This window comes from Natrix helvetica (genome assembly GCF_964273705.1).
Source record: "Natrix helvetica genome assembly, chromosome: 2".
NCBI classification, from domain to species: domain Eukaryota; kingdom Metazoa; phylum Chordata; class Lepidosauria; order Squamata; family Natricidae; genus Natrix; species Natrix helvetica.
The window spans coordinates 106260369-106382264 of record NC_138552.1 but is presented as its reverse complement, the minus strand read 5'-3'; the positions used below and the strand labels follow the sequence as shown (position 1 = coordinate 106382264).

Here is a 121896-nt window from a genome sequence, read left to right as displayed (position 1 = left end):
CTTGTACTTAATAAATACAAGGAATGGTCTTGGAAAAGCTAAGCATTTTTAATACTTATATCAACCATGTAACTACGGTAAATCCAGTTACTAGTCTACAAGAGCATTTTACTATTGTTTAATCACACATGCCATAAGTGATAACTCAACAGTTTTAATCCATGTATGTCTCTCTTTTTCCCTTAAAGCTGAAATTCAATCAAATGGCTTTTTAGTAAGGCGGGAATTAGAACTTTCCCTTACAACAAAATTGCTGATCGGCAGGATTGCAAACACTATTTAAAGAAACTTTAGAAATACATCTGATACTTCATTTAAACAGATTCCATAATTCACCTTTTAATCAGAAGAACATTACCAACCAAGTCCTTCTACTGGATGTATTATTTCTCTCAAATATTGAAACGTGGACATTTAAGTTAGAATCCTTTACACATGGCAGCTAATTCCTCTGGGCACAATAACAGCTACTATTATCCTATAAGCATAGGATTATAATGTTAGTATGGCTTTGTAAAAAAAGCTTTTATGACCACTGCAAGCATAGTAATGGAGCTGGTCCTTATTGGGATATGCTGAAGGAAGGTGATAATTAAAGGAAAAGGTATTCTGCTATTTGAAATACTTATGCAAATTAGCTAAAAATACATCATTGGCTACAAAGAATAATATCTGAATAAGTAACACATCTAGATAAAAACCTCTGTGAACAGCTAAATCTTTCAAGCCTGATACTGGTCACTCACAACCCGGAAGCACATTAACTTCAAAAGTCAAAATTTTCTAAATTTACTTAGTACGTTGTGAATTGTACTAGTAATAAAGCAATCTGTGAAGCTGGGGAGAAAGATGAAGCAGGGCTTCCTGGGTTATTTACTTGCATAGCAAAATAAATTAACCTAAACAACCTTCATAGATCAAAGAATCTAGATTCTGTTTTATTTCACAAATGCAGAATATTCACAACCCTGTCTACTAAAGTTTAAGCAAAAAACAAAAGGCACATTTTCAAATCTCTCTGAATATAACAACTGCAAGATGATAGTTTATCAAATAACGTTTATTTAATTCAAGTTCTTAAAAATACTTTTTCTGTTGTTGCATAAAACATCCTAATGTAAAAAATATCCAACGGCTTAGAAAAGGAAAAAAGAAGGCAGGGAAAGCAAAGCATGAAGAGCAGTCCCCAAAACTTCAGGACTCTATTTACAAAGCCTTGTTGCACAGAGATTAAAAAGGGAAGTATAAGTCAGTGGGTGGTGTGGAGTCCCTATAGCCAGGACTGACCCATCACTCTTGTTCTTGCTATAGGGCAATGGGAAGAGATGAAGGCCTGGGAACTCTCAAGAGGGTGAAGGTGCTAGCCCAAGAAGGCTAGGTCTGTAACCACCTGGAGAAATCAGCTGCAGGGTACAATGGAATGTCACAGGAATAGCCGACTCTTTGGCTTTTTTGAGCGCTGCGCTTGGAGGGGGAGAACTACAGGTGCGTCACACGTGCTCCTCAAGTCACAGATCATCCAAGGGGTACCCCAAGAAATACTGAACAGTCCTTTGGAGACACAGAAGACTTTAATCATCATCATCTTCTCCTTCATCATCTGTTTCTCTTTTTCGCTTTTCACCTTTCTTCTCTTCTTCATCTGCAGAACAAGAGAGATATTATTCAATACAATACAATACGATAGCAGAGTTGGAAGGGACCTTGGAGGTCTTCTAGTCCAACCCCCTGCCTAGGCAGGAAACCCTATACCGTTTCAGACAAATTCCGTAAGGACTATTCCAAGAAAATACGGTACATTCAGTTGAAATATCCAACAAGCCTATTACAATCTTCATAAAGGAAGAAGTTTTAGAAACCTCCTAAAATTGTTTACTATTGACCATGCTGACTGGCTGTAGTAACCGTTTTAATTAAAAATACCTGAAAAGTTTTCTTATCATCTACGTATAGAAAAGCAGCTAATGATACACATTGTTTTATACAGTTGCGCTAGGAATGACTGCTTCTGGAATCCAGCAGGGATGGTTCACAATGACAATGGCAATCAGGTGACCTGGCTCACTACCACATTGCCATCGCAAGCTGGGCAGCCAGATCACAATCATGACCACAGAGATATTGCAACAGCCAGAATTTTTGGGACTGAGTGTAGGTCTATTTCCACCCCCCAAAGCCTCCATAATGGTCACCAAACAAATTGAAACAGGGTGTATTCCAGTACTGAATGGCCAACAAATCATCATCATCTTCCAAACTTGCACTGTTATTTCACTGGTACCTTTACTTTACGTACTTTTATTTTACGTTCCTGAGGTTCTAAAATAAAAAAGACTGGCATGAACATTTACACATACCTCCTTCCTTTTCATCGTCGTCGTCGTCATCGTCATCGTCATCATCATCATCGTCTTCATCTTCACTGTCATGGGCAACCTTTTCTTCCTAAAAACAATAATAGGTTTGAATAGGTTTGCCTTAGAAAGTAAATACCTTTGCTCCTGTTATTATATCAAGCTTCCCATTTTTCTGCTCAATGGGCCAAACTTCTTAGAAAAACACTGATGCTAATGTATTGTAATCCAAATTGTTTGTTATCATGTTAGGAGCAACCAATGAGAACATAAACAGAAGGAAAAAACCCCCAAGGTTCATTATTTCAGCTGCTCAGCTATCAGTTTGTTCCTTATCTACATGAAGGGCGGGGTAGGGTTGGTTTCAGTATCATTATGCAGATGATACCCTATTACAGGTAGCCCTTGACTTACAACAGTTCATTTAGTGATCATTCAAAGTTACAATGGTACTGAAAAAAGTGACTTAGGACCATTTTTCACACTTACGACCATTGCAGCATCTCCAAAATCACGTGATCAAAATTTGGATGCTTGGTAACTGGCTCATATTTATGACAGTTGCAATGTCCTCTGGTCATGTGATCACTTCTATAATCTTCTGACAAGCAAAGTCAATGTGGAAGCAACAACTGTGTTGCTAATTTAACAGCTGCAGTAATTCACTTAACAACTATGGCAAGAAGTCGTAAAAAGGGGAAAAAATTAACTGTCTCGCTTAGAAACGCTGGGCTCAATTGTGATCGTATGTCGAGGAGTACCTGTGTAACTTTTGACCCCAGAGCAGCCACGTAAGGCTGTCAAAGTTCTGTCCCAGTGCCTGGAAGCTGTTTTGTGTTTGGAAGGGGAGGAACCATGTCTGCCATGACTCAATCTTACCAAGGCCGAGTGGCTGTAGTAGGTGTTTGAGCCGACCAGATCTGGAAATATTACCTCTCTAATTTTGGATGGGGTAGTACTTCCCCTTGAAGTGGGCGCACAATCTGGGAGCCTTCCTGTACTTGCAGCACCTCCCTGAAGAGCAAGTGGCAGCTGTGATCATGAAGGTTTTACATAAATGCATCAGGGACACCAGTTGCTACTTTTGCTAAATCAGGGAGCCTTTCAGATAAGGCACCTTGGGCCACGTTGCCTTGCGTTTGACTCATGCAACAAATATTTTACTAATGTAACACATTATGCCCTTGAAGACTAATAAGCTTGAACTGGTCCAGAATCCAGTGGCTGTAGTAGGTGTTTGAGCCAGGGCAAGTACAGTTTGAGTACAGGGCAAGCATTGGGATGCCAATGTTAACACATCTGCTTTGTGAGCTGTACTGGTTGCCAGTTTGCTTCTGGTCACAATTCAAGGTACTGGCTCGCTCTCTCTATATAAAAAACCCTATAGAGCTCTACATGGCGTAGGCCTGATTACTTGAAGGACTATCTGTCTCCCATAGCATCTGCCTGGATAATTTGATCCTGGAAATCAGGATTCTCCAGGTTCCACTGATCCACCTACCAGGACCTCAGAAGGCTACCTTCTATAGCAGTGCTTGTCCTCTATAACAAGGTTCCACTGAAAATCCAGATGATCTCCACTCTACTGTTGTTTTAGAATAGGGGTGTCAAATTCAATTTCATTGAGGGCCACATCCGGGTTGTATTTGACCCTGGGGCGGGGCGGGGGGGGAGGGCTAGCCAGCTTGACTTCACTTGTCGGGGGCACTTGTGGTAGCCTAGTGCTAAGGCAGGACTTCCCTCAGACCCTCAGTCTCCTTCCTTCCTTCCTTCCCTCTTCATTCTTCTTCCTGTCCCTCTTTCCTTCTTTTTCCTTCCTTCCTTGCTCTCTTCCCATCTTTCCTTTTTGTCTTTCCTCTTTCCCTTTCTCCTTTCCTGTCCCTTCTTGCATGCTCAAATGAAAAAGGGGAAACATTTCTCCTTTTGTTTTGTTTTGCTTTCAGTTTGTTTTGCTATCCCTTTGCCAGCAAAAATGGAGCTTGGGTGGCCACACGTCGTCGTCCCCGCCGCTCCATTTTCACTGGCAGAGGCATAACGGGCCGGTCCTTTGCCTGTTTCCAGGGTGGCCCATGGGCCAGATCTAAGCACCCCATGGGCCGGATCTAGCCCACCAGCCTTGAGTTTGACACCCTTATTTTAGAAGAGCTGTGAAGATGTGACTCTTCATCCATGCATTTGGTAAGGGAGACACTTGCCATCTAACTTTTATGTTGATTTTATTGTCATTTCTGTTTGATTGTTGTAAGTGGCTCAGAATTATTTGGGGCGCAATGCTATAGTAGTACTAGTAGTAAGAATAGCTACTCTTCTTGTAATTTGATAAATAAGCGTAAAAAATTTACTACAGACTTAAGAGAAAACAATATTTTAAACCAACCTCTCCACTAATTTCATCGTCTTCATCTTGTCCTCCTTCATACCCAAACAAACCATAAAATGAATCCTCCTCGCCATCCTCGTCTTCCTCCTCATCCTCATATATGTCGTCATCATCATCATCATCATCATCATCATCATCATCTGAGAAAGAAGAAGAGTTTTATATATATCAAATAGGGAAACTGTCATAAAATCACAATATTATTAATTCAAAGGGGCTTCCTGTTTAATATTATTTGCTAAAAAGAGCATATACTGATATCGACCAATGTTTCATAAATTATATCCAGAGTTGCAATTTATAAATGAAGCAGTATGAGTTTAAATTGTCAGCCTAAAAGAGGATGAGTTAATAATTTGCAATCTATTACAACAGTATATTACTACAGATTCCTTAATATATTAGGATCTGGATCCCCAATGTTATCCCTTTGAGTGTCAATGTATCCCTAGAAATCTCACTAGGCATCTACCAGGCTCCATGTCTCCATGGTCTCCATTGTTTATTTAAACAATCCTTTGCCCACCTATTGAGAAAACAGTAAATTGAGGCTACAACCATACAATCAGGTAAAGACGATAAAGGGGAACGTCACATTGCAGTTTTTCTTCTTGGAAATTGGTGTGTTTTGTGATAGATCATACAAATCACAATAGTTATTCTATGCTTTAAAACTGCTCTTTCTCAGCTGACAAAATATTTTTGATTCAAATACAGTGGATACAAAAAACTCTATATACACCCTTGTTAAAATGCCAGGTTTTTAAAATGAAAAAAAATCAGACCAAAATAAATCATGGAACATCATGGAGACAGCCATCAACAAATTGAGAAAATATGGCACAGCAGTGACATTAGCCAGAACTGGATGTTCCTCTAAAATGATGAAAAAAACAAGAAAACTGGTCCCAGAGGCTGCCAAGAGGCCTGCACCAACATTAAAGGACCTGCAGGAATTTTTGGCAACTACTGGTTGTGTACCATATGTGACAACAATCTCACGTAGTTTTGAATGTTTGGTCTGTGGGGTACAGTGGCAAGACGGAAAAACATCCAATCCCAGCTACATTTTGCAAAAATCTTATCAAGTCTGACAAAAGCATATGGGAAAATGTGTTATAATCTGATGAGATCAAGGTTGAACTTTTTGGCCATAATTCCAAAAAGTATGTTTGGCAAAAAAAAAAAAAAAAACCCAATACTGTGCATCACCAAAAAAAAATACCTCATATTAACAGTGAAGCAAAGTGATGGTAGCATTATATTTTGGGCTGCTTTTCTTCAGTTAGAATTGGGGCTTTAGTCAAGATGGAGGGAAGTATGAACAGTTCCAAATATCAGACAATTTTGGCACAAAATGTTTAGGCTTCTGCTGAAGATGGATTTCACCTTTCAACACAATGACTCAAAGCATACATTCAAATCAACAAAAGAATGGCTTCACTAGATCAGAATTTTGGAATGGCCCATACCGGAGCCCGTACCTGAATCGAATTGAAAATCTGTGGGAAGAACTGAATAGGGCTGCACACAAGAGAATCCCTCATAATCCGACAAATTTGGAGCACTTTTGAAAGGAAGAGTAGGCAAAGATGCTGATAAGCTGCTACCCAAAAGACTGGATGCTGTCATAAAATAAAAAGGTGCTTTAACAAAGTATCATTTTAAGGATGTATAGTTATGCCACCACATTAATTGTATATTTCTATTGTTGTTTTCTTCCCTAAAAGATTTCAGTTTGTTTTTTAGTTGAATTGTACAGCTCATGTGTTATATTAAAGATGGAAAAATTCTAAAGTGATTTATCTTGGTCTGATTTTTTTTACATTTAAAAATATGGTCGTATAGCAGAGTTGTCTAGACTTTTTGTAGCCACTATATAATGCAGAGAATATTTCCAATTTGGTAAATTAGTTTAACGCAGTGCTCCAAATGACTCAAATGCCATATTTACCTTAGGCAGACCCTGATCACAAGAATTAACGCTTTCCAATCTACAATTAATATGATTGACCTCACCTTCCTCATCTTCCTCATCAAAACCATCTAGTTCAGCATCTGAATCAGAAGCCTCTTTATCTTCCTGATCATATCCATCCAGATATGTGAGTTGTGGAAGAAGTTTGAAGACACACTCTCGGTAGTCATTTAGATTTGTTACTTCACAGTTGAACAGGTCAAGGCTCTTCAGAGAGTCCAACTTTTTCTGAATCAAAAATATGCTTTTGTTAGTTTTAAGTATCATTAATATATTGACATCATACACAAACCTGGCGAGATATGCTGATAATTTCAGTTTGGATTGGGAGGGGGAGCGAGATAAACAAGTCATGAACTGAGCTGATACAGTGTATTCTTTCATGACATTCCCAAATTAAATATGATTTTATAATGTAATTAACCTAACAGCCCTCAAAAGAACAAGACTCGAATTTTGAACCATATATATTTCTCACTCAATATCATAACGCAAGAAATTATCACATTTAATAATAAACATTTTTAAAGAAACCTCCCTTAATCAATGTGAATTAATCTAAAACTATTTCAGTTCATTTAAAGATCCATTTCTAGTCTTTGTGTGAAAAGAAAAACAAGATCAAATAATGCCATCTCCCTGATCTGCTAAAATGGAGAGTCCCTTCTTCCCTGCCCATGAGGACACTTCTTTCTATCTCATACTGAATATTCTAGGTTGGATAAAAGTAAAAGCAGACTGTGCATAAATATAACTTTCCTCCTATTTTAACACATTACTCCATATAAGTTAATATTTTAGGATGATTTCTAACAATAAGGTATTGTTGTCTGCCTTCACAACTAACTTAAGGAGCTTTAATATTCTGATTTCTGGTGAGGTAGAAAAGCAATTTAAGAATTATAATCTACCTGACAAAAAGTGTCATCTAATCAGAAAGAAACCACATGTATTGACATGAAAAAATAATGATCTTGAACAAAAATATAGCATCCATGCTAACTTAGATTATGCCAACAGTTGACAAAGAAATGTTACTGTCATACACAAACATTTCAACGCTCTCTTGGATTTAAGGTGAACTGGCATCTTTCAAAGATATTAGCCCCTGAAATGGGGTTAGGCTCAAAATGCTTAGTTACGTACAAAATGTAACACATCTGATTTGGGCAATGATTTGGACGCATTTAGTGTGAGTACTACAACATGTACTACTGGATTTAGTATTGTTAACCCCATTGAGGCATATGATAACCCTTTAATGACATACCAATGGTTCCAAAGTATCAATATCCTTCAGTTTATTTCCACTGAGATTTAAATGTGTGAGGTTAGGAAGTTTTTCTGCTAATACATCAAGGCCTCCAGAAATTCTGTTCTCACTTAGTTCAAGCTGTAATGAGAAAAGAGATACACGGGGGAAACGGCACATTAGCAATAATGCAGTTAGAACTCAAGAAGTCTAAAGATGCAGTATAAATAACATTGGTAGCCCAAGCAGCCTTCATTATCAAGTACTAACAAAAAGCAGACTAACAAAGAGATGTTTAAATAGTCCAGCAACTTAGCTAGAATGCAGTGCTGCCGGGAATTACATCTTGTTAATTTACATTATAAGAAATACAACCATAGTGTTGGCAAAAAGATCCAGTCAAGATATACAGGCATGCATGGAAGGCTTTTTAGATGAATTTCTTCAGTGGAATTGCAAGAACTGCAACTTGGTGAAAATTGTCTTTTGGATATTCCTTGTTTCATTACAGGATTGCAGCTACCTAAATATTGCTTGGAAACAAGTCTATGTTTTAAAATACTATGTTTCCCCCAAAATAAGACCTGGTCTTATTTTCTTTTGGGCCCCAAAATAAGCACCAGATCTTATTTTCAGGGGATGATTTACCTGCTTATCTTAGGACCACCACAGCCAGGCCTCCCACACCCTGACACCTGTTGTGCCGTTGCCCAACTTCTTCTGCGGCCACTCATGGACAGACACCATGTGGCTCATAGTGCCAGTGCTGCAGCTCACGGCAGAAGGCTGCATGGTGTGTTGTGCTGTTGTGCGTTAGCGGTTGCCACCAGCACATGCCATGTGGCTACCTGTTGCGAGTGGCGGCATCGACATGATGTGCCATGCAGCATCCTGCCACAAGCAGCAGCATTAGTGTAATGAGCAGCAATCTTGACAGCTTCACTTGGCTGACCTGGCTGTTAAAGAGTGCATTTTTCCATCTTCTGGTTTCTTTTATGTAGAACATAGTTTTATTATTTGCCAATACATTTTTTTCACAGAATTATATTAACCAAGGAGGTTAATATAAGGAGAATAGAATAACAGAGTTGGAAGGGACTTTGGAGGTCTTCAAGTTTAACCCTCTGCTTAGGCAGGAAACCCTATACCAGTGATGGCTAACCTTTTTTGGATCGCGTGCCAAGAGCGGGGGGAGCGCAGGGGGGGTTGTGCACAGGCGTGCCACACACGTAATGCTATGCACGTGGCCCCAGGAGCCTGGGGAGGGCGAAAACAGCCTCCCTTGTCCCCCGGAGGGTTCAGAAGCTTCCCTGAAGCCTCCGGAGGGCGAAAAACGGCCCAACGTGCAAACCGGAAGTCCGTTTCTGAACTTCCGGTTTGCTTCAGGGAAGCCTCCGGAGGGTGAAAAGGGCAGAAAAAGGAGGCCAAAGTCAGCTGGCAGCGCACACATGTGCGCTGGAGCTGACAGGGGAACACCTGGCGTGCCCTAACAAATGGCTCCACGTGCCACCTGTGGCACACATGCCACAGGTTTGCCATCACAGCCCTAAACCATTCCAGACAAGTGATTGTCCAATCTCTTCTTTTAAACTTCCAGTGTTGGAGCATTCACAACTTCTGGAGGTAAGTTCTTCCACTGATTAATTGTTCTAACTGTCAGGAAATTTCCCCTTAATTCTAGGTTGCTTCTCTCTTTGATTAGTTCCCATCCATCGCTTCTTGTTCTACCCTCAGATGCTTTGGAGAACAGATTGACCCACTCTTCTATGTGGCAACCCCTGAAATATTGGAACACTGCAGTCATGTCACCCCAAGTCCTTTTCATTAGACTAAATATACCCAATTACAGCAACCGTTCTTTATGTTTTAGCCTCCAGTCCCATAATCATCTTTCTTGCTCTTCTCTGCACTCTTTTTAGAGTCTCAACATCTTTTTTTTTACATTGTGGTGCCCAAAATTCGATGCACTATTCCAAGTGTGGAATTACCAAGGTTTTATAAAAAGGTATAAACACTTCACGTGCTCTTGATTCTATCCTTCTGTTTATGCAGCCTAGAACTGTGTTGGGTTTTTTGGCAGCTGCAGCACACTGCTGGCTCATATTTAAATAGTTGTCCACTAGGACTCCAAGATCCCTCTTAATTACTACTATTGAGCGAGGTGCCACATATACTGTACTTGTGCATTTTTTTTTCTTGCCTAAATGTAAAAGCTTACTTTTTTCACCATTGAATTTCATTTTGTTAGATAGCATCCAATGTTCAAGTTTGTCAAGATCCTTCTGTATCTTTAGCCTATCTTCCGGAGTGTTGGCTATTCCTGCCAGCTTGGTATCATCTGAAAATTTGATGAGTTCCCCATCTATCCCCTTGTCCAAATCATTGAAGATGTTGGGTCTAAAACAGAGCCTTGGGGTACCCCACTGTGTATTTCTCTCCGTGTAGATGCATTTCCATTGAGGACTGCACGCTGAGTGTGGTTGGTCAGCCAATTACGAATCCATCTGATTGTGATGCTGTCTAACCCACATTTTTCTATCTTATCAAGTAGTAGATTATGGTCTACTTTCTCAAATGCCTTATTGAAGTCCAAGTAAATTATATCCACAGCATTCCTCTGGCCCACTAATTTTGTCACTTTGTCAAAGAATGCAATAAGATTTGTCTGGCATGGTTTTTTTTTTTTTTGACAAACCCATGTTGGCTTTTGGTTATTGTTTTGTTTGGCTCTAGGTGAATTTGTTGCTTGATTATCTTTTCCGGAATCTTCCCAGGTATTGAGGTCAGGCTGATTGGTCTGTAGTTTCCTGGATCTATTTTTCCCCCTTTTTTGAAGATAGGAACTACATCAGCTCTTTTCCAGTCCTTTGGCAGTTCCCTGGTGCTCCAGGATCTCTGAAAGATATAGTTCAGTGGTTCTGAGATCACATCTGCCAGTTCCTTCAGAACCTTGGGGTTAAATCCATCTGGTCCTGGTGATTTGAACTTGTCTAGAGTAAACAGGTGCTCACTTATCATTTTCTTCCCTATTTTAACATGTTCCTAATCTGTTATTTACTGTGCTGTTTTTGACAGGTTGGACTGTTTTTTCCCTTTGTGTAAAGACAGATGCAAAAAATGTGTTAAATAGTTCTGCTTCCTCCCTGTTGCTTGTCACCTTCTTGCCACTTTCTGCCACCAATGTACCAATCATTTCCTTGACTTTTTTCTTGTTTTTAACTTGTTGAAATTAGCTTTTTAGTTATTTTTGACTTTTGATGCAAGCCTTAATTCATTTTGAGCCTTAGCTTTCCTCACTTCATCTTTGTAGGCTTGGGCTATTTGCTGATATTCTGCCCTATTTATGTGCCCCTTTCCCCCTATCTTGGTTAGACTACATTGGATGTAATGGATCTGCCAGTTATTGCTGGAGAATATTTGAAGGAAATTTCATTTACAGGTAACCCTCATTTAGTGAATATTTCATTTAGTGACTGTTTGTAGTTACAATAGTCTTTGTGACCAATCCTTGCATTTATGACCTTTGTAGGTCTCTAAAGCAAAGGAAAGCTGAAATAGGTTCATAGATACGGTGAAGGATTCCTTTATACATTACTAAATGTTGGATCCTACCATGCTTACTAAATGAGAACCACAGGTAACCTCATTTACAACCACTCTTGGGACCAGCAACTTAGTCACTAAGCAAAGTGGTTACTAAGTGGGAAATTATGTGTGACTGCTTTCCAGCTTGAAATTGTTGAATTGATAAAAGCTGGCTGGGTGACTTTGAGCCTAACCCACCTCACAGGGTTATTGCTATAGGGCACAGGTGTCAAACTTGCGGCGTCACATTACCATCACATGATGTATTGTGCCGTTTTCCCCCCTCACGAAGCTGGGGTGGGTGTGGCCTGTGCATGATTCTCTCTCTCCCTCTCCCCCCCTCTCCCTCTCAACAAATCAATCAATACTTTTTACAAATAGTTTTCTACTTACTGTATTTTTCAGAGTATAAGACGCACCTTTTTCCTTCAAAAAAGAGGCTGAAAATCTGGGTGCGTCTTATACACTGAATACAGCATTTTTCGCCTCCAGAAACCCTGCCCCCTTCACCAAAATGGCTGTGCATAGCCTTTAGGAGGCTTCCAGAGTGCTCCTTGGAGCTGGGGAGGGTAGAAATGAGCGAAAAACAGACCATTTTTGCAAGGTCTGCAAAAACGCTTTTTTTAAAATTTACCTCTTCAAAATCTTGGTGCGTCTTATACTCCGGTGCATCTTATACTCTGAAAAATACGGTACTTTTCTTCACTATTACTATTATTAGGCAAATAAGTCACCTCCATTATGCATGTAATTCTACCTTTACTTCATGATGACCCATCAACATCCCATAAGTTAAAAGCATCTGAAGAGAGCTCAGAGAGTGGATAGTATGACAAGTAGTCCTCAACTTAAAATCATTCGTTTAGTGACCAAAGTTACAATGGCACTGAAAAAAGTGACAGGATCATTTTTCACTTATGACCGTTGCCGGATCCCCATGCCAACTAAAAACACAAGACTACAGTAGCTTTAGTTTGTCCACATATATTTAATGGAGGAAAGACTAGCATTCCTCAGACTATGATAGTCCAAACAGACGCGAGGAAGCACACAAAGCCTTAGTGCAATCAGTGTAAAAAGATAATGTACAATGCACTTTGACTCTCCACTCCAAATCTAAAGCGTGCAAAGTTTAGAATATGGAAAAGCCTAGTAGTTCCTAGAATTGCATTTAGCCTCTTCTTTTGAAGGAACTTTCACGATGGAAGATCCCCAAGGGAGCATATAATGGAAAATCCATTCAACAACTTCAATATTCTCCTCTAACATGGAATGTGTCAGAGGTGGGTAGTTACTTGAAGTGTTTCACAAATTGTTCCATTAAGGGATGCAGAAACATACACTGCAGAGAACTTACTGGGGAACAGACTTTGAACAATAACAACCAAAGACTTCATAGTACATTTTAAGAGGTAATAGGTACTGGGGGGGGGGGGGGAATGGGGGACAGGACCTTGAAATGACCAAATAAAAGAAGGGATATGGAGACAACATTCCCCAATTCCTATTGTACAAAATAAGATTGATAACTCTAAGTCTTATCCAAACTGCCAGGCAAGGAGCTATATTATAAAAGTCAGGGCAACATCTGAGTGATACACTTGAGCATCCTTCAAACAAAAAAAGTCCCTCCTGGCCGGCAATGAAAAGTACAGTATCTGAGAAAAGAGACAAAAACACTAGCAAACAGGGTTGACAGCCATTAAGATGCAATCAAAGGCACTGATATAATTACCATAGCAATGGGGTGCTGGGGTGAAGGAAACATATACAAAACTAATTCCTTTAAACTGAAAATATATTCTCTAATGATACCAGGTTGTATCCATTTTCTTGCAGAAAACACTATATTGGTCATTTTTTACAGCAACAAGCAAGTCCAATGAGGTTGTTTCCCATTCACAGTATAATGTTGGAAATTGGGGCATCCATCTGGGTGCTGAGTGACTCCATTAAATAGATAATACATTAACTTCCATGAGAAATGGAATCTATCCAAAGGTGCATGAAAAGAGTACATTTTGTTTGTTGATACACTGAACAAGCTGAACAAAACGTTACGTTGCACAATGCAGCCAATAGTTAACATGGGGTAAATGTGTATGCCAAACAGATGCAGACATACAACCATAATCATATACTGTAATATATTATATAGAAATATGTAGCTCCAAGATCCAGTCAGGAAAACCATTCTCTCCCCCTCCCCCGCCCCCCAACACAACAAAATAAGCTAATCTGAAATTGGACTATCCTGAATTTATTAAGCTAGATATTATTTGATGAGTTGCAAAGATCTTCGTTGTCAGTTTTGAGGATGACAAAATAATCAAATCCAATTCACATCTGAGAGTCTGGTACTGGTCATACTTTCTTTTTGAGCAAAACTTCATACATCAATGCGGAGCTGGGAAGGATAAACAATAAATACTGCAAGGCTTGAATTCTATGGCATACTCCATAGCTATCAAAGTTGAGACTAAGACTCTGTAGTGTAGGATTTCCATCCTTGGAGAGCAACTGCCAGTGGGAACTGAAGTAGCGATCCTGGAGATTATATGCTAAAAATCAAAGATGATATTTAGGAGTATTTCTGAAAAGTTTTTTTTTGTAAAAATAAAAGGATAGGCAGCAATTTTGAGAAATGTTGTTGCACATTAGCTTATAGCAACTGTAATGCTAGAGAAGGACAATTTAATTCCAAATATGGGTTTTAATTGCAGCAGAGACACTGCTACTGACTAGCATGATTGCCACTCTCATGCAGTGTTTTGAATTTTGACTTTCCCCATAGCATTAGCTGTACTCTAGGAAAAAAATACTTCTGTGATGAGCAGAAGATCTTCCATCATGTTCTGAACCCCAAGAGACACCAATGGTCCTGATCAGTTGTAGCAGTGGAGAGCAATAACTCCTTTTAATGTAGTCAGCCACATAGGCAGCTGTGTTATATTCAGCGATGTTCATCTGCTGCTTGGAGATTTGGGAGGCGTCTGCTAAGAAAACGGAAGCAAGGTCTCATTTATCATCTAGCATATACAGTAGAAAATAGGTCATCTTTTCACAAAGAAAAATCTGATATTAGCCGTTATAGGCTTGGAAATTCCATTCTAAACAATAACTTTGTTGTGAATTTTAAAAAATATGAAAAGTATGTTCTTTATCAATAAGGGCTGTAAGACACTTTTCACTAAATTTTTATGCACCACCTCAACTACCAGTGATTTCAAGGCCAAATGCCAGAAAAAACTGCTACCTCTTTTAATGCAACAGCTTTTTGGTCGGATGAATAGAGGCTGATGTTTGCCATATGTTTTTTATTCATTTCAACAAAGCCAGAATATTAGCAATATTTCTGGCTTATAAGCACCTGAAGACAATAGAATACAAGCTATCTACTCAAGACTGTAACATACTGTAACTAAAGATCAAGAGGCTCACACAATCTGATCCGCTGTTCAGGATGTGTTTGACGTTCTTCAGAGATCCCACTGACTGGTCTCCAACCATGGGATCCAGATAAGAGGGTGGATCTTAACAGATTAAACCTGTTGATCAGATGGCAAGTCATCAAAAGTCACTACTTTAGCACTGAAGAAATAAGTCTTGTACAATTATGGTTGCAGTCTCTTTCGGTAGAGATCTGTTCTCTTGCTTGGTAGGGTAAAGACCATGCCTTGGCAACGGGATGTTGCCCCAGATGTTGGCTCTGAAGACTTTCAAATTATGTATGATAATTTGTTGGATCAAATGGCCTAGAGGGATAAAAGGGTAATCTGATCTTGATAGCACAGATCTCAGTGTAGTATCCTTAATAAGGCTGCAAATGAGTACCAAGTCCAAGGGAGTGTTTCCTAACAGACTGAAGTATCTTGTTGAACATTTATTGCAATCTATTCTAAAAATCCCATTATGCACACTACACCAGATAAGTTGGATATCTTTGTTCCCTGCGAGCAGGCGTCAATACAGTACTGAACTTCCATTTTTAAAAGTAATATACTGGTATATCTTAGTTCATCTTAAATAAATAAAATCACAAATGTCCATACATGTAATTCCAAATAGCAAGAGCATTTAGACTTATATATCGCTTTAGTGATTTACAGCCCTCTCTAAGCGGTTTACAGAGTCAGCCTATTGCCCTTAACAATTTGGGTCCTCATTTTACCCACCTCGGAAGGCTGAGTCAGCCTTGAGCCTGGTGGGATTTGAACTTTCAAATTGCAGTCAGCAGAAATAGCCTGCAGTACTGCACTCTAACCATTGAGCGATAATGACGCCTAGAAAAGTGTGAACATTTTAAAGCCTACAACATTTACTGATTAACATGCTAAGTCAAACCCTGACTGATTCAAGGAACTGACCCCCACCGAACAAGTGATTACATGGTAATATTTACAAGCAATTCTCATTTAATTTGTCTCCTTCACTACTGGAGACAAGAATTATAACAGTTATGTTGGATAGATAATAGTTCTATTAACCCATGACTATAACATTATTATTTTTTCTTATTATTTTCTTTACTTTCCTTTTTATTGGTGGCGATATTATTATTGTTATTATTTTGCTTTGCATGTACACTGGATCCTTCTGTACCAGAGACAAATTCCTTGTGTATCTAATCCCATTTGGTCAAATAAAGCATTCAATTCAATTCAATTCTGACAAATAATATTATAGCAATAAAGAATGTCTTAATGATGAAGTGAAAAAAAAATGCTATGGAGCAGAGCTGCAAATCCAAAGATGATTTGGATTTCAAGAAGAAAGCTGTTTTAGAGTATGCACAGGTATAAATTGCCATTTGCAAATCTTTGATTCAAACATAGGTTTTCCAGGATTAAGGGATACCCATGAAGAATTCTTGGGGAAAATTGCAGCTTCTTTAAGCAGTAACAGACAGATGCTGAATATGCACTTAAGTACACTCTGAAGCACCTTTTAGTTTTTAATTCAGAATTTTAATTACTACATACTCTTATTTGGGAGATATAGGGCACAGAGTACTTTGCATTCTAAGGTGTATTGATTAAGCATATTAATGTACCGTACTTCTTCCATACTCCTAGCTCCTAACTATGATATTATATGCCTTTTGTTTTAATAACAACTATAATCACAGGCAATTTCATCTGTTCATCCATAAACACTTATATTTTGGGAAATGTCATCAAATTTTGCTTTCATATTTTTATTGCTAATTGAAAGCATTAAATGCTTGGCTTCTCCCCCATTACCATTTTCATTTCTAAATGGCAAGACACAGAGACTAAAAGGTACTAGTAATGTTTCATTCTCCAGATCTACGACAGGGTACAGATCTTGTTGCTAGCAACAGGTGTAAGAGTAACCATTACTGATATGGACTACTTCAGACTCAAAGATAAAATGGTGCTCTGGAGAATGAATATATCATGTTTCTTCTGTGAGTTGTAGTTCTGTTCTATGTTTGTTCAGTCATCTGTTCTAAAAGCACCTTCGTTGCCATTGAATATAAAGTGATTTTTAAAACCTTAATAATTTTTTTTAAAATTTTTATCTCCATCCCTAGCAACCCATCTCCCAAACACACAAATAAATGCATAGCTTAATAGCTACTTTCCTAGAAGGGCTCCTTTTACACATGTTCATTGTTCCAGCATTTTTCTTATCACTTTCTCCTCAAACTTAATTATATTGTGTTCAGAGAATTTCAAAGCTTTGAAAATCAAGATTTTACAATTGGAACCAGGATCCAAAGAAGATAAATAAGATAAAATATAGTGTCTGGAACTATTTCTTAAGCCTTTATGTTGCTTCAACCATAGCAAATTCTATGTACCATACACTCCAATTCAACAAACAGGATAAAAAAAACATAAACACAATATAACAGAAATCTATTTCAAGTCTTTCTGTGCTAAGAAATAATCGTATCAACTAGGTCCGTGATGGCGAACCTATGGCACGCGTGCCACAAGTGGCACGCGGAGCCATTTGTCAGGGCACGCGAGGCGCTGCCCTGTCAGCTGGCCAGCACGCATGCGCGCGCTGCCCAGCTGAGTTCACATTTTTAAAAGCTATTTTTTGCCTTCCCCAGGCTCCAGAGGCTTTATAGGAGCCTGGGGAGGGCGAAAAGAGCCTCCCCTGCCCCTCTGGAGGCTTCAGGGACCGTCCCTGAAGCCTTCAGAACGCTTAAAACCACCCTACGAGCAAACTTCCGGGTTGCTCGGAGGGTGGTTTTAAGCGCTCCGAAGGCATCAGGGACGCCTCGGACGGTCCCTGAAGCCTTCGGAACGCTTAAAACGACCCTCCGAGCAACCCGGAAGTCACTTCCAGTTTGCTCGGAGGGTGGTTTTAAGCATTCCGAAGGCTTCAGGGACGGTCCCTGAAGCCTCCGGGGGGCGGGGGAGGCTCTTTTCGCCCTCCCCAGGCTCCTATAAAGCCCCTGGAGCCTGGGGAGGGCAAAAAAAAAATATGTAAAAATGGGGGGGGGGATTGTCGCACGTTGTGCGTGCATGCGCACTGGGGGGGGTCACACGTTGCATTATGAGTGTGGCACGCCCACCCTCAACCCCCCTGCGCTCCCCCCATTTGTGGCACACGAGCCAAAAAATGTTCGCCATCACTGAACTAGGTGAATCATTCATAGTACAAGGAGGATCCAAAGTTTAAAATCAAGTACTAAAGTCTTCCTGGAAAGCCAAGTTTTAATAGGATTACCATTGATCTAATTCTGCAGGGCAGATCGTTCCACAGAAAGGCAGCAAGAGAAAACTGGCAACCTTCATGATGGTTGATAGTAACTCTCATTTAGACTGTGAACTCCCAAGGGAATCCTACCTTCCAGATCTTACTAGACAATCAGGTAGTCCTGGGAGCCGTTAGTCCCAAAAGGTTTAGTATAAGAATCATTATAAAATAGTAATTAGGAAGACAAGGGAGATTTTTCTCTCCAAACTGAGTTGCATGTTATTATGTTGGAGTCAACTCTTAATGACCATATAGACAGACCTTTTCCATGGTATTCTGCCCTTCAATAAAATAACAAGACAAGATCATTACCTTTTTCAATTTGGGGAGTTTCGGGAGATTTGAGACAGAGAGCAGTCCAACATTTATTAAGCTGAGAAGCTCCAAGTTCACAAACTCTTCTGTGAGTCCCACAATTTCACCACCATTTGATCTGCAGTTATCAAGAACAAGCTCTTTGACCTGAAACACATACACACAATGAAGTTATTATTTCTTTTGTTGTATTTTTATAACTCTCAATATCAGGAATTCTGTGGATGATTCATAATCAATTAAAGCATTATAAACAGTAAAATAATGGAATGCAAAGCAACATATAAAACAATGTCATTAAGATGTCAGCATACCACGAGCACCACCAATGGCAATAAATAATAAAGAGGATGTCTTAGCTATGGAAGTCAGCTGAGTGACTTTGGGCCAGTCGCTCTCTCTCAGCTCAACCTACCTCACAAGGTTATTCTTGTGGGGAAAGTATGAGAAGTGTGTTGAATATGTCTGTTACATGTAAAAATAATAAAAGCGGATACAAATAAAATTTTAAAATACCATAATGAAGCAACACACAAACTTCACTGTGTTCCACAGCCAGGACACCTTTTTTGGGGGGCAATCATTCAACTTCACTACATGGAGGCACCCTAAGGAGATCCTTGGGTGAAGGTGTTGGAATTCTGGTAAGTAAATACAGGACACGCTCTTTCGGATACGGTGCCCCAAACACCATCTAGATTTTTATGTATATTAATACCAGCACTTTCAATTAGACCTGAAAGGACAGTATAGATGGAAAAGTAACAGTAAAATGTAAATGCAAAGGTCAATTAGTAGTCTACTGTATCTTATTTTTATTAAATGGAGTTTTTACATTGTTTTCAAAGGTAGCTCCCAGTATAGCGTGTTATAATACAGTAATACAAACAGGTTACTAGAGCATGAATAACTACTGAAAAGCTATTTGTGTCCAATTATATCATAGTGGCTTTATCAGCCAAAGATGATCAAAAGTGCTGTGAGCATCCCTTGAGCCTCTAGTGAAAATGATGGGTCCAAACATTTCTCCTATTTCTTAGAGCAGAACTGACAATCTACCACCCTTGAGCTTCCCTTTTTAGCTCCTGGAGTTGCCTTGAGTATAACTGCTGAAATTTCATCTTTGACAAGAAAAACAGACAATAAGCCCTAAAATTACTTAAGTCAGGGCTCCCCAATCCCCAGTCTTCAGCCTGAACCCAGGCTACAGCCTTTTGGGAAGTGGGCTGTGCAAGCAGTGGGCATGCGAAGCTCCATTTGTGCTTGTGGAGGGTGCACATGCAAAACCACCCCCTTTCTTTTCCCCCTCCCCCACTGCTGCTACCAGTTCTCGGAGCTGGGGAGAGCTGATTTAAATCAAATACATTAATAAAAAATATGCTCAATCATATCATACTAGTAAGTATTACTGTACTTTGTCACCTCTACTACCAATCCATTTCCAAGCTAAATTCAAGGTGTTGATATTAACATATAAAGAACTGAATGCTTAAAACAGTTTATCTGAAAGGGTGTCTCCTATTTTGCCTGCCAGGAGAGAGAGCCTCAAAAATCTTCCACATGACCCAGAAAAATGTAAATCAGTCCCACCTATCAATATAGTCCCCAAGCTTCTCCAAAATATTAAATATGATCCTTAACCACCAAGTTTCCCCTCCTTGCTTAATAGGAAAACAAAATAAGATGAACACCATTTAATTGGACAATTATTCACAGTGAGAATTTTAAATATCCTAATGATACAGAGTTTTGGAGCTAGAGCAGCAGGTAAATGAAACTGATGATTACCTATTTAATTATCTAACGCAGTTTCTTTCTTTGAGATTACATCTCAATATAAGATGTGCAACAAAGATAAGCAATAGACATTATAGGAATAATTTGCAACAGGCTCTATCAGTCCATTTTGAGTCCTCTTTAAAAAGATGGCTAAGGGCATTCCTTCATCTGTTTGGTTAGCATGGTGATGGGGAACCTGTGGGCATTTTAGATTTAACATCAGTATTATAGTAAGACACTAATTTCTATAAAAGTCTGCATAAGCTACATTACAATGTTTGTGTTACATGAAACATATAACAGAGTTTGTGTTGATGACTGAAATATAACAATGAAAGCTTTGGCAATTATGCTTATAAATTCAAAGAATCAAAACATTACTTTTCATTCAATGGAAAAAATCCCTGAAAGCTAAGATTGAATAGGCCTTTGCTTGTTACTAAAGATCAGCAGGAAATGTAGAAGAAGGAAAAAGTATGAGACAAGAATAGCAAGTCCTGTGAGAAAAGAACCTAAAAGTACTGATATTAGAACACTTGTAGTTCTGGTTAATAGTTTTGGTTTGGGGATAAGCATTATCCTGCCAAAATAAGCTGAGACAAAATCTTCAGGAAAAGACAGAAGAACCCAGTGTGTTAGTAATAAGGAAATCTTTGTACCTGCATTACTGTTACTGTAAGAAAACAATCTGCTCTAACAAAAACCTTGTAAAAATAAGCCAGGATGTAGATTTGATTAGAATTATATAATTTGTTTGTGAAAGTTAGAAATTTGATGAAGATAATGAAGGATGGAAATCTGACTTTAGGCAGAATTTGAAGCTTTTCCAATCAGCCTAGCTATTCCACTCTTTGACCTACTCCAACAACTGTGCAATAGCATCAATGTCAGTGCAGATCAACACCTGTATATCTGTGTCTGATTACTAAAATTAGATTAATTTTTTTACAATTCTGTCTTTGTGCTTGTTCATATTTCCACTTTCAACAAACATAATTTAAGTTTTAAAAAATATAAATTTGGGAGTTCTCTTTATGGGAAAAACCTGTCTCTGCTGGCCCTTATTTACCTCAGTGTATCTCCCCAGTAAAAATATTATTATTCGTTTTTTATTACTTTGGGAATTTTGCATTAGCATACCTACCGGTAATTTGAATTAGATAATAATGTGCCCTTCTATAAGCAAGTGATTTCAATTAGGCTTGCAGAGCATGAAAATTAATTGGCTCTACCTGCCTCAAATGTATAAAGTTCTATTACATGAGCCTGTGACATCCTCCAGTATATTTTTGGGAACTGTATGCAAAATGATAGAACTTCATTTTGCAACTGATTTTATTGCTGACTCTCATGTATGTAAACACCCCCCCCCCCCAAACCCAAACTAATGATAATTAATGTAGATTCCACAAGTCTTAAGTTTTACTCAAATATTTTCTGTGTGCCACGGATCATTCATTCAAAAACATTTCCCCCAAAATAGAGTTAAGCCTGGTGTGGAATTAGGCTTTCAAATATAGTGTCGTTAGTTCAGAAATTTAAACACTCTATATGGATTATACTTTGGATTTCAAAACTAAAATGGATTTAAAAAGTTATAATTATTGGGTTACAATCTTGCACCAAGTTATAATTACACACTGTAAGGTTACAGTACAATTACATCTCTCTATTTAAGAACATCTCTCATTCATCCAATGTATCTTACGTTCTATTGAATAATTTTAGGGCTTCTGCTTATTTATTACAGAAAACTTAGAAAACTTCAAAGTAAGGAATGGGTAAAAGCTATTCTTTTTGGCATACATGTAAAATTTATTTCTAGCAACATAAAAATCTGTTCGGTCCAGCAGGCCACTTTCCTTTTATTACGAAGGAGACTGCACTTGAAGTTAAAAGAGAACATGCAGCGGCCCATATTTACTAATATGCATATTTATTCATTTATGCACTTTATCTCATGAGTGAGCCACTTATCTCATGAGCAAGGGACTCTGTGCAGCGTAAACCGCTAAACCATTACCAATAACAAAAAATTTAAAAAATCTATAAAACAGTTAAATATTCTGCTGGTATACAAATTAGACATCTAAAAAAAGTAATAATAAGGAAATTAAGAATATATTAGAGAGAATTGTTCCAGAAAGATCTTCATAAAGCAGCCTAGCCCACATTATTATCAAAGTAGAAGCTTCAATTTCATATCAATATTCTTTAATTCCAATCATCTTCCTCATTTTTGGCGAGCAATGACCATCTAGTTAGATAATTCTATGTAATCCTTAACCAATACAGTCAACTTCTGCAGACACAAGACTTAAGTGTGAAAATCACCAAACATCTTCCCATTAAAAGAAGACATACTAAGGATTGTATCTGCTCATGTCAAATTTGGTCCAATCCCCAGGCCTTCTAGTATTACAGCAGAATGCAGGCCTTTGCAGAGATAATTCTGCAGTAAATTTGTAACAAAAAAATGGAACAACAAAAGATTTCCAAAATTTGCTTGCTACCATTATTTTAAAACATATGTTGTTTATATATAATGCAGTACTGACTGTCTTTCAACTGTTAGCATTATATACGTCCAATTTATTTTAGCAGATAAGAACAGCCAATTCACATTTCTTTTTCTAGTCAAGTAATTTAATGAAATTAAAACAAGACTGCCTGCATGTTCTGAATAAACTTTCAAACCATCAGAGGCCAAATTCAGTGCTAAGGAAGCAATTAATACAACTATGTATTTTTCAAACTGTTAAATCAGATTATACAGTAGACTCTCATAATCAGTTTCCAAATGAGGTATTTTCAAAGTTTGCAGTATGATAATGCATTTTGAACTAAACTGTTATAAAATTATCAGTGTAAGAAAGGAATAGTTTGCCCTTTACTAGACACCATAATATCTACTGATCTTTACAATCAACTTCTACAAAACGTTTTTAAATACATGTGACAGTCATACTGAATTGTAGTTTTTTTCCATATTTACAAATGATTGAGCAATGTTTATATAAATATTAACAAAATATTATTTGTACCACTTTAAGAATATTGCACTACGCTTTAAAATAATTTGGCAAATTCTCTAAATATAAATACTCTCATATTTAAAAAGCCTTCTGCTTTCTAAGGGCCCTAAAAGGAATATGGTAATGACTGAATTATTAAGAGAACTCTACGGAACTTTGAAGAATCTTATTTCATTTCAAGTTTAAAAGAGAATAATCCCTCTCTACAGGCTCTTTTGAGCAGGCTTGAAACTACCTTGGGCTGACAGATGCATAAGAATGGAGTAACAGACAGCACGATTTTAAGATACTTGCCAGAAATGGCCTCCAACTTTACCTTGAGAAGCCAAAACTCAGCATATAAATTTAAGACTACTGTATAGAGTAGAAGTATGTACCTTGTTTATTTTCTGGGATACCATGCTGGTTTTTGTTAATATTTTTAGGCAGACAAATATTTTATTAGGATACAAGAGATGAGAAACATTGACAACTTATAGTTCCTGCCTTAAAATAAATAAACAAGTGAAATGTTGTACTGTAGATTTTTTTCCGGCTTCAGAGTACTGTGCATATGAAGATTATTGAAGAATATATAAAAAAAGAAGCAACAGCATGGTTTAAAGTTCAGATATGTCAGGAAACCACAGGCAGATTAAAAAACAGAAAAACCTTTGATTTATCTTCCAACAATGTATGGTAGGATATTTATATTCAATAGGAATCTTTATTTAAAAATAATCTAACTAGACTTCAGAGAACGAACAGACTTTTCTGTCCCAATCGTCCTGCTAAGATACCTATTAAAGACTTTAGCATCGCCTCCTTTATTGCTTTTTTCAAAATTAGGATGCAAAACATTTTGTTGTATTTTGCATTGCAAAAGCCCTTTTGAGGCCACCCATGAGTGTGTCCGCCACTGGAAACGCATCATCACAAAATCTTTCAAATTCTGCCACGGAGGCCATCAGAGCCTAGAAGTGGCCGAAAAGCACCTTCCCTTTACGATGGGTTAAAAAAAAAAGAGAGAGAAGTTTTTGGCGGGAACACGGTTTGGTGGGGAGAGCGGAATAAAGAGGGCGCGCGCGCGGCCGGCTCTCTGCAGCTGCGGCCCGTTTAAAGGGGAGGGCGCAAGGCAGGAGCGAAGGCCCGAGCGCGCGGGCAGGCGCAAGGCCACAGGCAAACGGACGCGGCCCCGAGAAAGAGCGCGCGCCCCTTCTTCCACGCGACGGTTGCCCGTTTAAGAGGGGGAGAAACGCGCGCGCCGCGGGCGCCAACACGAAGCGGTTGCTGCGTGCACGCGGGACACCCTTCGCTCCTCCGCAGCGGCAGCCCACGATCGCGGGACCGACGCAGCAACAGCGGCGGCAACGGAAACATGGCGGCCACGGAGTCCCTTCTCGAGTCCGTCAGACGTTCGTTTTGGCCCCGCCGCCGCAAGTGCGGCTCTCCGTGGCAGCGGCCGCCCTCAGGTTGCTCTTTCAAGCCCCCCCCCCTCCGCGCTTTAAATTTAAAAAACCAGCCCGCTCTCTCCGGGCCGGTGTGCGCGTGTACGGATGGCGAGAGAACAAGCTGTGTCGAAAAGGGAGGACGTCCCCGGCTGTTTCCCATTTTCCCGCCCAGGCTGGCTTACATCCGGCGGAGTCAGGTTTCGTAACTCCAAGTGGATCCGTTTCTTCATTTCCATGACGGCGATGGGACGAACGGGACGGGCCCGAGTTCAGGCCCTGAGCTCACTGTGCCGAGTCAACTCGCAGGGAAGCGGCGGAGGGGGAGTTGCAGGAGGAGGGCGGGAGCGCTCGGCGCCTCCTTCGCTGCGACTGCAGTTAAATTGGCAACGGGGCCCTTGGTTGGAGCGAGCCGCAGCAAAGCGACGGAATGGCCGCCAGGAGGCACAGCGGAGGCGTAGAAGAGGTTGCCCGGAACTTCCTCATCCAAACCACACCCTTCTCTCCTTGCTGACAGTAGCGTCGTCCCAGCCCCTGCGGTCTTTCTCCGGTGGCGCCGTATTTCTACAAGCAATGGTGGTTTAAACCCTTTTTCGATTAATATTCCCTCTCCGCGCAGGAGGTTTATAGAAGTTTTCCCATCCCGAGTTTCTTTTGATCAAGCATAACGGAAGAGTTAGGTTCTTCAAAAGGTCCGTAATACAAGCCTAAATGCAACAAATAACGCCAAATGTATCCAGGAGTGCTGTTTCTTTCCTACCTGGAAAATTAAGGATGGAGTTCACATCGGACGTTTCTCTGAATGTGCTGTGTTTATTTTCGACATACGAGCCCTATTCGTGGATGAAATGCAGAGCTGATTTTATACATTGCACAAAGTTCTACTAATATCCCCAATTATAATTGGTTGGTTTAAAAAATAAGAATCCTAAACACATCAGAATGTAGCCTAAAAATGGAAAACGGCTGTTCTGAGTAGTTGGCACCAACACATTTTTAAAACCTAGTGACTAATCCAAGAATGTTTCTCTCCTTTCATATTGGCCATCACTTTTCTCTTGCAATCCTCATTTGTTTTCCCATAGCTTTGATCTTTTTTTTCCTCACAAGAGATAAAGGGTAGTTACCAATAATATTGATTATGAGTACTAGATTCATTCTATTATTAAAGCAGGAGAAAGGGGGGGGGGATGTTCCTATAAGTTTACTGAGATTCGACAGCATAGCTTCCTACCATTTTAAGATAAGATCCAGCTGACAATTATACCAGGCATCATGAATTAAAAATAAATCCCCTCTATTATATTCATATTTCATGTACTACACAATTGGAAATTATTCCTGTTTTTTTTTCATTAAAAGACAGGCATTCGGCAGAACTTGTCATTTTAAATCTGACCAGGTAGCAATTTCATAATAGTAATTTATTATTTATTATTCAGCAGTTGATTGATGAGTACAAGTGGTTTTCTGTCATACTTGGTAGTCTTGCTATGCCTTCTGGGTTTCTGGAATTTAGAGATCACTGATGGGTAACTCAAGGATGTTTATTTTTAATTTATTTCTTACTAATTAAATTCCATGTTTATAACTAGACTTCTCATATCTTAAATATTTTGATTGCATAGACATGAATGGGCATTCTAACCACTCACTCATTCAGAGTTTGGATGGTGTACAAATTTAATAATTAAGTGAACATTGTGATCTTATTAATGCAATGATGCAAGGTTCATTGAAATACCATGTTTTCTTCTTTTACCGGATCATTTAAAATGTGCATGTTATTTGTTAATAACAGTGTATCATACACAAATCAGTTAATGATGTTTTCATCAACATGGAAACCACTGATGCTTTTGGGCAGCTGCAGCTAAATACACAGTTTGCATTTGCACAGCACAGTAAGCCATAAACTAATAATCCTGTTGTGTAAACCTGGCCAATGTAGTACTGTAGGTTTATTAATCAATGAATAATATGAATCCAGAAAATGGAATTGAATAAATCATAATTCAATTAACAATTATGACTCCAAGCATATGTCTTTCTAGTGAATGTCTGACAAGGAAGAGATCCAGACCCAAAAGATAATCCAACAACTGTACTAAAAGTTAAAAGCCAGTTTGAACAATATTTAAAATTACTTATGGAAGGACAATAACCAAGGGCATGTGTGGGGGCAAATTGTTTCAAAAGACAAGGCTACCACAATGATAGTCTACTTCGGAATGCTGACCATTCCCTTTCTCAATGATTATACAAGGCAGGCAGATTATATTTGGGGAACGTGATTCCTAAGAATGTACCTTGTATGAAATAATGAAATAGCAGAAAATATATCATTCACAGAATTGGAAACCAGCTAATTTATCCTTTGGGCTTTTCTCTAGCTTATCATTTTTGAAACAAACTACTAACTGTTAAATGTTTTACCTTACAAAATCTACTTTCAGGATGAATATCAATCAAATGTGTCTCTACAGATTTGCAAATTGTGTTCAGATTTACATCTTTAAAAAGCCTATATTATAAAGTGTAGTTATTAATCACACATCGTGGAGTATTTACAGTACTCCATTTATATGATGTCACAACACTTCTGTTTCAACAGCAGGTGATGCTCTTGTTGTATAATTATATGTTTTTGCTATAAAAGGAATGGCTGAATGTTATACTAATAACGAAATGGTTCATTTTGACTGGCTTGTGCCAGTTATATTTTATTAACAATAATTACATTGTTTGCATGACCACAAATAAACTAATATTTTTTTATTTTTATCTTTTTAAAAAAATATTTAAAATATTTGAATGGTCATTCATATATGATAAGTCTGGATGGCTAATAACAAATATACAGATAACAAAATTTTAAAAATTAAAAGCCTATCACAGGGATGGCAAACCTTTTTCACCTTAGGTGCCAAATGCACGCACATATGTGCTATTGCGCACACTTGCGTGCCCAGTCCCATAATTTAATGCCTCCCGCCCCGTGGTCCTTGCACATGCATGTGTGACCTCCCCCGCCCCCCCTTACCATGTGCATGGCTTTCTTGGATCCTGGGGAAGGAAAAAACCGCCTTCCCCGCCCCACTGGAGGCCTTCCGAAGGCCAGAAACGGCCTGTTATCTTACTTCTGGTAGGTCTGTTTTTTGCCCTCCCCAGGCTCCAGAGGCTTTCTAGGAGCTTTCCTGAATTTCTGGTTTGCGCATTGGGCAGTTTTTCTCTGCCCAAAGAAAAAAAACTGCCCAATGTGCAAACATTGGACAGTTTTTCTCTGTGAAAAACAGCCAAACGTGCAAACCGGAAGTCCATTCCTGAACTTATGGTTTGTGCGTTGGGCAGTTTTTTGGCAAAAAACAGCCAAAAATCAAGGCAGAAAATCAGCTGGCCAGCGTGCTGGAGCTGACAGGGCAACACTTTGCGTGTCCTCAGAAATGGCTCCACGTGCCACCTGTGGCATGCGTGTCATAGGTTTGCCTTCATGGGCCTATCATATCTTCAAGCATTATACAGATAGTCTTTGACTTGCAAACATTCATTTAGTGACCATTCAAAGTTGCAACAGCACTGAAAAAATAGATTTATGACTATTTTTACACTTGTAACCATTGCAGCATCCCCATGGTCACATGATCAAAAATTGGACTCTTGGCAACTGTTTCATATTTATAACAATTGCAATGTCCTGGGCTCATGTGATCACCTTTTGTGACCTCACAAGCAAAGTCAATGAGGAAGCTATATTCACTTAACAAATATGTTACTAAACTGTAGTGACTTGCTTAACAACTGTGGCAAGAAAGGTTATAAAATGGGGCAAAGCTCACTTAACAACTTTCTCACTTAGCCACATAAATTTTGGGTTCAATTGTGATTGTAAATCGAGGACTACTTGTAACCCAGTCACAAATCATAAATGATCTAACGCCTGAGGGAAAAGTCACCTTTCTAGCAGGGTAGGATTCCTTTGCACATGGGGGGGGGGGGGAGGTTGTGGGGGGTTGTTCCACAAGGTAAGCACAGCTATGGAAAAGCTTTCTAGGTCCCAGCAGAAGGCAACATTTAAGAGGGAACTGGAGTGAGTGCATCCAATGCAACACAGTGGGGAAAGAGATCCTGAAGATAACCTATAGTTATATAGTATATAGGACTTTAAAGGTGATAACAAGACCTTGAATTGTACCCAGAAATCAAAAGGAAGTCTGTGCTGCAGCAGTGCAGCATGGGCAAACTGAGAGCACCTAGAACTGTGTATACCACTGCATTCTGCACTAGTTGAATTCAGTTGCTGAATGATCTTCAAAGGCATCACTATGTAGAATGTATTGCAGCAGTCCAATGTGGAGTGACCAGGGTATGATTGACCATTCCTGGTGAAATTGAATGTAATTGGGACAGAAAGTAAACCTGCACAAAAGCCTTCGGGCCCATAGCTGTGAGTCCAAGAGGACCTCCAAATTATACAGCAATTCTGTATGAAGGAGTGTTATCTCATCCAGAGTTAGATAGAACTCCAGAAACCCAGAGTCACACTGTCTTGCTAGGGTTGTGTCCTATCTAATTCCTTCCCATTCAGAACCTACAACCTCCAGGTACCTGGTTTGCACGTAAACTGGCATCACCTTTCTGGCCTGGGGCAGAGAGACGCCATTATAGATTATCAGTCTTTTGGTGATACTCCATCACAAGCCATGGAATGAATAATAGGGACAAAGACTATTATGTCATCAGCCAATTGATGATTCAATAGGCTGATGACTTCAAACTAGGGAATGAATTCACCAATTCACATAGATGGCAAACATAAGGGATGAGAGAACTACTATAAAGTAGGTTGCTCCACTCTTGTCTCCCCAAACCAGTTCAAAATGATATGGCTCTTGATTATATTGAACATTAGCAAGAGGGCTAAGATGGAACATTAGCAAGAGGGCTAAGATGGAACAACCTGCAGAGGTTGTTCACAAGCATGTTCAATATTGAACTCAGAAAGGGATCACCTTCCAATCTGCTTGCAAGTTACTTAGCAATAGCAGTAGCGCTTAGACTTATGCTGCTTCAGTGCTTTACAGCCCTCTCTAAGCAGTTTAAAGAGTCAGCATATTGTCCCCAACATTCTGGGTCCTCATTTTACCCATCTCGGAAGGATGGAAGGCTAAGTCAACCTTGAGCCTGGTGAGATTCAAACTGCGCAGTACTGCATTTCACCTCCTGGAAAATCTTAACCAACTGAGAAGCGCACAGGTCCAGAATAGAGATGACAGAGCTCACAGTCACTCTCTCACCGTTGCAGGACAAATGCATAAAATAATCTTAGGTTTTCCTGCTTCTGTTATGAGAATCAGATGGTCTAAATAGAGCATGTATGTTTATCCATATGTGATTAGAAGAACTCAGAATGTTCAGGTCCCATTTCAGTTATTTATCTTTAATTATCACTGTCCTTAGTTGACCTGGAAAATCTTCATTAAACTTATAAATTGAGAAAATGAGGCATATGACTTGGTAGCTGCTGCGTCTAATTAGAAGTTTCTTACCACAGTCTACAAATATCCTTCAAGACTGGCTGGGTTTGCATAACATACTGAACCACAATATGTTATGTGTGGTTACATATGTTTTGATTTCAGTCAATGTATAATATAAACTTGGAGAGGATAAGTAAGCCAGGATTAAATTAGCCACAAGTATTGTATAAATTACTATTAGTGAAAAAATGAATAGAATAATCTTGTGTTTTTGCACAATTTGGCCTTGTTCATAAACTAGGAAACATTATCTAATTTAGCCTGTCATTTTCAATATTTTGCTGGGTCATACTTATAATGTACTTATCAGTTTTCAACAGGCTTTAAGAACTCACCAGTTGTTGCTTACATTTTCAAAAGAGTTTTGTGCAGATTACTTGGAAAGCTTTAGGTAGTATAGCGTATATCTTTCTGCTGTTTCAATGCTGAATTTTATATTTTTAATTTTAAGAAGTACCAACAGGGGATATATATAAATATATAAAACATTGTTTATTTTCTGGGTTCCTTTAACAACACTGGAGCAAAAACTAATCACAATTTAGTTTGTATGAATTTAGCTGCAAATAGTTTAACATTTTAAAACTTGATAAATTTAGCATAATATGAAGTTGTCCTAGCATTGACTAAGAAAGATTTAATGGATGGCTGGTTCACACAAAATGCATACCTCAATTATCCATATGTCTGTTCTGCAAACCTCACAATATTTAGGATTAGGAATTAGATCATTCTGGCACTCAAATAATCAGGTTATTCTTAGTCAAAGCACTTTCAATAGATGTGACATTATTGCAAATCCTAAATCCAGATAGGTTAGCAACCTTAGCCTGCCCAGTCTAGTTGCCAAGAAAATGAGATGAAGGTGCAGAATCTGAAAATTCAAACTATATCATTACCAAAGTTTTTACCAACACTAACCTGCCTAAGAAGACATTTCCCAACAAAAGGATTGCAGCACTCATACTACATTCACTGCAGCTTACCTAAATAATGAAAAAGAGCCATTCACATAATGAAGGCTTTCTAGCATTGTGTTTCAAGGGCTCTTGGAATACTTAGAAGGGTTGGAGGAAATAGGCAGGATTCTCCAATATGGCATCCTTTAACCTACTTAATGTGATGGTATATTGAGCCACAACCTAGCAAACAAATTTATCCTAATGCATTGTCTGGATCTTTCATGAGAAATGATGTGGAACTGGAATAAAGATTTTTCATGCAAATGACAATTTCAGGTAAAGAGACTATAATGTAGCTTAATAATTGCATTTTCCCAATTATTAAGCTACATTATAGTCTCTTTACCTGAAATTGTCATTTGCATGAGAAATCTTTATTCCAAAATTGCATTTTCCCTGGCATAGCTATCAGGCAAAAGGAATACAGAACTAGAGCATTCGCCGATGATCTGGTTGTTACCCTTTCACATCCTTTGAAATCAATAATCCAGATGAAAAATATCATAATAGAATTTGGCATGGTGTCTGGGTTTAGACTAAATCAAAACAAAATGAAAATGATGGTTAAAAACATGACAGAGACTCAAAGAAAGAGACTTGTAAGTTTAGCTGGTTTTGAAATAGTTTCTAAAGTTAAATATTTAGGAATACAAATTTCAGAATCAAATACAAAACTTTTCTCAAATAACTATGAAGTGTTGTGGCAAAAGATACAGAAAGATCTTGAAGCGTGGAAAAAGTTACAATTCTCTTTGCTTGGAAGGATCTCAGCAATTAAAATGAACATTCTACCTAGATTTATCTTTCTATTCCAGATGATTCCGGTGCTTAAGTCAGATAAAATCTTGTTAAATCGGCAAACAACATTAAATAAATTTGTTTGGAAGGAGAAAAAACCGAGAGTAAAGATGAAGATTATGCAAGATACACGTGAAAGAGGCGGCCTCAGACTCCCAAACCTTCGATTATATTATGAAGCTGCGGTATTAACGCATGTAGCAGATTGGTTTGGGAAAACAAAAATGGAATTGCTGAATATAGAAGGCCATGATCTTGTTCTGGGATGGCATGCATATCTTTTTTATGAAGACAGGGTAGATAAAGTGTTCAACAACCATGTTCTCCGAAGTGCCTTGATGAGAATATGGAAGAAGCACCGGCCCAATTGGGATTATAAAATACCGCTTTGGTTGGATCTTGCAGACACCATGGGGATTATGAATATTAAGTCACTCGGGGGTTGTTTATATAAAGATGTACTTATTGCTGATGGGGGCGAATGGAAGTTAAAAACTTTGGAACAGCTGTTGGAAGAAGGAATTACTTTAAATTGGTTACATTACATACAGTTACAGAAGAGATGGGAAGAAGATCGCAGGGTCGGTTTTATGGATAAAGAAGTGGAACTGATTAAGCAGATAAAAGAGACTGGTCCAAAACAAGTTAAAAGAATATATAATGTACTGTTAGAAAGAGACTCAGAAAGTGAATTGGTTAAGGATTGTATGATTAAATGGGCTCAGAATTTTGGTGAAGTGGTTATGTTGGAAACATGGGAAAAAATATGGGTTCAGAATGTTAAATTTACACAGTCACAGAATTTAAGGGAGAATTTTTATAAAATGTTTTACAGATGGTATTTAGATCCTAAAAAATTATCATGCATGTACCCAAATGTTCAACCAAAATGTTGGAGATGCGGGTGTCTAGATGCTACCTTTTTTCATGTATGGTGGACTTGTAACAAGGTGAAAGCTTTTTGGATAAAAATATGGTGGGTTATGCAGAATGTATTTAAGAAAAGAATACAATTCACTCCACAAATGTTTTTATTGGGTATAGCTAAGGATTTTACCAAAGGGGAAACAAAATTGGCCTTGTATATGGTCACAGCAGCTAGGTTGTTGATTGCGCAACATTGGAAAAAAGATTTTTTACCGACAATTGATCAATGGATTCAGAAGGTGGCGGGGTTCGCTGAAATGGCAAAAATTTCAGCTTTCTTAAAAGTGGGGGGTGGGTTTGTGTGGGAGGTGGGGGAGGGTTAGGGTGGAGGGTGGGGTAATATATATGTATGAATAAATTAGAAGATGGGATTAATGAAACATTGTTATGCTAGGAGAAATTTATATTAAGAGTTATAGATGTTAAATTAGCTTAGAAAATGGGATCAATGTGTTATTATCAATCTAAGAGAAATTTATATTGTGTTTGTTGGGAGGAGAGGGGTTACGAGTAATCTATTTTAAGATGGGGGGAGAGGAGGGGGCAAAGTATTTGGTATAATATTTGAAAGTGAATTTTTGTGGGGGGGTTGGGGGGGTATAGCATTTGTATGAGATTTATATTGTATGGCGGGGGGTGTGTGAAAAGGGGGGAAATTGTTTGTACAAAACTCTTTTAATAAAAAAAATAATAATTGCATTTTCCCCAAATGTTTTCTAAAGCTACTATTTTAATGGTTAATGTCTGGCTATTAGAGCAAACCATGCTTATTAAACATATCCCAGCTGGGTTCATATACCATACATAAACAGCAGTTCAATATGCTGTTTATAAACAGTTGCTATATTTATTTTATATCTATGTTATGATCACAATGATTTGGTTCTCATATTGTGTCAAACCATAATATGTTTTATGTGACTAGACTAAGAATAAATCTTACTGTGAGGCATTTTGGGAGAAAATGCATGTTACTGAGTGTGAAAGATTCTAAATGAAAATCAAATATCTGATTTGAAGCATATATCCCATATCTGCCATGTATAGGATTTTTTTTAATAGTTATTTGTCTTTTCTCTTAGCTAATTTGCTTTTCTGTGAAATCCATTTTGGATTACAGTTTTACAACAATGTCCATAGCACTTTTCTCAAAATAGGACTGCAAAATGTATTTGACTGCCCTCAAAGTTTGGAGATTCCTACGGGATGAGTTCCTTCACTCCCAAGGTAACCTTTTCCTTTTTTCAAAAACAATACTAAATTTATAGTTTCATAGAGAAATAATAAGAAAATACTGGGTAAATAATTTCTTTATAATGAGGAAATATTATTGCTGAGCTTCACAGAGATGTTTATTTTATCAGAAACAGTGATAGATTTCTTTTCTTACCTTAAATAACTTGAAAAGTTATGAAATCCTAGCCTCCCAGCTGATACTTCTATAAAAGTTTATAGCAACAAAAATAAACAATAGGTCAGTGTTGTACTCTAACATTCCAAAGGTAACATAGAGTATGGTCCTTAAGTCACTTAGGCAACGCAAAACAAAACACAACAGTTCAGCCTTTTGATGTACAATATGACCAAAATGAAGTACTTAAATTGAATGACTCAACTCCAGGAGCTACCTATTAAAGAACTACGGTACTGTAGTGTTAGCAGCAGATATTTCTTGAATTTCTGTAACATTGGCACATACCATTTTAACTATCAGTTAAAATGATAAACGTAGTTTATGGCTTGGAAGAAAATTTTGAGTTCTCCATCCCGTCCGTTAAAAACACTAATAACTCTAACTATTTTCTTGCCAGCCATAATAAGAATAAATTATAAAAGCAAGCAATATTGAAGCAGAAAGCATGATTGAACTGGTTATTGGTACTTCAAATAACTTCAGTACAATTCTTCATATTAATCTTGGGCTAATAAATTTTATTGAACAGAACAGGCATTTGCGAAATTAGACACAACCATATTCTGCTTTTTTCATTAATCATACAGATATACAGTTGCTGCTGTTGCAGCTATTTAGTCTCCCAGCAGCCTGACAAATCTGTTTTTACCATTTCAGTCTGCTGGAAAATGCTCATATGGCAGAAATTTTTCTATATTTTTTTTTAAAAATCCACATAAAAATGTGAAAGACAAAGATTCTACCCTGTCATTTGTCTGATATGGTTAACCAAAGTTTATTAAATAAGCAACCATTGGGCTTTTATGCAATGTATTAAACTATAAACTGTTTTCAAATTTCATGTTACTTGATAGCAAGGCTATAAGGCTATGTATAAAAATACATGTAATTTGAAAGAGAAAAACTAATTTCTTGTCATAGAATTAAATTCTTGTCTTGTTACAACCAAAATAATATAAAGGCCTTCACTATCTTTGTTTCACTACACCAATATAAATAAGTACTCCCAGTTTAGAAAAGCACCGAATGTTTCTGATGAAAACTTATGCCATAATAAACTTGCTGATCTTGAAAATGACTGAAGACTTTTTTGTTGTTCAAGAAAATGTAATGTAGGAAACTGCACCTAGTGCCATAATAGAGTTAAGGATTCCTTCTCAATTAATTGAAGCCTGCAGTTTTTTGCTGAGTGCCTTGCCTCAGCATATCACAAAAAGCAGGAGGTGCATTTAGTTCCTTTTACCTCCACCCTTCTCTCTTGTCACTTTTAGTCTGCCCCACCTTTCTAGAGCAGCAAAATAATCTCATTTAAGCCCAAGGGAGGTGTCCAAAGGACAAGGGAAAAAGGAACTCCCAATATTAAAAGGTAATACATATCAAACATTTTACAGAGATAAATTTCAAGAACATGGTTTAAGAAGAGAGGGAAAAGAAAGTGGAAATTAGGCAAACTAAGAAATGCCAGTGTTTGTAACATAACCTGGAGTTACATCACACTTCAGTTATTTGTAGTATTAATGGCAAAGTTTGATGTGAATACACACACACACACAACGTTTGATGTGAAAAGCTAAAGGATATTTTCCATTGCAGAACCTTCTTCAAAATAAATTGCAACACTGTAAATGTGTCAAATGTTTCTATGTATTTATTTAGCATATGTTTTTAGAATTGTACTGATCCCTCCCTACAAAATAAATATACATAAAAAATCTCAGGAGTACTTTCTCATCTAGATTCTCTTTAAAAATCTCTTTTATTGGCATATTCTCAGAGAACAAAAAACATAGGACAAGGAATCTTTAAGCAAAGTGCATGCAAATGTATGCACACAGATCTGAATAGATTCTTTTTCCAGAGAAGTATTCTTATTGTGCTTAAATGCTGCTTGCAATTTTATCTAATAAACTGTTCTTTTCAAAGTTGTTCGAGGAGGTAATTATTTCTAAATGGTGGGGTAAGGATGTTTTTTCAGGAATTTTCAAATGTGCAATGTTTCAAATAGGGCACATTTCTTTGATAAAATAATTATTTCACGCGAGGAAAAAGTGTTTGGAAATTGATATGACAGGCTTTTAGCATCAATATAAACACCTTTGCAACTTGATAAGAAAAAATAGTATTAACATAGCCATGTCCGTGGCAGATAAGATGTGTAGGGCGGGTAGTCTTTCTTTTCCCCCCCTCCGTTTTGGAAATTCTTTTTGCACTAAACCATTAGATGCGTTACAAGATCCTATGGTGGAGCTCAGCTCCTTTTTCTATATAAATATTAAAATAAACTGTTACAGATGGCAAATTTAGAAAAGGATCATTCATACTCTGAAACGCCAGAGCAAGCAGAGGCCACACCTGAAGAGTATGCAGTTGCAGGTAATGCAAATTATTTTGGGGAAAGGGATTGCTTTTTGGGAGACAAGTTTGCATTTTTTTCAAGAATTACCTAGTCTCTGATCCTTGCCCCTAATAAACCTCTATTCTTATTTTGCTTTCGTTGGGAGGATCTTCTGCAAATATTGTTTGTGTGTGTAGCTTTAGGCTTGAACCAGGTAAAAGCAGAAGCAAAATGTTAAACATAGCAGAAGGTTATCCACTCTACTTTTGAACAGCTTTAGACTTGGACTGGGATGATGAATTTGGATCTGGATCTAAGCTCACCGGGTGCTCTTAAAAACTCCTCACCTAATTTATCTTGCAAGGTTGCAGATGTAGAATGAGGAAGTACAGGATATAAATATGGATCAAGAGAACACTGATTTGTTCAAACTGCTTCCACAAAAAATCTTCCATCTGTCCTCAAAAGTCTGGAAAGTAACCCAACCTTGGCAATACTTAACAAATGTATATTTCCCTATAACATTGTTTGCTACAGTGAGGCAAATGAAAAAGACCCAGGGCATTTGCAAAGGAAAATCAAGAGACCAAGAGAAATGCTGAAGTACATCTACAGTAGAGCTAGCCACCAATTAAGTCAAGGGAACAGATGCAACTTGCAAGCATTTTATTTCAAGTGTCAGGAAAGATGTGCAAATTATTACTTTATTGCCTTGATTTCATTGCCAGGGAAACAAAGAAGCCTTGATGGGATTTTCTGCCTCAGATACCAAAATAATTGTTGGATGCCATGTTCTATCTTAACTTAGGGAAAGATTGGGTGCTATTTTATGTTCTTCCTCAGGCAACCAAATGTCTTAGACCCACTGCTAATTCTCCCCACACCTGCCATAAATTGCCATGAATAATAGAAGGAAAAGCGGAGAAAAATGTGAAAAGCAGGCAGATAAATTCCATGACTATATTAGACTTGTTTTCAGTCCAGGAGTGGGAACATGGGATAATATGGCTGGGAAAACGAATTGGCATGAGAAAATAACGGAAATAAAAAAATTTTTTAAACTATTTCTGCTAGTTGGATGTCCTCCTGCATGTCTACCATAGTGTCCTTTATCTTCATATTAGCCTTACAAAGAAATAAATCCTATTGTTGAACTCTAGCTTGAACTCAGAATATTCATTTCTAAATACACAATCACAAATTGTGCAGTCCTTTTTATTTCTGCTGTAATATTGAACAAAGGCATAAGAGCAGATGATATTGCCATATAATCGTTGGCAACTGTGGTCCTTACTGTGAGAGAACAGTTTGTCAATCCAATCTTTCTGCTTTATGCTCCACTTTGGGGGTGGGGGAGTGAGGGTTGGGGAGAAATACAATATTATTTAACTTTTTTTTTTGCTTTATGTACCAGTTGGACATTAGTACAAAGCAAAAACTATAGAAGATGATAATGTGTAATGATGAAATGGTGGGAAAGTGTTGGTGCACTAGGTACTGTAGCCAAATGGTAGACTATAGAGAGAAAAACTATTTACATTGCAAGATACTTGGTGCTTCTCTCACCATCAAAGGCTGGAGGATAGATTCATTTCATGCATTGGGAGACATCACTTGCTGGTGAAGTGGACACTATGCATAATGTTCCACATGTGGTTTGAAACAAACATTTGTGACTTGCATGAATCTAAAGCACAAAAAAGCTTCAGGTGGCAGATGTTAATAAATATGCTGATGCAAGGTTTTTTTCTTTTCTTTTTTTTACGGTAGAGTCTATTTAAGGTAGATACCCTTTTAATACTTATATTTGAATACCATAAATATAAATAAATGAACCTTGAGGTGCCACTAAAAAAACTCACTGCTGCCGCTGATGTGCTTCTATTAGAAGTGTGGAGTTAATTTATGTCCTGGGTATAGACCACTTTTCCTCTTGATAACCTCATTTTATAATAGCATTATGAACAGATTCTAATGAAGGAGAATCAAGTAGAAATGTCTCAGACTTTGGGGAAACCATTACCTGAGAAAAATGTTAAAAAGTGTTTATGATCAAGATGCACTTATCTTACATGTGTCGTACATCTGTGACAAAGGCAAATGAAATGTAGATTCTGTCACAGCTAGAAAATGTTATAGCTTTCATATCTTAAATGATTATGAAATATCATCCAATAATGGCCATATAAAGAGGTTCTTATAGATTTTTTTTCCCAAAAAAGAAAAAAATTGGGCCATTTCCCATTGTGATATTGGTCAGGAAAATGCTGATAGCACATGCCCAAATCAACAGGCCATACTATAAGCTTTCTTAAGGTTCTTCTGTGTATGTTATGTCCAATAACAAAAAATGTTTCTGAGTTCAGAATTCATCATCAAGCAAAGTTCTACCCCATGTTCTCATTTTCTGTTTGGACAAAAGTGTCTGATGTCATTTCTCTAATCTGGACAAGATGTCTCTTTCTTCTCTCATTTGGAGTTGTGATAGACGGGTCAAAAGTGACATGCAACACAGCAAAATGCACCAGACTTGTTTTTAATGACATTAATTGTACCCAGGGATGAAATCCAGCAGGTTCTGACAGGTTTTTTGAGTAGTTCGGAAAACCGGCAAATGCCACCTCTGGCTAGCCCCAGAGTGGGGTGGGAATGGAGATTTTGCAATATCCTTCCCCTGGAGTGGGGTGGGAGTGGAGATTTTGCAGTATCCTTCCACTGCAACGCCCACCAAGCCACACCCACCAAACCACACCACAGCCACCAAGCCACGCCCACAGAATTGGTAGTAAAAAAAAATGAACTTCACCACTAATTCTACAGCCTGCAGCAGTAGGTTACATTACAATGTAAGTGTAGCTAAATGGACAAACATGAATATAGGCTGCGTACAATTATATGAAGATACTATACGGAGAGAATTAAGCCTTAGTATTTTTAAAAGCTTTGGCTGCATAATTGCATACTGAATGTTGCATACTAAAATAATATTTTAACTCACTGGAGTGGTTTTAACAAGGAAGTATGAAATAATAACTTTCATTCCGATATTTCTCTGGCTTGTCTCAGCAGATTTTTTTTTTAATGGGGACAAAAGATGAGCACATATGATAAATCCTTCAGCCATTATGAAAATATTTTATTGGAATAATGTTCACTTTGTGTTCATGTAACCAATTAAATACGGGTTTTCGAAAACCCTCTCCTCAACCATCATGCAAATATTCATTGTAGGCATTTAATTTTCTAATCATAACAAAGAACCCAATATATTCAGTAGTAGTAGTAGTTGCTGAAATGGTTCTGTCATTGCTTTATTCAGCATCTATACCTGCAATATTGATTTAGATTTCTTAACAGCTTAATCTCTTAGCATAATTCATGTAACTCTTGTTACCTCTTGCAGATGTTGGCATTTCACACCGTTTGAGAGACCGAGAACTTCTCAGAAAAAGAAAAGCAGAAGCAGAAAAAAAAGACACTGAACAGTGGGTTCTGGGGTAAATTAGGATGGTGATGAAGTGATGTTTATTTTAGAGCTAAAGCAATCTGCTGTTTTGTATTTGTTTGTACAAAGCTTTTAAAAGGATGTGTCTAAATAATGACACTGACATTACTTTTGCTCTCATAAAAAGCAAATTAGTCACATGAAAGTTAAACCAAAATTGGTACAATAGATTTCTCTTCTAAGACAAATAAGATTTTTTTTTGCTTTTCCTCATATAGAACTCCCTCCTAGTATACCTCACAAAGCTACCCTTCTTCTTTGCCCATATTTCATTCCAACTCAAATATTAAAGTTTTTGTGTATTCCATTCCTAGGTAACATGACATCCCCCCTTTGTATCCTTGAATTTTTTGCCCATCTCATTCTCACACTGACATATACGTATTCACATAAATGGTTGGAATTTAGGTGATTCTGAAAATGCATCTGTTTTACTTAATTGCACAGCAACACCTACTGAATCTGCTCTATGCCCAGGAAACAGAATTATGCAGCTATTATCCTAGGCCAATAGAATAGATTTGCAACATTTAATTTAAAATTTTGCAATATTTAATATTTGGCATCATTTATTCTGCTTCTTATATCGTAGAGATACAAGCAAGGTGTTATACTACATACAAAAAAATCCCCTTTGACCATGGAGCTATTGTTTTGGCTTCTGAAATTTTAGTAGACATACTTTTGTGTCATAAATGGTAAAACCTTGTATTAGTGTCTGTCTATTTATGTTTGTATGTGTATATGTATCTCCACATATCAAAGCATGTTAAGTTGCATCTATATGTAATGTCAGAGTTTTTTGTTTGCCATTGTACAATATCCTTAGAAGATAAAACTTTGAGATGTTGTATCAACCAGGTTTTAATTGTTTTCTGCAGCTTTTCATTGTTGCTACAGCTATGGTTACAACCCTTTCCACCCACAGTGCATTTATTAAGTTTATTTCTTGACCTATGTTTACCTAATAACCACATAAAGGAACCCCAGCAAGAAATGGAACTTTTGTGTGAACAATGTGAGATAAGCAGCCATATAAACCCTCTAAGAAAGAACGAAAGAAAGAGAGAGAGAGAAAGAAGGAAGGAAGGAAGGAAGGAAGGAAGGAAGGAAGGAAGGAAGGAAAGAAAGAAATACATTTTGGGAAGAAATCAGTTGAAGGTAGAAGTCATAGACACCACCCCTATCTTTGTTGCCCAAGTGTTCCTCTGCTGCCTGGGTATGATTATGGCTTTGAGTTCTGCAGGATGTTGAACCACTGACCAGGAACACATTCAGTTCTCTCTTGAATTGGGGCATCAGCTTGGGTTTGCTCATCTTGAATGGAAAAAGTGCTATATAAATAATCTTAACTATCAAGCTGAGAATTTTAATGTGATTCAAGAAGTGAGTTAATGGTTTAGTAAAAAGCAATCAGTAGGGTCCTAGAATATATAAAATGATTCTTACGTGTACATTCGCCTAGGGAGCAAAAGAGACACAAACGAGCACGGAAAGGAAGAGCAACTGGAAGGGGCCGAGGCCGGCGTCAGACTCCACAACCAGAACCACAACCAGAATTGCAGTCAGAGGAAGCCGAGAGTCATGAAACACAGGTGACTGCAGTGGAGGAGAAAACTGATGTCACTCATGGACTCCATGAAGAATACTCTGTCCCTCTGGTGGTAACGGAAGGGTTGTATTCCCAAGAGGAAATAACTCCATCTGTTTTCAGCTGTGGTAAGTTCTGTAACTAGCAGCCTTTGAAAATGAAAGCTCTTTTAGTGAGAAGAGTATTATTTAGCCTGAAGGAAATTTGGTCTGGATGATAAATAAGGTCTCTGAAATAATTTTGGAGAACATCTTCCCTGTCCCTTTCCATGGTTCTTCAGTTGGATCAGATAAAGACTTTAGTACAAATGTGTCCAACCTTGGCAACTTTAAGACTTGTGGCCTTCAACTCCCAGAATTCCATGCTGGTGGGGACTTCTGGGAATTGAAGGCCACAAGTCTTAAAGTTGCCAAAGTTGGACACCTCTGTACTAGTAGCTATCTCAATTTTATTACAGAGCAAATAAAGTACATCAACAGTGGATTATTGAACAGTAGGGCCCTTAGATATAATAAGAGGAAAGCTGTCATATCTGATCTGCAAAATTCTGATGACCATCAGGGGACGACAAAGAACAGTCAGCCGGTGGTCATCTTTTGCAACCCTTATTTGGTAGCCCTAGTTTAGAGTTTTGGCAGGACCGTTAAATTTGAACTTAGCCAGCTTTCTATTTCTTCTATCATTGCAATACCTTATGTTCTCCTTTATTAATTGTGGCTAAAAGGACAACTGCAACAATATCAGGGCCAAATGATAGATTAACATTTCTTTAATTGATTGATTAGTTCATTCATTCTGTTTGCATAGTCGCCCAACTCACTTCAGTGATTCTGGGCAGCTCTCAACAATTAAAACATTATCCCCCCCCAAAAAACCCACATTAATAAAAAAAAAAGCCTATAAACATACAAACTGTCAATAAAACTGGATTAAAAATAGAAAAATAATCCTAACCAATGGCAAAATTCAGTCAGTGTCCTGCTTTCTGCACAGCCACTGAAGATGCTCTTCTCTACCACTAGATCTCCAAGTATGGTGGCAAAGTCATATTTTCAAAGCCTGGCTAAAGGCCAACAAGGTTGGAGATAATTAGGCTGCAGAGAAATGACATAAACGGCAGAAAAGTCTCTTTTTAGATCCCATCAGATGACATTCCTTCGTAGACGGGACTAGCAACTTGCCTCTCCTGCGGGATCTGATGAAATAGGTAGATGCAATCAGGGTGAGGCAGTCCCTCAACAGGAGTGGGTTCCTGCCAGTTCTAACCTCTTCTATAGAAGAGGTTCCACAAATCTACCGTGCCGTTTAGAACCGGTTCCAGCTCCCTCCCCTCGCCGTCAGCACCACACTTTCCCCGCCCGCCACTCACTGATTGGCTGGCTCACCAATCGCCCTGCCCGCCTCTAAACCTTAAAGTCTTAAAGCTATCAAGTTTGAACAGCCCTGAGGTTTTTTTCTAAAGGGTTAGGGGTGCAAGGGTCTTGTAACATGGCGGCTTTAAGACTTGCACACTTCAATGCCAGAGTTCCTGAGCCAACATGACTGGAGGAGGAATTCTGGGAGTTGAAGTCCACAAGTCTTAAAGCTGTCAATTTTGAACACTCCTGGGGGTTTTTTTCTAAAGGATTAGGGGTGCAAGGGTCTTGTAACTTGACAGCTTTAAGACTTGTGTGCTTCAAATGCCAGAATTTCTGAGCCAACATTTTGTTTGCTAAGCAAGAGTGTTGTTAAGTGAGTTTCACCACATTTTACAAGTTGGCCATGCCCACCCAGTCACATGACTGCCAAGCCATTCCCACCCAGTCACATGGCTGGCAAGCCCTCCCACCCAGTCACATGGCCAGCAAGCCACTCCCACAAAGCAGGCCACACCTACAGAAGAGGTTCTAAAAAAAATTGAAACCCACCACTGTCCCTCAAGTATCCCGTTCACATACCATATAATGCTAGTGTGCTGTATATATTTTTAATACTTTGCTTGGGATATCTAGACTAGGAAAGTGATATGGAATATTTTCCCCCACTACCATTCAGAACCTTCCACAAGTACTATTGAAATATACAGTAAATGTATCACAGATCTGATGATATATCTCTTGCATCATATGTAGCCTGGCCATTTGAGTGTAAACTCACTCAACAAGGTAGAAAATACTTTTAATGGAAGGAGTAAACTCCAGTTCTTTCCTAGAGAGTTAATGAGGAGTCTTAGGAAATAAAATAGATGTACATGTGACCCTCAACTTACAGCTGCAATTAAGACCAGAAATCCTGTCAAAGTTGTTATGGTCATAAGTTGAGGCACTTCCAGTCGAGTTGACTGGGAGTAATTTTCTGCCCCTTTTTGCAAAGGTCATTAAGTGAACGATACACTCATTAAGCAAACACATTCCTTCCAATGGGAATTTTTTTGTTGTTGAAAAAGGCCAAAAATGCAAGAACCCGGGGGAGGGGGGGACATTGTGAATCACAGTCATGTGACTGCAGAATGTTGCAACCGGTTGTAAAACTGACTCACCTGACAGATGGTCATTTGTGTATGTGTGTGTATGTGTGTGTCAATCAATCATGATGGCCAAGGATGCTTTATGGGGATGTAAAGAACCATTGGATGGCTGTCCTAATGTTGTAAAATGACCCAATCAAAGTATAATTGGCATTGTATTTTAAAATAAGATTATATATTAGAAAAAGACGTCTGTAGTCTGCCATGTAGCTGTAAACTAGGCTACTGCTTTTCAGGTTGAGGGAGAATCTATGGCATTGCCCATGTTAAAGTAAATACAGCTTTCAGTTGCTTTCTTTTTGTGTGATGGGAGGGAGTCTCCTCTCATGCCTTTCCATAAGTGACTTGTGCCAGCATTGTCAAAATGTAATTCTCTAATTTAGTGTGATTGAGGTGATTCTGCCATCAAAGACTCTCACTGATTAATTACTGTACTCCAGCTTTAATGGACAGAAGTATTAAAAAGGCAACGTTAATACCTATTGTAATTTATTTTTTCATCACTGGAGCCTTTTTTGTGCTTTTACACTTTTACTTTATTTTAAGATTTGAATGTAACCTTTTGTTGTACTGAAAAATCTCTAAAGGGATTACAGGAAAATAATCACAAATACAATGATTTGTGAAAGCCCATAAAATATTTAAAGTAGCTGGTGCCTTAGGTAGCAGAGAAATAGCATCTGGCTGATATATCGTCTAATTTTTACCTTGCAAACGTTATAGTTGTGGAAACTATTGGTTTTCATAACAATAGTATTTGGAGAATTGTTAGTTTTAATTATTCTTTGCTTCTGTTACTACAAATATGTCATCATTAATAAAAAAAATATTTGAAGACATTATTTAATGTATAATCAATTTGGGATTTGATGTTTCACTCCTTTTTGCTTTGATAGTTAATCTTGGTTATAGTTATTGCTCGGAGACATCAACATTATTTAGACTAAACCAACAGAAATATTTGTATGTGATACCTTCTTTACTCTGCCCCCCTCCCAGCTCACCACCCAGGATTAGAGGAGACACCAAGACCAGAAGGCTCAGAGGATCCCCAGGCTTTGGAAAATGATCACTTGCAGCAAGATTTATTTGGCTTTTAATTTAAAAGTTGCTTGTGGATAATAATTGTTCCTTATTCAATGTGGAAAAGCTGTTAGGCTACATGATACCTATCATTCTTGTGTGAGCAATAAAAAATTGGTAGCCTTTGTTGTAATTTTCCTGCAGTTTCTTCTTTTTGAAATACCCAGTGACTGTGTCCTTCCTTTGGAGGATACAGCACAAGGGATTTTGTATTTTTTTTTAATGTTGGTTTTACTGACCTATGTTCAAATGAAGTAGCTTCTTCATCTAGTATCCTTAACATGCTTTAGCCTGGAAGGATCATTATCTTCAATCATGATGATGGAGGACAAGGGTAACTATTATCCAAGACATTGTGGAGCTCCAGGCTGGGAAGACAAGCAGAATGCCTCTGCCAGATAGCAGCCATCAGCCTTCTTCACATCGGAACTGTCTCTAGAGGGAGACGTTTTGCATCCATCTATGGATGCTTCGTTTGCTTATAAGTAATGTGTTAGAACAGGGAAGAACAAAGATGAATAATATAGAGGAACAAGCAAAGACAGATACCTCCCCAACATTTTTTTCTCCTTATGTTTCTTATTTGTAGTCATTGGGGACGTGAATGTTTGTGCTACACCATTGTGTATTGTAGATGGACCTACATGACTGAATGCACCTCTGGATTTTTTTTTAATTCCTTCACAGAATTAACCAGGAAACAATAAATCAATAAGTCGACCTCATTCGTGCAAGTTTTTAGGCCCATCTCAGAAGCAACTTCTCCAATTTATATACTTCTGTCATTTCCCACCATTATTATTTTCAAATAATCAACTGAGGGGAAAAAGTCAAACCACTGTAGGAGGTCTTTAGATTGATATCTAACACTTGGAATTCTCTATTTAGAACAATCTCTATATTAGGACAATGGGTTTTAGCCCTATAATCTTCTTCTTCCTTTTATATATAGAAATTATGTGTTTGGGACCGTGCATGTAAAGCCCGTAACAGGGACTGAGTAGTCCATGTGTACATGTACAGAGTAATATAGTTACACACATCCTGCTTTGCTGATTTCGCCTGATAAGAATAGAAAGAAATACAGGCTAGTAAAACTCCTTACATGATTGACATTTTTACTTCATAACTCTTAGAAGCAGCTTGAAGGCAATGCATGGTCAGAGTTTGAAACAGATGGATCTGGAGATTTAGAAATGTTTAAAATAATTGCTAAGTCGATTTATTGCAGAATTTCTTGTCTTAGTATGTTTGGTTTCTGTATACGCTTCAGAGACTTTGGTAGTGAATGGTTTAGGAAACTAATAAATCAATATATATTTTATGAACTTGACATGTTTGGCATATTTCTATGATCTATAATTGCCTTTGTGCCAAGAACAAGTGTAGAAAATGGCTGCCTTGACCTGAGCAACTGGAAGTCCTACAACAATCATCTATCTCGCTCCTCTCAAAGCATCCCCACTCCCTACAAAAGGAGTTAAAGAAAGAAAGAAAGAAAAAGGCCAGGAGCCTAGTAGATCTTGTCTCCTAATGAAGTGAATGTGGAAACAAATTCTTGCTGATTTTACTCCTGTTCTTTCCACTATTGAAGGGAAGCTGCTAAATTATTAAACCAGCATTAATCTCAAGGGACCTGAAACACAGGAGCCCGGAAAAAGAATGAGACAAGAGTTCCATCCAATGGTGACATAGAGTCACAGCATCTTACGGCAACATTAACTGTAAAGTCAATGCTGACTTAATAATACCCTGCCCTTGTTGAGGTTTCAATTAAATCATATCTGAACTGAGAACAGCTTTACCTTGATGCTGATATCATGGAGAACTGAAATTGAGGAACCCTTTCAAGCTAGCACAGATTATACAAAGAAGTGACCTAAATAGTACCGATTTTGATTGTTTTACTGCAGAGAAGAAGCAACTTCAAATTTCTACATTTTTAAATTACTACTCTTGGAACCCCAAATTCAATCGACCGATGCAAGGTGCGAAAGAGTAACAGAAGTCAAGCACCCACATAGCAAATTTAAAGAGTATTCTAAGCTTAGAGCACAAAGCGGAAATCAAGATGATGCTTCCATTACTAAAATTGAATCTGGTACGCCTTCCTTAAAAAAAAAAAAATTCGGCAGCCTACAGAAGGAAAAAGCCTTTTGTTAATTGGGTGGGATCCAAAAGCCTTTACAGATCTATTATCAATCACCCAGGATTTCAGCAAGTCTTAGTCTTCTTTCTGCCCACCTCTGCTTTGGTTCATCTGGCTTTTTGTTCATTTTTATTTTAGAGCAGTAGTTTTCCAATTGTTCTGGGGAATGTGCAGGAATGTTCCTGTAGACTTGAAAAGCAGAAACATCAGTCTAAGAACAACTCCCCCCCCCCACCGCTGTTTATCATCTGCAATGAACATCATTGTTCAGGGACTTCCTCGTTCCCGTGATAAAATAATTTGGCCCAACAGGACTGCTCCCCATTCTGTATGGATCGAATCCCTGCATCAGAACATTCTCCAGATCACCTCTCACGTTATACGGGCTCTTTAGTAGAAAAGTCAGTGCTTGTATAACAAGCTCTGAGAAAAAAATGGATTGTTTCCCTAAGATTCAAACCACATCAAAAGATCTTTTCAATGTTTTACAAATTATAAAACGAATGGAATACAATATAATTTACTACAGTCTAAATTATCCCAGTGGAATTCTTTCTCAAACTGCCTTTAAAATAACTAAAATAATTTGCTTATTTGCATGCCACAGATTTTTTGTTATAGAAAACTTAAAATACTAGAGACGAACTACACAATAGGTGAAGAATGTAAACTGCAACTGTTTTCACATCTTGCAGTGCAAGGAAGAAAATTCAATCCTTTTTTGCTATGCTGTTTGGCTGTAAAATTTACACCTGCATAGCAGTAATTTCAATACAAATCAATTCACCTGGTACGAATGAAAAATTAAAAATAGGACTACGAGAGTAGCAACATATTTAATTTAGTGCCTATCTTGATCCACACATAAGGCTTGAAGAAAGGCCACCTCACTTAGTAGATCATTATCCTTTTGTCTTGGGTTCTTTCTGTCTTTTCGAGGTAGAAGCATACATACAATAGATGCATGACTGAAAATACTGAGAAAAAGAATGGGCCAAAGGACAGTGCAAGAAGTGTTTGAAGGATACAAGACCATTCAAGGTTGCTTGGGAGACGTAATTTGTTGGTACAGAATCTGATAGTATTTTAACAAAAAGAAAGTTTTCAAAATTCTTATATAAAACAGAATTCCAGAACTTCTTTGTACATCCCTGCAGGTTGCTTGGACAACAAAGTCAGAAATGCAATAGAATAAAAGGGGTATCAATTGGTCTGTGGTTGAAGGAAAGTATCTTCTTCTCAACTGCACAGAACTAGCTGGCAATAAATTGAAGCAATTCCCACCCCTTCTCCTTTTACCAAATTGATTCGGTTGCTACACTGAACATAGAATTAACATATGAAAAGCAGGTGCTATCCAAATTACTGGTGGGAGCCGCTAACTTCCAAAAAAATTAGACACATTACACAGATGATGTTTCTTTCTAGGGTTTTTACTAAACGAAATCCATTTTCATAAATGCTTTACCTTAGAAAATCTATACAGATGCTGGGAACAAACAATAGCAAGCATACTCTGAACTTCGTGCCCTTCTTCTAAGTATCCAGAGGAACCTAATTAGCTACTATTTCTTAAAGAACGCTGAATTCTGACACTTTTGGTCTAATCAGTAAGTCAAATTCATCATCCTGAAGGAATGATTGTCCACACTATCTGATTCAAACTCTGCATGTGAATCATATGAATGTTATGATCCAAAATTCATTTCAAAACTATAAGTGCACGTCCATGGAAATTGAATTTTGAATATTTTCTGTGTTAAGAACTTCCTATACATAGAACATTAAGGAAAGGCTCATTAGAACTTTTCTAATAACTAAATAGCTAATATGTTATTACCCTGAATTTGCAAAAGATTCTTTGTCATTTATAATAAGTTAGTCTCTCTATTCCTGAAGTCTGAAATGATGCAGCCGTAACAATGTTGTACTCTGTGATTTATAGGGACTTGTGGTATTAGTCTTGTTTGGATTGTAAACAGCTTTCAGTCCTGATGCCTATGGTTTTTATTAAAAAGCTAGTTTTTTGATCCAGGATTGCAAGACGATAACCTATAGAATTTTACTCTTTTTACTTTTAGTGATAATGTACAGTATTTGATCATATGGGTTTAGCCATTCATTTTACACCTTTTCTTTGTATTTCTGCCTCAACTACCAGTATAACAATATCAAAATCTTGATTGCTATGACTGATAAGTAAAGTAGGGAGAGCAGAAGTCTTCAAAAAAAACCAAAACCGCCCCCTGGTAAAAAAAAAAAAAGCATCATTTTGAAAAAAAATAGAATTGCCTTTTTGGGTGAATCATTTGATTACTGTGTTATTCAGAAAATATACAATAACTTTTATGTTTTGAATACAGTATGTATTTCTCAGTAGCAAAAATCGAAGCTGAAATTTAAAAGCAGGAAAGTTACCGAATATGGACAAATGTCTTCTTTCTAGGGGGTGAATTTGACATTTTCTTATATCTTATGTGTAAGCCATTAGCAAATGTACTCCTATCTGATTACGTAGCTGACTATACAGCTGCTAAGCATATATTTTTACAATCAATAAAAATGAAAAGAAATCTGACTTAATTCGATGAACAATACGTGCACTGAAGTGTGGAGGCAAGTTCCTTTAGGCACTGCAATGCAAGCTAGTTAACTGAAAATAACCAGCTACAAATCAGAACGTTCCAAGAAAATCGGTTTCAAAGGTTATTTATTGCATTTCCAAAGCCAGCAGAAGGCATTCAAACAGAAGGGTGAATCATTGACTCCACATTTATTTCTCCAAATGAACTTGTGAGTCACTGAAAACTTGACATTGAGGGTATTAAGCATACACCTACTAGTTATTCATAATATTGCTAATAATTGGACTAGGTTAAAAAAAAAAGAAAAGGAAAAAGCTTGCTACTTATTGAGGCTACAGCTACAACAAATGATTTTGTAAAGAGGGAGCTCACAAAAGAAAAAAAGCGGAGAAGAGTTGACAGGAATGGAAAAGCACACAAAAAAGGTCTGATACGTTGCATTGCCTTTGGTTCTGACAGGTGGTGCATTTCATAGATCACAGCATGAAAGGGTCCCCTCCCACCTACGCAGCAGAGTCATTAGCATCATACTGTATAGTGCATTCGCTTCACAAAATCTTTACACCAGCCCTGCTATTGTGAACACCTCCATTGTCCTGTTCCTCTTACAAACTTAAATAATGGCGCTGATTGGCGTATCGATGTGCAGTCTCACCGAATGAACACTACAACCTTCCTGCCAGTGCCAGGGGTAACATGCTCACGATGGTAATCTAAGCCCAGGGAGAAGATAATACAACCGGAGATCTCACCCTTCCCCTGCCCTGCCTTGCTCTCTTTTTCCCCTAACCAAGGTTCTCCTTGACTTCAGATGGCCGAAACGAACCTTTCCATGTTACTGGGGTAAGAGGTGTGGCGCAGGTAGGCTCCGGGACTGCTGAGCTGCCCACCGGCATTGTACCCGTGAGCCAAAGAGCTGTAGGAGCTAGGAGACATTCTGCCATAGAAATCCATGCTGTCATTAGTAATGGGGGGTGAGGTAGGTACTCCTAGACGGGCAGAAGCCCCAAAGAGGTTACTGCTGCTGCTCTGGGAATAAGAGCCTTGGTTAACCTGGAGCTGCTGGGCACTGGGGATGGCGTAAGAGTAAGGCATGGTGTTGTGGGGCCTGCCTAGGCCAGAAGCGGCGGTGCAGGCTTGGTTGGAGTAAGCTGCGGACCCAGCAAAGGAGCAGGCATTGCTAGGAGAAGAGTTTATGTCCATGCTATGCTGCTGCACCAGCTCCGGGCTCGGCTGGGCCATGAGGGGCCCCAGGCTGAAGAGGGGCGGCTGGGAAGGATAGCAGAGAGCAGCAGGAGAGGCGTAGGCCGAGCTCAGCGAAGGCCCGACGGGCTGGGCCGGCGCCTCGTGCATGTAGGCCGGATACGTGGAAAGGTCGCTGCGCTTGAAGCGCTTCCTGCGGCGCAAGAAGCTGCCGCTCTCGAACATGTCGCGGGCGTGGGGGTCGAGGGCCCAGTAGCTGCCTTTGCCCGGCCGGCCGGGCTCTCGGGGCACCTTGACGAAGCAGTCGTTGAGCGTGAGGTTGTGGCGGATGCTGTTCTGCCACTTGCGAGGCCCGTCGCGGTAGAAGGGGAAGCGTTCGGTGATGAAGCGGTAGATGCCGCCCAGGGTCAAGCGGCGCTCCGGAGAGTGCGCGATGGCCATGGCGATGAGCGCGATGTAGCTGTACGGGGGTTTCCCGCGCTGGACCGGCCTTTTCCGGCGGCGTCCGATAGGCCGCGAACCTCCCATCACGTCTTCTTCCGACGGCTCCGGCTCCAGGGCCTCTCCCGGGGCTGCCGGCTCCATCTTCACCAGCGCGGAAAGCCGAGAGGCGGCTTCGGCTTCGGCGTCGGGCCGGCTCACCGCGCAACCCGTCGGTTGAGGGCTTTCGGCCGTCATCTCAGGCTTTATCTCCGCCTCCGACGGCGATGCAGGTTGCAGGCGATTAACGGGCAACTTTGAGGACTGGGGTGCGCCAGCCTCGCTCTTTCCTGGCTGACGTCCGAAGGAGTATCTTCAAGGCCCCCTCGGTCCCGCTCTGGCAAGGATCTAAGCGCGAATGCCGGTGCGGTTGGGAAGAGAGCAGCTTCGGAGTCCGCTGCGTTTGGGTGTTGGAGCTTGAGAACCTCTGGGAGAAATCTAGGGCGATGATGTCCCCCAAGACCTTCGACCTCCTGGGCAGCCTGACTCTGTGGTGCCCGGCAGACCTAAAAGGAAGCCGGTCTTCGAGGACCGGCAGGGCAACGCGCCTTCAGACCTTCCATTGGCTTAGCGGCTCAAGCGACTCAAGCGAAGGGTCGGGAGGTGAGAAGCGGTCCTGAAATACCTGCCGTCCGGGTTCCTGCGATGGATAGAGGCGCTGGGACGACGCGGTGGGAAACAAGCCGATCCTCCTCCAAGGAGGCGCTTCGGGAACGCTGGTAGAGGGAGACCTGCGACCTCCGCTTCTTTCACAGCCTCTGGAAGAGCTGCGGGCGTACCTTGCCCAGCCAGGAGGCCAGCTACCCTAGCCGCGTCAGGACTCCGGAGCTGCTTGCGCTCTCTCTCTCTCTGCAGCCGAGCAGCCGTCGGCCGGCACTCCCTTCCAGCTGTCTTGCCTTCAAGGGACGAGTGGAGACAAGCTTGCCCGAGCAGCCTCTCTTGAGAATGCCAGGGGCGCAGCAAACCCACAGGGCTTTGCTGAGAGGGCTTGTGGAGGGAGGGGCCTGGCCCAGGGCAGGCAGGAACCGGGAGGGGTTACACCGTCGGCAAGAAGAGCGGGCGAGCCCGGCTGCCAAGTTTTCTCCGCCTAACCGAGAGGCGCCTCAAGTAGTGACAGCCACCCGTGGGCGTCCAGAGCAAAACGTGGTGAAAGGAGCGCTGCGGGGCGTCCTTCGGGCGGGTCGAGAGTCATGGGAGTGGGACGCTGCCCTCTCAAGCAGCGGGGTATTGGGGGACAATTTCCCGCATGCTGCAGCAAAAAAGCCCATCCGCTGGCCCATCTGACTGCGTGTTGTCGCTGGAGGGGTGGGGGTGGGGTGCGTGATGGTATTTTTTTAAAAAAAATTTTTTAAATTTTTAATACTGTATTTTTACTGCCTGTAAGATGCCAGGAGAGTGGATGGACAAATAAATTTCCCCTATAAATACATTTCCCAAATAAAATAAGGTTCATTTTGCACTTTGATGCAGATGGTTAGCCCCGTATTTGTCTACAGCAGGGGTGTCCAAACTTGGGAACTTTAAGACTTGTGGACTTCAACTCCCAGAATTCCCCAGCCAGCCATGCTGGCTGGGGAATTCTGGGAGTTGAAGTCCACAAGTCTTAAAGTTCCCAAGTTTGGACACCCCTGGTCTACAGAATTCCATGCTGTCCTGGTTGCTTTGGGGCTTGGTTCAGAAGACGCTGTACCAAATGGGGAAGGTGGTGGGTGGGCCCCTTTCACTAGTGGAGGGATCTCGGATTCCTAGCACAGCCAGATCTAGCGGGGAAACTGGAAAACTTGCCTGTCCTCTGCATTTCTCTGTGAAGTGTGTCTGACTGCTCAGTAGGATTATAACCAAATCAGTGTGCAGTCAGTGATATATGAAACCTTAGATCAACAGCCTTACATCTACTTATCTGAAGTATTCAGCCTCACTGAATTTAGTGGAACTGACCCCTGAATAGAGACACCCTTCTGATTGCACTCTTCTGTGGTTTGCTGAGCAGCCCTTCTATCTCCTCCTGCAACACTTGATCAGGCCTTCCACAACCGCTTGCTTTAACCAACTCACTCTTGGTTGCTGAGATCAGGCCAGCAGGATAGCTGCAAGGGTGTATATGTCTGCCTTTTCAAGAGAAACCAAAACGGATCAGGGCATAGGTAAGCAAGCATTTCTCTCTTTCTCACCTGTTGGAGTACTTAGGAATGGGAACTCCTCCTTCCTGGTTCTGTACTCAGTTTCCCTATCGTTTTCAGGGTGTAGTGGGTGCCTGATTGGTGTGCGATACAGCAGAATTTGAACAAAGCCCAGGAATCTTTTTCATTTAAAGTTTAGTTTCAATGAAAGGAAAGCTGATCAATAGTGAAGTTGCAGCATCTTCCATGTAGAAGGACAATTACGCATTGAAATAACAATAACAATTATTACAACATAGTTTCAATTTGTAAATCCCAAACGGTGCAAATGAAGAAGACATACATACCTTTCTCCCAACTGTTTTAATAGGATGTGTGTGTAGGGGGGATACAATCCAGTGAAATTGATGTTTCCGCACACACAAAAGAAAGTATATCTTATCATCTTTTACCATAATGTCCATTCTCATGTGCAGTTTTGAAAGGGGGTGAGAGAAGAACTGGAGAAAAGAGTTCATTTATGAAACTTGCAAAAAGGAATTTCCCATGTTAGAAGGAGATGAGGGCCAACGGTCACATGGTGAGGGGACAGGAGCTGCTCTGTTCAAACCTTGACTTTCTAGGAGAAAGCCATCACTAATTGAAAAGAATTGTGCAAATATTTATGTTTCTTTGCAACCATAACATCCAAAGCAGGTTACAAGAATAGCAAAAACCACATATGACTGCACGGTTCGTAGCAATCAAACCACACATTCAGTGAACTCCAATAAAAGCATTTCAATATGAGTGTTGGAAATACAAACTCTGATTGTGCCTTATTGCTTTCAGTGAATAAACTGCACAAGTCCTTACTTTCTTTCACGTCCTGTTTAAATAGGATTCAACTGGGCTAGGATGTGAAAGGGTGAATTGGAACCTCCTCATTCCAAGTCACCAGAACAGCATGTGTGAGCCCAACTAGAATGAGAAAATTGACCAAAAGAACTAAAACCCTGTGGTGCCTAAAAGGCTGAGGTGTGAACCAGATAAATCCCTGGTCTATCTCGCAAAGTTATTATAAGGATTCCTGGATTAATGTGCAGGTATAGTATACTGAATGGTTTAAGCTCATTTGATGGCTTAAATTTGAATAGACATGTATAGATGGCAGAATTGTAATACTCCTGTGTAAATATATGTTCTTTAAAATGGTTAAAGGGCAATGCTCCTTGTCTGGTTGAAAGCTGCTAATGCAAAGGCAATGAAACACAATAAAAACAAGCTAACAATGCATCAAAAACACAACAAGAATAACAAGCTAGTAGATTAAACAGTCAAAAAGAACGGCAATAAAAACATAAAAGAGATCAGTAGGAGCAAAACATTTACAATGAAGCAAAGCCACCATGGTTAATTTTGCAATCCAAACAGCAACTTTTTCCAACCCCTGTGCTGTGCAAATACCCTTAATCATCCCTATGCAACGGGCCATTATACTAAATGGTAAATATGAATTTGTGTGAAACTCGTTTTTTTTATTACAGTATGTGATGTACCTTACCTAGCAAAAGTTTCATTGCCATTGTATCCCAATAACCTGATCGAGAGCCTACAATTTGCGGTGACATTCAGCAGGAATTTAAACAGGCAGTTTTCTTCTATCCTTATCTCATACTTGAATAGCTACATTTGCTATTAATTCAATTAGTTCTTCGTATTAAGTATAGTGTACTAACAAAAGCAATTTGTAACAGTCTCTTTTTAAGCAGGTATTCTATTTTGTGATTGATGATGATTCCCCAAGGAAGTCACAGATCAGACATAGTGGTTCACACACACTTATTTCAATGGAACCAAACCGATCTTCCATGATGAGAATGTAGTAGTTGAATGTGTTACGGTTGTAGTGCAAAATCATTCTATAAGAAAACGAATAGGCCAGAAAGAAACCCCTTTCACTGGGCCAGAATGCCTGGTTTTTCTAAGCAACCTGCTTAGGAGTTTTCCAGAATCATTTTGCTTTTTCTGATGCCTAATTGCTGATTTCAATGGGATTTGTTTGGAGTGCAAAACATTACCAATGGTCATGTGATGTCTCTTTACTGAATTCTACGCCGCATATTTGCAAATAAACAGGCACCAGTTTCAATATTACAGTAATCTTGAACGGCAAATTGTAATTATTTTAATACATTTCATGTGAATTAATTCAATATATAAGTAGCCTTTTACTGGGATAATATGAGTTTTAACTAGTTTATTAGCCTTCAACTCATTGTTTTAACTAATCTACTAGTTTTTAATCAAGTTTTTAATCTAACCCAAGAATTAGTTCGTCTCTTTCTAATTCTGGACTTCTTTGGTGTACCTATAGCCAGGTAAAATAGAAAGAAGTTAACGCACAGGTTCTGAGGAAGGAGAAGCCTGCACCATAAAAAGAACAGGCAAATGTTGCTGATTATTTAGGGTGAGGTGGTGTACATTGGATAAAAGTCATGGCACAAGATAGAAGTCTCGCGTTTGAATAAATGTCAGATTTACTCCGTTTAAAGCAGACTTTATCAAATAGGGCTTCATCAATCCAGATTTTCTCTTAGTTCGTGATGAATTTCATCCATACAATCTTGGGCAGGATCCCATTTACATTAAGGTCTCTGTTGGATTTAAGCCATTCATAACGTGAGCTCTTCAGAAAGCTCACGAATGCCAGGTGGAATTCATCGGTACTTTATTCCAGATTTTAATACAGTATTCTAATATTCACAAAAATTATCTGGTTCTTGCCGATTTTAACAGGACATTCCGAAAGACTCGGGCCACTGAAAGTCAGTGTCCGAATTGTGGAAATCCACAATTACAACCCGACAAACGTATTTAGGAGAGCGGGATCACTCCAGCTCGCGGGTGGGCAAAGTTGGGGCGCGGGGGTGGTGGGAGGAATCTCTCGGAGATCGTTCTGTAAATTTGCTTTTGCAGACAAGTTTGTTTGTTTTTTTCGAGCCCTTCCAGGGTATACTTCACGGGGAAGTATTTAACCGCTCCAGCTTGAAAACCAAACTCCTCCGTCGGTTTTTTCGTTTTTTTTTTTTCGCTCGTTCTTTTGCCCTTTCGAGCGTCTTCCCTGCCTCCGATCGCTGTCAGGGGATCGGGGACCGCGTTTTGCCCCCTTTATTTCGGTAATAGAAATATAAATAAGCCGGGATTCGTTCGTGGTAACATCGAAAACACGCGTGTCAACCCCACATATTTAAACCCAAATACCAAAGCAGCCAAAACCAAAGCAGACCTTGCAGGAGCGAGAGAAAACCCGTTTCCAGGACAGAAAAAGGCAAAGCTCCAGATTTATTGCCGACAAAAATCACATCCCCCCCTTCCTCTCTCCCCCTGTGTGCACAAGGGAGGGGAGGGAAGAAAAGTTTGCTTTCCTGGGTTTGAAGTTTTTGTACCTCTCTTGTACAAACAAGCCTGGGGAATAAAAACCCATTTTCATGTTTCTTTTGGTCCACGTGGCTGTGCAGATCAGCAACCGTCGGCATTGGAAGGCGGTGGGACTCTGGCGCTCCCGGAGTGGCTCTTCTGGCGCGATGCTTCCGAGAAGCGTTTGCTTTCTTGGGACGCCCGGAAAAGCAGGCAAAGGAAGGTTGCCAATCGAGGAGGAAAAGTCTGAGTTCCCGGACGCCAGGAGTTCCCCGATCCGGATCATCAACGCCCTGCAGTTGGGAGCAAAAACCCGACTATCTCCGGGATGGGGTGGGCCCCATCGCCTCGGACCTCCTTCTCTTGCCAGTTGAATTTGTTTAGGTTAGGGGGTTGTCTCTAGGGGAGAGGGGGCATGCCCCACCCTGCTGACCCTCTATCACCCACCCCCATCTCCCTGCAAGGGCTGCAGGGCTCTGGAGACGTCTCCAGCCGCGCAAAACGCCTAGTCTTTGGCTCGGATGTCCCGGCGGAATCGGCTACGGCTTGCGGAATCACCGCGGGACGAAAGGAAGGGGGCTTCTTAGCGTTTCCTTTTTTGGAAAAGGGAAGGGAACGATTTCGGTTCCTTATCGGAACCGGGCGACTTGGCGCAGCAGCTGAGTTCTTGAGCCCGGAGCTATTTCGCCCCTGCAGAAAATCCTGATAGAGTTTAAACTAAGCAATTATTCCCAATGTAACGATTACTAAATTTACTGTCGTGTTGGGGTATCTTTCTCCCCCTCCCCCAATCTCAAATGACTCGTTGGTTTAAGAAAGGATCTCATTGTCGTGTAAATGCCTTAGGAAAAGATGGATCCGAAAAGCGCCCTCCCCTCGCAATTGCTTTGCACCTAAAACTATTTTCGCTTTCCCTAGAGAACTGGAATTAGGTCCCTTCCAGCGAGACCACTTCAAATGCCTTGACTGAGAGTTTAATTTTAGGTCGGCTCTTCAGGTCCCATTCAGCCTCCCCCCCCCCCCCCCTGCTTGGTGGGGAAAAGAAAGAGAAGGGAAGTGTTGGGTTTTTTTGAGGCCTCTGTATCTCGTATCTATATTTTTAAATGTGGTATCAAAATAAGGCTGATCGCCGTCTGGTAGGTATAAATGAAGACGTAGTTATTTTATGTGTCAAGGACAAAAACATCCGGTTTCTCCAATCCACCTGCTTGAAATTATTTAAAAGAGTTTATTCTTTGAAGAATCCTATTTTTCTCTGTTTTGGGACTCTCCGAGCATCACCCTCGCCTGCTGACTACCTGCTCCCCCTTCCCTTCCTTCCTCCATTAATTAGCAACCAAAGGACTTGGATTTGCAAAGATTACACTGAAACAAAAATGACAATGAAGAAGACACCAATCTTTCGAATAAGTGGATGCAATTAGCTTTCCTTCCCAATACGAAACCCCCCTCCTTTTGGGGAGGGGGAGGGGGAAGAAGGATTTATTGTTCTTTTGGCTGATGCAGTCCCAAATCAAACTCTCAAAACAGCTCATTTGCCCCGGGGATTTTGAAACTGACTATTAATTACTATTGGTGGTGAGCCTGCTTCACTGGCCCACCTAATACCAGAACAGTCCTTTTTTTTAACTTTAAAAGTTTGTTGAAAACCGAGATGGCTATTCCTGTTCCTCCGTCACTGCCTCTCACGTTTCTATGATAGCACTCAATTATGGATATAGTTTAAGAAGTGTATCTATTTCAAAATTCATGTGTCCCAATCCTTTTAAACATCATCCCAAAGGTGCTATTTCCCAAAGGCAACTGGATTTTCTTGGGTTTTTCTTTTTCCCTTAGAAAACATTTTGCTTTTCATCCAAGAAACTTCTTTAAGTTCCTATAGCACCTTTGGGACAAGACCTGGATGATTGAGAATCTCCAATCTCTGTAGACATTTAAAACATTATATACATTTTCAGTTCACAACCAAAGAAAAGCACAAGGAGAAACCCCAGTTTTCATAAGAAGGCTTCGCCCTTGAAAAGATCTGGAGAAATATGACCAGGCAGGAAGAAGGTTAAAACATCAGGTTAGAAACTGGGAGACTGTGAGTTTTAGACCTGCCTTAGGTACAGTTGGGTGCTTTGAGCCAGTTACTCTCTCTCAGCCCAAGGAAGTAAGCAATGGCAAACCATTTCTGAAAACTTCACCAGTAAAAATGCCAGAAAATTTTGGATGCCAACACTAATTCAGAGGATTTTAAAGATAAATATCGAATTGAAACCAGAGGTCTTCCTTATAAGACTGAAGGGCAAACAGTAAGAGAAAAGTTACGGAGCATTGTTTTCACAAATGATAAATGCAGGAACATTATTATTTGCACAAAGGTAGAAAGATTTGATACTACCCACAATGGAGAGAAAGTTGGTAAGGATAACAGGACTTGCTGAAGTGGCCCAGTTGACCCCTTTGCTCAAAGAAAAGAGAATATCTGCATTTATTGCTGACTGGAAACCCCTTATAGAATTTTGTGTGAATCGGGGTGGGGGGGTGGGGGGGTGGGAGGGGGAAAAGTGATTTGTCACAAAGAAGAGGGAGTCAAACTATTCTCCAAGGCACCTGAGGGTAGAACAAGAAGCAATGGGTGGAAACTAATCTAGGAGAGAAGCAACTTAGGACTGAGGAGAAATTTCCTGACAGTTAGAACAATTAATCAGTGGAACAGCTTGCCTCCAGAAGTTGTGAATGCCCCAACACTGGAAGTCTTTAAGAAGATGTTGGATAACCATTTGTCTGAAACGGTATAGGGTTTCCTGCCTAGGCAGGGAGTTGGACTAGAAGACCTCCGAGGTCCCTTCCAACTCTGCTATTGTATTGTATTGTATTTATGACTGATAGTTTTGATGATTAGAAAGAATAGATTATAGAAAAAAAATATGGCTATGTTGTAACCACAGAGCAAAATTGATAAATGTATTTACAACTGCTGTAAAGAAGATTGAAAGCTACATACGTCTTTGCATCTTTTTATCTTTCTTTGTTTTTGCACTTTAGCACTTTCTTTGACTTTGATTATTTTTCTTTCTCTTATTCTATATCACTAATTATAATAATATGAAATAATATTAGTAATAATAACATGAAAAAATGAAAAACCTTGCCAAGAAAACTGCAGAGACTAGTCCAGGAGTTAAAAACTGCCTTGAAGGCGCCAAAAAGGATGAGCAAGATCTCTCCTCATCAATAATACAAAGCAATTGAATAATAATATATTATTAGAATAATAGATGTCTACGAACCTCTGCTGGAGGTGGGGAAGGAAGGTCATTATTACAAAATCAAGAGGTCATTTTATGTTATGTAGGTAATATTAAATGTATTTTTAAAAGGGTTTTGCTAATGTTTTACATACCTCTACATTTAAAAAACATCCTGTACTGTATTTACAAGAAGAGGGAAATAAGAGATTAATGGTGTAATCCTGTGTCAGATTAATCAGAATTAAGCACCACAGAGCAGTGTGATTCAGAGACAAAAAACGGAAGAGGGTCTATTTTAATACCTTTTTAAAATTAATCCTGGATCAGCTTTATCTTTATTATTTAGAACCACTATTTTTCCTTGGCCCCAACCCTAGAAGTAAGCTACATTTAACTGAGCTTTTATCTTTTTGCTTACCTTCCCCCCAAAATGATGGAAGTGCCCCTAATAGAGGTTGGCATTGCAGCAACTAGAGTTTAAATCATGTTAGCTGTAAATGTTGAAGTTTTTTCTGCTCTTGTATTACTCTGCTGTGACAATCCTAATTTTCAATGGAATCAATGAATGCATTTTAGACCATTGAAATGGTCCACACCATTTAAAATTAGAATAGTGAGAGTAATGTTCCAGAAGATAGATTGAAATGATCTATCAAAAAGGGAGGGAGGGAGGAAAGAAAGAAAGAAGGAATTAAAAAAAGAATGAAAGAAAGGAGGGAAGGAGGAAGAAAAGAAAGGAAGAAGGAAGAAAGAAAGATAGAAAGGAGGGAGGAATTAAGAAAGAAAGAAAGGAAGAAGAAAGGAAGAAGGAAGGAATTAAGAAAGGAAGAAAGAAAGAAAGAAAGAAAGAAAGGAGGGAGGGAAGAAAGAATGAAAGAAAGAAAGAAAAAAGAAGAAGAAAGAAGGAAGGAATTAAGAAATAAGATAGAAAGCAGGAAGGAATTATGAAAGGAAGGAAGGAAGGAAGGAGGAAAGAAAGACGGAAGGAATTAAGAAAGAAAGAAGGAGGGAGGGAGAGAAGAAAGAAAGAAAGAAGGAAAGAAGTAATTAAAAAAAGAATGGAAGGAGGAAAGGAGGAAAGAAATAAATAAGAAAGAAGGAAGGAAGGAATTAAAAAAGAAGGAGGGAGGGAGGGAGGGAGGGAAGAAGGAAGGAAGGAAGGAAGGAAGGAAGGAAGGAAGGAAGGAAGAAAGAAAGAAAGAAAGAAAGAAAGAAAGAAAGAAAGAAAGAAAGAAAGAATCAATCAATCAATCATTGGAGAAGACACTGGGAAAACATTCTCAGATTCTAGGCAAAAAACTGAATGTGTAGATGATGACTTTGCCTTTCTTCTTCCCAGGAATGTGGTGTTACTTGGGAGAAGCAAAGCAGAGAGAAGGTGGCAAAAGTAATGAAGATGAGAGGCTTCATAGAAGAAGAGTTTTGGAATGAACTTTTTTCCCAAGCCAGGGGATTGTGAGGCAGCTGTAGCTAACTACATCAAGACATTGTAGGACAGTTTTCAGGGGGTTCTGAACACATCAAGTGCGTTTTTAAAACATTGCCGTGGTTAATGAACCACACAACCCCCTTTTCTCTCCCTCCTATTTCCTCCCAATTGTCTCATCCCTATGTATGGAGAACTCTTTCAGGGTCCACCTTTTCCTTAAGCACGGTTAGGTATTCAGAAATTGTTCTCACAGTCTGAATTGTTCATCAACATTGCCTGTGTACACAATCAGCAACATTTTCATTTCGGAGGTTTCTTTCCTGATTTGGCTGTGGATGCAGTTGGTGAACATCCAGCATCAGCTGAGGGGGCCACTGGATGTAAGGAACCTTGAGAATTATTATTATTTTATTTATTTGTATCCCACCTTCATTGCCTTCTGCTTCCTGTTTGTCTCACATCAACAACTCTGTGAGATGCATTGGGCTGAGAGCGAGTGACTGGCCCAAAGTCACCCAGCTGGCTTTCATGGCTAAAATGGGACCATGGCTAAGACAGGACTTGAACTCACTCTCTGCTTAATCATTAGACCGAATCTGATTCCTTTGACAGGTAGGGAAAAGGTCCTGATCCTACTGCAGTTAAACCACTTCACTCATGAAACTCACAATAAAATTGGTTACTCTTAGAAAGTGCTACCAGGCTCTTTTGTGTTAAATTTAAATTTACCAACAAAGGGGGACTAGTATAGGAATTTCAAGCTGTTCAGCTCTCATCAGCTAGCTATACCCTTCTGGGATTCGAACCCTGGCCACTTGCATATTGCAGAAAGATGTATTAACCTTTCGGCCACTGGCTTTCCTCGCTTTGCTGGTTGTACCAGGAGGAAGATTAAGTATTTTCCCAGTGAAATAGTTTGTCATGGAAACAACTGTTTGTGAAGCTCTAGGATTGGGGCTGAAAGGTGAAAGCAGAAGCAGTATGCTCCATCCCATATTTGGGTAGACCAGGTTGCCTTGATAGATCGGTCTCATCAGAAAAAACATTTGCTACCAGACTCACTCTGGGGTTTGGCTATTAGAGATGGAGACGGCCTTCCTCCTACAATAGCTCTGTTTCAGTCAATATCCTGCTCCATGGCTCAGGACCTAGTTACTTGCGGGATCGTATTCTGCCCCATACATCCCTGCGACCAATCCGCTCGCACAGAGAGGGCCTCCTCCAGGTGCCGTCCACTAGACAGTGTCGGGGGGCGGCGCCTAGGAGTAGAGCCTTCTCTGTGGCGGGCCCAGCCCTGTGGAATGACCTCCCTCCGGATATTAGGAATACCTCTGACCTCCGCTCCTTTCGTATTAAGCTTAAGACCCACCTATTCCAAGCAGCTGGCCTGGCTTAACTTTGATTTAACCATATCGCTCCTGACAGGTTTTTATTGGGTATTTTAATTATATTTAATTATCTAGGGGTTTTTAAATACTGTATTTTAATTGTTTTATTTGTCAGCCGACCTCCTCCTTGTGTATGTCTCGGTATATGTCTCTGTTATATGTTTGTTTTGTCCACATATTTATTTCATATGTTTCGTTGTACGCCGCCCCGAGTCCTTCGGGAGAGGGTGCGGCTAAGAAATAAATATTTATTATTATTATTATTATTAAACCACCTAAGATTTTACTGCAGTCCATTGCTCTTTTTGGGTGGGGGGTAGGGGGAAGTTTTCTCTCAGCTTTCAGCAGACTGGCCCAAATTCTTTGTGTGAGCTGCAACCTGAGCTGGACTTTCAACACAACTGATAGGTATTTGTAAGGAATCCAGCAAATCAAATCCAGTGAGCAATTTTGCATGTCGTTCTTACTTAGTCAGAGGTGGCCATCTTCCACTTCCTGTATGGCTCAAGGCAATGGCATGGCCACAGAGCGGAGTGCCGTCTGTGGTTCTTGTTATGCCACGAATATTTACACAGGAATATCATTCAACACAGAATTCAAGGCAATGTATATATAAAATCCAGTTCCTTGTGTGCTCCATCACATTCTAAGTCATGATGAAGAAATGGGGCCTAAGGTGGAGTTACACAAGTGAGATGTTGAGGACGGAAAACTGGAGCAGTCTTGATACTCCCCATCTTGGAGGTTCCACTTTGGTTTCAGTGAGAATTCCATTTGTGCCTCAATGAATTTCATTTCCCAGATCAAGAGTACTTCAACAAGGTTGAGCATAACTGCAGGAAGTCCTCAACTTACAACCATTTCATTTAAGGATTGTTCAAAGTTGCAACAGCACTTTAAAAAGTGACTTATGACCAGTTCTCACACTTACAACTGTTGCAGCATCCCCACCATCACATGATCAAACTTCAGGTGCTTGGCAACTGGTATGTATTTGCAGTTTTACAGCATCCCAGGGTCTGGGAATTGTCATGTGCAACCTTCCTGGGGAATTTCTCACAAGTCAAGGAAGGAAGCTGGTTTCACTTAACGACCATATGATTCACTTAATAACCATGGCGATTCGCTTAACAACCATGGCAAAAAGATTGTAAAATGGGCAAGATTCACTTAACAACTGCCTTGCTTTAGCAATAGAAATTTTCGGGCTCAATTATGATTGTAAATTGAGGACTAACTGTAATATGTGTTATTGTGTAACCTTGAGTAAGCAGCCTTGCAGAATGCAGATGGAGAGCTCCTGGTACAAACAGTTCAGAGATATGGTGGAGCTACTCTTTTTTTCCTTCTTAATGGATTCTTTTCAAGTAAGGAGAAAAAGCAGTGGTATAAAATAAAAATAGGAGTGTTCATTGAAGAATCCCCACATAATTGTGCCATAGTAACTTAACACGGTCAATTAATTATTGTAGCCCTCACCATGTGGCCTCTCTATTCAGAGGAAGATTCCTGTTAGGCCAAGAGACCATATTTCTTTCCAAGAATCACAGTGACTAGGATTTTATTTATTCTTTTTTATTGGCAAATTCAAACGTCATATGGGACAGTGACATGATCCAAGGAGTAGGATTTTTCAGGGTTGTTTTTTTTTTTCATTTGGGGAGAATTGGGGACTTCAAAAAAAAAGGGTGAATGCATAGGTAAAGTTACTGAAGCTTAATATTTCTATAACTTCTCTCTGATTTTGTTAAGAAAATGAAGAGAGAGAAAAAATAACATTACCAAGGTTTTGAATGTGGATGACTTGTATTGCAATGATTGTACCGACTGAGGGAGAGCTGCATAAGTCTGGTGCTGATTGTATTTTGTTGTTGTTTTGCTTGGGTATTATCGATGAGCAACCAATGAGGTGACTGAAATGGAGGAGCAATACTTCATCCCAAAGAATGCTGAATCACCAAAGGGAAGTATTGCTACACATAACATTGATTTATTTCCATATAGGAAAAAGCACTAAACGTAGACCACCTCTGTCATGAAAAATGCCTATTATATGGTCTTCAACCTGTCTTTGGCAGGATACGGATCAGTGATTTACAGTATTGTATAGGATCTCTGAGAGGGCCACAATGGCTCAGTGGTTAAAGATGCTAAGCTTGTCAACTGGAAAACTGACAGCCGGGATTTGAGATTCGAGTGCCACATGATGGGGTGAGCTCTCTTTCCTTGCCAGTATTCTGTGCACCCTTGGGGTATAGCCATGACCATGGAAAATCCCTTCAGAAAATACTGCTTCCCTTGGCCAAGAAATGAAGACTGAGCATCACTCCCTAGAATCGGACACATCTGGCCAAGGAAAACTTCAACTTTATAGTATCGCTCTGGTTGTCACCCTGCCACTTTTAAAGCAATATGAAGCCTAATCTGTTGTTTTGGAATAAAATGATTGGATGACTCTAGAAGATACTAGAAGTAACAGAATGCCTAGAAGTCCAAGTTTCTTATAATTGTAGATTATCTCTCTTTATTTAATTTTTCTGACCATATTAATGAAAATTGTATTAGTAAAATGTGGGGTCTGCTGATATCAGACACTATCTTCCATTATTGCAAAGTTTGACTTAGCTTGTTAAAACTGATGAAAGTTGACAACCAGCAACTTCTGGGGAGGCCATGTCTTCCACTTTTGGTTTAGAAGGGATGGTCCTGCTCGGAGCTCTAGGCTGTCAAGGAAAGAGGTTATGCATTAACATGCAATGGCTTTCTAGGGATCTACTAAGGCAGGGGTAGGGAACGATGGCCCCTTTATGACTAGTGGACTTCAACTCCAGTATTCCTGATCCAAAATGGCTGGTTCAGGAATTCTGGAAGTTGAAGTCCACAAGTCATAAAAGGGTCAAAGTTCTCCACCCCTGTTCTAAGGTAAAGACAAAAATTTCCCCTTTCCAAACATGTTCCACTCTAGGGGGCAGTGCTTATCTCTGTTTCTTAGCTGAGTGAGCCAGCGTTGTCCAAAGATGCTTCTGTGGTTATGTGCCCAGCATGACTATATGCCGAGATGCACGAAATGCTGTTACTTTCCCGCTGAAGTGGTACCTATTTATCTACTTTAGTTAGCATGCTTTCAAACTGCTACGTTGGCAGGAGCTGGGGCAAGAATGGGAGCTCACCCTGTCATACGGTGCTTGGGTCTTGAACTGCCAACCTTCTGGTCAACAAACCCAGCATTTTAACCACTAGATCCTAAGGACCTTCTATCTTCTCCTGAACCTGAGCATGTAGCACAGAACACCCAATCTGAAGAATGAGAGCCCAACTTTGTCTTTCTTTCTTTTCTTTTTTTTATTAAAAGAGTTTTGTACAAACAAATTTTCCCCCTTTTCACCCCCCCTCCACACAATATAAATCTCATACAAATGCTATACCCCCCCAACCCCCCCGCAAAAATTCACATTCAAATATTATACCAAACACTTTACCCCCTCCCCTCCCCCCATCTGAAAATAGGTTACTCATAACCCCTCTCCTCCCAACAAACACTATATAAATTTCTCTTAAATTAATAATAACACATTGATCATTTTCTAAGCTAATTTAACATCTATAACTCTTAATATAAATTTCTCCTAGCCTAACAATGTTTCATTAGTCCCATCTTCTAATTTATTCATACATATATATTGCCCCACCCTCCACCCTAACCCTCCCCCACCTCCCACACAAACCCACCCCCCTGACTTCCGCTGTATACCACTCTAACAATTCCAAACATCCCTTATACTATTTACTCTGATCATCTATCGGTCTAAACATTCTTATCTAAAGGCTAGATAATAACTCCTAGTCTGGTATTTATTCTGTATATAATCAATCCATTTGCCCATTCCTGTGTGTAATCCTCCTGTTTCTGAGCTTTTAAGAAAGCTGAAATTTTTGCCATTTCAGCGAACCCCGCCACCTTCTGAATCCATTGATCAATTGTCGGCAAAAAATCTTTTTTCCAATGTTGCGCAATCAACAACCTAGCTGCTGTAACCATATACAAGGCCAATTTTGTTTCCCCTTTGGTAAAATCCTTAACTATACCCAATAAAAACATTTGTGGAGTGAATTGTATTCTTTTCTTAAATACATTCTGCATAACCCACCATATTTTTATCCAAAAAGCTTTAACCTTGTTACAAGTCCACCATACATGAAAAAAGGTAGCATCTAGACACCCGCATCTCCAACATTTTGGTTGAACATTTGGGTACATGCATGATAATTTTTTAGGATCTAAATACCATCTGTAAAACATTTTATAGAAATTCTCCCTTAAATTCTGTGACTGTGTAAATTTAACATTCTGAACCCATATTTTTTCCCACGTTTCCAACATAACCACTTCACCAAAATTCTGAGCCCATTTAATCATACAATCCTTAACCAATTCACTTTCTGAGTCTCTTTCTAACAGTACATTATATATTCTTTTAACTTGTTTTGGACCAGTCTCTTTTATCTGCTTAATCAGTTCCACTTCTTTATCCATAAAGCCGACCCTGCGATCTTCTTCCCATCTCTTCTGAAGCTGTATGTAATGTAACCAATTTAAAGTAATTCCTTCTTCCAACAGCTGTTCCAAAGTTTTTAACTTCCATTCGCCCCCATCAGCAATAAGCACATCTTTATATAAACAACCCCCGAGTGACTTAATATTCATAATCCCCATGGTGTCTGCAAGATCCAACCAAAGCGGTATTTTATAATCCCAATTGGGCCGGTGCTTCTTCCATATTCTCATCAAGGCACTACGGAGAACATGGTTGTTGAACACTTTATCCACCCTGTCTTCATAAAAAAGATATGCATGCCATCCCAGAACAAGATCATGGCCTTCTATATTGAGCAATTCCATTTTTGTTTTCCCGAACCAATCTGCTACATGCGTTAATACCGCAGCTTCATAATACAATCGAAGGTTTGGGAGTCTGAGGCCGCCTCTTTCACGTGTATCTTGCATAATCTTCATCTTTACTCTCGGTTTTTTCTCCTTCCAAACAAATTTATTTAATGTTGTTTGCCAATTTAACAAGGTTTTATCTGACTTAAGCACCGGAATCATCTGGAATAGAAAGATAAATCTAGGTAGAATGTTCATTTTAATTGCTGAGATCCTTCCAAGCAAAGAGAATTGTAACTTTTTCCACGCTTCAAGATCTTTCTGTATCTTTTGCCACAACACTTCATAGTTATTTGAGAAAAGTTTTGTGTTTGATTCTGAAATTTGTATTCCTAAATATTTAACTTTAGAAACTATTTCAAAACCTGCTAAACTTACAAGTCTCTTTCTTTGAGTCTCTGTCATGTTTTTAACCATCATTTTCGTTTTGTTTTGATTTAGTCTAAACCCAGACACCATGCCAAATTCTATTATGATATTTTTCATCTGGATTATTGATTTCAAAGGATGTGAAAGGGTAACAACCAGATCATCGGCGAATGCTCTAGTTCTGTATTCCTTTTGCCTGATAGCTATGCCATCTAAGGATTTTGAGTCCCGAATTGCGTTCAACAAGACTTCCAAAGTTAAAATAAATAACAATGGGGATAATGGGCAACCTTGTCTTGTGCCTTTTTGTATCTCGAAAGTTGTTGACAAATTTCCATTAATAATAAGTTGTGCATTTTGTTGCTGATAAATTGCTCCAATCGCCTGCCGCAATCGTGGTCCCATATCCATCTTTTCCAAAGTCTTGGTTAGAAAGTTCCAATTCACTCGATCGAAGGCCTTCTCTGCATCCAAGAAAACCAGCACTGCAGAGATCTGCTTATTCTTATCAAGATAGTCAATTAAATCTATGAGTTGCCTTACATTCTCCTTCATATGTCTGCCTTCAATAAATCCTGCTTGATCATGATGAATAATCTCTTGAATAACCGGCATCAATCTGTTGGCTAGTACCTTAGCAAATATTTTATAATCTGTGTTCAGAAGAGATATCGGCCTGTAATCCTCTGGTTTCTTAGGGCCCTCTTTATCTTTAGGTATCAATGAGATAAAAGCCGCTTTCCATGAGGGAGGTATTTTACCTCCTTGTTGTATATTACAAAATAGTTGTGTAAGATATTCAATCATTTCCAGTTGTAAAGTTTTATAATACATTGCAGTCAAACCATCAGTCCCTGGAGCCTTAGCTAATTTAAGTTGATTTATAACTAAAGTGATCTCATCAGCGGTTATAAGACGTTCCAAATTTGCCTTTTGAAGCACAGAAATTTTTGCAACCCTTTTTCCTTCCAAAAAATCATCTATTAACTTGTTCTGTATATGATCCTGTACATATAGCTTAGTATAATAGTCCACAAATGATTTTTTAATCAACTCTTGTTGATATACCATCTTCCCTCGAAACTCAATTTTATCAATAATTCTGTCATTCATATTCCTTCTCAAAGTATATGCTAACCATCTACCAGGTTTATTAGCGTTGGCAAAGGTGTTATGTTTAGCAAATTGCAAATTGGTTGCTGTTTGTTCTGCTATAAGCATCTGAAATTGATCTTTCAACAGCTTTAGCGCCATCTGGAGCGCCTGGTCATTCGGGTTTATTATAAGCAGCTGTTCTTTGCATTTTATTTCATCTTCCAATTCCATTCTCCTTTTCTGTCTAATTTGTTTGTGTTTAAAGTTCATATGTATCAGGACCCCACGCATATAAGCTTTACTTGCATCCCAAACTATTTCAATGGGAGTGCCCTTATTCATATTAAAACTGAAAAATTCCTTCATGTGTTTTTTAAGTTCATCAACATTTTTTTCATATCTAAATAAATTTTCATTTACTCTCCAAGACCTTCTTGGCCTCATCCCTAATTCAATTTGTAACCACACCGGACTATGATCGCTAAGTGTCCTGGCGAAAATCTTGGATTTCTTGGCTTTAGGAAGTAGATCCGGTGTTAACAAAAAGAAATCAATCCTTGAAAAGGATTTATGTCTATCTGAATAGAAAGAAAAATCCATCTCATTTAGATGTTGCGTCCTCCAAACATCTTTTAATTTCAAATCGTCTTGTAAATCAAAAAAAGCCTTTGGTAATTTGGTAGTGAATTTCGTCTTTGTACTCTTGTCTATCTTTGGAGAAATCACTCCATTCCAATCTCCCATTATTAGAATACTTTTAAAGTTCCAGTCTAAAATTTTGTCTTTCTTTCTGAAGTATCCCTTTACAGTGGAAGATGACATTTTGTGTTTTGCCAATCCGTAGCATACATTCCACCCTAATCTCCCCATCTAGGATAATTTTGGTAAATTGCAAGCATTTTAATCAGCCAATTTTCTTATTCGGTTTCGACTCAAGTGACGCCCTAATGTTCAGATAAATACAGCTTTATCTGATAACGCCTATAATCTGTCTGATTCTGTGAGGCACATGCAGTCTCCGGTTCCCTTCTTGCGCTCCTTTTGTGTTTCCTGAATTTGTGCCAACCAAAATGTGGTGACAATGTGCCAAATAATGGTGGTGCAATTCTTAAGCTTTGGGAAAGTAGTCTGCAAAACAAGAAGGAAAACATGCCTGGCTTTCATCATTTATTCTATTTATAAAACAATCATATACACAATTGGAAAACACAAATATGAAAAGGAGTAAACAAAATGCTGGCTGTGCACCCACTGATGGTGCCATTATGCCTTTTTGCTCTTGATAGTTAAAAAATGCTGGAAAAAATGCATCTCCCTGGTATAAAAGTGTGTTCATTGTTTCTTAGACCGTCCCATTCTCTTTGTTCAACTGTTAAATTGAGCAGTCATTCAAGCTCTTGATTTTACAATGATGGGGAAATTATGAAAAGTAATTGCTTTTTTAAGAACAGTTCTCTTCTCTTCCAATTTTTCCAAGACCTTGGCTAGGGTGGCTAGGGTCCCTTTAACAACTGCCTTGGACAACAGCTATGTGCAGTTATGACAGGGATGAAAAAGTAATTTTGCAGTGTCTACTTTTATGTCTGTTCCTCTTTCTCAGTCATGGTTCGCAATTATAGTCAGTTAGCACTGGTTGTCCTGTGACTGATCCTTGTTTTTCCTTCTCCCTGGCAAAGCAAAGGGATTGCCTAAACAAGCAATCTAATTCTGAACTGCTCTTCTTCACAGCCCAGCACTTCCCTAAAAAGTCCTAAGCTCAAGTTAACAAGCTCAACACTGTGACCTCAGTTGGTTAGAACCCTCCACTGCTTGTGGCTGCCGCCTGAAATTGACAAGACCCCAATCAGTTTCCCATTAAAGGCTTTCTTTTGCTCCCTAAGATGCTCACTGCTGACATAAGTGAGCACAGGGCAAACACTAGCAGTTGTGCCAGCACATTGCTTTCAATGACATTCCCCAATGTGTGCCTGCTTATTCTCTTGTAATCCCTTCCTCTCCAGTTCTATGGGATCCTCTCTTCCTGGTGTTGTAAAGCAAAGGAAAGCTGAAGTAAAATTCTAAGCACAGTCACAGTCATGTGATTTTCATCTACAACCATTTAAACCAGGGCTGTCAAACTACCGGCCTATGGGCCAAATGTGTCATGCGCTAGCCACACCCAGGCCTGGTTCAGAGAAGGGGGAAAAAGTCCCAAGACGTCACGTGACACTGCAATGACGACCTAAGTTTGACATCCCTGATTTAAACAATCAAGTATCTGATCCTAATTATGGTTACGAAGGGAATGCCTGTATCCTTTTCTGCCTTGATATGGCTTCACCATCTATTCTTTATTTTTATTTGCTCTTCATTTATCTTGTCTTTTTCTTTTTCACACTGTGTTTTATTTTGTATGCTATATTGCCAGGAGGAAAGGAGTCCCTACGGATTTTGCCAGCATGATGTCATGGAATGCTGTTTCCTCCCCATCGATGTGGTACCTATTTATCTACTCGCCTTTGCATGCTTTAGAAATCCTAGGTGAGTAGGAACTTGGCAAAGATGGGCAATCAACGCTTGGGTCTCTAACCCAGGCTGTCAACTTTACAATTGACAAGTCCAGAGTCTTCATTGCTGAACCATTGTGCTACATATATTATATTGTTATATTGTCAGCTTCCCAAAATTGATTTGGAGTCAGGTGATGTTTAAATGATATAAGTTAAGTAAAAAAGTTGTTGTGGTCTGCCAGCAGCCTGCGAAGTTGGTAGCAGAGTTGGACAGCAAGGAGGTTGGGGAGGAACATGGGCTAGTCCTGGAGTCTGGGAAAGACTCGGATGAGGGCTTTGCGTTGGAGGCAGAGAAGAGGTTGTCAGCCAGGGCCATCTGGGAGTTATGTGCTGCCTCCAGAGTCTCCAGAGTCAGACAGCAGCGAGGCAGAGGATCAGACTCCCCTTGTTCCCAGTATGCACATGTGCAGAGCTGTCACAAGGCAAGAACAATTAAAACAGAAAGGTTAGGGTTAGGATTAGGGAGCATAGTTTGGAGGTGATTGGCCCCTCCCATAGGACATAAAGGAGGAGCAAAGACACATGAGCCTTTGCAGGAAGCAACTTGCTTCGTGCTGGTCAGTTTACCTTCTGAAATTCCGTTGGACTCTTTAGTCCATGTGGCCTTGCCAAGCTAATTGCTAACTAAGTCTTTGGCAGCGTTTTCAAAGAAGATAAAGGTGGATGCTTATCAGCCTTATCCCGAAGGACTTTGGCAGCTTACTGTAGGACTCTTTCCAACTATTTGGGACTCACTACTGGCTGTGAAGGAACATAATTCATTCTTGAAATAAAAAAGAGGGGTTTTGGACTTAATCATGCGCTTTTTAGTGTATCAGGAAGCCTAGGTCAGAACAAAAGTAAAGTAAAAAAGGAGCAGTACTCTTCAACATCTTCATCAATGATTTGGACAAGGGGATAAATGGGGAACTCATCAAATTTGCAGATGACACCAAGCTGGCAGGAATAGCCAGCACTCCAGAAGATAGGCTTAAGATACAGAAGGATCTTGACAAACTTGAACATTGGGCACTATCTAATAAAATGAAATTCAATGGTGAAAAAAGTAAAGTTCTACATTTAGGCAAGAAAACAAAATGCAGTTACAGTATATGTGGTACCTGGTTCAATAGTAGTAACTGTGAGGGGTATCTTGGAGTCCTAGTTGACAACCATTTAAATATGAGCCAGCAGTGTGCAGCAGCTGCCAAAAAAACCAGCACAGTTCTAGGCTGCATAAACAGAGGGATAGAATCAAGATCATGTGAAGTGCTAATACTACTTTATAAAGTTTTGGTTGCCACGATGTAAAAAAGATGTGGAGACTCTAGAAAGAGTGCAGAGAAGAGCAGCAAAGTTGATTAGGGGACTGGAGGCTAAAACATATGAGGAACGGTTGCTGGAACTGGGTATGTCTAGCTTAATGAAAAGAAGGAGTAGGGGAGACAAAATAGCAGTGTTCCAATATATCAGGGGCTGCCACAAAGAAGAGGGAGTCCAGCTATTCTCCAAAGAACCTGAGCATCGGACAAGAAGCAATGGGTGGAAATTAATCAAGGAGAGAAGCAACTTAGAACTAAGGAGAAATGTCCTGACAGTTAGAACAATTAATCAATGGAAGAACTTGCCTCCAGTAGTTGTGAATGTTCCAACACTGGATGTTTTTAAGAAGATGTTGGATGTCCATTTGTCTGAAGTGGTGTAGGATTTCCTGCCTAAGCAGGGGGTTGGACTAAAAGACTTTCAAGGTTCCTTCCAACTCTGTTATTCTATATTCTAAGTAGGAAAAATTAAGTAACATAAAGTCATAGGGAATGGCATCCAGCTATGACCTCAGCATTACTTGTTTAAAGTCCAGGGCCAGCAGGAAGTATGATGAACTTTTGTCTTTGTGTCAACAAATTGGGTGAGTGGGAAGTACAGGGGCTAATAAGCAGGAATCTTTCAACTGTGCCTCACCTTCCTCAGACCAACGGACGTAACAATGTGCTGAATTATAATGCTGCTGATGAAAGAAAGCTAAGTGTGGCATTTAATGGAGCCCGTAATGTCTCAGAAGGGACTAGAATTATTCTGAACCCATCAGCTTGGTTATGTTTGTCAAGTTTCATGACAAATAAGAACCGGGAAACTTAATTTAGGTCAATGTTACCAGTTCAATTTTCACAAATATGTAATTGTGCCAGAATTTCCAGTTATAAGACAATCCAGAGCTCTTGCTAATACTGTACCAATTCTTTCATTTGTTCAAGGCAGCCAGGAAATTCCCCAGTGCAAGCCTGGTTAGAATAAGAATATCACAGGAGCTTCTGGTGATATTTTGATCATGTTATGATAGCATTTCGTCAGTAGGTGGCACTGGACTTAATTGTGCCCAGCAGGAGTCAGGGTTTTCCTGTTAATATCCTGTTTTGCCCCATTTCTTGACAGATGACTGCCTGGGTTTTCAGTATTGCTAGTAAAGCACTCCGTTTTTGTTTGGTTTTCTTCGATTACGAAGAAATACTTAAAACAACAGGATTGAAATCAGGAAGGAAGTTAATTCAGGTGTTTCTGATTGTTTATGGAGAGATTCATTCGTGTAATTGAAGGCATTTACCGTATATGTCCTTTTAAAAGAAAGACATATTTGTAAAAAATTGATAACGTTAATACCAGTGTTTTTAAAATGCACCCCGATATTTTAGTTAAAATAAGTATAAACATCATTTTCATAAGGGTCCTGATTTTACCCAAGACAAATTAGCCAAGTGGACTTGCTGAAAAGACAACCCAAGCGTTGTAAATTGTACATTTGTACATTGAACTGCGATGTACAAATTTTACACAGTTAAAAACTAAAAGTATCCTTCAATACAAGGATTCCGGACTGTATTGTCATCAGGGGTGGGCTGCTACAGGTTTGCCTGGGTTCGGGAGAAACCGTAGCTAACGTTATGGCCAGTTCAGAGAACCTCCAAATCCCACCCCTGGCTGGCCCCACCCACCCCCTCCTGCCCCTCCCCTCCTATCCCACCCCACCCCCTCCCAGGATTCTCCACGCGGCCCATTTTGGATGCGAGGTTAAGTGCAGGGCCTGCACAGAGGCTTGGGGAGAGGGGGAAACTGGCCTCCCGGAAGTTCCAGATGGCCGGAAATGGGCCTGTTTCCAGGCTCCAGAGGACCTCCGGGGCCTGGGGGAAGCAGTTTTCACCCTCCCAGGGGCTCAAGGAAAGCCTCCAGAGCCTGGGGAAGGCAAAAAGCTCCCCTCCCCGGGTGCAGGAGGCCAACTAGGCCACCCCACCCAGCAACCCGGCAGAGAAACCGTTGCTGAAATTTTTGAAGCCCACCCATGGTTGTCTTCATCAGATAGCTGAGCTGATTTATTTCTGGCTCAGTGAAGAGAGGGCCTAATGGGCAGAGCCTCACTCCCCTCAAAACAACGTACAGGTAGTCCTCAACATCTCAGCATGTTTTCTGGTTTTCCTTTTGAGATGCTGGAACTCCTTGATGGTATCTCCCCTTGGTGGGAACTCCTAAGCTTCCTGGCTTCTCCCCATGCTCCACCAACATCTTGAGAGCTTTTGGCAGGTGGTTTGCAATAAGCATTGGCACCGAAGTGATGCGTCAGCTCCTTCCACCTGCAGTATTGGGGTGACTCCTTATAAAAATAGAAATAAAGGTGGCATGGTGACAGCACTGGCCAGATGCTGTAATTTGGGTTCTCCGGTGGGTCATCTGGAATAGGAAGCATGATATTTGATATTGTTGTGGTGAGCATAAAAGAAGGTTGCTGGCTTCCAATATTTTCTAGGTTTGGGGTATGAATTGGGAGTGCCCTCAAACTCATCAGTATAGCTCATAAGACTCAGAGCCACTTTTTAGTTTAATCATGTACAATATTATGCAACAGGATACATCATAGTGTGTAATAGTGTACCCAAGAAGACCCAGTTTGGAATGACATCATAGGACTCTGGTGAGTGAAGATATAGGATGACTTTTCTTAAAAGATCGTTCTTCCGTTCTGTCTCCCCTGGAGGACACCAAGCCCCACTGCATAGTATTGTTATGCCACATAAGGCATATCCCAACTCTGCTGCATATTAGAAAAGCTGGATATAGGTAGAAAACACACGAACAATTGCCCTACAGTAGGATGAAGCTAAAGCACCGGCCTCTTTGATCTCAACTCAATGCTTAGACACCAAGAGTGGTTGTGAGCAGTCCAGGGTCTTGTTACATAAGATGGGTGGCTATGCAAATCTTTTCAGTAATAATAATATAGTGAATATTAATAATCACTATAAAATGCCATTTAGAGGAGAAGGATTTAATGTTCCTGATTCTCATGGGTGATGCCCTGTGTTTGCAACAGGGGTATATTTTGTGCTCTTCCTCTTGGGTTTTTCTTAGTGGAAACTGTACCACCTTAATAGCAGGGAGTGCTGTTGCCATTGTGCCAATGGCGTTGACAAGTCCAGCACTTGATTTTCTCTCATAGAGCAGGATGGAAGTCCTTAAATGGGCATAAATAGCAGAACAGCCTCATCATTTTGAGTAATGACTAATGATGCCCTGCTCCTAATGGCAACCGTGTGTCTCATCCTTGGCATTCTTCTGGTTTATTTATATTATCCCATGAGACTATTTCATAAGAGTCATGACATGACACTGGGGCTCCAGAGCCTCATTGTCTCCCAGGTGTGTTAACGAAAGTTAGAAGCCAGAAACTAGCTTCTATATATTTCATATATACAGATAATCCTAAATTTACAACAGCTCATTTAGTGACCGTTGGAAGTCACAACAGCAATGAAAAAAGTGACTTATGAAAGCTTTTCACACTTACAATTGTTGCATCATCCCAATGGCCATGTGATCAAACTTTGGAGACACAGCAACTGACCCATACTTACAATGGGGTCATGTGCTCACCGTTGCCGACCTTCTGACAGATCCACTTAGCAGCCGTGTTACTAACTCAACGACTGCCGTGGTTCACCTAATAATGGTGGCAAGAAAGGTCATAAAATGGGGAAAACTCACTTAACAACTGTCCTACTGAGTAACAGAAATTTCAGACTCAGTTGTGGTCGTACGTTGAGGACTACCTGTACACTGTTTTGAGGGGAGTGAGGCTCTGCCCATTAGGCCCTCTCTTCACTGAAGTACCAATCTAAAAATGTCCATATATGGCCGGTGAGATGAATCACTGTCTTCTACTACCATCGGGAGTCCCCGATAACTTGCTGGATCTGGGGTGGGGTGCGGTGGGGATGAAAGACCTTTCTTGACTGATTAGGAGAGATAGGAAAAATGAAGAGAACAGAGATGGTAACTGTCCCTTTGAGAGCACATCAGAAACAGGTATGCAAATGACTATACCAATCTGAGTTTGACTTACTTTGGATAGAGGCAAAATACTCCATATTCCTATTCTGAGGCTGAAAGCTGCTTGCTATGCTCCACTGCCCACTTTGCAATTTTTCCCCTTTTGGTTCCAAGCATAAGAAAGAAACACCTGCAGCCAAATTTAGCCACTCACCTGGTGGACTGATGGGAACTATTTTTCAGTTTTTTCAAAAAAATTAAAGAACAGCGGCTTTCTTTTTGCAAGTGAAAGTTATTCATGCATATTTTTAAAGGGGAACAAAAGGCCCTACATTTTCCATCCAAAACAATCACTGAAATACAATTTCTGAGTTAGATTGTAATCTAAACCCACTTTTTATTTATTGATTTAATATATAAAAGCTGTTAAAAATGTTTAAAACATTTACATTCCATCCATTGATCCATGAGGTAAATACTTGCTGTAATGTACAAAAGAGTTCCATTGAGAAAGTAATACAAGTGTTAAAATACATAACCCATATACCCCAATGGCTATGAATACAGAAATAAATCCAGCAAGAAGTATCAAATGCAAAAAGGGAATAGTTTTTTTTTTAATAAAAAAGACATGTGCCTAAACTGTATAACGTTTGCACATGTATCCTCTTTAGGGGGACAGTGTACCTATTAGCAAGTAAATCCCATTTAATGAATTTTGGGTGTGCATTAATCTGCATAGTGCATGCCATGTGGGATGACTGATTGAGCCATTAATTAACCCTTTCCATCCCAATTATGCAACAGAACCAGGGGAGAAATCCAAATTAAAGCACCTGCAACAGATGATTATCCAGTTTCTGCTTGTACACATTCAAGAATGGGGAGTTGACCATGTAGCTGAAAACTGATGCCATTACCAAATTGTTCTTACTGCTAGGAAGGTTGTGTGTGTTTTAAAAAAAACAACATTGGACCAAATCTGATATCCTGTAAAGTAAAATTGTAATCCTGTAATTTGCAAACTAAGATGATAGAGAACACGCTGCAGCCTTCTTCCAAAGGTTTCCTTCAATGTGCTGGAAAAGTGCTATTACGTCCCCTTTGGGTTAAAATTTTCTCCAGGGTAAATATAGATTTTACCTGCTTCTTTGTTGTCATCTTTTGCACATTTCTGATTTTTTGTTTTCTTAAAAATAGGTTGCTTAGAACTGGATGCAATATTCTGGACTGAAAAGAGAATTACCAACCGTTTTCATGTACATTGCGCTAAACCTGGTTTGATTTAACTATATATTATATTAAGATCCGTGGTGGTGCAATGGTTACAGGACTGCAGGCTACTTGTGCTGATCACCGGCTGCCAGCAGTTTGGCAGATCGACTCTCACCAGGCTCAAGGTCGACTCAGCCTTCCATCCTTCCGAGGTGGGTAAAATGAGGAGCCAGATTGTTGGGGGCAATATGCTGACTCTGTAAACTGCTTAGAGAGGGCTATAAAAGCACTATGAAGTGGCATATAAGTCTAAGTGCTATTGCTATATATTTAATGAGCCATTTATTGGGTTGACACATTACTGTAAAGCACGCATCACGGTTTAGAAATTATAAAGAACATAAGTGAAAAAAGAAACAAATCAGACCGTGGCTTTGCATTTATGAGAACCTGGATACTGAGTCTCATAGCTTAAAGAATTTAAATCTGGGTTGCCACAGATGGAAGCCTATCGCCCTAATTATACCAGACCAGATTCACTTCACGTTTGCTCTTTTCAAGATTTTAATTTTAATCCATTTTAATCCTTATTTGTATAAGCAGTCATGGTTTTAGTCATGTTGCTTCCTATCCTGCTACAGCAAATTAAATACAGTATGTACAGTATATGTAAATGACTGAAGAATGTAAGCAAAATAGTTCTAAAAATAGCATCTATTGAGTGCTGGTTTCTTTTATTGTAATGGTATCAAGGATGGTCTCTTTCAGTGCAAATTTGCCATGCCCCCCCAAAACTCTTTCCTATGATTTCACCTGACAAAACTTACGTTTTCTGAAGATAGAGATTATTTTAAATGTGTCATCTCTTTGATCACATGGTCTTTGTACATATGCATGCCTTTCTCCCATTTAGAATAAGGTTAGGGGTTACTGCATATTTGGATAAGGGCAGGCAGAGTCATATGAGCCCCATGGAAAGGGGAAAACAATGTTGATTATGGCAGCTCATTATTATGATCAGGAAACAGGAAAAAAAGAATCCAATTTATATTTCCTCAGCAACAAGAGGATTATTTATACATATAGTAAAAATGTAAGTTATAGTTTAAGATAGATATGATATGTAGGGAGATAGATAGATAGGTAGGTAGGTAGGTAGATGATAAATCGATAGATCTATAGATCGATAGATAGATGGATAGATGGATAGATAGACAGACAGACAGACAGACAGACAACATATAATATGTAAGTAGGATATAGGCAGCTAAGTAGCTAGATAAAAGTAAATGGTACATAAGAGAGGGAGAGAGAGAGGCAGATAGATATTTTTATTATAGCTATAAAAGAGGGCAAAAACATCATATAACAAAATTTGCAACTAATCCAATTTTAGCAGGAAAATAAGAATAGGCAAAGCATTACAATACCTGGTCAGAATAATACAACTATAATTAATGAGAATTATGTAATGTAGCATAAAAATTAAATCTAAAAAAATAATGTAATTTTACTGATTTATGACCATAATAAAAGTATCTATCTACTCTCATCTCTTTCTCTCTGTCTCTCTGTCTCTCTCTCACACCCACCCACACCAATCTTTGATATCTCTCTCAGTCTCTCTATTTATCAGCCACCCAGAGTTGCTTGATAGTGAGATGAGTGCTATATAAATTTAATAAGTAAATAATTTCCCATCACTGACTATCTATAGCTATTTACATCCCCTCTCCTCCCCCTCATCACCTATCTATCATCTATCTTATCTCCATCCATCCATCCATCCATCCATCCATCCATCTTTCTTTCTCTCCCCCACTCTCTCTAATCTACTAGTTTACCCTGCGTGAGTTTCATGCTTTTGAGACTCTGAGTGCTTGCTGGCTCCTTTTTTGCCCACTTCTAGTATTAAAAATCTCATTTCTGAAAAGTCTTTGCCTACTGCAAGTTGGTATTAAAAGTGATTTGTGTGACATTCTTATTGTGATTATGGTGTGAGTACATAAGTTTGCAGAGGAAACTGTCAATCATTAAGAACAACCCTAACTCTAACCACTTTATGAAAAAGAAGTGCAAGACAGACAATATAACCAGATATAATATATTGCAAAACTCAATGGGAGTAAAAATTTTAGTCGGCAAAACTGCTTGCCTTTGACTGACAGCCCCCCCCCCCCCCGCTTCAGTTTCCAAATCTTGCAGGGACTTGTGGAAAAGTTATTAAAAGGCATTGAATCTGGAAGCTGCCTCTTTGCGTTCATGTTTTCTTCAAATCACAAAACACTTGGACTTTTTGTTGTTTGTCTTATTTGAAAAGGGAAAATAAGGCTCAACCACTTTACGGCAAATTCTAAGGAAAGATTTTCTTTTCAGTTCAGACATTTTTAATCTGCTGCTGTTGAAAAGTTAGTACTTTGAAAGTACTGTTTGATGATTCAAGAGTAATGCATAATGCTTAAGAAATTAACCATAGTTATGGTGGAGCCTCTTGTCTTCACTTTTTTGTTTTTAGGATATATTCAGGAAGTCTTTGTGATAGTATCAGGGGTTCTAGCAGGTGTATTTTCCTATTAGGAGTATGTTGTTTTATATAATATATTATATTAGTATATTTGGTTTCTTCCCCAAACTCCCCAAACTTTAACCTTAAGACTGTCTCCTGTCGACCTCGCCCCATTCTTAAGAGGTCTTTAAGGGGCGTGCATAAGCGCATCAGAGTGCCTACCATCCCTGTCCTAATGTTCCCTTTCATTCATATCCGTTTCATGTATTCAAAATCATGTTTATACTGTTATCTAATACATGCTTGACTAAATAAATAAATAAATAAGTTTGTGTGTGTATTATAGGCTCTCAAAGAAAGGACTGCAAGAAAAAGCATAGTCATTTGCAAGTGACTACTAGAGAGGATGTATTTAGTCACAAAAGGCCAATTTGTTACAACAACTAGCAAGTTTCTCCCCTGCATTCCTGTCCACCCTCATGCCTCATCCCAGGATGCTCAATATTCATTCCCAACTTTATTTTATCCATTTTCTGTTTAGGCCACAGGTTGAAATCAAGTTTTGGGCTATCCCTGTTTATCCTTTTTTATTTTCTTACAAAAAAACCCAAACGTGTGGGGATAATGTGAAATCCCAGGGCCTTCTTGGCAATAAATATGAGGCTGGTGCTTTGCTTTAAAACAATTGGTTAGACATTTTTTTTAAAAAAATAGACTGGGACAAGAGCCTTGTTTCTGAGCTCTATCATCACCAGGTGAGTTTCATGCTTTGCACTATGCCATAACAGAGTTGATTCGGTTTTGGTATTATGTAAACCCAGGTATGATGATATGCAAAGCATGTTTTATAGCATTGCATGTTGCAACCAACTACAATTATAATAAGGTATAGGTTAGTAGACTAACGAAGTCTACCTTCAGGACCTTCTCAGTGGTGAAGGTCCAAACTCCAATTTGACACATCTTTTCTTTAGACCAGAGGCCCTTTTTGGCTCCATGGACTGGCAGCAGTGGGAGTGAGGGGACGGTTTTGTGCACACAACCTAATCCCTTGCATGTGGAAATCAAGCTTTGCACACATGCCTGCTGATTGCTCGTCCTGGTTCCCAACGGGTCACCGTTGGGGACCCCTGCTTTAGAGGTTATAGCGGCACCAATATTTGCTACTTTTTGGAACCAGGTGAAAGCAATTCCTTTTAGCAGATCTAGAGAACTGTGAGGTTAAATAAAAGAGCAGGGCACTCTTTGAAGCACTCTTTTAAAATCACAATTAGAATTGTGTGTTTTATTAAAATTTAAAAGCAGTGATCATATATTACAGCATGAATATGATTGGAATGCCTTATCAGGAAGAGCGAAAAATGAATACACATAGAATACTTTATGTAACCATAGAAATATAATTGTGGCCTTATACATGCATTTAATAAGACCTCCTCAATTCTTGGATGTACAGTGGGAAGCATAGTTGCATGTAGCTGTACATTTATTTTCACTCCAAATAGAAATGCAGATTTGAAAAAAAATTATGTAATAACATCCTGAAGAAGCTCTACTGATTCACAAAGCTTATGTTGGAGGCGTTTCCCAGACTTCCGGTTCAATTTATTTAACTATTTTTGTCATCAAATACACAATTGTCCAAAATAACAAATTAAAAACCATGATGAGTATAAGTAAATTTACAGCATCTCCCTAATTATAACTGTATTTATTTTTCCAAGTAATTGCGAAACAACAACTGTAAAGGGAAGTAAGTACAATCACAGAAACAGCGCCAGCAAATTAAAAGCTGCTTTAAACGACCGTCTTTTAAAACATTCTGCTTTCAAAAGTGTAGATCCCATGTAACCATTACGATGCTTAAGATATTAAATGGCCACAGTAACCCTAGGAAGCTATGAGGTCTAGCTTAAAATCACCTATGACTGAACTCACCCTTATCCTGATGTTGTATCCCTAGGCATGTTGATTCTCTCTACAGAAAATCATTGACCCGGTATTGGGTTCATGTACCAGCATTATTATTATTAAATGTATTTGCTGCCTATGTCGCAATGGGCTACTCTAGGCAACTCACAACCTTAAAGAAGAAATAAAAAGGAAGTTTAAACAAAGCAAAAATAAAATAATAGAATAAAACGAACAAGGAGGAAAAACCCAAAGAAAATATAACAATGTGACTAGTGAAAAGAGGGTTGTGTGGGGAGCAGAGAATGTGTGTGTGTGTATGTGTGTGTGTGGGAGTCTGCTGTCAATCTAGCAGCCACCTCCAAAGTCAAATTCCCCCATTGGGCTCCCAGGCCAATTTACAGAGCCAGATACCATAAATGTATAAGGTGGATTATTTCGTAATTTTTGAGTGAATAATATGAATTCAGTTAACGTACTTTGTAAGTCATGATTGATGACAAAGATATGCAAAAATATTACCCAACATTATCTGGGCTTTAAAGGCTAGGTTAGGGTTCACACTGCAAAAAGTAGCAAGTAGAATCAGAGCAAAATGTGATTTGATGTAACGTTACAATTCAGCCAAAGTTAAACGTAGCAATGCGTTTATAAGCAAAGCTCTGTAGTAATGCAATTTATAATCTCTCTCTTCTGTCACATTAAAATTACACCAGGTTCCATGCTGATGGGATGAGTCAGTTCTTGGAAGACCGTTTCTGCAGTGGATCCAAGTATGACAGGAGTAGTAGCCCGGTGAAATCCATTCTTCAGAAATAATGGCAGAATAAAACTCCTGTAAAGGAGACACATAAGCTATAGAAATCACTGCTGTCATTGTCACAAACCGGTAAGTGCAGCATGGAAGTGGAGAAGCATGGTCTTGCCAGCTTCAAGTAAATATCTTGGGAGGTGAAGCTATTCTTCCAGGCATTTGCAATAGTGTTCCATTATGTGGGGAGTGTCACTATTTCTTTTAAAGCAAAAACTAGTCTGGGCAACGCCAAAATAGAAGGACAGAGAAAGAAGAGCTAATCCTGATGGAATGAGTCACTTTTGGCTGTGGGATTGGCAGAAAGAGGTGGTGGGGATGAGAAGTTCAACTGCCACAAAGCAGTAAGACTTTGCGGCTTGGTGCATGACAGTTTAAGTGATGTATAATCAAAAGAATGGGGAAAAATAACAAATTGCTTGATTCAGTGCTTGGCAGCCATTGTGCACTCCTTGTGGAGAGAAAGAAAGAAGAAAAAAAAAGAGAGAGAAAGAAAGAAGAAAGAGAGAAAGAGAGAGAGAGAGAAAGAAAGAAAGAAAGAAGAAAGAAAGAAAGAAAGAAAGAAAGAAAGAAAGAAAGAAAGAAAGAAAGAAAGAAAAAGAAAGCCACCGCCTGGTAGTAGTAGGACTGCATCTTTTTCAGCGTTGGTTTTATGGTGCATTAATAAAGCAACCAGAAAAAATTGTGGTCATACACAGTCACACTAGCATCAGCCTGGACCGGAAGCATGGACTGCAGATCAGAATTTTCTTCATTTTGATTGGCTCTTCTACAAGAGTAGAAGCCCTTTCTCTTCCTCTTGGACCAAGAAGCAGCCACATATGTTGCAACCTCAAGAAACTTCAAGAAAGAAATGCAGCCTCCCTCCCTTTCTCATTTCAGGCTGCAGCAATTGCAGGCTTGCTGATATATAAATCTGAAAATGTGCAAAATCTCCACCAATAATTTATCAGTATTTTCTCCTTCTTTTTTCCAGAAATACCTCATTGTGTCATTCTGTTTCAACAGCAGCATAGCCAGAGGAAATAGGGTCTAGGGCAACTCTCCACAGTCAACTTGCCATGGCCAACTCGTTGCTACCCACTTACCGCAGGATAACCTCCCATGGCCAACTCCCCATGGGACAACTTGCCACAAATAAGAGTTACATTAATATTTTTAAAAAAGTAGTAGAATAGAATCATTAAATAAAGGATGCAAAAGGAGGGACAAAATGAAATGTGAATGACAAAAATTAAAATAATGTTTTAATTATTTTATATAATTAAATTAAATTGTTGAATTGTCCTGCAGTGAGTTGGCTGTGGAAAGTTGTCCCATTCGGAAGGAAATAGTTTATCAAGACAAGAAGAGGGACATTTAGCCCTGCAGTTCAGTGTAGGCCTCCAAAGTCTCCAATAGGCAGTGATGATGTCAACAACATCAGAACTCCCATGTGTTCCCTCTAATGATCTTGACAAATTAAGAAGCCTTTAAGGCTCTATATCAGAGGTGTCAAATGCAATTTCATTGAGGGCCGCATCAGGGTTGTGTTTGACCTTGGAGGGCTGGGGTGGGCCTGACCAGGGTGGGCGTGGCCAGCTTGACATCACTCATGTCACCGCAGGCCAGTCCTTCACTGTTTCCAGGGTGGCCCCACTAGCCAGATCTAAACACCCCATGGGCTGGATCTGGCCCCTGGGCCTTGAGTTTGACACCCCTGTACTACATCTTATATGGATGCTAAAGTTGCTGAGAAAGAAGCTTATGGTTGCCAACCAATCAGAAAAAAATACTGGCATGTTCTGCCTTGAAGCATATCATGTTTCCACGAAAATAAGACAGGGTCTTATTTTCTTTTGACCCCTGAAATATGGCCTTGGCCTTATTATCGAGGGAGGGGGCTTATTATTTTGGAGCCAGGCTCTTTGGGAGCCCGCTTGGAGGAGAGCCGCTGCCTGGCAACCCCCCTCTCCAGCTGGGCGGAGTGCCACTCACTGACCGAGCGGTATCCCGAAGGCGCCAAGCTGTGCAAGTGGGGGAAAGAGGGGCACTGGTGCTCGGGCAGCTTGGCGTCTTCGGGATACCGCTCAGTCAGTAAGTGGCACTCTGCCCAGCCGGAGAGGGGGGTTGCCAGGCAGCTGCTCTCCTCCAAGTGGGCTCCCAAAGAGTTTGGCTCCAAAATAATAATCCCCCTCCCTTGAGAATAAGGCCAATGCCATATTTCGGGGATCAAAAGAAAATAAGACCCTGCCCCCCTTCCCCCCTGCGAATGCGGGGAAGGGGGGCACTGGCACTCACGCAGCTTGGTGCCTTCAGGATACTGCTCAGTCAGTGAGTGGCACTCTGCCAGGCCAGAGGGGGATTGCACAAGCGCCTGTTTCCCCCCCCTCGTGCACTTCCCAGTCCTCACCACGACCTGGGCCAGCTCTTTCTGCAGGGCCAAGGCTGCCGCTGCTACTGCTGCTGCTGCCATCCCAGCATTGAGGATGGATTCTTCTGAGAGGCCATTTGGGCCAGCCGCCTGCTGCTGAGTCTTCCGGGAACCGGGGCAGAGTTTTCTGGCAGTGGCCACTCTGGGAGTGTGCTTCCCACTCTATGGTTGTAGTCCGGCTCCCCGAAGACTTTCTGCCCCAGCTCCTGGAAGACTTGGCAGCAGGCAGCTGGCCCAACTGGCCTCTCAGAAGAAGTCATCCTCAATGCTGGGATGGCAGTGGTGGCAGCAGCAGCAGCGGCAGTAGCCCTGGCCCTGCAGGGAGAGCTGGCCCAGGTTGTGGTGATGAGCGGAGGGGAACAGGTGCTGGCACAACTCGCTCTCCAACCAGGCAGAGTGCCACTCACCGATTGAGCGGTACCCCGAAGGTGCCCAGCCATGTGAGCGCCGGTCCCCCCTTTCCCCCCGCTCACACAGCTTGGCGCCTTTGGGATACCGCTCAGTCGGTGAGTGGCGCTCTGCCCGGACAGAGGGGGGGTTGTCCACTGGGCTTATTTTTGGGGAGGGCATATATTTTTGCCCACACCAAAAATCTGGCATGGCCTTATTTTCAGGACATGTCATATTTTGGGGGAAAACAGAGTATATATGCATTTTTTACTGCATAGAAGTAAGAAGGTACACTTGCCATGTCCAAAAGTAAAACCACTGTTAAACGAACAAAGGGCGTGTAAGGAAATAAATTGGCATGTCACAAAAACTACTTCTGGTTGGGCAGCAAGAGTACAAATGTAGAGAATATCCAGCTGTTCTTTAGCGCATTATCCTCCTGACTGGGCAAGTCTGGACTACTACATTTGATGGATCAAATTGTTTGCATCCACTTTGAGAGGCTTTCCATAGTAGGGAGCAGTAGCAGAACCCAGCCCTTGCTGTGTTGATGTAATGTCTTGTCAACATAATAAGGTGTCCCTACTCTTATTACTACTTTGTAGATTTTCCACATGGCCAACCAACTGTATTGTCCACATGGTTGGGTGGATAACTATTTTGATGGTGTTAATTGATTGATGGGGAGCCAATGGTCTCATAGGTAGATATGAAAGAGGGGGTGTGAAGATCAGAGAATGGAAAAGATCATACTGGTTTTAACTGGACAAATATTTTAAACTGGCGGTACAAGACAGTTTCAGACATTTATACAACAGAGTTGCACAATGTAATCTAAAGACAGAAAATTAAAAGGAACCATTTATCATGAATGAAGGCAAATATACGTGTCCCAGGATAATGTTGCAGGATCCAATCTGGATCGGTCACCGGGACCAGAGGTTTAGTCTCCAAGCTTTCGGACTTGTGTGGAGCCCATCCTCAGGGAGCCTAGAGAGCCTTCTCTCTACCAGAATGTGGTGCACCTTCTACACCTCCTGCTAGAGCAGCGGTTGCCAACTGGTGGCCTTTGAGAACATTTTGGTGGTCTGCGGAAAAATTATTTGCATTTTTTATATTGCACTAAACCAGGGGTCCTCAACCTATGGCCGCTGGGACGGATACTTGCAATGGACACTTGTATTGCTGCAGAGAGTCTCCCCCTTTGGGGTCCTTTTGTGTGGGTCGGAGATGGAGAGAAATTTTGACCTGGGGTCTGCTTCGGCCTCCTGGTGCAGGGCTTTGGATGAAGGCTGGAGGGAAGTGCCATTGGTGACGGAGAGCTGGAAGGCCTTGTTCCAGTGGGACTGCATCATGGTCTGGTAAATGGCTGAACATTTCAGCCCAATGAGCCTCCAGGCACTGGAACCTGGCCTTGCACTCCCGCAGGTCTTCCTTCTGCTTGGAAAGCTTATGCTAGTAGTCCTCAGTGAGGTGCTTCTGCTGAGCCTCCTTCTTGGTCAGATCCAATTTGAACTGAGCCAGCTGTTTTGCCAACTCTTTCTCATGGTGGCTGCTTAACTCCAACAACTGCTTTCTGTTGGAGCCCTAAGGAGCCCGGGCGGGCAGATGAGGAGTGGGTGGGAAGGGAAGGGTGAGTAGAGGCTGGCGAGGTGCCCCTTGATGTGAGTGACATTGAGTTGGCCATGCCCACCCAGTCACATGACCACCTAGCCACACCCATCCATCCTGTCACTAGGCAGATCATATTAGTGCTCCACTGAATTTAAAATTATGAATTTAGTGGTCCCTGAGGTCCATTTGAAAGGTTGGTGATCCCTGTGCAAGAGAGATGTTCCCTGAAGACGGGCTCCAGCATGAGTCTGAAAGCTCAGACTAAATCTCTGACTGACCCCAATTATATCCTGCAGAACCATTTTTTTAAAAAAGTGAGGCTTCTCTGCCACTCCAATCCTGCGGTTTAAATTCCCTTTTTATAGTGTGCAGATTCAGCAAAATAATAGAATTAGCAATGATAGAACTATAACCAAAAATGACAAAGAACACTATGCCCAATAAGAAAAAATAAAAAGAATTAGAATATTGCTATAAAAATCTTCATGCCAACATGAGGGGCAAGGAATGTTTCCCAAATGGAGTTCTAACAGAGAGAACTGCCTCCCCCAATTTAGCAGGAACGCTTACTGGATAACCAATTCATGTGGCATATAATTATACTTAGAATTGTTTAATTAACCATATGTAATAATAGTAACATTTTAAATTAATTAATCATATAGTGAAATTAATTATACAAAGAAATATTAGGATACATTTTTTTTAATTTTAAGAGTCTATGGAATCTCTGTAACTTTATACTTGTATTAGTATAACTCTCTTTTTTTTACTTTTTCACAATTAGTCACCTATTAATTGCTGGTAAGGATGGTCCATGTTGTCATAACATTGCAGTTGCTTAGGGATACACTGAAAGCTCTGAACATTGCTAATTTTAATACAGTGGTTTTGCATTGCTTCTTTTAAACCTCTTTGAATATTTGAGCCAAATGAAATCTTGAAAATCACCTTGAAACATTGCTTTGCAAAATCCTCTGGCATTTTGTGTGAAATATGAATTCCTATCCACCTACCTTACAATGTATTGAACTTATGGAATATGTTGATATCAGGTGACACCTGCAAAATTGGAGGGAATTGCCATTTCCCAAACTTCTGCCTTGAGAAGATATTTTAGTAAAGGAGGGATGGAGCAGCTGTGTGATGGTTTTTGGAGTAGCTTTGCATTGCTTTGCTTGAAAGTACCTTGTTTTAACTCTTAAGCACATGATATATATAGCAAGAAATAGTTATTACTGGGTATCTTATGGCATGGCATGTTATATGGCATCTTCAACACTTAGCACAGTCAAAGGCAACTTGAATAAGGCTTGCACAACACGAAACAAAGACGAGCGAATTGCTAGGTGATTATCGTAAGGTTTGGTGGGTGGAGAAAGACACTATGCCAAGCCACCACCCATATATTACAGCAAGCACCCTGATACCTGCAATTGCTTACAAAATATAATTCAAAGGTAAGGTGAAAAAGTGAAGAAGACACATTCCTTGTAACGTGAAGTGTGCATGGCTCTGCAGGAGAGTTGACTACAAGCTTTAATTTTCCTTTTGACAACTTTTTTTTTTTGATCTTAGGGAATCCTCAAAATTATATGCTGTGTAAAAAGAGGTTGGTGAATAATTGGCACATAAACGATTCCGGTGCCCATTGGGTAAAAACATTGTAAATTGGGTAAAATTTACAGTGGGTAAATTGGATCAAACTCATTGTAAATTTCCATATGTCACCAATAGCCATTTCCAACCTGGCAACTTCTAGATACAGTAATACCTAGGTACTCATCCAGGATTCGTTCTGGAAGGTGCAATGAGTACTAAAACAATGAGTATTGAGCAAACTACATGACTTACCATGTAACCATTTACTTCAGCCAGAAGATGTAGCGAGTCACGAGACAGCCGACGCCAGCAAGTTCTACCTTGTGCATCAAGTGCCAGGAGAAAGATGAGTACCGGGACAAGATTTTTGCTTCAAAAAATGCGCTGAGTACAAAATTTGATGAATTTTGATGCAGTTGAGTACCAATATACCATGGTATTCTGTTAATAATATCCAACATTCCACTTAGCATGAGTAGCGCTGATGAAGTAACCTTTTTGGGGTAATGAAATGCCTGCAGGTAGACAACTAAGTTCAGAGAGTACCAAGGGCCCTCATTTCAATTCTGAGCTACAAATACTCTCCTCTATAAGTCACACTGCTAAGGGATGTTGGCAGTTGAAGTTCAATGCAGAACACTGGAAGTCTTTAAGAAGATGTTGGATAGCCATCTGTCTGAAACGGTATAGGGTTTCCTGCCTAGGCAGGGGGTTTGACTAGAAGACCTCCAAGGTCCCTTCCAACTCTACTATTGTATTGTATTGTATTGAATATCAAATTAGGAAAGGTTGATTCAGTATTTTAAAAATGGAATTTCTCTACCTTGCTTCTCTTGTATTTAGGGCTGCTGAAAAAATGCCACTGCATGTGAATGCCTATTATAAATACAGCTATATTAAAAAAAAATTGAAATAGCTGTATTTCAGTCTTATTTTATTATAATCACTCTTTAGGATAAAGCACCATGTGTACTTTAAAAGCAACCTAGACAATCTTAGTGCTGATATTACACAGCAAAAAGTTCATCAGTTGGGAAGAAAAGACAAATAGCAGCTAGCATCGGAAAACAGCAAACCATGCAGAGGTTTTAGGAAAAAGAAAGAAAAGCAAAAAGAAAAAATACATTTCAGAGAGCAGTGAGCAGAGAGCTACTGACTGCCAAGTGGAGGAAAGTTTAGAAAATCACGAATGGAATGAATAATGAAATATACTTAACAGAAATGCTCCAAGTGGTTCTCACTTCCTTCTACCACTAAATATGGATTTCACCCCACATGTTGGCATGCTTGGAGGAACTCCAGTGTTTACAAAACTATACCTGTTGAGGGATAGATGGGTGAAAAATGAATGGAATGGAGTGGGGAGATTGGGCTGAAAAAACAGCAGCAATCTATATTCCATTTGCCCTTTGAAGTTCGTTGTTCTGCAAACTGAGACCCTATTCAGATATCTGAAATATTTTGCAGAAGAGTTCTAAAACTGACAAGAATGAAAAGAAGGGGGGTCACATTATTTTTGGCAAAAAATAATAATTTTTAGGATATTTTGAAATACATATAAAATTATTAACACCCCTTACAGCAATACAATCATGTTCATACAATAACATTATGGATAACATGGATGGTTCAAAAAAGTTTGTTTAGGATATAAACTGGGAAGTGGTAAAAATACAGTTATAAATATAGAACTGAATTTGCTTTAAAACATTTCGATTGTTTGTTCTAATTGAACCACAGTTACTGTGTAATGAATACTGCTTCTCTTTGTTTTTGCATGATTGCGAGAAATGAGGACACAAAAAGTTAACATTAATATTATAGTAAAACATCCACAACAAAAGGTAGGGCAAAATCTTAACCTGAAATTGTTACAAAAAGTGCTACTTTTCAGGGGGGCAAATTGTGAGAAAAAGGGAAAAGAGAAGAAATCTGAACATATACATCTTGCTTCAGGAAGCTAATCATCTTTCATTTTCTGAATCTGACATACTATTTATTATTAATTTCTACTTTTTTGTTATTATTGTCAGGACTTCTGAAGCAATAGGTTTTGGTATTGAGACAAATTACTTTTCTTTGATTGATTTCTTGATCCCCAGATGTAGACATTTAAATACATTAACCATATAAAGTAATTTTTCATAATCCATTTTTTTTCATTGGGCTGGTTCCCCCACCCCTAAATTTTCCCCAGGATTTCTTGGACCTTCATACCTTTGCACTTTTGTGAAAAAGACGCCTAACATTAAAATAGCTAAATTCATAAAAATCTCAGGCTTAAGGAGGTTTAAATGGAAACCAGCATGGAATTTGTGACATGAAAGTGTACGGAAGTAGTTCTTTTGAACTGTGAGCACCCTTCAAATTTAGAAAGCAGATTGTAAAATGGCCGACATGATGGGGCATGGTCAATCAAAACACATATCTTAGAGGGATTAGGTAGTTTTCTACCAGCCCCTTTGCCCTCTCACAGTGTTCTCCATCACCACCTAATTGTTGTCTTGTTATTGTTTCCAACCCAATAGAAAACTGGGAAAAAAATAATGTAAAGGGTTTGGGTGTCTGTCAATCTGTCCATCCATCTGCACCAGTGGTGGGTTCCGGATCCCGTTCCAACCATACCGGTTGGATCAGGCCCAGTGTCACCCACATGGATGCATGCAGCATGCGTGCATGCGTCGTAGCTGCAAATGACGCTTCCACAAGCCTCTGCGAACGCCCCAGCTGCTCGGCGGAGCGTTGCGCAGGCCGAAAGCTTTAAAACATGGTAAGGAGCTCAGGCGAGCGGGTAGGCCTTCCGGAGCACCGTACCGGAACGGTATCCGGTGCTCTGGGCAGGCTCCAGTACGCCTGTACCGGGGTGTACTGCCTGCAACCCAACACTGATCTGCACCATAACCCTCTAAACTCTAAAAAACAATGGAATAAATCTGGTAAGGGAAGTCAAACTGGAATAATAAAAGTTCAAAAAAAATCCTCCTTGCAGGAGAAGCAGTTCTGTCAGCTGCTGTATTCTAGATTCCCCTTCCTGGTCATGTGACACACTGAAGGAATAAGGGCTGGGATGAATGAACTTGGAGGCATCCAATGAGGGTCATCTCAAACTTTCCCTTAAGTATAATAGCTATCTCTGGCCCATGTTTCTCTGCAAGAGAAGCATATCTGAAAATTTTGAATAGCTTCAAGCCTGTTTCCAGCTCATCACAACTACAAATTCAGGGCTGTCACTGTCCTTCCTTTTGCTGAGAACTGAACTTAAAAAATTATGGTATTTTCCTTATTTACTTGTCAGCATACTAGCAGTGCTCTTTTCAGGCTCATAAAACTTCATCAGAGGTAGTAGTACTACGCAATGGGAAGAAATCTAGGGTGACCTGGATTCAGTGGAATTTTGGCTACATTTATTCTGAAGTAAAGGGCTCAGTGGCTAAGATGTTGAGCTTGTCAATCAGAAGGTCGGCAGCTTGACAGTTCAAATCCCTAGCACCGTATAATGGAGTGAGCTCCCGTTACGTGTCCCAGCTTCTGCCAATCTAGCAGTTTGAAAGCACATAAAAATGCAAGTAAAAAATAGGAACCACCTTTGGTGGGAAGGTAACAGTGTTCTGTACACCTTTGGCATTTAGTCATGCTGGCCACATGACCACGGAGGAGTCTTTGGACAGTGCTAGCTCTTTGACTTTGAAACAGAGATGAGCACCGCCCCCTAGAGTCAGGAACGACTAGCACATATGTGTGAGGGGAACCTTTACCCTTATTCTGAAATAAGTTCTACTGAGCTTGACAGGACTTTCTTCTGGGCTACATTGCCAAGAATTGAATTTACAACGTCTTAAAATGTTCACGAACAAACACATAATTGGGAACCACAGTGTCTATAATATAGGTGGTCCTTGGTTAACAGCCATTTATTCTGTGACAGCCCCAATTTACGACAGGACTGAACAAGTGGTACTTACAACCTATCCTCAATGTTTTGGCTGTTGCAATGCCTTCACGGTCACAGATGCTTGGTAACTTCTCTGGATTTCCAACCGTCACAGCATCCTGCGTTCCTGTGACTATAATTTGTGACTTAACCTGTTGTTTTCCCACAAGCAATGTCAATGGGGAAGATAGCAAGAAGTCAGAAGTTGCATTCATATGAAGTCCTTGCTTAATGTTCCACAGTGATTCACCTAACAATCGTAACCGGGGAGTGCTTGGTAAATGGCATACTCTCATGATGTTCTGCATCGCTTAGCAACCAAAATTCCAGTCCCAATTGCTGTCATTAACTGAGGACTAGCTATATGTGGCAAACACTTGATGGGTATTGTCTTTCTGAAAAAATCTACACATTCCCATCCCTTTGAGTGCCTTTGGTCGATCCTCTCCAGCTTTCCCTAGATTTGAGGTAGCATTTCCCAAGAGCTGTCAAACAGATCTCATTGGCCATTATTGTTCTTTTCCATCAACGTGTTCCACAGATGAGTGGGTGGAAACTGGAAGCTTCACTCAAATTTTCTTTTGTACCTCTGCATGTTGAACACAAGCCCTGGCAACCACACCTTCCTCGAAGTTCTGACTCCCCAGGGAAGGATTGTGTTGCTACAGGCTTCTAATTAGCGATAATGGCCTGCCTGTCACTGGATGAAAAGCAAGATGTTGTTGGGCTGCTCTTTTAAAACCAATTTTCAACTATCTAATAGTTCCAAGGTTCATCTACGTCTGTGAAGTGGCGGCGGGGGCGGCGGGGGGGGGGGAGATCAAGCAAAATAAGTAGGAGAATGCTCCCCAAATGGAGGAAATGAATGAGTTTACTTTTCATTGTTGACTTCTTAATTTCAAGGTTGCTGTGAGTTATTTATTATATCAGTAGCACATAACTTTTCTGATCGAGTCCATCCAAGGAAGTCAATGCATATGTAATGAAAGCATAAAAAGAAGAATATAATAATATAAGGGGATTTTAAAGACCCTCTGACATTAAAAAAAAACTCCCCTGTGCAAGATATTAAAAGTATAAAGTGCAGTCGTAAATTACAGAGCTACAACAATAAAATGGTAGCCCGGCCAGGAAAGTCAGAAAGTAAAATCAGTGACTTGATGGTAGCCATAATCGTGAAAATGAAACCCGCCCCCTTCATTTTACGTGTGATGCACGCAGAAAAAGATTGAACTTTAAGTGTGCAATTGTGGCATCATATTGCCTTTTTTGACTTCCTGAGATGCCCTTTCTGCAAAAGGTAGAACCCACTAACAATACGTTCCAGTCCCAGCGCCTGTCCATGTAACCAATGTTACAATCCAGTCTTAAAACCTTTTTAAATGGCCAAATTCATGCAGGATTATTTTGAGATACTAAAATGGGAAGGTAGGGTGGGTGGGTCAGGAAGGGGAAAAGTAGTGGTGGGATTCAAATAATTTAACAACCGGTTCTCTGCCCTAATGATTTCTTCCAACAACCAGTTCACCAAACTGCTGAGAAAGTTAACAACAGGCTCTCCTGAAGTGGTGCGAACTGGCTGAATCCCACCACTGGGGAAAAGATATATGCTGTCAAGGATAGAATATCAATCCATAACCCTGGGATCTCAATAATGATTATAAGATTTAATCTATAATGTCAAAAATATTTAACTATTTACATTTGGGGGGGAATAAAACTTGGTGGCATTGAAAGGGCATCTGGAAACCAAAGATTTTGACTGGTGAATTAGATTGGAGTGAAAAGGAGGATGTACTTTCTTTTTAATGAGAAATATCAATAATTGGGGCTCATTTCTTTTTTTTAAATACCCTTAAAAGTGCAACTTGATTAAAATCTTCATTTAGTCTGAATCAGTTCGATCAAACAAAATTGTAAAACTGCAAGGGTTAGCTATCAGATATCTGTCAGTCATTGTTAGGTACTCAACACCAATAGGATTCACAGAGGATAAACTGATTTACCGTTGAACAATTCTGCTATTATTTAAGCACAGAAATAAGGATTTGTAAATGGGTGAAGTCATAAATAATGGATTATGTAATAATGGAGGCTTAGTGTTCAATTAGTAATGGGACATTTAATTGAACATTGAGTAAGTTATGCTGAAAAGTAAAAATGAACTAGGATTTGTAAATTAACTGCACATATTTATTTAAAAGGTTTATACACCACACCTTCAGCTCCCAAAATCCAAAGTAGTATATATAAATGTTCAAACAGTCAATGGTGCATTTAAAATAATACAGAACTCTGACCTTACAAAAAGCCTGCAGGGTAGAATTGAGGAGATCCAACTTTTCCACCAACTTAAAATAACCAAATGTGAAACATTCTAGGAAATGAGTAATTTTTACAAATATTTAGATTTTTTTTCAGCTGTCACCTGATAGTATGTTGTGATGACCTTCCTCAAGAGGTCATGTAAAAGTCTGACTCAGAGAAGACCTTCTCTATTATGAACCGTGAATATTTTGCAGCAAGAAATATACTGTAATAAGAGTTATTGGTCAGATTTCTGATTTGGATTTCTCAGTGTCATCCATTTCTGCCTGAACAATAGCGTGAAAGGAGAGATTAGAGATGGTTCTCAACAGTTTGATATACAATTATCCATATGGTTCATGACCAGGTCATATCAGGCTGCAGGCAAATGCAACATAAGCCTTGTTTGTGTGCCCACGTGCAGTGTAATTGGAAAGTATATTTTGCAATGAAGGTAGGTCAATTTACCTACTAAATATCAAACCTCATACTTTTAATTCACACACTATAAATACCTCTTTGTTCCATCATATAAAGATGATGTCTCTTTTAACTGCACTCTAATCTTAATTTCATGGTCATATCCATTCTGTTTCTTGGCCAACAGTATAGAAATGCTTTGCTCTTGTCTTCTTCCAGTGTAACTTCTTAATCTAGTGTGCAGTCCTGGAATTTCCAGGTAGTTTCCCTTCCAAGTAGTAATCAGAGTTATCCTTGTTTGGCTTCCAAACCCAGATAACTACTGACATCCTATAGGCCAGAATAAATTGAATTATGAAATTTAATTTACTTGCTTTTAATGTGATCTCTGAAAGTAAGAGACTATTAGTGTTATTAGTTCCAATATAATAATTGATAGAAGAGTGAACAATATTGTATACATGAATTGGTCAAATCAGATAAATATAGCTATAAATATAAATAGAGATGGAGGCAGAGATGCTAGAGGCAAAGTGCAGGTGAAACTCGGAAAATTAGAATATTGTGCAAAAGTTCATTTATTCCAGTAATGTAACTTAAAAGGTGAAACTAATATATGAGATAGACTCATTACATGCAAAGCAAGATAGTTCAAGCCTGATTTGTCATAATTGTGATGATTATGGCTTACAGCTCCTGAAAACCCCAAATCCACAATCTCAGAAAATTAGAATATTGTGAAAAGGTGCACTATTCTAGGCTCAAAGTGTCCCACTCTCAGCAGCTAATTAAGCCATAACACCTACAAAGGGTTCCTGGGCCTTTAAATGGACTCTCAGTCTGGTTCAGTAGGAATCACAATCATGGGAAAGACTGCTGACCTGACAGTTGTGCAGAAAACTATCATTGACACCCTCCATAAGGAGGGAAAGCCTCAAAAGGTAATTGCAAAAAAAGTTGGATGTTCCCAAAGTGCTGTATCAAAACACATTAATCGAAAGTTATGTGGAAGGGGAAAGTGTGGAAGAAAAAGGTGCACAAGCAGCAGGGATGACTGCAGCCTGGAGAGGATTGTTAGGGAAAGGCCATTCAAAAGTGTTGGGGACTTTCACAAGGAGTGGACTGAGGCTGGAGTCAGTGCATCAAGAGCTACCACACACAGACGGATCCTGGACACGGGCTTCAAATGTCGTATTTCTCTTGTCAAGCCACTCCTGAACAACAAACAACGTCAGAAGCGTCTTACCTGGGCTAAAGAAAAACAGACCTGGTCTGTTGCTCAGTGGTTCAAAGTCCTCTTTTCTGATGAGAGCAACCCAGAGTATGGAGGAAGAATGGAGAGGCACACACTGCAAGATGCTTGAAGTCCAGTGTGAAGTTTCCACAGTCTGTGTTGATTTGGGGAGCCATGTCATCTGCTGGTGTTGGTCCACTGTGCTTCATTAAGTCCAGGGTCAATGCAGCCATCCACCAGGAGATTTTGGAGCATTTCATGCTTCCTTCCGCAGATGAGCTTTATGGGGATGCTGACTTCATTTTCCAGCAGGACTTGGCATCTGCCCACACTGCCAAAAGCACCAAAGCCTGGTTCAATGACCATGGGATTACTGTGCTTGATTGGCCTGACCTGAACCCCATAGAGAATCTATGGGGCATTGCCAAGAGAAAGATGAGAGACATGAGACTAAACAATGCAGAAGAGCTGAAGGCCGCTATTGAAGCGTCCTGGTCTTTCATAACACCTCAGCAGTGCCACAGGCTGATAGCTTCCATGCCACACCGCATGGAGGCAGTAATTGCTGCAAAAGGGGCCCAAACCAAGTACTGAGTACATATGCATGCTTATTCTTTTCAGAGGTCCGATATTGTTCTATGTACAATCCTTGTTTTATTGATTGCATGTAATATTCTAATTTTCTGAGATGGTGGATTTGGGGTTTTCATGAGCTGTAAGCCATAATCATCACAATTATGACAAATCAAGGCTTGAACTATCTTGCTTTGCATGTAATGAGTCTATCTCATATATTAAGTTTCACCTTTTAAGTTGCATTACTGAAATAAATAAACTTTTGCACGATATTCTAACTTTTTGAGTTTCACCTGGATATCACCTCTCCGTGAACGTTTTCCGCAGGACAAGGTTTGGAAGTGACCAGCAAAGAAAGAATAGATGCCATCTGGCAAAAGATGTCTTGGATATCCGGAGGGTAATGGAAATAGCAATAAGGTGGGAGCTGGTGCAGAATGAAAGTGTTTGTGTCTTTTTTGCAAACAAAGATGACTTATTAACAGCGCACCTAAGAAGCACTATTCTCAGCTGCCTCCTTTTATTACTAATTTTTAATGAAGCCATTTTTACTGGATTACTGGACTGTACAGTCATTCCTGATGCATAGGCAAAGATGGCGCGATGACTTGCACTCACAGACTGTTTTGGCTCCGTACCGCATGCCTTATTGCTCTGGGTTTACCTTCTCCAATTGGAAAGTTGCATTACAACAATTATTCATTCAGAAGTACACTGTCTCTAATGAAGAAGGAAAAACTCCCGATTCGTGAAAGTGAGATGGTGGGGACAAAAGTAGAGAGAGTGGTACCTGCTTCTGTTTTTGATGTTCAAACCTGAATGCTGTTGCTCATTAATGAAAGCAGCATTGCACAGAAGGAGCAACCCCCTCCCTTCTACTAACTAGGAGTTAGTAGGGGTTGGGGAAACTCAGATCTCTCTCTCTCTCTCTCTCTCTCTCTCTCTCTCTCTCCCCCCCCCCCCCCCATGGAATACTGAACAATCAAAACACAATTCAGCAACAAGAGAAATAGAATGGACTATACTCCATGTTTTGCAGATGGAAACCAGTATGGAATTTGTGACATGAAAGTGTACGAAAGTAGTTCTTTTGAACTGTAAGCAACCCGTCAAATTTGGAGAGCAGATTGCAAAATAGCCAACACGATGGGCATGGCCAATCAAAACACATATCTTAGAAGATAGACTCTTTTGCTCCTGGCCCTATTTATCCGTACACAGCTTTTTCTTTTTCTTTTTAGAAATACTGTAAGACTTTGGAGGCAATAAAAGTGAGGCAAGTTGCCATCCTCCAGATATTTGGGATTTTAGTTTCCATCAGACCTAGCCACCATGATGAGATCCAGAATTTCTGGAGAGTACCAAGTTCTTTGCCACAGATCTGGTTTTCTAAATCAGACACAGCTGCGTGCTCCTTGTTATTTAATATTCTTGAAATATTACCTTTGTAGTACAGGCCTTTCATACAAAATTACAGCCCGCCAGTCAGAAACAGAATTCATGAAACCCTGTCAGTTATAAATATCTTTCATGAGACTCTGAAAAAGAAGAAAAAGGGGGTTACTTACACACAGCATCCACTTCTCATGGCAACGCCTTTCTCTACAATATGTCTGGTATGAAGTAAGGCTTGTTTCCTGTAGTTAGCAGGAGAGATTCAATTGTAGTAACGTAAATCCTTTCATAACAATACTTCTCAATACTTCTTTTGCAATTAGAGATTTGTAAAGCTCTAATTTAGTGGCTGAGGTCATGGAATGAATGAATTGGAATCTGTGCCATGAAATGCCATCAAATCTTGGGTGCATATTTGTGGTGCCACAGGAGAAAGAGCTCAAAGTTAGAGAAGGAAGGCTTAGGTGGGGCCTGCACCACTTCCAAGGGTTTGTCGGCCCCACTGTTTCTTGGATCAAAATTAGGACACTTATTTAGTCTCCCCTGGATCCATTTTTTGTATCTCAGATACAACCAAGGTGCTGAGCTTAGTCTAAGAACAGATCAGAGTGGAGGAGCTACTGGGGGAAAAAAGGATATTACCAAATTTTCATTTTATTCTGCTCCATCTCTCTTGGTCCACATGTCCAGAGAGCACACATGAAGAACCATGAATGCACCCATCCTGCAATCTTACAAGTAGCAAACTGGCGCATATGGTGGTAAATGTACAACAGCTATTCAGCATGGGCCTTAAACATTAGTCATGTGCTGACTTCGGCAAATACATATGAAATACTGTATCTAGATACCAACTAAGATGTTAAATTACAGACGACACATGAAAAGGTCCTCCATCCCACTTCCATCCCTGAAATAGATTGGCAATTTCATTTTAGCAAATTCAGAAACAGGAGGCTATGAACAACTTGGGGACCAGAGGCAGGAGTCAATGCAGCATTGTCTATGGCCTTTTTTTATATTGGTAGCCTCATCCTACACATGTGTCAATTTATCATTGCAGTTGTAGCTGGGTAATGCTATAAGGTAATATCAAGCCCCTGTTGTCAGGTGAGAAAGATCAGGATCACACGTGAACTTCCAATTAAACTGATTTAATTGCTTGCCTCTGTAAGTTGTGAGCGGTTTTAAGAAGAGGTTGGTCAACCCTTTGTTGAGAATGGTATAGAGTCTCCTACTTAGGGGGTTGGATTAGAAGATCTCCAAGCACTCTTCCAACTCTCTTCTTTTGTAATGTAATATAGTATAATTCTGATATATTGCTCACATCTATGCACAGGAATCTACTCAACTAAAAGCACTATTTGGCACTAGATAAGGGTTAACGGAATTCAAGAGAGGTTGGACTAAGTTTGTGGCCAATTCCTCTTTGGATTCCATCCCCAGATTCTGCCACTCCTTCTCCTTCACCTGTGTTGAAATGGCCCATTACTTTATTATAGCACTGATTCCATTGTTGATTTAGGTGATATTGAGACACATTAGCAACACATAACTCCATCCTTCGTTGAAATTTAATAATCTTTCCTCCACTCTTGAGCCTTCAGCATCAAATTCTAGAATTCAATCCTCTGGTGGATGGAAATTCTTGGAGATAAAGTCTAATCTATTTTAAAGGTTGAGTTGAAAAAGTTTTTAATGCCATCATGTTTATGGCAAGACTTTGGAGGTAGTATCAGAGGTTAAGTAACAGACTATTTATATAATTTTAATATAGTTTTACTGCTATGTCAGTTTTATTTCAACTAACCTTTTGCAATACAGAGAAACAAACCCCCAGGAATAGCAGGCACATCTTTACATTTTAAAAATTCAAGACTCAAATGCATGTGTTAGGGATGGTTTCTGAATTAAAAATAATGTTTCTGTTTTTATAATATTGACTTACATGGTGAGCATAAGAATCCATAGGATGATGGGCAACATGATGTCCTCTAAACACTAATGCTTCTATTTCAGTGGTGGGTTCCTACCAGTTCGGCCCAGTTCAGACAAACCAGTAGTGGTTTGGTGGCCTGGGTCACTGGAACCGGCAGCGACCCAGGCCTGCCATGCCCCTGAACTGGTTCTCTGGGCAGCACCATAGGCGGCGCCGCCTTGTTTTTCAGTTCTGCGCATGGGCAGAACAATTTTAATTGTACCGCACACACGAGGGAACCAGCAGTAGTGCCTGCCAGAACCCACCCCTGTTCTATTCATACAGTTTTATTCAATTGGCTCTAGGGGGAAGTCCTGGCATTTCTAGATTTTTGAAATCAAAGCCATGGAAAAGCTGTAGTCCAATATCTTGGAAACGGCTACTAATCAAAGCAGGCAACATTGCGCTCCAAAAACCACCAACTGATTGAAGAATTGTCTTATAACCTTAAATTAGATCTTAAACCACTGGGTGGTTCCAGATGGACAAATGAAAGTCAACATCACCTGGCCTCTCAATGAAATGACGTGAACTCATCAGAATTATTCCAGCTTAAAGGCCCCAACTAGGCGCTCCCAATGAGCTTTTCTCCTCTCAACACACTGTATCCTTGATCCCATCTACACCATACCAGTTTATGAAGAGGTCATGGGATTAAGAAGAGTTCTGAAGCTTGCAGAAATTGTTTCGGATGAATTGTTAAATGGATCTTAAGGACATTGCTGACAACCTCTCTGTTGCAACTGAGCCTTGTGCTTTGTTGGCAGAGGACTGTTCCAAAGCTATTCCTTTTGTCTCTTTCTGATTTTGCAAGAAAGTGAAAAAACTTCCTTCTTGCATCCAAGGGGGAATTTCTATTCTTCATGCCTTGCCTATTTGAAAGATAGAGCACCATTTACTATTCACATAAATTTAGAAATGTCACAGTTGCTTGATCCACATTTAGGATAGGATAGTAGAGTTGTCCATTTTCTTTCCTGCCCAGTTACTTTTTCTCCTGGCTTCATATCTATTCAGTTTTGCTACCTCCTTTGTCTTCACTTTTCCGGGTAGCTATCTTTTCTTCTGGCAGTAAAATACAGGTAGCTCATTCTGTGACAGGGAATCATTCATGAGTTTGATCAAGATTCATGTCAAGCACACAACCCACCCTTCAATATGAGCAAGAGCACAAAGCTCAGGAAGTGGCTATTCCCAGGATGAGTCAAGGGGATCCACAAGAATAAAGATAGATTGCTTGGCAGACACAGCAGGGGAACACTTGCACCCCAATGTCAGTTTTCCACAGGCATGCAAGTATTACATACATTTATGAGAGATTACAGGATTATCGTCATTCATGACAGATTCTGCAGGGGCAGGCACAGGACCAGGGGAAAAAGCACAGGTGCCTCAATGGAACAATTGCAACACACTCCAACATTTCTCAGGAGGTAGGCCAGTCATCCTTCACCAGAGAAGGGAAGGACTAGGCCAGCGTGCAAGACACAATACAGAAACCAGCGTGACTTGCTTAGAGCTGAGCAGCATAAAATGTGAAGAGTGAAACATGAAATTGCTGGATTTAGGAGCACAATTATTGCAATGCAGGAAGCCAGAATGCATAGCCCAGCACCTGTGGAAATGAAAGCCCCAAGAGGAGCATAGGAACTGGCAACGTGTCCTTACTCTATGGTGCCCAGGGGAGACCGCAATCACTCCGCATTTCAGTACTCCATTCATCCTTTCAGACTAGAACTGCTACTCCCATACCATAGCTATCATTTTATTTTATTTATTTTATTATTTATTTTATTTATTATTTTATTTATTTTATTTATTTTATTTTATTTACAATAATACAATAGTAGAGTTGGAAGGGACGTTGGAGGTCTTCTAGTCCAACCCCCTGCCTAGACAGGAAACCCTATACTGTTTCAGACAAATGGCTATCCAACATCTTCTTAAAGACTTCCAGTGTTGGGGCATTCACAACTTCTGGAGGCAAGCTGTTCCACTGATTAATTGTTCTAACTGTAATAATAATAATAATAATAATAATAAAATAATAAAATTTATTTCTAAGCCGCACCCTCTCCCGAAGGACTCGGGGCGGCGTACAACAAAACACATAGGAACAATACGAAAAATACACAAACAACTAAACGAATACATATACATAGAGGAGGAAGGAAGATGAGTAAGAACAGTTAAAACACAATTTAAAATCCCCTAATTTCCTGTCAGGAAATTTCTCCTCAGTTCTAAGTTGCTTCTCTCCTTGATTAGTTTCCACCCATTGCTTCTTGTTCTACCCTCAGGTGCTTTTGGAGAATAGCTTGATTCCTTCTTCTTTGTGGCAACCCCTGAGATATTGGAACACTGCTATTTATATTATTTATTTTATTTTATTTTATTTATTTTATTTATTTTATTTATTTTATTTATTTTATTTATTTTATTTATTTTATTTATTTTATTTATTTTATTTATTTTATTTATTTTATTTATTTTATTTATTTTATTTATTTTATTTATTTTGTTTATTTTGTTTATTTTGTTTATTTTATTTATTTTAATTTATTTTATTTATTTTATTTATTTTATTTATTTTATTTATTTTATTTATTTTATTTATTTTATTTATTTTATTTATTTTATTTATTTTATTTATTTTATTTATTATTTTATTTATTTTAATTTATTTATTTATTTATTTTATTTGTTTTATTTTATTTATTTTATTTATTTCATTTTATTTATTTCATTTCATTTTATTTTATATTTTATTTTATTTTATCTTTTTGCTGCCCATCTCATCACAAGGTGTATAATGTTTATATTATACACCAACAATATAATAATATTAATACACATTTAGGAGGCAGCATGAATATCTGCTTTGAAAATAGCCCTGGCCTATAGGAGCCCAGGAGTTTCTAGGTTTCCAGGCTGTCTGTTTCCTCCTGGGAAGGAAACCAAAATGACAAGGAGGAAGGTGATGCACACTTGATTCTCTCCTGACTCATTTGGACTATTGAGACCCTAAGGGGGACTTGCTAACAGAGGCATATCCCTGTCAGCAGAGAGCCAATCCTCACTGCCTTGACTGTATTGACTGTTGGAGATGATGAATGGTAGGTTGCTAACTGCAGGATGTTGCATGACAACCTCTCTGAAATGGAGACTCATTTTGATCACAGCTTTGAAGGCAAAACCTAATGCTATGCCATTGCAATCCGGTGGAAGAAAGTGTGATTATAACTCGATGATGGGTCACCAAAAAGCCACCGTGCAAGGAAGTTGCTCATCAGTTTGGTTTAGGAAGAATCCCTATCATGTTAGAAGTTTCTCTGCAGATTGAGCATGATGTATTGGAGGCTGTGGCTTGCCTCAGGAACAGCGGAAAGTACTTAAGCTTTCTACTATGGGATGTTTTTCATAAGTACGTAATTAAGTCTATGAGTTAGATTCACAGGAAATATGTTGAGTTTGCTTACATACTTACTTACTTAGCCACCCACCTCACCATGATCCAATGGACCAAGGAAAGACAAGACCTGCAGCATTGGTTGAAGGAAATATGCTGTTTTAATTGTTGCTATTGAAAGAGTGACTTGACAATGTAATCTGAAGAATATCTCCTCAAAATAATGCCCAGTATTAGACTAATCTGTTTTTCTGAAGTAGCAAGGATGTTCCTTGGAATTCATTAACACTACTATTCCAGAATATGGTGGCTCAGAGTGGAAGCTTTATTGACACTGAAATAGGCTGCAGTTGAATTCACCATTAGGTATGTAGGAACTCTGCAGTCCATTCAGCTTTGGACTCTGGTCAATTTCTCCCTGAAGGCCCCACAAGGAAGGGTTAACATCTCACTGATTATCAATGGGGACAGTGTATATCCTCTTAGACAGTGTGTGATCAAGCCGTTTACGACTTTGAGATGTGACTTTGGGATGTCTAAAGCTGCAGTGGCATTAAGTGCAAGACTACTGTTAGCTGGAGACAATGGCTTCACCAAAATTAAAAGCGAGAGAAAGGGCGTCTCTGAATGGGATGATTGGGAGGAGTGAGGCACACCCTCACATGGAAGCCCAGAGCCAGTGTCATGTGGCTGAGGACACAGCAGCTCCACAAGCAATAGTGGACCTTTTCTAGTTCTATCACACCCAAGGCATGTTTTCTTACTCTTCTCATGAGAATCTTCCACCATGAACATGTCTGTGCTCATCACTACTTTTATGGCAGTGGTGGGTTTCGTGTGTATGCACTTGCACACACGCAACGCTTCTGCGCATGCACAGAGGCATCCAGGTGAGTGGGCAGAGCCTCCTGCTGCCGCTACTATCGGTTCACCCGATCCGGGCCGAACCAGGAGCAGAGGTGAGTTGTTGACAGTTCAGCCCAGATCGGGCAAACCGGTAGTAGCGGTGGTGGGACACTCCACCCACCCGCCTGGATGCTTCTGCGCATGCATAGGAGCGTCACGCGGGAGCATGCCCAAACAGATAGTAAAAAAAAAAGGCAACCCACCACTGGCTGGGAGTAACCCATCTCTGTTCTAAGGCCAGAATTCATAAAGGGAAACTCAGTAGTTTTCATGTAAGAATTCACGCTCCTTCAGTTTCTGTAATGATTGAAGGTGATCTTTGTTTTCTTGATTCCTGTTCATACAAAAAGTTCTTCTCTAAATCAAAATCAAGTGCCCTGCCCAGAGGTGACATTCAGCAGGTTCTGACCAGTTCTGGAGAACAGGTAGCGAAAATTTTGAGTAGTTCAGAGAACCAGTAAATACCACCTCTGACTGCCCCCCCTCTATTCTCTGCCTTCCAAGTCCCAGCTGTTCGGGAGGGAATGGAGATTTTGCAGTATCTTCCCCCTGCCATGCCCACCAAGCCACACCCACAGAACCGGTAGTAATTTTTTTTTTGAATCCCACCACTGGGCCTGCCCTATGCAATGGCTTTGGTAGATGAGGGAAGGTTACACTGTGAGTCAAGCTGCATTACCAAGTCATTGCTCCCATGGCAGCAAAAGAGGAAGCAGAAATCTGCTAGTGGCTAGTGCAAAAATCAATTTTAAAAACTGTTCAGCTCCCTTATTGGCATCCCATTACCCAGAACCTGACCAGTGAGGATGGATGAGCTCAATGGTGAAAAGAGTAAGGTTCTACATTTAGGCAACAAAAATGGAATGCACAGGTACAGTATAGATGATACCTTGCTCAGTAGTAGTAACTGTGAAAGGGATCTTGGAGTCCTAGTGGACAACCATTTAAATATGAGCCAGCAGTGTGCAGCAGCTGCCAAAAAAGCCAACACAGTTCTAGGCTGCATAAACAGAGGGATAGAATCAAGATCACGGGAAGTGTTAATACCACTTTATAATGCCTTGATAAGACCACACTTGGAATACTGCATTCAGTTTTGGTCGCCACGATGTAGAAAAGATGTGGAGACTCTAGAAAGAGTGCAGAGAAGAGCAACAAAGATGATTAGGAGACTGGATACTAAAACATTTGAAGAACGATTGCAGGAATTGGGTATGTTTAGCTTAAGAGAAAGAAGGACTAGGGGAGACATGATAGCATTGTTCCAATATCTCAGGGGTTGCCACAAAGAAGAGGGAGTCAAACTATACTCCAAGGCACCTGAGGGTAGAACAAGAAGCAATGGGTGGAAACTAATCAAGGAGAGAAGCAACTTAGAACTGAGGAGAAATTTCCTGACAGTTAGAACAATTAATCAGTGGAAGAGCTTGCCTCCAGAAGTTGTGAATGCCCCAACACTGGAAGTCTTTAAGAAGATGTTGGATAGCCATTTGTCTGAAACGGTATAGGGTTTCCTGCCTAGGCAGGGGGTTGGACTAGAAGACCTCCAAGGTCCCTTCCAACTCTACTATTGTATTGTATTGTATTGTTTTGGCAAGAAGTAAAAAAAAAAATACCTGGCATAGGGACACAAGGAGGCAAAAAGTAATTCATAGCAAAGGGCAAGCCATCCCTCTCCCTTCTTGTGTTTTCCCCTCCTCCTTCTCTCTCCCTCTCTTTCTCATATCACCATAACCCCAGTAATTAACTATATTAATTAAAATCAATATAACTCAAATTAGAGTAACAAATAATGGGAGATCTGGTAGCCCATCATCAAACGTTTATTTAAATGTATTCCAAAATGTCACATGCAAATATTTCCGCACAGTACAGGGGGAAACCAGGGGGACAGGACGGGAAACCCTTCGATGGATATGGTTCTGGAGAGTCACTCTTGGCAGTTTTGGGCTCAACCCTCCAGCTGCTGAAGGCTGCTGCAGTCTGTGCCACCATAGACCTGCACACATAAACTGTGACAAGGAAAGCAAAGCCATGCTAATGAGACCTTAACAAGATTGACTGTAGTGATTTTGTTTGTAATTCCCTGAATTATGATTGTAGCCTTCCTTTGTTTTCTCTACATTTCCAGCCAACTCATATTCCAGTGCATACAAAGAGCACAGCCAAAACAGGAAGGGAAGGAGATCTCTTTGGGTGTTCTGCGTATTCATTGCACAGGGTGAAAAGTCAATCATGACAATTTTGAAAGCTAAAGCAGCTTTTCAATAACAAGCTGATTGAATTCATGTCTTGCCAGATTTCAGGTGTAGCAGCACGCTACTATTATAGTACACTATAATATACTAAGCATTGAGCATGCTGTATCCATGAAAGCAAGCAAATGGATCAAATGCACAAATCAATCCAGATTGAATCAGAACCAATCTTTATTATAGACATAGACAGCATCATTTTAGGGGGCAGCAGCCAAACATGGCAACAAACTACCCAGTTCCTGAAATAAGCTTTTTGTGCTTGGTCTCGCCCATTCTGGCTCACTCATCACATCCAAATCAATCCAGAGTTCACGCTCAGGGCACCAATGACCAGGTTCAAATTATCCTTCTTTGAGTATAGTATGCAAAGGTTTAGGTCTCTGGAAAAGGATCTGATGCTGGGAAAATGTAATGATATGTGTTAGATATTAACATATATCGTAGCAAGTCTCCTCTCTGGTCCGCCGCTACGGCGGGAAATAGGTATCGTTCTGATTGGTTGAGAGGCGTACCCGACTACTATAAAAGGGGAACCCTCCGACCACAGAGCAAGCTGGATCACTACTACTACTTATAAAGAGCTGATAAGTCACTACGTGTCCGCCGTCTGTTCTCTCGTTGCCCGAATCTAACATTGGCGACGAAGGTGGGATCGAGAGGCAGACAGGACGCTGAGAGCTACTACAGAATCCCAGGATTCAATCCAGCCCAGGAATTCGGCAGAAATTCCGGCAGCCATCTCAGGACACCGCAGCGCGGCAAATTCAAACGGAGAGAAGATGGCGATGCACACTCCACCCGCTCCATTCGACCCAACGAACGACGAATGGGAGGCTTTCATGATTCGTTTCGAGTGTTTTCTCGAAGCAAACGAATACACGGGGATAACGGATGCCCGAAAGAAAAACATTTTCCTCGGCTACTGTGGGCGAGAAGTTTTCAACACGGCCAGAGACCTCACCGCGCCTACTCCAATACAAGCGGTATCATGGACGGCGTTGCAACAGACTCTACAGACTCATTACGCGCCAAAACCTTCCTGCCACGTTTGCCGCCAGGAATTCAACACGCGGAACCAGAAGGCGGGAGAATCAATCAACCAATATGTTGCAGCCCTATGAAAAGCAGCAACTCACTGCGAGTTCAGGGATCTGGACGAGCACATCCTGGCAAGATTTGTTTGTGGGTTAAGGGACATCTCGCTACAAAAAAGGCTGTTGGCAAACCCAAATTTAACCCTACAAATAGCACTAAACGAAGCAAGAGCATCAGAGTCAGCGGAAAGATCGTCGGAAACCATACAGCGCGGATTCAACGTGAGCCAGCCAGCACCCAGACACACCAGAGTCCACTACGAGGAAACATACCCCGACTACGAGGATCCCGAGTTCGAGGACAGTCACCTGATGCGGAGCAGTCACATGAGGCCTGGGGGGAAACCCGGATTCCGTTTGCCACCCTGCGCAAGCTGTGGAGGGAATCACCCCCGGTCTACCTGTCGGTTCAGGAACGTTGTTTGTTCACACTGCAACAAACTTGGGCACATCGCACGAGTGTGCCGGAGCGAAGTCCCTGCCTCACGGCAGCCGTTTACATACCGCCAACAGAAGCCCAACTCAGGGGCTTGGCGAAATCAAAAAGGGCGCCCAGAGAGAAATCCACAAGTATTTACCCAGAGAGACAACCCCCAAAGAGCTGAAAGGGCATTTCCCCAGAGAGAGTATACACAAAGAGCTGAGAGAGCCTTCTACCAAGACGCTCAACGAGAGTATTTTCAGGATACCGATGCTGAGATAGAGTTGACCCAGAGAGAGGAACTGCGAACCTATCTCACCACAATAAGTCAGGTCCGCACCAAGCGACCTAAAAAGCTGAAAGTCACAGTCCTCTTGGAGGGCTCTCCTTGCGAGCTAGAAGTTGACACAGGATTGGGCTTCCATGAAAAAGGCTATCCCTAGCCTCAAAAAGAGCCAACTACGCGCACCAGACATCCTGCTACGAGACTACCAGGGGAACCGAGTCCCCATCGTGGGCCAAGGCACGTTCCAGATTCGTTTCAAGGACATCAGAGCCCAGCTGCCCGTGACCATCGCCAGCGCACCGCTACAGAACCTTCTAGGACTTGATTGGTTTGAAGCTTTGGGATTAGAAGTCACCGGAATAAACGCCGTGGAAAACAGCAGCGCTGAACAGATCTTTAAGGAGTTCGAGGATGTGTTCAGCCCCAGTCTTGGTAAGTATGTGGGTAAACCAATTTCATTCAATTTAGACCCCAAAGTGGCGCCAATCCGACTTAAACCGAGACGAGTGCCTTTTGCACTCCGCCCAAAAATAGATAAAGAGATAGATAAGTTAGTAGAGCAAGGGATCCTTGAGCCGGTGGATCACGCACGCTGGGAAACTCCCATTGTGACCCCAGTCAAACCAGACGGGTCAGTCCGCATCTGCGCGGACTATAAATGCACAATTAATGTCGCGCTACAACAAAGCGCATATCCTGTGCCCGTAGTACAACACTTATTGCACTCGTTGGGGCCAGGAAAAATATTTGCTAAGTTAGACATGGCACAAGCTTACCAGCAATTGCCTGTGGATAGCGCCACGGCGGAGGCCCAAACTATAGTGACGCATAGAGGAGCATTCAAATGCAACCGGCTACAATTCGGTGTGAGTATCGCTCCAGGTCTGTTCCAGAGCGTCATGGAATGGCTTTTGCAAGGGATACCGGGAGTCGTCCCCTATTTTGACGACATCTTGGTGTCCGCTGCAAATGAGGAGCAACTATTAAAAAGAGTCAGAACTGTTTTGGCCAGAATCAGAGAGAAGGGCCTCCGCCTCAAAAAGGAAAAATGCCAAATTAACGTGCCTAGCGTAGAGTTCCTGGGTTATAGAATCGATGGTCAGGGAATACACCCCACTTCAAAGAAAATTAAGGTGATCCAGGACGCCCCCACACCACGAAATCAGACCGAGTTGCAGGCATTCCTCGGACTACTTAACTTCTACAGCGTTTTTCTGAGACAGAAGGCGACCGTTGCTGAGCCATTACATCGACTACTCCAGAAGAACGCGCCATGGAGATGGGGACGATCCGAAGCAGCAGCTTTCACCGCAGTCAAGCGACTACTCACAATCGACTCACTACTAGTCCAATACAGCCAGACGCTACCACTAGTGTTGACCTGCGATGCATCCCCGTTCGGTGTCGGCGCAGTCCTCAGCCACAGAATGCCAAACGGGAACGAAGCACCCATCGCTTTCTACTCCAGGACTCTTTCATCGGCCGAGAGGAACTACAGCCAGATGGACAGAGAAGCATTAGCTGCTGTCGCTGGAGTTAAACGTTTTCATGAATACCTCTACGGCCGCGATTTTGAACTGATTACTGGTCATAAACCGCTGTTGGGACTTTTGGCGGGAAACCGCCCCACACCAGTCTCCCTTTCCCCACGCATGACCAGGTGGACTGTTTTCCTGGCCGCGTACTCATACAAGTTAATTCATCGACCGGGCTCCACGCTAGGACATGCAGACGCACTCAGCCGTTGCCCACTTCCGGATCTCTTGCCAGACCCCACTCCCGAGGTACCGGTATTGTTGATTGACTGTTTGGACTCAGGACCGGTTTCTTCCTGCGACGTTGCCAGGTTCTCTTCTAAGGACAATATAATAAAGCAAGTTCAAACATAGGTTTGGAGGGGGTGGCCGAAGGGGAACGTGGGCCCGGAATTCAAGCTATTTTGGGGGAAACGAGATGAACTTTCTGTGTTGCAAGGTTGTTTATTGTGGGGGGATCGAGTTGTTATTCTTTATGCGTTGCGTAGAAATGTATTAGAAGCATTACATGTGGGGCATCCGGGGATCGTTAGAATGAAGGCATTAGCAAGAAGTTATGTTTGGTGGCCCAACATGGACAAAGAAATAGAGGAATGGGTGGCCACTTGCGATCCATGCCAAGAATCGAGACCAGCACCCCCGGAAGCGCCAGCCACTGAATGGGAGAAACCTAAAGCACCCTGGTCGCGAATACACATCGATTTCGCAAGGCCAGTCCAAGGTCAGACTTTCCTTATAATTGTGGATGCATACTCCAAATGGCTGGAAGTAGTCCTAATGACTTCAACCACGGCAGAAGCAGTCATTAAGGTTCTACGGCGACTTTTTGCCACTCATGGCCTGCCCGACCTCCTGGTCTCCGATAACGGGCCCCAATTCACGGCCATACAATTTGAAACGTTTTTAGTAGGTCAGGGAATTCGGCATGCCCTCGTCGCGCCGTTCCATCCGGCATTGAACGGACAGGCGGAGAGAATGGTGCGATCCGCAAAAGAGGCCCTCGCTAGGATGGGTCCAGGTGATTGGCAGACACGCATAGACCATTACCTCTTAATTCAGCATATCACCCCCAGCGCAACGACGGGTAGGAGCCCAGCTGAACTACTCATGGGCCGCTGTCTTCGGTCTCACCTGGACCGTCTGCACCCAAACTACTCTGCCACAGCGCCCCCAGACTCTACAAGCAAAATTCGGAGTTTCAGCATAGGGGATCCAGTTTATGCCCACAACTATGCAGGGGGAACATTGAGGATGCCGGCAAGAGTCATTGGCATCACGGGTCCACGATCGTATCTGTTAGAGCTGGAAGATGGGCGGAATTGGAAAAGGCACATCGATCAACTACGGGATCGCCTGGCTCACTCAGACCTGCGGGCTGAAGATGAAAACTACCTGCCAGCACAGAGTCAGCCACTCGAGAGCCCCAACACAGAGAACCACGACACCTACGAACCCAAGGTAGAACAAGAGGTCGAAAGAGAAACCGAACAACGCCAAAGCAACGAAAGTCTGCAGACCCCCGAACGCGAAGCGGAGAAAGCAACCGATCCTGCAACCACTCCAGATCAACCGGAACTGCGACGTTCTACCCGTGTAAGGCAAACACCAACGTATCTCAAGGACTATGTAACCAACCGGAATGCGCCGTCTAAGAGGGGAGGGGTGTTAGATATTAACATATATCGTAGCAAGTCTCCTCTCTGGTCCGCCGCTACGGCGGGAAATAGGTATCGTTCTGATTGGTCGAGAGGCGTACCCGACTACTATAAAAGGGGAACCCTCCGACCACAGAGCAAGCTGGATCACTACTACTACTAATAAAGAGCTGATAAGTCACTACATGTCCGCCGTCTGTTCTCTCGTTGCCCGAATCTAACAATATGTGAGCATGACCTTGGGAGGGATAAGGGGAAAAGATGCTGCCTAAGGAATGATCAGACAGAAGGGGAGGAGGAAGGATCAATGATAATTGATCAGGCTGCAGAAAGAGAAGGTGGGGAATTTGTACTTTCAGGCTTGCAAGATTGGTGTTAGTCCTCCCAGGTAAACAGACAGAAAACAACCCGATGAGTTAATTGTACTTTATTGCAAGGTTACATTAACAGAATCTTGCAAATCTGAATGTACAAGTCTCCCATCTTCTCTTTTTACAGCTTGTTCCCAAAACAACAGGGGCACCACTTGAACACCATCAACATTGACAAAATCATCTTTAGTCAGTTGCAAAAGGCAGCTTTATTTGGAAGAGTTGCCTCCTGCTCCAGTTGGATGTAACTGTTCCAAATAAATACCTTTAACACCATCAAAGAACAACATCTGCCTGTCCCAGGTTGTCCCAGGTTCTTGGGAAATACTAAATTGCTGGATAAAAATGCAAAATCCAGTCTAAGCATCTGACTGACGATACGACCAACCATGATATTACATTTACTATACTTGCCACCCAACTCCCAGTGACTCAACAATAGTTACTGGGCTGATTGGAGTTTTTCTTGCCACTTCCTTTTTTACTTCTGAGTTTTCAAAAGCTTTCAAATCTAGGGATTACCATGAGTGTGCAATGCTTGAATAACAGCTTATGCTTAAGTTTACATGGCACTATAAAGAGAAGCAGTTAATTATAAAGTACAAACCTAAAGTTGTGGTCACTTGAAAAAGCCATTATTGATATAATAACAACAAGGCTGCAGAGCAGATTAGATGCTCTAAGCATTCCTATAGTCTCAAAGAAAAACCATTTAGATAATACAGATAGTCATTGACTTACAACCACAATCTTGAGCCCAAAATGTCTGTGGCTAAGCCAAGGCAGTTATTAAGTGAATTTTGCCTCATTTTATGACCTTTTTGCCATAGTTGTTAAGTGAATCATTGCAGTTATTAAGTTAATTACATGGTTGTTAAGTGAATTTGGCTTCCCCATTGACTTTGCTTGACAGAAAGTCCAGTGGTGGGATTCAAATAATTTAACAAACAGTTCCCCCAGGGTCAGGTTGGCTGTTGTGGGAGGCATGGTCCATCCCAATCCTCCAGCTCTACTGTACATGCGGGATGAGCCTCCCGCGATGGCTAAACTGACCCTGGGTGAACTGGTTGTTAATTATAACCCCCCCCTATCAAAGTGGATCCTGGGCGCTGCACTGCAATGGAGAAACGGGAACAAGAGCAGCTGGCATGAGGGAAGGAGGAAGAGCAGGGAGAAGCAAGAGGGAAAGCGGCCTTCTCCTTCCCCCGCGCCGGCCACTCGATTGCCCATTTCTCCATTGCAGCGCAGTGCCCAGTATCCACTTTAATGGGGGGGGGGGAGGAATTTAACAACCGGTTCGTGCAAACTGGCTGAATACCACCACTGAGAAAATCACATGACCCTGGGACTGCAACCATCATAAATACAAGCCAATTGTTAAGCCTCCAAAGTTTGATCATGTGTCCACATGATGCTACAATGGTTGCAACTGTGAAAGATGGTCATAAGTCACTTTTTTCCAGTGGCGTTATAACTTAGACTGGTCACTAAATGAATGGTTGTAACTCAAGGACTTCCTATACAGGCTTGATCCCTTGCTAAAAAGAGTATCGTAGAATTACACAGCATTCAGGAAAGGAAATGTATTTTGTGCTCTTAGGATACAAACTCACTTTTTAATTTTAAGTAGACATGCAACAGATTACGACTTTATTCCTGATCATTAGAAATTAAAGGTTATAGACCTCTTCTGTGGTGTTATTTTGGCTTATTTTGTAATACGTATATTCCTTTAAACCACTGACATTTCAGATAACTGTTGTTTCTCTTTTAAGATTCTAAGCTCTCATCTTAAAAAATGAATGAAAACCAGTGTTTAAAACAATTAGCTTTTCTCTCCAGTGTTGTTTTGCTAAAGGTAGATTAAAGTTGTGACTTAGAGCTGCTTTCTGCTCAAGAAAATAAAATACTTTTTGCTGTACAATATGGGGGGGAGGATTATGATTACAGTACTGCAAAATGACTTCATATACCAAGCACCACCTACTGGTATATTAAATGGGTGCATTTGCATCTTTTTTTCCCAGTACTGTATTTGGTGAAGTTGCAAAGTTATTTTCATAAAGCAAAACATTTTATGTTAGTTGGACTGATGGATGCAACAAAGGACAGAGATCCAAAACTGAAGACCAAGGTAGCTAAGGCTGAAGAGGAAAATAGAGCAAAGGCCTGCAAGTTACACTTCAGTGGTGAAACATTACAGCATGGAGATGAATGTGTGTGCCTCATAGAAGAGAGGACTCATACACAAATTGTGTCAAGAGTCACTTGAGGACAGTTCATATGCTTGAAAGCCACAATGCTGAAGGGTTTTTATATGTATGAAAGTCACTCAAAAATAAAGGGTATCAGGCATCGGCTGTGGGAGTCACAGGTGGCTGCAATAAATGTTAGATGACACTCTCATCTGACCTGCAAATTACAGGTTTGAGACCCTGCTGCAGGGGTGAAATACTACTGGTTCAGACAGGTTCACCCGAATTGATAGTAAAAAGTGCTACTAGTTCGGGCAAACTGGTATTTCCAATGATCAGCTGGGTGACGATCAACTGTGACACGTGATTTATATTAGCTAAAATCGTCGGATTTTCTGCTTTCTAGCTAATCTAAATCACATGGCACAGTGGATTCCCCACCCCTACCCCCCGCTGTTCTACTTATCTTTTCAGACATGGAAGGCTTCAAAATGTTCCTTTTTTAGCACTGCACGGGTTAGGGTTAAGGTTAAAGTGGCTGCTCAGTAGCAGACTCAACAAACAGGTAGCAGACATCATAGGATTACACTGCTGCCTATTGGAAAATGTTTATTAAAAGGGGAGCAATTGGTGGAAAACCATTAAGATGTAGAGAGTTATGGGATAATCAACAATCTGTTTCTTGGTTGAAATAAATGAACCTTGCTGTGCTTAAGAGCATACTTCTGCCCTCTTTTGTTAGATGGATGAAAAATACCATTGGCCAGAAGAAGCAGCAGTAAATTATAGCAATGACGATGTATGAAATGCATGTGTTAAAACCAGAAAGTGGGGTCAAGGATGAATGGATGCTGAATGAATGTGGATTGTGCAATTTTTGGTGCTTTTTGAACTTGGTTACCCAACCAGGTAACATTGTCGGTGTTGATGATGTGCTGATGATGTTACCTAGTTGCATAATGAAACATCTGCAAGTTCAGAGAGCACTAAGAACTCCACAGTTCAACCTTGAGCTACCTACATATTCTCTTCTTTTTAATTTTTTTTTATTTTCAAAACAAACACAACACATAAAATCTTCTTTTTTTACATACTGTAGAAAGTGTATCAGTTGATTACAAAAGGCTTTCATGCATCTCTTCCACAGTCATCAAGCATAATTCATATTAACTCAAGTGTTTTAATTCAGATATTTATACATGCTACCATCATCATACCTCCATTTACATTTGACTATAATTGTTTAAACGTCCTTCATCATAAAATATACCAAGATTTAATACATAACCACATATTAGCTTTTCATTTACTATTTCTAAAATCCTCCAATAACACTGAATCTTTATGTCCTTTTCTAGCTAAACATCCATAATATTCAATAACAAAATTTTCTAATCCTTCTTTCCAAATCATTATTTGCAATTTACATCCAATTTCCTTATGTTGTACCCATGCCTATATATACGGTACCTTATTATTATTATCATTATCCCTCCTTTATTTAACTATATCCTGTATCATAACATTTCCCCCCTAATATTCAAAACTTAACTATATCTAACTTAGTTCTTTTTTAATTAATCTTTATATATAATCCAAGAGGGTTTCTAATCTTCCTTTCATGGGTACCATTCAATATTCATATCCCATTATTGCTTATCATGACACTACACATAGTATACATTATTATCATTATCAATTATTTGTTTAACTATATCTATTATCACTAAATTTCACTAAGTTTAGCTAGTTTTAAGTTATACTCTTCCATCTATCAACCTTTGTATCTTTCCAGTAACAAAACAGTCTCATATCTTCTGCTGTTTGTGGTATCAGTCCTCTTATCTTCTTTTTAATCAACTTTGTATGGGCTCCTCTTAGCAGCTCTTTGCTTATAGAATCTCTCATGTAATTTCGATACCCTTCTTCTGTTTCCTTAATCTGCTTATCTTTAATTGTCAGTGGTGTTATCAAAATTATTGCTAATAGAATTTCTCTCTTTAGATCCATAAATTCTTTTATTTTCTTCTTCTTCTTTATCTTGCTATCTGGAGTAAGTTTCCCCTCCATTTAATTCCTCTTTCAATATTCCACTCTTTCCATTTTCAAAGACAAACCAATCACCATAAATATCAGCAGTTTTAGTTTCTTCATATTCATTTTCCTCTTCGGTTTTTTAAAATTTAACTGTCACTTTATCCATTTGATGAACATCTTCAACTTCTCCGTCATATTTTGCTGTTAAATGTACTGTCATCCAACTTCTTTTCAATCCTCTCACGTGTATTTGATAATTTCTGTATTTCTAAGAATATCTTTTGCAGACTTAAAGCCTCTTTCTCCTGCTGGAATTGCGCCATTGTTTTCAACTAATAAACACTGCTATTCTAGCTTAGAAGTTTTTAGCAAAAGTTAGACTTCAATTCACATTAATCATTTCATCTTCACCTCTCTCTGGTTAGAAATACCTCAAAGGAACATCTGTGTGCTTTTCTTCTTATTGCTCTCTGTAAACAAGCAGTAAGACCTTGAAGTACCGAGCCAAGATAATCAGTGAGAGAAAGTCAAGTGTTTTGTTTCCAATATGCAAAATTCTAGCTTCTGAAGTAGCAGTGTTATTGTTACAATGTTGCAATTTTTAAATGTCTTTTTTGTATTTCAAATTGAAAAGAAAGTCCAATTCTTAAATGAGTTAGAAAAACACCCACAGTAATGAAAGAGTGTCTGCAGGATGGTTTAGGTTCATTTGGACCACTCAGTGGCAAAAGTGTCGACTGCGATCTCAGAGCATTGAGGTCGCACGTCGTATCATCGCAACTTCGGCTCCTCCTCACTCTATATATTCTCTTCTGTGGAATGTGGATTGGAAACAAAATGAGTGACCAGTATAAAAGAATGATATATTGTGGTAGGTTGGTCAAAGATAGAATGACCGTTGGCTTACCTGAATGGCCATTCTCTAGGCGCTGTGGGAGTGTCCAACCATGGGTTAACTTCAGCTTGCTGCCCAAGGACTGAGTTTAAATCTTTAGTGTAGTCACACCTCCTGCTCCCTTTGGAGGTCAGTTTGAAAAATGAAGAGGTGAAGTCCAGAAGGATGTCGAAGAAGGTGAACTATGTCTTCAGGAGAAGTGATTTGGCTCCACCAGGGTGGGGTTGGACACTCCCGCAGCGCCTAGAGAATGACCATTCAGGTAAGCTAACGGTCATTCTCCTAGGCGCTGCTTAGAGTGTCCAAGCATGGGACATACCCAAGCTATATAGTCCCAGGGTGGGAAACAGAAACATTCCATTGTTCCAGAGCCGCCAAGACCCGCTGCAGAACCCTCCTTCCAAAGGAGGCCTCCGCTGCAGCAAAGGAGTCCAATTTATAGTTACGAATAAATGGAGATGGCGAGGACCAAGTCTCTGCCCTGCACATCTCCTCGATGAGCGCCTGGGTTGCCCATGCAGCCAAGGTCATGGCACTCCTCGTGGAATGAGCGGTGATGCTAGGAGGAACTGCCCGGGCCTGATGTTTGTAGGCCATCTTAATGCAGGCGCACAACCAACGCTCAATAGTCGAAGAAGAAACTTTCCTGCCCATTGAGGCGGGATGGAAGGAAATAAGGAAGGCTTCAGAGTTGCAAAAGAAGGCTGTCCTCTTCTTATCTATGCGTATTGCCCATCGTACGTCAAGTTCGTGCCAGACCGCTCTCTGGGATGTCTGGGATGTGGACAGAAATCAGGAAGAATCACCTCCTGTGACTGGTGGAACAAGGTGTTGACTTTTGGGATGAAGGAGGGGTCAAGCCGAAGAATGACCCTGTCCGGATGCACAACACAAAGGTCCTCCCTGATTGACAGGGCCGCCAATTCAGAGATTTTGCGAGCTGAAGTGTTTACAATGAGAAATGCAGTCTTAAACGATAAGTGGCGTAAAGAGACAGAACGAAGTGGTTCGAATGGAGTAGAAGTCAATGTCTGCGGAACAACTCCCAGGTCCCAAGTCGGGTATCGGTGGACCATCGGGGAACCTAAGTTGGCAGTTCACTTCAGGAAGCTGCGAACCATGGGGTGTCTGCTGAGTGGTGAAGAGTCATCTCTGGATAAGATGGTGGCCAAGGCAGCTGTGTGCCTCCGAAGGGTGTTAGGGTGTTAGGGGCATGGCGGTGCTCTGGGTGAATGGGGATGTGCAGGTACGCCTCCTTCAGGTCGATCGATGTCATGAAATCGCCCTGCCTGATGCAACCCAAGATGGTCTGTAACGATTGCATCTTGAAGCGCTTGTACGCTAGATGGATGTTGAGTTTCTTGAGGTCCAATATTGCCCCCCCCCCGATGCCTTGGGAACCAGAAAGAGGATCGAGTAAAACTCTCTGCCCTCCTGCCCTGGGGGTACCTGCTCTATGGCCGCTATGTCTAGCAAATGCCTGATCTCCGCCTGCCTCATCTGGCGTTTGAGGGATGATTTGGGAAGGGGACAACGGAGGAACCTTTGTGGAGGTATCGAAGGAAACTCTAAGGTTAGCCTGTAACTGGCTGTGTTCAGTACCCAAGCGTCCATCGTTGTCTCCTCCCAGTGATTGACATACAATTGTAGACAGCCCCCAATGGGAGGGGACCATTGCCGGTCACTTAGTCCGACGAAAGGAGTGGTTGGAATATCCCACTCGGAATGACCTGCGATTCCCCTGCTGCCTATTCTTGTCCCTGAAGGAAGACCTCTCGTGGGAGCGATCCTGCGACTGGGTGTAAGGTTTAGAGTAGCCCCCCGATGTAGAAGGGGCGTCTGCATTATGAAAGGGCTGCCTATGAAAAAACTGTTGCCCTTTCCGTTCCGGCTTCTTTGTAACAGCCAGCAAGACCTTGTGCTTATCCTTGGACTCAATTAAAAAGGAGTCCAAGGTCTCCCCAAAAACCTTGCTTCCCTTGAAGGGAGCGAAAGCAAGCTTCCACTTTGTCTTCATGCCCGCCTGCCAGTGACGAAGCCACAGCAGGCGATGCGAGGTCACCTTGGAGGCAAGGGCCCTAGCTGAGAATTTGGTGGCGTTAAGCGAAGCGTCAGCCGAATACTCGACCGCCGCAATTATTTTGTTGACCAGTTCCTGGGGGGAAGTGGTCTCTTTGAACAGTCCTGCACCTAGATCCTGAGTCCCATCTGTTGGCTTATTGCCCTGATCGGTCGAATCCTTATCTCATTGGGTGGGAAGCCCCATTTGGATAGAAGAGGCCCTAGCCTTGGTAAGAATGGCCCAGAACATGGAGGGCTTGAATAAACCTGAAAAAGTGGGCACGTTGGGGTTCAGATTCTCATCCTCTGACAAAGCTGGGGCATCTTGACTGCCCTCCTCCATGTCAGAGGCTTCACTGAAGGCCGAGGAGGCCGGAGGGAAGACCCCGGCAGTTTGCTGCGGGGGATCAAGAACCTTTGCCTTGGCTTTGGTTCGGCTTGGGAGGGGTAGAGAGAGGCCCAATTGCTGGATACCATCAACAATCCCTTGAGAAATGGCCCTTGCAACCACCTCCTTCATGGCTGTGGTCAGCTCGGGGGTGTGATCCTGGTCCTGGGGAAAAACCCTGGCGACAGGCCCAAAAAAAGGAATTTCCTCCTCCAATAGGGATCCGACCTCTTCCAAGTACTCCTCCTCTAGGGATGAGGCTGAAGACCTGGGAGAGGCTCTAGAGGGGTTGGGGGAGAACCCAAAATCACCCTTCTCTACCACAGATGGGGGTTCATC

At 40.5% G+C, this 121896-nt stretch overlaps 3 protein-coding genes across 8 annotated transcripts; 1 reads left to right on the top strand and 2 right to left on the bottom strand.

Moving 5' to 3' along the window:
* Positions 1-1042: 1042 nt before the first annotated feature.
* Positions 1043-26850, bottom strand: ANP32B (acidic nuclear phosphoprotein 32 family member B). Of its 5 annotated transcripts, none has more exons than XM_081941692.1 (8): positions 25029-26850; positions 18600-18749; positions 7983-8105; positions 6754-6940; positions 6219-6359; positions 4732-4874; positions 2358-2445; positions 1043-1636 (listed from the first exon to the last, which is right to left on the bottom strand). In XM_081941692.1, exons 1-8 carry the CDS (start codon positions 25080-25082, stop codon positions 1572-1574), a joined length of 951 nt encoding a protein of 316 aa, XP_081797818.1. In that variant the 5' UTR covers positions 25083-26850; the 3' UTR covers positions 1043-1571. The 5 variants fall into 5 exon arrangements, with proteins under 5 accessions (XP_081797818.1, XP_081797817.1, XP_081797819.1 ...); XM_081941691.1 differs by having other exon boundaries at positions 1043-1642; positions 25029-26845; XM_081941693.1 differs by having other exon boundaries at positions 1043-1633; positions 2352-2445; positions 25029-26842.
* A 9820-nt stretch (positions 26851-36670) lies between these two features.
* On the top strand, positions 36671-46834 carry HEMGN (hemogen). 2 transcript variants are annotated; one of them, XM_081943034.1, is made up of 4 exons: positions 36671-36854; positions 40220-40313; positions 41787-42040; positions 45418-46834. In XM_081943034.1, exons 1-4 carry the CDS (start codon positions 36773-36775, stop codon positions 45516-45518), a joined length of 531 nt encoding a protein of 176 aa, XP_081799160.1. In that variant the 5' UTR covers positions 36671-36772; the 3' UTR covers positions 45519-46834. The 2 variants fall into 2 exon arrangements, with proteins under 2 accessions (XP_081799160.1, XP_081799161.1); XM_081943035.1 differs by having other exon boundaries at positions 36672-36854; positions 40220-40301.
* A 3380-nt stretch (positions 46835-50214) lies between these two features.
* Positions 50215-52825, bottom strand: FOXE1 (forkhead box E1). The gene has a single exon (XM_081943033.1). It carries the CDS (start codon positions 52114-52116, stop codon positions 51043-51045), a length of 1074 nt encoding a protein of 357 aa, XP_081799159.1. The 5' UTR covers positions 52117-52825; the 3' UTR covers positions 50215-51042.
* Between the last annotated feature and the right edge of the window lie 69071 nt (positions 52826-121896).

What these genes read in the sequence shown, in the direction of transcription:
- FOXE1 (XM_081943033.1), bottom strand. Translation starts at nt 52,116, where the DNA reads ATGACGGCCGAAAGCCCTCAACCGACGGGTTGCGCGGTGAGCCGGCCC.
- HEMGN (XM_081943034.1), top strand. Translation starts at nt 36,773, where the DNA reads ATGGCAAATTTAGAAAAGGATCATTCATACTCTGAAACGCCAGAGCAA. An exon ending in TGAAGAGTATGCAGTTGCAG is followed by an intron (nt 36,855 to 40,219) that starts GTAATGCAAATT and finishes TACCTCTTGCAG; the next exon opens with ATGTTGGCATTTCACACCGT. An exon ending in ACTGAACAGTGGGTTCTGGG is followed by an intron (nt 40,314 to 41,786) that starts GTAAATTAGGAT and finishes ACATTCGCCTAG; the next exon opens with GGAGCAAAAGAGACACAAAC.
- ANP32B (XM_081941691.1), bottom strand. Translation starts at nt 25,082, where the DNA reads ATGGAAATGAAGAAACGGATCCACTTGGAGTTACGAAACCTGACTCCG. An exon ending in GAAACCTGACTCCGCCGGAT is followed by an intron (nt 18,750 to 25,028) that starts GTAAGCCAGCCT and finishes TATGTGTTTCAG; the next exon opens with GTCAAAGAGCTTGTTCTTGA. An exon ending in TTGATACTTTGGAACCATTG is followed by an intron (nt 6,941 to 7,982) that starts GTATGTCATTAA and finishes TTTTTGATTCAG; the next exon opens with AAAAAGTTGGACTCTCTGAA.